General features: G+C 38.9%; 5 protein-coding genes across 6 annotated transcripts; 3 read left to right on the top strand and 2 right to left on the bottom strand.

Moving 5' to 3' along the window:
* The first annotated feature begins 645 nt into the window (after positions 1–645).
* On the top strand, positions 646–4,109 carry LOC140369158 (transcription factor Sox-8-like). Its single transcript, XM_072456420.1, has 3 exons — positions 646–1,108; positions 2,091–2,323; positions 3,536–4,109. The coding sequence occupies exons 1-3, from the start codon at positions 729–731 to the stop codon at positions 4,081–4,083; spliced, it is 1,161 nt and encodes a 386-aa protein (XP_072312521.1). The 5' UTR covers positions 646–728; the 3' UTR covers positions 4,084–4,109.
* An 8,457-nt stretch (positions 4,110–12,566) lies between these two features.
* On the bottom strand, positions 12,567–64,352 carry LOC140369239 (arf-GAP with dual PH domain-containing protein 1). The gene is made up of 11 exons (XM_072456514.1): positions 63,918–64,352; positions 37,761–37,888; positions 32,670–32,761; positions 26,657–26,739; positions 22,438–22,550; positions 21,491–21,637; positions 18,172–18,255; positions 17,970–18,032; positions 16,211–16,282; positions 14,918–15,146; positions 12,567–12,755 (listed from the first exon to the last, which is right to left on the bottom strand). Exons 1-11 carry the CDS (start codon positions 64,012–64,014, stop codon positions 12,727–12,729), a joined length of 1,137 nt encoding a protein of 378 aa, XP_072312615.1. The 5' UTR covers positions 64,015–64,352; the 3' UTR covers positions 12,567–12,726.
* Positions 64,353–68,592: 4,240 nt separating this feature from the next.
* Positions 68,593–71,220, top strand: cox19 (cytochrome c oxidase assembly factor COX19). The gene is made up of 3 exons (XM_072456428.1): positions 68,593–68,741; positions 69,834–69,945; positions 70,790–71,220. Exons 1-3 carry the CDS (start codon positions 68,660–68,662, stop codon positions 70,878–70,880), a joined length of 285 nt encoding a protein of 94 aa, XP_072312529.1. The 5' UTR covers positions 68,593–68,659; the 3' UTR covers positions 70,881–71,220.
* A 200-nt stretch (positions 71,221–71,420) lies between these two features.
* Positions 71,421–82,699, bottom strand: LOC140369163 (uncharacterized). Of its 2 annotated transcripts, XM_072456426.1 has the most exons (7): positions 82,632–82,699; positions 78,494–78,643; positions 76,597–76,770; positions 75,266–75,368; positions 75,044–75,197; positions 73,063–73,207; positions 71,421–71,590 (listed from the first exon to the last, which is right to left on the bottom strand). In XM_072456426.1, coding segments are annotated over exons 1-7 (828 nt in total). In that variant the 5' UTR covers positions 82,634–82,699; the 3' UTR covers positions 71,421–71,490. The 2 variants fall into 2 exon arrangements, with proteins under 2 accessions (XP_072312527.1, XP_072312528.1); XM_072456427.1 differs by lacking the exon at positions 73,063–73,207 and having other exon boundaries at positions 71,433–71,590.
* A 320-nt stretch (positions 82,700–83,019) lies between these two features.
* LOC140369323 (solute carrier family 2, facilitated glucose transporter member 11) lies at positions 83,020–84,821 on the top strand. Its single transcript, XM_072456619.1, has one exon. The coding sequence runs from the start codon at positions 83,116–83,118 to the stop codon at positions 84,724–84,726; it is 1,611 nt and encodes a 536-aa protein (XP_072312720.1). The 5' UTR covers positions 83,020–83,115; the 3' UTR covers positions 84,727–84,821.
* Positions 84,822–128,196: the final 43,375 nt, after the last annotated feature.

The raw sequence follows: 128,196 nt of genomic DNA, 5'->3' as shown, positions 1-128,196 counted from the left end.
TGTGTGTCTGTACCACTCTGAGGTGAACCCATCACTCCCCAAAAAGATTGATTGTTCTTTAATCTTTTCATGGCCCTCTGCTTCCTCAAAACTGTTATTTCCTTTTTATTTTGCTCTTCTGGCATAACAGGCAAATTGAGGGTGTCCAAAAAGAATTGATATCCTTCTCTTTATCTCCAGAAAAGTTTTTTATCGAAGGATTCAAACGCTGATTGAATTTGGTCTTGTTTGGTTAAGACTTTGACACTTTGCCTGTCCCGTATGTTAAAACTTGTTCCTTCAACTTGTTGTTTTCTAAATTTCCAGGATAATAATCTGGGAAACAAATGTATCCACTCTCTCCCATTTTTAGAAAGACGTTTGATAAGATTTAGGCCACTATGAGCAAGTGCTTGTACAGTATTTAGACAAAAAATCAAATTAGAATAAGACCTTTTACATTGTGGTTTGGTTTGGGCTGCCAAAATGGTATAATCCTTGGTACAGCATTAGCAAACTTGTTGTTGCTTCTGCCCTTCTTGGAGAAACCTCTCTTTCCAAAACCAACAGTCCTCCTGGTCCTGGCCCCGTGGTCCTGGCTGACAGAAGAGGAGGGGACAAACCCGAGCGGCTAAAACAGTTATTCTGTCTGGGATCGAGGTGCGGACCAGGATGCCAAAGCCAGGACTTTTTCACAATCATTAATTCACAAACTATTTTACAGAACTTCACGAAGTGATAGAAAAGTAATGACTGAGGAAAAACTCTCAAATTCGGTCGAGCCTCCACCGTGCAGTCCAGCGGGCAGTGACACGGCTCCTTCGCCTGTCCCGCCAGCAGCGTCAGACCTGGACACCTCTCCCGTTACGCACGATACGCACGGGGAGGACGAGGGCCGTTTCCCTGCCTGTATCCAAGACGCGGTGTCCCAGGTTCTGAGCGGGTACGACTGGTCTCTGGTTCCGGTGACGGGACACGGGGACAAAGGGCTGCTGAGGGACAAGCCGCACGTGAAGAGGCCGATGAACGCCTTCATGGTGTGGGCCCAGGCGGCGCGGAGGAAACTAGCGGACCAGTATCCACACCTGCACAACGCCGAGCTCAGCAAGACTCTGGGCAAACTCTGGAGGTAAGTGAGGCAGGTCTGATCCCCAGTGACAACAGAAAAGACAATAACATGTTTTTACTGATACTCAGAATGATAGCATAGACCAGTGGTTCCCAAAGTGGGGTCTGGGGTCCTCTGAGTGGCATCAGGGCAGGGGCACTGCAGGGAAGCCCCCCAATGAAGAATTGCTAAAGCGCTACTGATTTGAAAAAGTAACTAGTACTTGGTTTCATGGGTGCACAAAACTAATGTCTTATTTCCCTACTTACTCTAAAACAGTAAGTACTTTTAACGCTTTACCTGCTAACGTGTTACCCGCAAAATGATTATAATTGTGGGGCCATAGGTTCTTCTAATCAATAAAGGAGGGCCGCAGAATTTGGGAAATCTACTTAAGTAGGCTACTGTAGTTATGTTTTTGAGGATCTGTACTTTGATTTGTATTTCACTTTGTATTTTAGTTCTTATTACTTTGACTCTACTAAAAAAAAAAATATTAAAAAAGGGAGGAATTTTACAGGTCTTTTGTCCCCAAAGCCTTATATGTGGCTCACAGTGGCTTGATTTGTGCAGATTTGCTGTTACAGAAGGTTTTCCCCTGCTGCACATGTATCTTGGCTTTCTGTCTGACAGGCTGTTGTTAAAATATCAAGAAACCAATAAAGTTTATCTTAACCTAAACCTTACTTCATGCTGCCTTGGGGTTGAGTGGTTAAAGCAGCAGCACATATGCCAGGATCTATGTACCTGGCCTCAGCTCAGCGTCGCCAGACTGATTCTGACAATTTGGTGAACGTCTTCCACTCTCTCATTTCATGAGACACTGTGTAACATAAAATAAATGTTTTTAATAAAACATAAAATAAAGAACTTGGGACTTTTCTTGAATGTGTGGGCCCCAATATTTGCCAACGAAGACTACTAAATGGACTGCAAGTTTGCTTTCCCAGCTCCAATCTGTCCGTCTAGCGTGACACACAGTCCGTCTCCTTTCTTTCTTTAGACTTTTATCTGAGCCTGAGAAGCGTCCGTTCATCGAGGAGGCAGAGAGACTGAGGACACAGCACAAGAAGGACCACCCGGACTACAAGTACCAGCCCCGCAGACGGAAGCAGGGATCCAAACCTGCTGCGGACTTCACACAGGCAGGCGGTCAGCAGCAGAGTGCCTTCACCGCTGAACCCTTCCCCAGACTGGACCAGAGCGGGGAGGTGCAGCTGTTCTCTAATGGGACAGGTGAGGGCGCCTTGTATTTTTGGGTGTTTTTTTTATGCGGTGAAAAGAAAGATAAATCCTATAATAAACCTTGTGTTCTGGTTATGTTGTGGAATTGTATTGCTTTGCTTAACCTTAGAATGTTCACAATATGGCATTAAACATATCTATCTCCCTGGAGACAAGCAGCTGACACCACCAGGCTGAGTTCCAGGTCAGATCTGTGGAGAAGAGAACCTGCACACAATAATAATGTTTTTTGAGGTATTTTTGAACAATGAAAACACCTATACAATAAATACTAGACAGAAACGTTTAATGCCATTCTGTGGAACACACCAGACAAATGAATAATCTTTAATTCATAATGCATAATAATTCTTCACAGATTTTTATCAGTTTTGTTTGAGGTCTAGGTATTTGTGCTGAAAGAGCTGGAATGTTATATCTATATTTGTATTTATTGTCACATTACATAGTGGACAATCAAGAAAATGTTTAACCTTTTATGAGGAACAACAACACATTTCACATTAAAAATCAAAAATAATTTCAATAAACCTTCCGAATATTGTTTTGTATTATATTTTAATAAACCCATGGGCACTTTAAAACAGATTCAAGTTCCATTTCAAGGCTTACAATTTTCTCTTTTTCAACAGTGTTTTAAGATAAGATAAGATAAGATATTCCTTTATTGTCCCACATGGGGAAATTTCATTGGTGCAACGCAGGTAGATACAGAGATAGATCCAGAAGAACAAGTTCAAAAGTGCAATACAAATATTCCATCTCTTCATGAGCAAATTCAATCATCTATACTGTTCACTATGATATAAATATTTTGTTCATTCCAAATATTGATGTAAAGTTGCTTTGTAATAGAAACAGGTCCATTGACTTCCTGTTCAAAACTGCCGAACCGATAAGTTCTTCATAGTGACATTCACCGTAACAAGTAACAGATTCATTTACATGTTTTTATTTTTAGCTATGTGACATTTTAGAACCCAATATGTAACAGTCTTATATATGTCAAAAATCACAACTAAGTACAGGGATGTGGGCGGGGATAGGGCGTAGGTGAAGACAGGAATTTTCTGGGCACTCAAGCCTCAGTCACAGGACAATACAGGTTGTAACAAGGTGGAAAGTTCATTAAAGTTGCATTTTATGTCACATGTCCCCTTAAAGGAAAGGAAGCCTGCACTAAACATATATTTTCTACTCCAGAACAGCCAAATGGACCACCAACCCCGCCCACCACTCCTAACACGGACCTCCACATGGGTGCCAAACATGACACCCAGTCCCACCCTGCTCCTCCCTCCGCCAACATCATCTTCAGTCACGTTGACATTGCAGAGCTCGGCGCCATGGAGACTTTCGATGTGCACGAATTCGACCAGTACTTGCCTCCGTCCGACCCGGGGCACGCCAACGTCAACTCGCCGCTGACGCCCGTTCAGAAACCTGCCCCCAACGACGACAGCCCGAAACTGATCAAAACAGAGCAGTTGAGTCCAGGCCACGCCCCCCACTGCTCGTCCCCGCCCCAACCTCTGCCCGAGTACACCTGTCTGACCTCTAGCCAATCGGAGTACGCCGATCTGCAGAGCCCCGCCCTCTACGGTAGTTTCTCCGCCTACTCCGCCGGTTTGTATCAGTATCCATACTTCCACTCTCCGCATCGAGCTTTTGGCCTGGCCTTAGCCCCGCCCCCTCACAGTCCCACCTCGGCTTGGGACACGCCCCTTTTCACTACGCTCACCAGGCCATAGAGACGGAAGCTAACGACAACTTTTGTATGATTGAAGACGGTTTGATGGACTGTAATTTTTTTTTTTTTTTTTTTAAACCTGGTGTCCACTGCTCCTTTTTTCCTGTCTTTATGGATGTCATACTAAAAATCATGTGAAATTTAAAATAGTAAGTTTGTCAGAGCAAATATTCTGCTCTAGGCTCTGTGTGGTGAAGGCACTGTAGTACAGGTGTATTTAGAGTGGTGGAAAGTAACAAATGACATAAGTAAAAGAACTGAACTTAAGTAACATTTTGATGCTTGTGTACTTTTCTTAAAGGCGTAATGGTAATGGAAATTTTTTTGGCCCAAATCTGAGTCTCATTTCCTCGTGGCGTGGACTGCCGAATAGTCCTGCCACGTATCAATCATAGAACGCAACTACTGATCACCTGCAGCCTCGTCGGCTCGTTCCCAGTAGAGCAGCACGTTTCCCTGTGTCTAAGTGCATTGATCTATTATAATATAGTTCCCTCAGTGTACAGGACAAAATTAAGACAGAGAAAGACAGTTCGAGCTAGCTCAGAAGACACGGAAATCTATGGAGACGAGAGATGCGATGCGATCTGTTGCGCTAATAAACAAACACACGTGTAGCAGCGAGGCTTTTCTCTGCTTCTGCACGGGGTGAGTGCGCATGCGCACTTTCGCTTGAGTTCTCAAATTGGCAAAAAATCCTTCATTATTCCTTTACGTACATTTTACAGTGGATACTCTACTTTTTTCTTTTAAGCTGTTAGAGTTACTAAATCCCCCCCCCCCCCCCCCCCCAAAAGAAAAAGGAAGGTCATTTTTTGGGAGCTAATCAATCGAAACTGATGGACTGTAACCTCGGCAGAAAGCTGACTCTCTCACAAGCTGATGATGCTACTGCTAATACGACACCCCTGGAGATGAACGCTGCACAGACAAGTGCACGATCCAGACTCGGCGGGTCTCTGCAGGGTGGACCGAGGAGAGGACATAACTTTACAACAGCTGGCCCTCATGTTACATGACATGGCACCATGGAGAGCTGAGAGCAAAGAGTGGTAAAAGCCACTTTGGCGAGCCTGAAGGCGGGAGGAGATGCCAGGCGCGCTGCTGAGGCGGAACAACATATTTCAGATTATACGAACTGAGAGCCGAGGTGTGAAACTACAGGCGGAGAACTTTCTACTCACACATTTTTAACTTTGGACTGAAGGGTAAAAACTATTTGACGTATGGTTTGAGGGGTTACTTTTTAACACCGTCATGGGGAAATCCTGCCAAAAATGTTTTTTGTGAATTTAGGTAGAATTGTGAATGTAAAACTTTTCATTTTTTTCTCCTGCTGTATCTGTACTTTACAAAATTGAATAGGCTACTTCTTTGTCCCTGTTTCACTGTGAGACCTTTACGACCCACAATTTCGAGCTATAACAAAAGATTTCCCTATGACCAGTAATCACTTATCACACGGTGGATTGAAATGGTTCCCAAACTATGACTAAAGTATAGAATTGGTGGCTACATACTAAATTATAAATTGAAAAAAAAATGAGAAAAATAATTTTGTATTGTATTTTGTAAACATTTTCAACATTGAAAAGGTACAATATTATGTTGTCCCATAGATTGTACAACCACGATTTTCAATTCAGTTTAATTTTGTCTCATTACAAACAAATACAATATATTTAAATTTCTTTGCTTGTAACAATACCAACGTTTAATCTTTACTTTCTCCAAAGTCTGGACTCTGCTCCAAATCACATGCATTTGCCAACAAATAATTAGCTGTAGTTGATCTTTCTATAAAAAAAAAAGAAATCTAGCTGATCATTGAAATTCAATTAACTTCACAGTCGTATTTTGAATTCACATTTATTGCTTACACTTACCGTAGAAATTAGTTGGCAGAGAGCGTTAATCTTGTAAACGACACTGTGGAAAAAGTCTGTTTAAGAATATTAATCCCATATGGAAACATGGCACACTAATAAAAGTGGTATGCAGTAGCCCATATTAATTGCGGGCGGTTCAGGCTGAGTAAAGCGTCAAAAAACCTTTATTCCTTTATTAAAGAAGGTGGGTACCTTCGGTTTTGAGCGTTATGAACAATATACTTAATACTTATTATTTATTTATTTAAGGTTGTATTGTATATGGAGGAATTATTGTCACTCCAATATCCTCTTCCCAGCACAACTTCCATAGAGTATATATACATACATAAAATAATGTTTGTATTGAAAAGTAGATGCTTTTCTTCAGGCGTTGGTGTTAGCGTTCCATCTACTGGCAAAAAATCAGGGAATGACCATGTGGAACAGAACAAAAGCTAGTTTCCCCCCCGACATGCTTTTGTAAACACACTGTTGTGATTCACACAATTTGAGGGAGAAACTTTAAAACAGTGCAGAAGACATATGGCTTCATGAGTGTTTTTTGAGGCTCTGAAGGAGATTTGATTCCTTGTGTATGAATAAAGCTAAATACAACTCCAGGTTTGTTTTTGATGAGGGAACAATGTTATAACATTGTTAAAAGCTCCAAAAAGTAAATTTTGTAAATAATAATATAGTAAATATGTGTCCTTTAAAATATTTACAAAGACAATTTTATTCATATACTTCTGGTTAAGTGTTTGAGTAAGATATTATATTTTTTCATTTTTCATCATAGTTATTGAATTTAATATAATAATTATTGCTATTTATAGACCTAATTGTGGTGTGGTATAGAAAACAATTTAATTTAGCTAAATGTAGGTTTCAGGTCTTTGCAATGTAATATTTCTTACATGTGTCTCCTTTATTTTATATATATTTGTAAATGTGTAATTTTCTTTCAGTAAAACTTTAAGTAAAAGCAGTATTGCCTAAACGTAGGCTGTCCAACCTGGTTCTGTCCTAGCTTAGTCTTGTTTCGAGTCACCCTGGTTATGTCATGGTTAAATTGTAATTTGTCTTACCTGGTTTAGTCCAGGCTAAATAAGTTTTATTCTCATATTAGTAAATGTTTAGTCTTGAGTCTGTATTAATATATGGTTTAGTCCTAGTTCAGTCTATATTTAGTCCTAGTTATTACCTAGTTTAGTCCTGGCTTAGTCCTAGTTATTCCTAGTTTAGTTATAGTTTAGCTGTGGAATATACACCTGGTGCAGTCATGGTTTAGTTCTAGCTTAGTCTATGTTCAGTCCTGGTTTGGTGATGGTTAAGTCTTGATTCAGTCAGTTGTAGTTTAGTCCATGTTCAGTATTTTTTTACTTCAAGCTATTCCTGTACTAATACAGGTTTAGTTGGTTTAGTTCTTATTTACTTCGGGCTTTGTTTTAGTTTAGTCCTAGTTCAGTTCTGGTCTATTTCTAGTTTAGTCCTGGTCCTAGTTCAACCATGGTTTACTCTTAATCTTGCTACAGACTAGTCCTGGTTTAGTCCTAGTTTAGTCTTGGTTCAATCCATGTTCTTCCCTGGTCTAGTTCTAGTTTAGTCCTGGTTCACTCCTCGTTTTAACCTTGGTTTAGTCTTAATCTCAGTATAAACGAGTAAAAGGTCCTGGTTTAGACCTGGTTTAGTCCTTGCTCACAGTAAGTGCATTCTTTCCAGGGGACAGTCCAGCACCTCACTGACCACTGAACAAACAGCCCTCTCCGCCCAGTTTAATACTTCCTTTGCATCTCAGTGGCCCTCTGTCCTCTGCTGCCGGTAACCACGACGACCAGCCACTAGCCACAACATCATGCCAGAGACAGAAGCAGCATTGATTTACCCATAATTCAACAAGCTCCCACATGGAACTAGTAAGTAAACCAGACACAGACACGGCACAGACTTAATCTCACAGTTAAGCAGCCGAAACATGATAACGTAGTAATAAACATCTCCTAGTTGATGTTTTTTTCTTCGAATTTTTATGAATATAAAACGACCAGAGAGCAAAAATAAAAAGAACACAAGCCATACTAAACCCCAAACCAAACATAATCACGTCACATTTGAATTTGAATAAGAGTCCAATTTGGTCCACTGTCTCATCGCTGGTGAGGTTTTTGTAATCCATTTCTTTGTGACGGCCTGTTGAGCCTGCAGCTAAAAGTATCTTTAAAAGGTTTGAAAGCCCAAGTACATTTTTAAACTGAGTGGGATGGCAATGTCAAAAACAGTCTGCAGGACAGTCCAAAACATAACATGATGGAGGTTTGCCTCCTGGTTGCAACACCTCCAACAGTCTGCATTTCCTTGTGAGTAATGGGCACTTTGACATTGTGCTATGAAAAAACGTGACACATTTTCCCACTCTTCGTCTGTCAAAACAAGGTCACCCTCTTTTTTCCATTTCTTAATATATTTAGTAGAGTTGCTGTCCAGATTAATGCATTGATATGATGCAATTCATTATATTATTCCCATTGAACGTTCTGAGTTACAGTATAAATCAGAGGGTTATAATATCACTGCTTTGTTTAATTTCTTGGTTATAATAACTCCTTATTTGTAAATACCTATAAAAGTATTTTTTTCTCCAAGCCAAAGGATCCTTCAACATGTCATGTGATTTTCATTTATGCGCTGATAAAAAACCTTTAGATCTTAGACATAAGCAGCACATTCTGCTTTTAGACAAGGACATTAAATAACAGCGCATAAACCATGGTGTTGCTTCAGTCTAGCTGTGAGTAAAGTAATAGCATTCCTCACAAGCTTTTGAACAGATAATATAATGACATGTCTTTTTAGTAATGAGCCTATTAAAGTCCTTTACACAGGTTGATCAATTTACAGTAGCCTCCCTGGTGATACTACACCGCCCATCGGACACCTGCTCAGCAAAGTCTAGATATAGCTCAAGTCTTCAAAGAACTGCCATAGTAGCCTTTAGAAACAAAACATATTATACAATTATGGTAAATTGTATTTTAAAGGAAAATACTGCAGACAGTCGGTGAGCGAGTCTTCTAGATAACAGCTCATATTTGGTCATGGAGTTTGAAAATTCAAACAAAATGTCAAGTCACGGTTGTGCTGAGCTCATGAATAGTCTGCAGTCTTATAATTTACAGTCTGCAGTGAAATCTATTCCAGGGTTATCCCGAATTGATTAAAAGGATTAATAATGTATTTTATTATTATTTACATTCGTTTCCCCCACGTACCCCACATGCTCACCCGTGGGTTAGCTTACCCCCGAGTTACAAGGGGTTTGGTGAAGCACTAAAGACCCATTATCAAGTGTTATCCACAAACATAGATTCTTTTTAATGAAATAGGTGCTGTTCATTACCTTGTTGACATGTTTTGGTTGCTTAACTGTGAGCCATCTTTAAAACTGTCACCAGCATTTGTGACTTGGCGTTGGTCCCTCTGTCAGCTGTGGTTACTGTGGTTACAGTGGTTACTTCCTCCTGTCGCCTGATGGTCTCTGGAGAAGGGTGTTCCAGGTGTGAGAAAGGAGCAAGGCTTTGTCGAAGAGTTAATGTTTGCACCTTTAAATGTTAGTTTTTTTTGTTAGATAAACACATTTTTATTTTTTTTTACTTTTTACACATAAATTAATGATTGTAGCCAATGTATATATAAAAAAAGGATCAAAAATGTTAAGTGATTGCAAATGTAGAGGATAGATTTTGTGGTAGAATAGCGACCTCTTCTGGCCAACAAGGAAAACGACAGTACAACAATACATACCGTACTTATATATAACAGTAGCACTTTATACTAGTTAAAGTTTTAACTAGTGTAAACAAATAAAGTTTTAACTAGTATAGTGTTAACTAGTTTACTCTTAAATTAGACCAAATAAAGCATGAACAAAGGCTTAATGATTCGGACTTCGTAATGACCTTATTAAGGGGTCATTAAGAGTTAGTGTAATCATTAAGTAGTTCCAAATTCTGAATAATTCTGAATAAACTATGTATTCATGATGGATTAAGTATTTGTTCATGCTTTATTAAGTTTAATTTAAGTGCAGTTATCATGAAATTATATTTAACTTGTAAGTAAGGGTAAACAGAAACAAAAATAGAATGTTTTCCTCTATCAAAAGTTTGTTCTAAGCAAAAAAAAAAAAACAACAACTGACATTATATCAAAATATTATCCTGAAGGTGCTTACTAGATTATTCCACAGCACAGCCTTTTTCTATCTCACAGCTAAACATTTTAGCAAACAAATGCAAGAAACAAATAAAGAAACAAACAAACAAACAAACAAACAAACAAATACCTGCAATTGAATAAAGGCTTGAATACAACCTTTAGCCTTTTGCTAGTCATAAATGTTTTTTTCATATCACTATATATCATCTGAAAAATAAGTTACAATCATGTTTCTTGGTCTCCACTTTATTTATCTGGTCCAATAAAAAACAAAACAAACAATGGTTTTATTTGATTTTCTAAACATGGCTGTGTTTTAATTCTAGTCTATATTGATCAGATTACCCTTAAATATGATTGTCAGATTTATTTTATGATGCTTTTTTAGCATTATTACTAATTCCCCAAATCTCTATTTCACAATATCTCTGGCAATAAATGGTGTAAAGGAAATGGCTCATTGTTGTTCACACTGTATTTTGTCACATGATTGGAATGGATGTTTGAAATACATGTTGAAAGTAACCAAGAAATTGAAAAAGTGTTCTAAAATGGACAGTCCCGTCACATGACATCATTCCGAAGCAGCAATAACAGTTCACAATAAGAAATAAATAGAAAAACCCTGTTTGGCTACATTAACAGCAGTGGTGATCTCTGAGTTTTAAAGGAGATATATTATGCTTACATCAGGCTTAGAATTGATTATTATTTAACTATTTTTTTAATGATTTATTCACTTGAATGTAAACTAAAAATACAAAAGTGACACAAAACACATTGCTTTCATTTCACAGAGAATTCGAGATTAGTGTTACATACTTTACTGGTCAGTAGGCTCTGAATTATTTCAGTTTGTTACATTTACAGCACAGAGAACTCAAACTCTGCCTTTTGAGATCTGTTGCCACAGTTTACTTGCAGGTGAAAAAGCCATATAGCTGCGGACGGAGACTACGATACATTAAAGTAATTCAGCATTAGCACTTGAATATGTTAGCTGTAAATGCTAATAAATGTAATAAATATACTAACCCTATAATCAATCAAATCTACCTAAACGCATTACCCTTGACACCTGATTTATTTTCCTTATTTATAAAATATTTGGTGGTTTTCATGTCATTTGGACCCCAAAACAAGGCTGTGTTGATTTTTTTCCCAATAGCACTTAATATAATGGTACTTTTGGGTATGTCTTTAACACAAATTTGTACTGAAACACATTTTTTTAACTGATTAATCTTAATTGATGACTGAAACAAATCCAATACCAAGTCTAAACTATTGTATATTGTACATGTAAATACATGTGTATTTGGAGCTTTTGTAATACACTACAGCTTGGTGTTGGGTTATTTGCAACTAACCCAAAAATTAATATAATCATAAAGAAAAACTATGTTTCCAATTTTCTTTAATTTAGATAAGTTGTCTGATATGACAAACTGCTGTACAGTATATACTTATTTTATCCCAACTTGGAAATACACAGATTTGAAGTTTAGCTTGTTGCAATGGGTTGCAGCACCCACTCAAACCTGCCTCATAAACACTATAAAATGATTTACATGAACCTTATTAACAACCTAGAAACAATTCAATAATTTTACCATTTTGATTGTACTGATATCTATCTAGTTTTTACTTTCACTTTTAACCTATTGGACCAAAACAATGAAACTGCACAGGCTAGTAGACAGCAGAGGAACCATCATTTGTGCTATTGTGGATCTAAAATGAGTGTGTAATACCTCTATATATACAGTGTATTTTGCCCAGTGCAGTAAAATGCCTTACCTAGAAAATGTGTATCTTACGCTATATTTTATTTATCGCTTATACTATTTGATTAGATAAATTGCACCCCAATTGGAGGCTAATTCTTTACATGCAAATCCAGTTATAATCAGAAGCAGTCAGCTATTTGGATTCCCCAGCGTGTACGTAAACATAGTAACATAATACACTTAATACATAATACGTTTTTGTCCTATCATTAACGGCATAATTCAAAGATACGTAAACCAAACAAAACTCAACTCCAGATTTGACGATTTAAAGTTCAATAAAGCCCGCCGAGCATGATATATCTCCTTTAAATTCATGTGTATGCATATCAGACACTTTAACAGCACTTTGTAGATACATCTCTTGAGTTGTGCCAATGGTTCTGCTCCAAAGCGCTCGGGAAGTAAACACCCCACACACATTTAGCTGTCCCAAAAACTGTACATTCAATAAATAAACAATGCCTTTACATTGTTCGGCGACCAGTGACGTGACTCTAGATTACATAATTACATAGATTACTGGAAGAACAAGACAAAACCCAGGGGAAAAGGTTGGACAGGGAGTATTTTGGTACGGCGAACACAATATTGGAATTTATGACATCATGTCGTCTGATGTCCAGCTGCTTTCTTCTGGCATTTCCATACATTTGTCCATTTCCAATCTCCTCGCAAATGTGTACCGTTGTCCTCGTGTCCGTTCACAGTCTGATTTTATTTTGCAGGTGACAAGTCCAGATTAATTTAACACATCTTGGCCCAATGTCAGGGCTTGTGCTTGAAATGGGCTTCAACTGCAGAGACAAAATGCAATAAAAACGCTCAATTTTGTAACTGAATTCATGTTTTTTTTCTGTAGTTAGGTTGGATGGTAAGTTGACATTTAAGGTCCTGTACAGGCTAATGAATTATTCAGTTTTATTCAAAAAATTGCCTTGTTTTTTAATGTTTTTCTGATTACCATGTGTAAATATTCAGACAAAACCTTTAAGCCCTAATTTCTGTGCATATGAAATAGTATTGCTGCCTGCAGAGGATGAGCATTAGCTACGATTCAAACATGTTTGTAGTAATGGCAATTATGCTACTGGAATGATAAAACGAGTTTGAGAAGGAGAGCGCCACCTTACAAGCTGGTAAAACAGAGCATTTTTAAGTATATGGTTCAGGGACACAATGGCAATACTATTAGGTCAGGTCCAGTTACCTCCAGTTGATCTGTACAAAACATGTTCTTTATATTTTTTGTGAAATTACTTTCTTTCTAAATCTTTGTTCGTCTTCCTCCAAAATCCAACTCAACAGTGATGAATAAAGTGCAATTACATTCAGATTTTTTTGTATTGTTAACAAAAACACTAAAATGTTCTTCAAACATTTCTGAATGAGTAACTCGTGTCAGACACTGTTCATAAAGGCGCTGTCATAAATATTCGTTACTAAAATTATACGTTTATCTCTACTTTAAATCTAAACATACATTTTAAACTGTAATCCAACACTGGTGGAAAGTAGCACAATTAAAAGAACTGTACATAAAAAAACATTTTAGGTATCTGTACTTTATTTGCGCGCATTTTACAGTGGATACTCTTTACTTTTACTTCACTACACATCTGAGAGCAGGTATCAGTACTTTCTACTTACTACATTTTTTAACTAAACTGAAAGTGAAGTATTTTTTCTTATGGTTTTAGATCATTGAAGTGGCCGAGGGGTTTACTTTTTCAGCACGTTTATGGGAACATCTTTCCTACATTTTTAAGAATTCCTGTCAAAATGAGGCTACATACAGAACCAGGGTCATGTATTTGAATAACCAATAATCAGGATAATAAATCATTATTTATTGAAATTACAATTTAACGCTTGAATAGTTCTCAAAATCTCAAACAATGACTTCCTACTCTTATAAGTGGATTTTGAATGTGATACTTTTACTTTTACTTTAGGATCTTTTGCTCATTTATCTGTACTTTTATGTAGGTAACAGAATGGAGTACTTCTTCCACCACAGTAATCCAAAGCGTGTGACATGAGAAATAACATATTTAAAAAGACGTTCCACAAAAACAAGAAGGAGCTCCAGGACAAGCTCTGAAGGTTCAAGCTTTAATTATTATTACATTCTTATTTTTGTCAGATCAAACTTTTCAACACTAGTTTTATGTTTTGCAGTGTGACAGCTAATTTATCATATTTTTTATATTTTTTAACGTGGCAAACCTTGAGTGAAGTGCAGTGCAGTGTGACAGGCGACGTCATAATGCAGCACGTGTTAAATTATCGCAAATTAAAAGAGTTGGACCCAAACTGATGTAATGCTTGTTAGAAGCTTTCGTTACACTTGTTATAGAAAGGCTTTTGCTGCAAAGGCGTGTCACAAATATTTCCATGCCAATGACAAGTTGAACTACTAATTTTCACAGTTAAAATTCTTATTCATATATATTTAAGATTATTGCATAAAAATGTAATCCCAGTTTGGCAATTTTTTTGGTTTAAAATTGTACTTCCTGGTTGTAAATCATGACGTCATGATGGGTGTAAATTGCCCCAAACTTTAGGACGGAGTCTCCCTAGTGTGATATCATTATGTTTTGGAACTCTGCTCTCTCAAACACTTAATCGATGTAAAACAGTTTTATTCTGCCAAATAAAGTAAAAAGTAGAACATCATCAGCTAATAGTAATATTCTAACAACCCTCATTTGCAATATCATCTTGGCAGACTCAATCAGTCAATTAATATACAACATAAAAAAATGTAGAACTAATTGCAGTGTACAAATGTATATGTAATAATACCTATAGGAGTTTTTATTTATAAGAGTTATTCTATTAAGAGTGTTTTTTAAACTTCCTATATGTTATCTGTCCTTTTCCTCTGTATCTACCTGCGTTGCAACAATGAAATTTCCCCATGTGTGGACAATAAAGGATTATCTTATCTAACCTGCATATTCCTGTGGCCTCATTGGTCGGTTGATGACCCTCTGAAACGCGGCTATCCAATCGCGTTGTTCGGCCTCTGTCTCACAGGCGAAGAGGAACTTGCGCTCGGGCGTTACTATGGTGATGCCGTGGTTCCAGTGGTGGCCCTGAGTGGCGGGGGGCAGACCAGGGAGCACCGTGTAGCTGTTCTCCTTGCTCCCAATGAACACCTCTCCTCGGGCATAAGCGTCCTGCGGCACAAGGGCACCTTCAGCCAAAGTATGCAAGAGCCAAATCTGGAGCGCGCACTCAAGAGGATGTGTACAACATTTATTTTAAATAACAGTACTCTAGAAAGAATGCAAATACAAAATTGTTATGCATAACGTGGACATACTGTATCAAGTGTACTATTATCCTCAACCAGGGCCCCCAACCTACTGGAACGTGGTGAGCAGGACCACTGGGTCGGCCTGATAAAAACAAACCCCAAAGTGCCACATACAAGATCTTATCAACCCTCAGCCGTCCCTCCCTCTCCCCAGAAGTGTTTGCCCTCTCCCTCTGAAAACGTAAATGTAACACAGTAAACTGAGTACAGCCCACCTCAGCATTATAGATTTAGTTTTTTAGACAGAGACGTTTCAACTGAATGATTTTCTATGAGCACGCACAAACCGGCTCCGCACGAGCCTGACGCAGCGGCTGAAAACACATGGAGTACGTGCAAAAGTAAAAGTACTGTACTTTATTATTATATTATGATATTAATAATATCATTTTCACAGTGGATATTTCTTACTTTTACTTCACTGCATCTGAGACTGCCACCGCAGGTATCTGTATTTTCTACTTCCTTACATTTTTTAACTGGACTGAAAAGTACAATTTAAGTATTAAGTATTAACTTTTCATGGTTTTAGGAGTTATTTTTAACATTTTGAGCCCCAGCTTTGAAAAAACAAGAATAAATACATCAAATTCACTACAAAAATCAGGAAACTGAATCTACACTACACTACATTTAACGCTTTAAATTTTTACTTTTTACTCTTTAAGTACATTTTCTGCTACTTTAATGCTAATTTAATGCTTTTTTAAAGTCGTTTTTTTATTTGAGTATCAGTAATCTGCAGATAAAAGATCCAAAGAGTTGCGTAAAAGCCTTTATAAGAGGCATTCCGTGGGTGTTTGTCAGATATTCCGCTATATCGGCCTTTTACAGTTACTACAGTTTTTGGCGACTCTACTTCCACCTCTGCAGAAAAAAAGGTCCAGTTGTGAGTCTAAAACAGGAGAAGGAAGTAGAGATTACCAGAGGGTCTTTGAAATACATGAGCCTCCTGTCGTCCATGGTGAACCACCTCTTCTTGAAGCCTTCTGTGTGCTGCAAAACATGGATACGTCAATGTCGCACTTGTCACATTACAACATGTTACAAAGATTCCTGCTGATTGATTTAGAATTATTCTGCGTCATAGATAAATGGGTGCTAAATACTGTCATATCAAATGCATAATCACAAGACACTTTAAATACTTGTAGCTATGAATAAATTATATTATGATGTTTTCTCTGTAGGTTTAGAACAATTCACAAAATTAACTGAATTATTTTCTATATTATTAGAGGTTGGCAGTGGTGCAGTGGGTTGAACGTTCACCCACTAACCAGGGACTAGCTAGTTGCCAAAGAGCACGAACAGGTAATTAGACATGAAAACCTGCACATTTCTCCGGAGACAGCATTATGCAGTTTTAGAAATGAAATGATGAGTCCTTGAAAGAAGACGGTACAAAGTTTTGTGGCTGTTCTTATGTCTAGACAGGTTATTTTCACTTAGCTTTACAAGGAGCTGTTTCCTTGAATTCGCAAACACTTATTTCATCGTTTAAAGTGCTGACAAGATAATGAAGATCAACGAGAAGTGGCTACTGACCTCCTAGGAAAATATGGGGTTTCATTTTGTAGACATGTAACAGATGAAATGATCTTATCTTGTCTAGTATTCTGTGCCATCATTATTAAAAATATTCATGATCTTTTTCATTTGATTGCGCTTTCTCCCCCACTGAGATTTTGAATTTATACTGTACAAAAGACACATTACATTGACTGTAGTTGTTCATATGATAAGGACGAAGTGTCTTGCCCAAGTACTCCAATTTTTGCTGGTCAACAGGCGTCCTGCTAAGTTGACCCAAACAACAACAAGTAGTACTTTTTACTGTAAAATTGGAAAAATTCAAACATTTTGATGTTATACCAACCCAATAATAATGTTCCAAGTTTTATTAAAGGTGTGGAGGCATCGAAACTATGTCAAATGCCATCTGCTCTGTATAATTCAAAATGCGGCCCACGGTGAAAAAGGTTTGGAGACCCCTGCTCTGAGTTCTTGATCTCCCAAATATTACAGACATCATGAAATGGACTTTCATGTGTTTTTATTTATTACATGTTTTGTTACATATGTGTTTGTTTGCTGACTAAGCATCAGCATTGTTAATATTAATCTTTGAAGCTGACTAATTAAAAAAGCTTGTATTTTAACTCCAGCTATGTCACATTTCATGCAGTATTGCAGTTCTTTATAATATTGAATCATAATACCAAAGTGTATTATGTGTAATGTGTATTTCTAATACTTGTTCATATCAAATTGCAATATATCGTGTATTGTAATACATATTCTATCGTGCCCTCTGTAACATGATAGTGATTGTCCCAGCCCATTATGTTTATTTTAGTCTTGTTTGGTTCGAAAAATTTTTCATTTGAAGAAAACATTCAACCAATGCAAATCAAGTGTTAGAAGTGTAAGACTTCACAGCATTATTTGCTATTGTACTTTAAACATGCTTGAGCCTTTACTTTGACATTAATCTCATGAATAATTATGTATCTACTGAAAGCACAGTTAACTTTAGTCAGACGTTCCCTCAGGAATTGTGTTAGCGCTCAATCTACTCCAATCTAACTCCAGCCATCAGCTCAAACAATTCAATAAAGTAATAAACTATATCTTCACGCTTTGTTAACAGCAAATGCTTTTAGGAATCGCACTGACAAACCTTAGGTCCTGTCTTCTCCATGAATCCCTCCCTCATGAAGTTTCTGGTCAGCTTGGGCACCAGCTGTAGAAGACAGACACACCACAGAGAAGACAAGATGGAATTACCTTCTGGTGTCGTGGAAACAACTGGGACAAAAGATCTGGTGCTGATCTGGTGTTCTCCTTGAATGAATCCAACATGAGAGAAGATAAGTCTGTACCTCCTCATCACTGGCTCCAGGAAACGCCACCTGGAGGTAGTGAAAGCGCGCTGCTCGGATAGCGTTGAACCAGTCAACCATTTCCTGGAAGATAAGTCATGAATGTCGTGTTATTTCTTTAGGTTATTTACAGAGGTACACACAAAATAACTCAAATATTATAATATTTTAGATTCATATAAAATTGTACTGTGTCACTGCTCTAGTTGATCTGTTTGGAATGTTCTACAATATGGCATTATCTATCACCATGGAGACAAGCCAGTGACGCGACCAAAATACTTCTTTCAAGGTATTGTTGAGTAATAAAACTGTGGAACATTCCAGGCAAAGGAATGAGACAATGAAAATAAAATAAATAAAAAATAAATACATAAATAAATTAAAATAAAATAAATAATAATAATAATGATAATAATAATAAGCAAGCAAAATGCAAGTTTCTAGGTTAGAGTAAACATATGTTGCCATTATTATAATTATGATTATGATGATGATTATTAGTAAACAAATAAAAAAAAACATAATGTAAAATACTTGCTTCTATAGATTTAAAAAAAAAAAGTTTTTTTTAAAGTTTATAAGATATCCAGATCTCGTCTGTATTTTTCTTCCCAACAAAATGAAGTAAGAACATTTATTCTGGCTGTATCAATTTCTATGATTTGTCCCAAATATGTGCAATTTATAGAGATTATATTTTTATGCAAAAAAGGCCTTTTTTAAATTTTGAAAACAGTACAAGATTAAACAAAAAAAAAAACATTTATGTGAGAAAAGACAGGAGAAGTCTCTAAATTTAAGATAAAATGACCTGCAGTGTCTGACCATAATAACTTAAAATCTATTAGCCAAGACACACCGTCAAATTAAGTCCCTGAAATGTATTTCTATAATTAAAATGAAGCAGGAAATGTACGTTTACTTTTACTTTTCTGTCTTTTGTTTGAGGTGTGAAGCGTGCTGCGTTCAGGTGCTGTCCAGACACTTCCGTCTCGGCCTACTGCAGAGCTGTCAATAAAGCCACTCCAGAGGCAGAGTGACAGGCAGGTGCACAAGCTGAACTCACTGACCTGCTCCTGCTGCAGCACCTCCACAGCCCCAGCAGAGGGCGCATTGTGCTTTAGCTGACACCGACCAACTGACTGTTAATGCTTCTGTTTTGTCCTGTTTCCAAATTGAGCAGTTTTGACAAAAATGGTATCATCAAATGCTAATATTTATAATATATATATATGTGTGTATGACCGTTTTTTTCACCCCTCGTTTAGATTATAAATAATCGTGTATCAAGTGTGAGTCGAAAAGAGTTGAAAAATCTGTTATTTTACAAACAATATAGTTTTTTTCATCAAAAACACTAAATGTGTAATATATGTGTCAATTCCTGCTCATCTATTACATTTTAGTGTTACGATTATTGTGAGAAAAAACATCACGATTTAACGATTATTCACAATTATTGAGACTGTGATCAAACAACAGTGAAATCTTTAGTTTTCTTTCATTTCCACATGTTATTGTTCCTTAAGTTTGTGACCAGGTTTGCCAAATGTTACTTTCTGAAAGACAAAATAAATGAAATTAAAAACAACCAGATAGTTATCTTATCTTATCTTAAAAAAGTACCGGTAATTTACATTTAAGTCTATTTTTTTGGACTAAAAATTGAATTGCTTCTAAAATTATCTCGATTATTATTTTTTGGTTCACATAACATGGAACCTATGTATTGTCCAATAAACAATTATTTGATTATTAAATTATTTAAATCAGTATTTCAATAATCTATTATTGTGATTAATCAGGCACAATTTGTTTTACGCTTAAGAAACACTGACAATTTTAACATGAATTAAACAAATTAAAAGTGTTCTCATAAATTTCTACTTGTCAAATAATAATTTCAGTGGCATTAGAGGATCATTATGAAACCTAAAAAAAACATGAATTTAAAGATATGTAAAAGAAACAAACCAACAAAAAAGAAGTAAAGTAAAGAATTAGTGTGGGTCATTTTAGCTTGCAGCAGTATGGAGTTCACACACACACACCCAGACAAAAGAACTGGTTTTACTGTACACACTTTTCTCACACTCCAGCTCCAAAAGTGTGGTGCGTTTGTAGGTGAGAGGTTTCCTGATTACACCTGGAAACGGCTCCGAGGACTTGAGGCTCCGAGTTTTGTAAAGAATTGGTAACTTTCTTTAAACATGTATGCATTTATTAAAGAGTAAAATGTTGTAATGTTTTTTTGATTTCTTCATGTTTGCTGTTTGTAGTTCCCTCTGCGTACCATGAGACGACGACCATTATTATGTTACTCCTGCTGTTGGGAAGTAAATGAGCTCTTTTACTCTTATGACCCTATTTTATTGAATCAGTTGTTACATTTTTCATTGTTTGTTGGTTTGTTGCCCTCTCTGTCTCCAGCAGAAATCGTCTGGCTGGTTGGTGAAAGGCAAAATGACTTAAAACAGGCTTAAAACAGTCTCAGCTGCAATGATATATACAGCCGGAGGAACAAATAACGGCACTCTTTTGGAGGAGTTTAATCTTCTCCCTTCTGAGAATGCCCCAAACAGAACTCAGTGGGCCAGAGCGTCCTTTATTGCTGAAGCCTTAACAAGGATGAATGCTCTCTGACAACTCAGGGAGAGAGTATTGTTGCTGATCCTGAAAGGAATGCATTTCTGCATCTTCAGGCATGAGTTTAAGGTGTGATCTTGTTTGTTATTGTATTGTATTGTATTGTATTGTATGTGTATTGAAGTTAATATGCTCTGCACAGCAGCACGCTCGCTAGCTCACTGTGTCCTACAGCTAATGATAACTTTATGAAAACGTAAAATAAAACAAACAACCAATACAAATTAAAAGTGAAGACTACTCAATTGTTTGTATTTGTGTATTACTTCAGTTTTTATTTAAATGTATCATTATGCCAGAAAATTAGCATTAGCATTTGGTCACAAATCTCTTTTGAAGTTTCCACCTTATTTGTAAATCCTTGATTATGTCATCAGTGACATCCACAACTCGCTGTCCACTGGCTGATCTGTCCAGATTTATTGATTTTAGCACGTCAAAAACCTCATAGAGACAGGTTCCTGGTTTATGGAGAATAAAACGCACTATAATTATATGCAGACAACACACAACTGTCTGTATGTATGCATTTTTATTAATCGATTCATTAATAGTTGTTTTTTTTATATCAATTTGTATTTTCATGTTATATTATTGTAAGTACACACAAAAGTGAGCAATGTGTCTTTATTGCAGGTACTCAGGCTATAACACGATAGTTGTTGCTCACCTTGGCGTCGCTGTGGTACACAAAGATGTTGCGTGTGCTGTTGTCCTTCAGGTATGTGATCTGCAGACCACAAGGGTTGCCGATCTTCGCCGGCTGGAACGTGGCGTTGAGGGTCTCAACCTTCATGACGGCTTTGGGCTCTCTGGCCTGACACACATAAAGACACATAAAAACAAGTTTGAAATTCAAACATGGGATTCTTGTATTAGTTTAGCCCTTTATATTTCAGTCTTAATGTTAATCCTCCTGGATATTAAAAACATATGTACATTTTAAATCTAATCACAATTGCAAAACATTCAATTTAGGCAAGATTGAGCAGGTGAATAGGAAAAAAATCTTAAATTTAAAGGTATCAATTTGAAACATATTAGAGGGTACATAAAAATAAAAATAAAAATATGTATAAATTAAATGAAACATGATGCTAATGTTTTTGATCATATTATGTTTTCACGTATAAATAAGGCATTATGTGTGTGAAAATTAACAAATTACGCATATTTGGGACAAACAAACATTGTAGAGTTTGGTGTGTGTACGTGCCACTTTAAGAACTTATCTTTATTTATCTATGTGGGGGAAATGCTTTAGGAGAGAACAACCTTTGAAAGTGCAAAGTCCTATATAAAGCTATGGATCTACTGTAAATATTTGTGTTTTCCCCAGACTCTACTCCCTATTAATTAAATCGGATTTGTGCAGATTAATTGGTGGGCCTTGTCTGCCATCCTATCAAATGCAAATTACTTATCGAGGCAAAGTAACGTGGAAACAAAGTAATTGTTTCTACATGAAAGCTTGTATGTTGAGAGAGCCAACAGACCAAAAAAAGCAAATATGCATAATTTTGCAGCATGATTTTTACCAAAAATCATTCACCGTATCAACATCTGCTTTTTAAAATGCATGACTTTCTGTTTTGCATTGTCACGAGCGATACTCACATCCTGCTTGTTGAAGTACTTGAGCGCCCCCTCCCTCTCGGAAAGGATGAACTTTCGGCTGAGGAACTGCCCGTTGTCTCTACCCCGTTTCCATAGGAACCCCTCTCTGTAACCTGGCAGGGGAAAGAGAGAGAGAGAGAGAGAGAGAGAGAGAGACTCAAATATCATCACAGTGAGAACAATCTGATTTCCCTGTGTGGCTTCTCATTCTTACCAGAAGAATTCTATATTTAAGTTGGTCATAGTTGACAGCGTTAAAAATACAGCAATTTTTTTTACATGCGAAACAAATTCATCCCAATATTTTCCATACGGCAATGTCTCACGAGTCTCCGATTGTCTTATGGGGAAAGATTGTGTTTTTTTTTTGTTTTTTTTTTAAAGATAAATCAACTACAATTTTGAAATTCCAGGGTAGAAAAGCCAGTTAGTTTTCTTCTCTCAAAAAAACAAACAAACAAACCCAGAAACATAATATATTCTAGCCTTCAAATTGTATTGTTTATTAAATATTTGTTGTATTGAGTCTACGGTAAAGTATGTAATACATTTGTATATGAAACACAAATCTATAGAAAAATATACATATAATCCACAGAACATTTTGGAAATTGATTAGAATTGCTCCTGTTGATCCAAAATCTGCACAATTCTTTACCAAAATCACTACATTTACTTAAACATACTTTTTACTTTATGTTTAAACTGGTACTTCAAAACTTTATGTAAGTAGATTTTATATATGCTACTTTTACTTTTACTTCAGTTGTTTTTTGCACATGTATCTGTACTTTTAGTTAAATAACACAATTTCGCACTTCTTCCACCAATGCTAAAAATAAAAAGTTCCTGTTTTTACAGTAAAATTCTGTACATTGCGCTCTTTAAAAAAAAAAAAAAAAAAAACAGAAAACGTTGTATTCTTGCACATTGTTTAAACGCAGCCTCTTTTCGAAATTGGAGCTGTAATGACAAAGACATTTAGCTTCTTGCTGTAATCCGAGCGCTCATTTCAAATCATTTGTAAATCACTAAACAGCGGAAAAACCAAGAGGATGTGAGACTCAATGTAGCATGAAACCACCACCGCCGCCGCATATGGACATTTGACTGCGAGTATTTTATGCCGTTCTATTTTTAGAGCCTAATTTATTTTCTCTTTTGTCTATTTTGGTGGAATCCTCAGCCCACGCCGCATGTTTCTCTGATCCAGATTCTATTTCGGAGGCAGGTTCAATGTACGTGACTCACCACAATTTTATACATTTGACTCCGTGGAGATTTGAGAAAATTGTTTGATAGTAAGATATAAAAGGAGAATTAACCATTAACTTATACAGATAAGGTTTGCCCGATAAAGCAGTGCTCATATCTTTATATCAGTGTTTGAATAAGTACGTAACTCTAATTAAATTCAAATATAGTCATTATACATCCACATTTACATAATACACTTACCGTAATAGCTTTTCTCTTTGCTAAACGTGACTTCACATTTATGATCTTTACACCAAACAGCTAGTAGTTAAAGGTGTACTTTGTAACTTTTCCAGAGGAGGGTCTGTTTCCTGCTTATTGCTTTACCCGGAATGTTCCAGTCTAGCATTGAACTAGCTTGCATTTATCAAATTAGGTAATTCAGTTTTATTGCTTTATTGCTTCTTTCTGTGTGCAGGTCGTGAGATTTTTCCTTTCCGGTACGCACAGTTTGACGCACTCTTTTATAAATGAGGACCTGGAACTTGGCCTGGTGACATCACTTTCTTATCTCCAGGTTGATCGATTTAATGCAATAGTGTGAAACATTCTCGACATGTCAATAACCATGGACCATAGTGCATCAAGTGTTTAGAGGAGAACCAACTTTAATGATGATTAACTTTTAATCTTCTTACAACATTCATCATTAGTTTCAAGTTGATTCCTGCATGTTTGAGTAATCCTGTATTGTCCTGCAACTGAGGCTCGAGTGCCCAGAAAAGTTGTTTTCACGTACCGCCTAGCCCCGCCCACATCCCTGTACTTATTATTTGGAAAATAATAGACTCTGAGTGACACGTGAAGGGTTCTAAAATTTCATAATGCCAAAAATAGAAATGTATGTATGTATGTAAATGACAATCCACATCCTGTTACAGTAAAATGTCGCTTATCAGTTCTGCAGTTTTGAACAGGAAGCCAATGGACTTAACTAAGCTGTTTTACATCAGTTTTGTGGTTTAGAATGAACAAAATGTAAAATGATTATCTACTTATGCAAAAGTTAATATTTCGCCTTAAAATAATCCGGTAAATGCAACCAGGAGTCCTAATTTCAGCATTTCTATAAAGCATCAATCGCACTGTTTTAGAACTTAATAATGTATGTAATGTAATGTAGAAATAATGTATGTATTGAAATGCACACATTACTTTGTAACAATCGGAAGTTCTTACGTGAGGACTTGAGTTAGCAAGGACTCCATCTACTGGTAGCAGAGGGAATTACCATGGGGATATAAACAAAAACTAGCTTGCACTAACTTTTTATAATGAACACAATTTTGACAACAGAAAAACACATAAATCTCGCAAAGATTTACTGACTTAAAAATAGCACAGCAGACTTTCCAAGAGATTTCCAACTATGATGCCACAAATTGATGCAATTTGAGGGGAATGGAGCTAAATACAACTCCAGGTAGGTTTTTGGTGAAGTTCTTGATGTTGAAACATGGAAAAAAGCTCAAAAAACATAATATTTGCAAAATATGTGTCCTTTTATACTCTTACATGGGTTTAAAAAGTGAACTTTGAACATAAATTCTAAACCGAATCACAACTTCTCTTAAATGACCCTTTAGTCCTTTCATTTTCTCAATCATTTGTTGTAGTTCTTGCCACAAAATCCTTACCACACTTGCATTACCTCATGGATCAATAGCCTTTCCTCTTTCTTTCTCTCTCTCCTCCTCTCCTCTTTTACTTTTGCATTCACCAGATCAATGCTCGCACTGACCGCTGTACGGTCATTTTAAACTCAATTTTTAGCCTCCGTAGACAATACCACAATGCACTGCGCACAATAAACAAAACTTATACGTAACTTAACTTAAAAGGCACAATGACTCATAAGATACTGTGTGCGGATGATACTGTAACAATAAGAGGATGAGGTCACCAGCAGCCAATCATAGAGCTCCACTTACAGCATGGACTGAAATGTACACCATCCCAGCTCGTATGGCCTTATTTGGATAAAGTTCATAAAATTACACCAGACAAAATGCAGTATAGGATAAGAGAATGTTAATAATTTTTTTAACTTTTAATTTTTCAATCAAATATCTATAGTATTGTACATTTAAGTACATACTGTACACTTTTTTATGTATGGTCTTGTCATTCATGTATTTTCCCCCCAAATTTTTGTCTATTTTTGTCTGGTTTTCAACTTAATTTAGCCCCAGTCTAGTCTTGGTTTAGTCCGAATGTAGTCTTGATATAATCCTGGTTATACTTGGTGAAAAGTTAGAAAATCACAGTTTAAAATGCAAGAGAGACACCTGGCATTGCAATAACGATCAATCAATTAATTTCTATATGTTTATTTATCAGGGACAATGCACATAAAAGATTGACCCACCCGGACAGAAAGACTCCTGCTTGGAACTGAACCAGACACCTCCGTGCTGTATTTATTAGAATATATGTACAGTTTCAATAATTTTACAACCATTTAGACCGCACAACGCCATCTGCATTATAAAGTCATAATTATAAAGAATTATAAAGTCAACTTTCTTAAAACAGAAGTAAGAGTAAAAAGCAGCAGTCCTCTGATTGAATGTGCTTTGATGCTTGGTCCACCCTAGTTTCACTTCGCTATATAAAAAAAGCAGTTTGAAAGCTGTGGACGTGCCCCCAAAATGAATGAATGTGAATGTTAACAAGTTTGTGACAGCAAAGGACATTTAGGATTTAATTAGGCTACATACTTGGAGGTGTAAAATAAAAAATCAGGTAATGGAGCTTTAATATGTCAACAAAATGAACCAAAGAATTTAAAACAGTCCTGTTTTGTTTCGGTAGTTTCCTTTCCGGAATAACATAACATTATCGGCCATGTAATCCAACTCTAACTGCATATAACTGCCATGATGTGATTACAATAGCCCCATGCTCCATCTGGGTGGAGTCGCGGATCAGAACCAGTTCAACAGACCAGGCCTGTGCTCACCTGCAGAGTAGGGCTCCTGCTTCTCGATGAACTCAAACTCATTTCTCTCGTACTTGGCCCGGATCCACTGCTCCCTCAGCAGCCTGAAGAGGTGACATGGGGAGAAGGGCGGGAGGGATGGGGGGAAGAGAGAGAGAGAGAGAGAGAGAGAGAGAGAGAGAGAGAGAGAGCGAGAGCGAGAGAGAGAGAGAGAGAGAGAGTTTAACTGTCAGCACACACCAACGCAATGAAAAATGAGGCAACACTCAGCGGTTACTACTACTGCAATGATGACGACAACTACTACGGCTGGTACGTGGACACAAAATCAACAATATTTTCAGCACGGCTAAGAGATTTTGGAAAATACACTCTGATAATGATAATCTTTTGCTCTTTTAACGGTAAAGCGTTTAAAGAGCATTTGCATTTCAGAGAAGATGTAGATAAAGAAGCAGAACTGACGGAAATGGAAACATGTAGTAGAGGTTGTCAAAAGGTATCAAAACTCAGATATTAAACGATACTAAAACTAGTATCCAAACTAGATACTCATTTGAGCAAGCATCGGTACTTTAAACAAAGCACATGAACAGGACAAATTTGGACATTTCCTTAACAGTTTTCAAATTATTTTGTGTTTTATCCGAACTAATATTAGACCACATGGTAACATAAAGACAATACTATTATATTGTGTTAAAAATGACTGTTGTTTTTAAAAAAATAGAATTTTTGAATTGGGGAATCAAAGTTGGTATTGAGCCTATTCCTTTCTATCGAAACAGAGTTTAAAATGTTAGTATTATGACACCAGAAGATGACTATACTACAACAATTTGATGTTACTTAAATAATTGCTAATTGTGATAATTCAAATAGCAATTTTGAATCAATAGCGATTTATCTTGCTGCACTCTTACCTCAATGAAAAATTGATTGTGTTGAACTTTTTGGAGTTTGTCTTCTCCCCTCCCTCAACCCAAATGACAGACTCTATACACCTGATTCCAGAAGCCCACCTTGTCTATTATTTGGGAGGGGTTTTTGAATGTCAATCAATCAAAATCAAAGGCAATGCAAAACAAAGTAAAAACAAACAGCACAAAATAAAATGTTACTACACTACAGTCGATCCTCTGTTAGTAAAAACATGTGATTTTGTGCAGAGGTCAGACTTTAGAGGAAGAAATATGAATATTATTTGGGTTGAATGGTACATATTAAAAGTCTGTTTAGTTTATGTTCATGAAATCATTACAACATTTTTAGAAAGACCAAATAAAATTGAATTGAAATCGAGAAGGATTAATATGGCAAAAGAAAATCGTGATATGATATTTTTTAACATCCAGCTTGAATTAGCTCCAGTGCATTTTCAGTGGAAGAGTTAGCGTTATCCACCAAACATCTCAAACATGACCACACATACTGTAGTAACATCAGAACCTCGCTAGTAAACATGACCACAAATACCGTAGTAACATCAGAACCTCGCTAGTAAACATGACCACACGTAACAAAGTTTTACGTAATTTATCGATGTAGATATCACATAATGAACATTTCTTAATACCTTAACTTTTGGGCTATAGGCAATAAAATTTACAAGAAAAAATACATTGTAAATATATGTCAATAAGCCGCAGGTGCCCACGATGTAACATGAAATATTTACAAATAAATATAGTACATGGGAGTGATGCGCCAGTTGTCTTTTGAAATGGGGGTCTTACGGCGCGGCCGGCTGACAAATCTGACACATTTTTCTGTGAATATGAGTTGGATTATAATAAAAACACACAGCATTTTGAAATTTAACATACAAAGAACATGTCTGAGTTGTCCCTACTGACCCCTCTGTGCTTGGTTACTCTGTGTGAGCTGTTTAACCTGTGTCTGTGTCTTCACATCTAGTTCATCCCCTCCTGAGCTTGTGCTTAGTGAGAGTTACATTGTAACATGAGATATTTACACAGAAAGATTGCTCCATGGTAGTGATCCACGGGTTTTCCACGGGTCAGGTCGGGCCAAGAACGTCTCATATCAATGAGGCAGGTTCTAAACTGCAGACTTCACGTCTAGATTAACTTCCTCATTCGACTCATTTGTCTATGAATATGAGTCTGATTGTAATAAAACACACAGCGTTTTGAAGCTCAAAATACAGAGAAGCACAGTCCACTGACGTCTTCTTCCACAGTGTGTCAAACGCTTGCGCTTCCTGCTAGAGTGCCCCCCGGTGGCCGCTAGCCAGTTAAAAATCCATAAATTAGACGCACCGTTGTATGGGCAGCAGGGTTAAAAGCTTGGTAAAAAAGTACCGGCTTCAAGTCGGAAAAGTACTGGACATAATTGTAATGTTTAACAATCTCATTTTAATTTTATATCATCTAGCAACGCAAATCCTTAAATTGGTGAGCTTTAGAAATGAGTGAACTTTAGAAATGAGTGGACTATAGAAATTGGAGCTGGAAGTTAGATATCGAAGCTTATTACTCATTGAACAACCTGTGTCTGTGTAGCATTGAATTATTGAATTGTATTATTCTGTCTCGTTTATATCAGTGTGCAGTGTGTGTAGAGAGTTCTGCTATACAAGTCTGTTGTCTTACACATGCATATATTACCTGATTTGGAACCATGAGTTAAAAACATGTTTCAGTATTTATAACCATTCGCCAAACCCACTTGGACACAATTGTGTCCCTGATAGTTCCTTATAGTTCTCATCCAGCAAAATACTTTAGAAAGGTAAAATATTGAATCTGTAAACTCTGTGCCCTGACAATAGAGCTTTCAACCTGACAATTCGATGAGCACAACCCTCATTCCAATCATCTCAAGCAGTTGGTTATAGTTGTAACACTAACACTATCAAGAAATTGCAAATTTTCATTATTATAACAAAATCCTTAAAAATCACCTTGCCGCATGTTTATTAAAATTGATTCTGCTCCACAGTCTACCGTGGTCATACCTCATCGCTATGCCAACGGACTGTCAGTCAGTCTTATCTATGCTTTCTGCGACACTTCTCCCAACCTTTGTCTTCTCTGCAGGCTCGTAAGCGTTTTCATCCGCCTTGCTCTACACTTTGTACGTTTTATCCTCCTGTCTAGTGTCTGAGGCGTAAATAACTCTGCATCAGAAATAAGAAAACCAAGCAGGGGATGTTTAGGAGGATGCTGTTTAAGGGCATGAAGTGTGGTGAGGGTGAAACGCGAAGAACGTAAAAATACAAAATTGCAATGTGGAAAAGAAAGTTGAATCGTTGTACAAAACATCAATTTTAATGATTTTTTATGTTTTAATTCCTAATAATAATACTAAATGTTTATATGTATATAGTGCTTTTAAGTAAATCTTAATCAAATAAATCTATTGTGCCCTCTACATAAGAAATATTTAGCGGTATTGGGCTATTGCATGCATGTCCTCACATTTTGGCTTAAAGGTGTGCACTGTGTTATGTTACTTTGCCTAAAATGTTCCACAATATGGCACGAAATGCATTTATCTTTCATGTATTACATAGCCGATGTTTTTTTTTCTCTTTTTTCTGTCTGTTAGCATCATGCTTACAATAGCTGTGCTGCTAATCTATCATTTCAAAATGCTTCAATCCTCTCTGTTGCCAGCAGAGGGCATCGAACACCTAATGTGTAAGTGTTGTAAGTGAAACTGTAATATGGAAGAATAGACTAACGCCTCTGAGAGAAGAGGATGTTTAGTGTGTTTAGACAGTTATGGTGTGAAAAGTAGCATTTCTCAGTTCACAGGAAACTTCTGTGTAGTGTGTAGTGGTTTTTACACATTAGCAGTAGGTCAAAAAACGTTTCACCTTGTCACCTTTAGAGACAACAACAATGGTGGAAAACAAGTGTGACTGTTTTCCCACAGCTCATACTGATAATACAAATTAATCCCAAAGGAGAGAATAATCTATTAATAAAAATAATCTATTTTTACAGTAAACACAGCAAATATAAATGTAAATGTAAAATGTTCTCTAGCTTCCAGCATACCTTGCTTTATGGATTGAATAAGGTATATGCATACTACACATGCATGAAATGGAACTAAATATACAAGATCTGGGTTTAAATAATAGGACACTTTGAAATAGAGGTAGAGATTGGTATCGTAGCCAAATGTCCTATACAGAGGAGCATAATAATAAAGGTTTCAGATCATCAAAAAATATGGAAATATTTGTCAAAGACAACACAAGGAAATACAAAATGAAAGTTTTTCTTATTAAGGAAAAACAAAATCCAAACCCATCCATGGAAAAGAAAGTAATTTAGAGCAATCAGTTTGGAAGAGATTATAAAGCAATTTCTAAAGCTTTAGGACTCCAGCAAAACACAGCAAGAGCCATTGTCCACAATAGGTGAAAACATGGACGTCCACTCCTTCCCAGGAGTGGACGGCCAACAAAAATGACCCCAAGTGCATAGCGACAATCCACTTATCCAAGAGGTCACAAAAACCCCACAACAATTTCCAAAGAACTGCAGGCCTCACTTGCCTCAGTCAAGGTCAGTGTTCATGTCTCCACCATAAAGCTTGTATTATACTTCAAGCACGGTAATGAGACGCGCAGAGGGCAGCGGAGAAGACGTTGGCAGTGGTTATAGTCTGCACGTGGGTCATGCGTTGTCGACAGTATACATCTGAGCTAGCTGCTAGGAAATCCTGCTCATTTCCACACAGAACCATCTGCATAGTTACTAATTTGTCCCTGACACCAATGCAGAAAATCCGGTCCGCGCATGACGCTGCGCGAGGGAGGCAAAAATGACTTTCGCAGAGCAACCCCTTGTGGACCTCGCAGATGCATCAAGCATAAACCTGCATTCAGAAAGACGCTGGGCAAAAATTTGTTCCAAGATGAAAACCACTGCTGAGCAAAAATAACTTTAAAGCTCATCTAAATTCTGCCAGAAAACATCTTGATGAGCCCCAAGACTTTTGGGAAAATACTCTGTGGATTTGAACTTTTTGGAAGGTGTTTATCCCATTACATCTGGCATAAAAGTAACATCATACCAACAGTAAAGTTGGTGGTACTGTGATGGTCTGGTTCTGTTCTGCCAAAAAAATCTACAGTATCTACCAAAAAATCTGGTGGAGAAGGTTCGGCCATCTGTTTGTGACCTCAAACTGATTCTGCAACAGGACAATGATCCAAAACACTAGCAAGTCCACCTCTGAATGAATGAAGAAAGACTCTAGAGTGGCCAACTGAAGCCTATTGAGATGCTGTAGCATGACCTCAAAAAGGCACTTCATGCTCAAAAATTCTCCAATGTGGCTGAATTACAAGTTCTGTAAAGATGAGTGGGCAAAAATTCCTCCATCGCACTGTAATAGACTCGATGCAAGCTATTGTAAACGCTTGATTCCAGCTAAGGGTGGCCCAATCAGTTATTAGGTTTATTGGGGAATTACTTTTTCCACATTGGGCCATGTAAGTTTGGATTTGGTTTTCCCTTAATAATAAAAACATTCATTTAAAACTGCATTTTCTGTTTCCTTGTGTTGTCTTTCACTATTATTGAATTCGTTTGATGATTTGAAACATTAGTGTAACAAACATTTTCACACCACTTTTTCACACTTCTGTAAACATCGCAGGCAAAGCAATAAGATCTCACTGGAGAAAGTCAGATGGTGAGCCCTCCAACAAAAAGTCACCTAGTGCACCTTTAAATAGCAACACAACATTGAATAGTCCTATTGAGCTTTCCTAGCAACTCAAATTGGCAAATTCAAGCCTTATTCATTCAGTGATGATAGTTACTTCAATCGCCCTGGGTCAAACTTGGCTGCCAATCTGCGGACTTGGTTCCTGCCCAACAAAACACAACCCACACAAACACCTTTATACAGAGATATGATTGGTGAAGTGTCTTACCCAAGGCCACAATGGCAGTATGCAGATTGGCGGAACATTGAAATTCTGTATTCAATTATAAAAGCATTGTAATTGCATCATAATGCATACAGTAGATTCTATAGTACTTACTTGCAGTCGGAGTGCGTGGGTCTGTAGTAGAATGGGGGAACCTTCTGCTCGTACTTGGCTTTTGCAGCATTGTTTCCCATAGCCGTCATGAGCTGAAAGAAAACACAACCTTGTCAGTAAAAAACTCCATAATGAGACAGAAAGCTCTAGTGCCATGAAAGAAAAAGCTTCAGTTGTAGTCATCTGGACTCAGTTTGAAAAAATAGACGTTTCGACTCTCATCCAAGAGTCATTGTCAATAACAGAATTTAGGTCGAGAACTCCGATATTAATACTGTTCTGTGGTAAGACCCGCCCATTGGGAGGAGCCTTCCTGAAGTAGAAAGAAAGTTCTGTTTGTTTCAGGAACTGGAAGATGAAACCTAAGCCCTCCATTTCTGTTTAAAGAAGGTCTTTCTTTTTTAACAAAAATAGCTTCCTTGACTCCTCTTTCAAACCATCTTTTCTCCCTGCTTAAAATCTTCACCTCACCGTCTTCAAACGAGTGATTAGAGGCTTCAAGATGGAGATGCACGGCGCTCTGAGGTCCTGAACTAGTATTTCTTCTGTGCTGATAAAGCCTCTTGTGTAGAGGCTGTTTCGTCTCACCTATGTAACGTTCTTTACAACTTTCTTCACTGCATTGGATCGAATAAACTACATTGCTCTGTTTTTGAGTCGGCAACTTGTCCTTTGGGTGAACCAGTTTTTGTCTTAAAGTGTTACCTGGTTTAAAATAAACAGGGACTTCGTGTTGTCTAAAAATTCTCTGCAGTTTTTCCGACAGGCCAGACACATAAGGGATAGAAACACCCTTCCTTCTCTGTTCTGTTGAAACAAACAACTCTTTCTACTTCAGGAAGGCTCCTCCCAATGGGCGGGTCTTACCACAGAACAGTATTAATATCGGAGTTCTCGACCTAAATTCTGTTATTGACAATGACTCTTGGATGAGAGTCGAAACGTCTATTTTTTCAAACTGAGTCCAGATGACTACAACTGAAGCTTTTTCTACTATGGAACACGCCTGGACGAATGAGGGATTACACCGACCTAGTGCCATGAAGTTTAGAACATGCTAGGTGTGACTCAAGCTAACAGTGATGCATGTGGTTTCATATGGGATTATACAAGGAACAGTTGCAACCCATCCACTTGGCCTCATTCAATCCACCACCAAGCGTTTTTTATCCATGGATTATCCTAAACTCCCAAACGCCTCTCCATTTCTGTGATTTTGCAGAAAGACTTGACTTATTTGCCAGAAATAAAAATTATGTGATGGTTAATGCCAACATGAAACAAGACCTCGCTCTGTGGGGGGTTGATACGCTCCAATTTCCACTGCAGCGAAAAGAATTTCCACACTATCTTAAGGATGCTGCGTTGTATATATCATAATTCAGAAGTTCAGATGTTGAATTTGATCATTTTAAGAACAGTCAACAAAAATGACAAATTCATTTACACGCCCGATATAGATTGTAAGGCTGTTGCAATACACAATGTAAAACCTGTGATGCAATATTATTTGTTCTGCTTTGTGTAATAATACTGTTACTTGTGGTTTTTTTTTTGCATATCTGTCCCATCTGCACCAATATCAGGCAAATATGTCCATCTTCAGGTTTACAGCAAAAGTATTGTTTTCCATACTATAAATATCAATTGTTATGCTGTGTTTTTGTGATAGCAATTTTCACTGCTGCCAACACTATTGTTTTCATGGCATGAGTTTTATGTCCCAGATACATGGTTTTAAAGATAAGTGAGAAGCTATTGTTGAAAAGGTCCACAGTGCTTTACTAATCTTAATCCAATAAGTATGAACAATCAAACAATCCCAAAACACATGCTAATGATGGGGAACCCGAAAAACTAAATTTCTCCAGCATTTTCCTGTGAATAGTGTGTACTTTCCCGACATAATTATTTCCATTGAGTAGTATATGTTCCTGCTCTTCATCTATCATAACAACATTTCCTTCTTTTGTATAATTGCTTTTCCATTTCCATTTGAAGTCACAAGTCTGTTAACAAATACACGTGATATCTAAAACATATCCTATGCTATTCCTGATTCAGGTATTATTACCAATATATAGTCTATTTAAAAATGTATCTTATTTTATTTATTTATAATTGTGGGGTGGAAGCAAATATAACTTTATCCAGACATTTTTTTGTTTCATTTAAAGTATTCAAGGCAAAGTTTTCTGTCTTTTATTACTTCAAAAATATATTCAGATTTCCATGATAACACGCAAAGGCCCAAATTACAAAAACTGTTACAGATACACAAAGGTACAAACTAAATATTAATGTCATGAGATGTTTGGTCCTACAGTATACTCAGGACCAAACGCTGTTGTCTTTACGAACGGACTACTTGCCCCATTTTTTGGTATTTCCAGGTCAACTAGACAGGGATGCTTGTCACCTCTTTTGTTCTCTATATTCTGGGACCGCTGGCCATTCAATTTAGGTATGATCCAGGAATCAAAGGTGTGCATGGAGGAGGTAGAGATCACAAAATGTTCTCAAGCATTTATGCATAAAACAAAAAGGGTAACACTAGCTCAAAAATACATGTCAGTTTATCATAATGTGAATCCAACCAAAGTTGAAATAGTCTAGCATATGTCTATTTAACAGTAAAAACTAGATCGACATAAAACACTACATCTCTAAACTGCCTCTAAACTACAGTTACAACCCATTTCCTCCAGCGCACACTCAGCCAACTGATCCTATAATCCTCGCTTTGCTGCTGTTTCTTTGTTATTCCCAGTGCTGTCTGTTCATTTACCCGGGCACCACCTCAACCCTGTGCTCCTCTCAAGTCAAATCCAATTTACCTCCCAATTATCTCCCACCTACGTCCCCAACCTCCCGTTTCATCATGACTAACAGCAGCCTGCCTTCCCAAAAGACCACGGCTCAGACAAGTCCAAAGAAACAGATGCAGCAACAAGAAACAACTCAGGCAAACCTTTAAAATTTTGGCTTTTACAGTTTTCCGCAGACATATTTATCAGGGGGACTATAAGTCTATGCTGTACGCTATGGAGATAAGTTTGTTTACTGCTCGTTGGGAGGAAATGCAACATCAACAAAGAAAGATCAAAGGCCAGGGTCATCGAGGTCAACAATGACAAGGGTTCACTGTCCATAGAGCACGGACAGAAATGCCCAAAGGAGGGTACTATAAAAAAACATCTTCTAATATGAAATATACAATGCAAAATATGTTTTCTAAATTGGTCAAAATGTATTGGATATACAATATGAATCTTTTTTTAATTTGAAAGGTCAGACTAGTTTAATTGGACTTATGTCAGTTGATCCAATACAATTCTTGTTTTGAGATTAAACCTATTTGTGATTATTTCTATTTATACAATTTTTAGTTGTTGGCCATTTTTAGATGATCTCAAAACTAGAAATATCATCTATCAAGTAGAGTAATCAAGCTTCACTAAGTATATATAATCTATCTTAGTAAAATAATATAATATTAATATCCTGAATTTAGGATGTTCCTATTGCTCAGAAGACTGAGATCAATAGAGTAATGCAAACCGAATCTTTATTTGGGCCTTAAAACTACTGCCATGGACACTGTGAATGGATTCCTTTGGAGCAGGGATGGGCAATTATTTTCCTCCGAGGGCCATATTCGAATCCAGGCAAGTTGCGGAGGGCCGGCCCGCGATCAATTTGTGTGAAGAAAAAAAAAATCCCAAAAATTCAATATCAAATAAAATATCACTTTTCTGTCAAATATAGGCTATTTAATTCATTTCACGTCATATTTATTAAGGATACAAGTGCAGACAGATGCCTGAGGGCAAATATTATTTTTTTAATATTACTTGGACAAGCTTGGCGGGCCAGATTGAAAGTAGTTTGCCCACCCCTGCTTTGGAACTTTCTTCTGGCAGCAAGGAAAAAGGCAATCACAAAAAAGTGGATGACACAAACCCACACAGACACAAAGATAGGACTAACATAATAACAAAGAAAAAATGATATTCGGATTGAATTTGAAGATGTCCCTTTTTGACAGACTTCGACCAAATGGGACATGTATGTAGGACATTAAATGTTCTACATACATGTACAACACTAAGATTGACAGCTAACCACATAATTTGTCAGACATGTACTTTTAATTCTGCCTTCATATAGTAGCTGGATTGCTCAATAACCACACCTAAGATAAAAGTATTTTGAAATGTGCTGATTCTTTGGAAATTCTCGCTCACTGTAGGCGACACTTATCATTGGCAAGAAATATTTTACGACAACATGCCAAGAAATAACTCCTCATTAGGTCGTTACCATAACGACAGTTTGTTAGAAAGAACAACATTATCATTGTCATTGTGGATGCTCAGTGTCCTATTTCCACAACTGAAAAATCAATCCCTTTAGAAAATGTTAATGCAAATTTATGATAATGGAAATAAGACTTGTTGTCACTAAGCGAGGGCTAATGCAGTCTTGGATGACATGGCAATGGATGTAGATAATCACACCCTTTAAAACAACAAAAAAGTAAATTTTTTATGTATCCTTAGACACATTTACATGGACAACAAAAGGAACATGATCTGATTATTGAAGTGGCATGTAAACAGCAGAATCTAATGTGAGTAATTTCATTTCTGACACACGTCACTAGGAAAATATAGCAGAGAGGCAAAATGTAGTAGCAAAGACTAGATTTAAGCCAAAAGGTGAAAGATTGAAGATTGTGTAAAATAAATAAAAAATAAATGAATGTGATGTGCCTAATTTTGATTGCCTAAAAAAGCTAACTGAAATAGTTTGCTGCAGTCCGACGGCGTTCCACATTTTCTGCAGCGGTGTTCTTCACTTTCTTACTTGTTTTAAGCATCCTGATAATTCACTGTGATGAGTTTATGAGCGCTTTTCACAACTTTGGGAAGCCAGAAGGATTAGCTTGCTAACAGTGTACCACGCGAACGAGCAGTAGAGTAGAACGAGCTTAGATTTGTGTAATGTTGTTAAATGTACTCCAGTGTTGTAAATGCTGTTCCTGTCTCACTGTTGGTGGCCATGTTTCAGCAGTGCGTGACTTTTTACCTCCACTTCGTCAGGCTCCCACGTGTCCCGGACGGTTTTGACCCTGGTGATGTGCGGGATGCTCCGGTGCAGCAGGGAACAGGCCTGGCAAACGAACACACCCAGAGGCAACGACGCCCACTCCGGCTCTATGAGGAGAGAGAGAGAAAAGAAGGATGTCAGCAGGGTTAGGAGATGAGGAATAGTGTCATTGATAAAGCTGGTTGGTTGATGTTGAATATAATAGTGGCAATTCTCGGTTTATTTTTGTGTTAATAGACAGGACTGAATGAAAATACAAACTGTCTGAGGAATAATGTATAGATTCACTGCTAATTAGCAAATGTCAACCCTGCTAAGTCACCAAATCGATTCTAATGCCGTAGGTAGTGCCAATCAACAATAGGAACATAGTATAGTGACTTAGCTTATAATGCGGTTTACTGTTAGCATAGTTAGGCCGACTTAACTATGTTTATTAGCAAGGATTGTAAAAATCATAACACTAAAAAACAATAAAATATTCAGATCATAATCCATACTAAAATTTTATCGAAACTAGATTGAATAAGTCTCAATATTGGGGGGGAAATCACGCAAAAAACATATATTTACTGAAAAGATTTATAACAATCTTGATGTATTTCATAAAAATATTAAAAAACATAATCTGTATTAAAGGCGTAATGGACGATTTTTTTGGCCCAAATCTGAGTCTTATTTCCTCGTGGCGTGGACTGCCGATTAGTCTTGCCACGTATCAATCATAGAACTCACCTACCGCTCACCTGCAGCCGCGTCCAGCTCGTCCCCATGAGAGCAGCACGTTTCCGTGTGTCTAAGCGCATTAATATAGTTCCCTCAGTGTACGGGACAAAATTAGGACGGAGAAAGACTGTTCGAGCTGTCTCTGAAGAGACGGAAATCTACGGGAGACGAGAGATGCGATCCGTCGCGCTAATAAACAAACGCACGTGTGTGTTGTATCAGTCCGCACGGGGGAGTACGCATGCGCACTTCCGTCTGAGTTCTCAAATCGCCGAAAAATCGTCCGTAGCACCTTTAAATAAACAACTGTTGATTTGAGTTCAAAATTACATTCTTTTTTATTATCTGTGTGGTATCCAAATTAAAATAGCCTATTAAAGAACCTGTACTACAGTGTACATTTTCCCTCCTTTTTTTCCAATTATGTGGGGACCCCCTGAAATCATTTTGCAGCCCTTAGGTTGAGAACCATTGGCCTATAGCACCTTTAATGTTTTAAATGTTTGTATTGTGTAACAGTAATAGCATACTTTTTTCAATAAAAATATGAAGGATAACTGCATTAATGTGAAAGTGTGTGGCTAACCAACGACTTTAAAAGTGTTCAAATAATGTGTTATCAACATATTTTGATGCTATTAGCACTTTCTAAACAGCACTTGAGTCTCACACATTTGACAAATATCACAGAGTCACACACCACACATTTCGTACACAAAAAAGCTGGTGTTTGGGGTAACTTATGAACATTTGGAATGTGGCTGTGTATTAAATCAAATTTTAATTTGAATCTAAATTTCAAAGTGTTCTATTCAATCATGTGGAAAGCATTCCAAAATTTCCCCATTGTGTGGACAAATACGCACGATACTCATTCGAATACACAGAGTCAAATTACAATGTTCTTGCTTTTTCATTTTGTGTGTTTTTAATTAGACAATTGAAGTGAAAATTGTGATTATATCGTTGTTTGTTTTAAGCCAAAATGCATCACCATCTCCATTTTAGGGTGGAATTTCCAAAACCACTTCTGTGTAACTTTAAACCAAACCATTTTTGCATGTACCATTTTACATCCTCCTAACAATGGTATAACAAAACCAGCACTGCACCATCGAGACCACCAGGCCCGTTTAATGCTGTTATGAGCTAATGCAGGCAAAGTAAATGAAGCAAATCTTACAAGGACCTCGCTCCGGCACAGTGCTGCTCATAAAGGAGTACAGCCAAATGTGATTGTACGGGGAAATCCTATTTACTCCAGCTCCAAGACAGGAACCATGGTCTATCTGATCATATCACAGAGGTAACAGCAGATTTCTGATAACATATCGCACAAAAGCACAAAGGAGGCGCAGGTAATCCACCGCTGCATGCGTCAAAACTCACATTATGCGACTTCCCGGAACTACACATATAAGACGAGAAATATACAGCTCTCAAATGTGAAGAAGCAAAAAAAGTAAGTAAAAAGAGGCATTAGGAGCAATGGTGGGTTGAAGTAAATTTACTGGGGGACTTTAAAAAATAAATAAGACCATCAAAGCTTGTATGGAAATCAGTGTATGGTATGGCAGTGGCATAATATGTAAGCATCCAAACCTTTGACCAGTGGGTAGCCAATTTGAAACCCACATACTCACCAAACCTCTACAGAAATAGTTGAACAGGAAGGGCATCCTGTGTACATATTTTTTTTTTCTAAATAAAGAGAAGATAAAGCAAAATTACTATGCAGCTGGTTAGCTCTGGTAAATTATGACAAACACAAAAAACTACTTTATAATAATTGCACTGTTAGGGATCATCTCAAAATGGATTGAGTAAACAAACATGTGCGACAGGTGACATTATTTGAGAGTTCATAACTTCTACTGATAAACATACCAAAGGATGTTCAGGGATGTTCACTAGAGGTGAGCAGGGTCTATCAAACTACTATCGTTTTATCAACGCGTGAAATTTTATGTGAAGCCAGACAAAGTCTTTTGAGGGGGGGAGGGGGTCCAAAGAGAGACGAAAGGTTTAAAGGTGGTATGGACGATTTTTTTCAGCAAATTTTGTATCATATTTCCTCGTGGCGTGGATAAATCATTTGTCCTGCCACGTATCAATCATAAAATATTTTACCTCTCAGAGTAGTTTTCAGACACCAAAATAATTATATTTGGGTAATATATTTAAGATGCAGATTTGTGTATCTTGCATTGCTCCTTTAGATATTTAGTTTGTCTAATTTTGGTGCTAAAATTCAACATTTTGTTCATTATTTCTTGTTTTGTAATTTTGATTATATTAACTTCAAATTATGAACATTATAACTTTTTGAAGGTTAAACCATTTCTAAATATTTTTTACTTTACTTCTATGAGTGTCACAATACTTTGAAGCAACATTACCTTTGCTTGATTAATTCATTTTGACCATTATATCGTGTATGAATTGAGATCAGTTCAAAATATGAACTGATGTGATAGAGACTTCCTGCATGTAGTATTTTGACAAGACAGTGCATTTTGATCACTAAAGTAAGTAGAGATGCCAAAATGTCAAATGGTTGAGTTCCCATTATTGGCCCTTTGAAGCAACTGTTGTGATTTTGGGTAAAAGATATGCAGCCTAAAAACAATTTAACAACTGCTGAGCATTGAGCAGTACCACCTTGTAATACCTACAATATAATTACACTGTTAATAACCTTAATAAAGCATGCATTATTAAGGCTATTAAGGGATCATCTCAACATGGGTTGAAGCTGAAAAGACGTAATATTTTTCGTCTGTTGAACCTACATTTCGTCTTTTTGTTGCTTTGAAGCTTCAATACATCGTTGTGGCAGTAATTGTTTTGAAATGCTAAAAAACTCTCGTGCAAGGCAGATGCGTGCGGGGGATCACGGCGCGGAGCACGGCGCGCCGTGGCCAGCGCAGGGAGCGGGGCTGGTGCAGAAAAGTTTACAGCAAGACGCGGCGCAGCAAATGATCAAGAAAATTTGGCTCTAGTAACGTGCCAACGCACTGACCGGAAGAAGGAAACAAAACAAACCCCGCATGAGGTTTCGGCCAATCACAGAAGACATGAGATTCTCACTGAGACGAAACGACGTGTACCGCTTCTGTCATTCTGACATGACTAAGGTCTAAACACAGGCAATTGACAATTACAGGTTTTGACAAGAAACATTAGTTTCTCACTTTCTCATCCTCAATGAGGTCATCTCACAATTTGGGTTGAATGGGACGGTCGTAGGGCCCCTAGGGCCCGTGGACCATGTGGATTGAGTAAACAAACATGTGCGACAGGTGACATTATTTGAGAGTTCATAACTTCTACTGATAAACATACCAAAGGATGTTCAGGGATGTTCACTAGAGGTGAGCAGGGTCTATCAAACTACTATCGTTTTATCAATGCGTGAAATTTTATGTGAAGCGAGACAAAGTCTTTTGAGGGGGGGAGGGGGTCCAAAGAGAGACGAAAAAAATTAAGTCTTTTCAGCTTCAACCCATTTTGAGATGATCCCTAACAGTGCAATTATTATAAAGTAGTTTTTTGTGTTTGTCATAATTTACCAGAGCTAACCAGCTGCATAGTAATTTTGCTTTATTTTCTCTTTATTTAGAAAAAAAAATATGTACACAGGATGCCCTTCCTGTTCAACTATTTCTGTAGAGGTTTGGTGAGTATGTGGGTTTCAAATTGGCTACCCACTGGTCAAAGGTTTGGATGCTTACATATTATGCCACTGCCATACCATACACTGATTTCCATACAAGCTTTGATGGTCTTATTTATTTGAATTTGCCACTATCATTTACACCTAAATACTGCATATAAAGTCACCTCACTTTACATTAACGCCCATATACAATCACACCATGATCAGTATCTAGCACCCAAGGGAGCCATGCAAAAGCTAGAGAAAAGAATACAATGGTATTTTTGCATTTTCTGAAAAACGCAGAAGTCATACTATTGGACAGTGCGACAGAGCTGGTTAGGAGGTATGACGAAGGGGAGAGGGTTAGGAAGTGTAGGAGGTATTGACAGAGGGAAAGTGTGTGGGAACCGTCTGAATCCCAAAGGGCGCAGGGAGGTTTAACAATAATCCCAGGTCGATTCATCACATCTGTAGTGTGACGGGCCTGTCATGTCTGAAATGTCAACTTATCCTTTAATGGTTTTGGCTGACGGTCAAGAGCAAAGCTTTAGACGCGGGGCTTTGAAGAGATCCAATATCTGATAGTTCTTTTTTGTGGGCAGATAGCAAAGGGAACATACTGTAGCTAGATAGAAATACCATTCCATATACAATACATATTTTTCCTTAGTGATCTTACTATATTGTTTTTTTCATGAGCTGCTGTCTGCAATTTTTTGACACTACAACCAACCATTGACAGCCAGCCAACAAACATAAACGTTATAACCAATTGCAAACTTTTACAACACGTAGATATATTTTAGTCACATATTAAATTCACAATTCATATCTAACCAAAAGTCTCTATCTGAAACTAAAGCATGATTGTTTTGAAAACTAAAATGGAAAGGCTAACATACAATTTGTTTGTAGTATTCAGAACACAATTCCCAAACTTTGAGCGGTGTGATGTGTAATGTAAAACAATGAATAATAATAGTAAAATACAAACTATGAAAAAAGAGTTTAAAAGTAAAATAAAAATGTGCTGCCCTACATTGACCAATAGCGGACAAAGATAGAGACAAAGAAATATTGATAGTATTGTAGTAGCATAGGTTGGACGAGGTCGACTATATAAGAACATGCAGAACAGGAAAACCTCAAATCTGCCATATCCGATAATAGTAAGAGAGAACACCCAATCATGAACAAGAACAACATCAGAGGCATTTGAGTTGAGAGAAACAAGTCCACCAGCTGGATCAGAGAGGGCATCGAGACACAGAAACATGCACCGACAACAATGAACCGGGACAACGGACCATACACCTTTCTGCACACCTGCGATATGGTTCTGGAGAAGGTGTAAGACTACAAGCTATCAAATATATGTAGCCAAGAAAAGACAACAACAAACATCAACCAAAAAATATGTTTTGTTACAACTGCAGCTGACACACAGACATGGTTTGGCATGCGCAGTGGTGAGGTCATCAGACTGAGTCACTCATGGAGATGAATGTCATCAGATGAATGTCATTAGACTTAAGCACGCACAGGGCTTCCTCCTTCCACCGAAATGGTGACACTGCTGCTGAAAACAGAAAGGCCAACTGTTTACAGCTGAGAACACACAGAGCAATATTTATGTTCTGGATTTTACATTAGTGTTCTGCAGAATAAAACATCATGATCAATATCTGTCATTTCTAGTTACCTGTAATGAAATGAGATAATGATTGTTCAGTATTAGTTTTTGGCCCAATTCTACAAAAAATAATATCTCATTGAATTCAACAGATCTAACAATATAACATGTTTGTGTTAAGATTATTCCAAATCATTGGCTGCCTGGTGGTAGAGTGGTTAAGGCAGCAGCACATGTGCCTGGCTCCATGTGCAGTCGGCCACAGTGTTGTGAGTTTGAATCCCAGCTCTGGCAATTTGCTGGATGTCCTTCCTTCTCTCATCCCCAGTTCAAGCTAGAGCTGTCCAAAAAAGCCTTTCTGCCAAATTTTTTTAGATTATTCATGAATATTGACAGCATAACCAAACATTAAAGAAATACAAACTTTACTTAAAAACTTTACATTTAGGTTTACTTTTTTTGGACTAGATATAATTTAATCTAAGTTTCAGTTCTTACAATTATATTGTTAGCTGAATAATCATAAATAAGCCTGACATCCCTTTGTAGGACTATTAGCGTTTTGATAAGGAATCACCGAAAAATTCATATTTAATTCATATGAATCCAATATTTTTTCCTTTGTTTGAGCAGTCGGTCATGATCACCCCATGAGATCCTTGTTTTACAGCTTGGTTCTCCTCAGAAGAGAGTGCTGTCTGTAGCATGAACACAGGCACAACAGAGTAAAGAAACAACATGGGGCTTTTACAAAAGGGTTTCTGTGCGCTCACATCTGTTCATTTGTATGTCGGCAGGACCCGTCTGTCCGTGGAGAGGTTTCATAAAACACAAAGAGGCTACTTATAATTAAACAAACTAAGTGACATAGTTCATGTTTTAAAATCTGAGCAACTCTGAGAAATGAGACTAAGGAGCTTGTTAAGTAAGCAGTTTCTGAAGCAATCATCTCTATGACATTTTCTCTGACCACTAACCAAAGCACTATTACTTTTTAAAGGAGTAATTGGCCCATAGGCTCTATCAGACAGGACAGTCTTAGCGTGACATGGGGAAGAGAGGGAAGGCAGGACATGCTGAAAAACAGAGACAAGATTCAAACTCAAAACGCTGCGGCTGGCGGCACATCGCTTGGTATGTGTGCTGTCGCTGGTTATTTTTTCTGTCTTAAAGGACAAATATTTCCGTTGCCCTCCGAGACAACCACTTTTGTGATTTGGGGGCGTTACAAATGTGAATTGAAATATGCATAATTTGTATTGTTTATTAAACATGTTATTGAGTACCTTTAGTTTGGTATCTCATGTTTTAGAAGTAAGAATATTTTTTTAATAACAAACAAAACATTACATTTGGATCTTTGCTGTTTCCCCCCAGGACTAACTGAGTTTTGCCAAGGGAAGTACACAAGAGTTTAAAGGTGGTATGGACGATTTTTTTCAGCAAATTTTGTATCATATTTCCTCGTGGCGTGGATAAATCATTTGTCCTGCCACGTATCAATCATAAAACGCACCTACCGCTCACCTGCAGCCGCGTGCGGTTCCTCCTCACGTTTCCGCGTGCCTAAGCGTATGGATCTATCATAATATAGTTCCCTCAGTGTACGGGGCAAAATGAAGACGGAGAAAGACAGTTCGAGCTGACGGCGAAGTGGACAGAAATCTACGGGAGACGAGCGATGCGCTCCGTTGCGCTAATAAACAAACGCACGTGTGTGTTGTATCAGTCCGCACGGGGGAGTGCGCATGCGCACTTCCGCCTGCGTTCTCAAATTGCCGAAAAATCGTCCATACCGCCTTTAAGATTAACATTTAAACACATTTCAAGCTGGCCTGATAACTTCCTGGTCCTAGCACACAGTTGTATTGATCATGATGATTTATTTATTATTTCTATTTGGTCGGGACAGTGCATGTTAATGAACATACATGAAATACATGCTGTAAACACAGCGGATTGTGTATATGGGAGAAATTAACTGAACAAATAGAGGTGATGATTTATGGACTTAAAAACAGACAAGATACTTGGAACTACGTCACAAATTGAGGAAACCTCAACTGAATTAACCCAGTGGTTCTAAAACTTTTCTCACCAACTATCACCTTATTAGGTGATAGATCGGGTGGTACTCGGAAGGCTTAATTTTAAGCCTTCCGAGTACCACCCGATCTATACCAGGACTATACCAGTCTAAACTAGGGCCAGGTGTAAAATGGAACTACACCATAGCCGCAAAAGTTATAAACAATGACTAACCTGAAGGAGGAGGAAAATGTGGATAACATTTTGTCCAAATGAAGTAAAAACTATGACCGAAAAGGAGGCCACGTACCACTGTATACCAACGTTCAATAAAATTGCAGCGTAACCTGCTTAAATCATTAGTTTATGTTACAGCAAACCTGAGAGATGAAGTTAAGATTAGACTGACTCTGGATTTGATTTATGCCTGTAAATGGATCCTCACAAAAGCCAACTGGTTTTCCCATTGACAATACAATGACCTTTCAATGAAAATGTCATCAAATGTCATCTAATACTTTTCCAGTTATTATGCAACAAAACAACCACCGAACTGAGCAAAAAACCCAAGAGCCAATATTAACTGGTGGCTGGGTTTGAAAAGAAGGTTTTGGTTCGCATCCAATTGAACCTTGAAGATATTTGAACTCCACCCGTAACAAACGTCTGGAAAACAAAGAGGAAGAAGAAGAGGAAAAACTGACAAACAATTTTCTCAAAAGCAGAATATAAAAATAAAACAACAATAAAATAGAACAGTGAGAGCTTGTTGGCTGGTGTAATACCAGTTATTTGTGTATAAGTGCATGTTGCTACTAAATGCATCAAAAGTTAAAAAAAAAATTAAAAGTGAAAGGTATTTTAATTTAGAAGTTTATAGTAAATCAATCAAAATGCCTTTTGGAATTATTGCAGAATATGACCAAAGATAAAAGCAAGTTTGAAAAGAAAATCTCACGTTTCTTAGGCATACAGTAGCTTCACTAACTGAGATACCTGCATTGCAAACTGACTTCAGACAATGAGAAAATACTCATTTATAACCAGATACTATTCAATACAAAAAAATAGTTATACTCTCGTACAGATATGTTATAAAATAAGCTCTAAGTGGCAAAATTAGACCACTGCCTGTTGCTAATTGTTGATAGCTAAATTGTGATTTAGCTAATTGTGTAAAAACTCACTCCGGCCCCTTTTTTTCATTGATCTCAAACGTGTTGATAAGAGAAAAGCGAGGACAAAACTGATACTCAGCAGCTGGCCACGCCCTCTCATTGTTTCGTTTCACTGTAGCAAGCAGCAGAGTGCTTTAATTGTTGAAATATGACAATTTTGAAGCACATATGTCCCTGATTCAGATTTTTTTTTAATAATCACAAAGATCACACGAGATATGGGGAAAAGAAAACAGCTTTCTAAGTCTGGGATGCAAAACAATCAGAACCAGAATCAGAAAAAAAGTTCATTGCTATTGTCAGTGAACAAAATTCACAAACTAGGAACTTGCTTCGGCCATATGGCGCAACATAAAACAATACATGATTATTCAAACATAAGATAAGATATTCCTTTATTGTCCCACATGGGGAAATTTCATAGGTGCAACGCAGGTAGATCCAGAGGTAGATACACTTATAGGAAGTCTGAAAAACACTTTCAGTAGAAGATCTCCTATAAATAAATAAAAACTCCCATAGACAAATAAATAAATAAATAAATACCATTGCATGTGATCCCGACAGTAATTGCACATGAATATGTGTCACGACAGCACATAGATTGCACATGAATTTCACAGTAATTGCACATGAATTGCACATGAATTCCAACAGCAATTGCACATATGACAGAATTGCACATCAGTGCAATTCTGTCATTGACATGCATCAAATAATAAAGAATAAGACCACATGATAATCTTAAAGAAACTACTATTACATGGAAAATAATGTTCTACTGTATATTTCATTACAGAATACGAAAGAAACCTCATGGACGGTAAAGAACAGTGCGTTTCTGCAGTGGGAACCCTTTGTTCCACCTCACTGCTGAGGCTAGTCTCTCCAGAGGGGCAAACTGACTGCTCTGTCCTCTGCTGAGCCTGAGAACACTGCGCCTGCTGATCTACAGAGAAAGTCACACAGTTTTATCCCTCATAACCGCCTGGACTTGCGCACCAGCAGCAGAGGGTGAAAAAATAACAGCAAGGTATATGCAACTCCGCAAACACACAGGACCAGTGACTAAGCATGGACAAGGCACCATTAAAGGAGACATACCATCCAAAAGCTATTTTTTAAAGATAATGTTATAATGTTGTCTTGACCTCCAAAACATACTTAGGATAGTTTTTTTGTTCTACATTTCTTCAGAGTGGACATAGTGTGCATTCTTGTGGTGTTTAATTTGCTTTTAAACATGCTTTTAGTTGGAGTAAGTATCTAACTTAGAATATTGTCTACATTTGGAACACACACAAACAAAAACACACATTACCAACTAGTCATCACAACACTTTTGTAATTGCTCTCATTTTCCCCACTACGACTAATTTATTTCCATTATTGTTCACAAAGTCTTAATGAGCAATTCATATTCATATTCATAATCCACCCCACCTCACAGATGCGGCACACCAATATTGCACAGCATGAATATTGCACAGACGTCTTAGACTGGTCACAAAGCCATTCTGAACTGTTCTGTTTCTTTATAGGGAGAGTTTGGGGGGTCACTATATGCAATTATTTAGTTCCTTTGCAAACATATATCAACAATATCTTCTCATTTTTATACATATAAAACCTGCTAACCTTGTGGTTTAGTCCCCAACAAACCTGTTCTGAAATACCTTGGACTCTTGGATTAGTTTAGCAGTTCAGATTTCAGTCTTCTCTCAAATGTTAAGGATGCATAAATTGTGCACTTTGAACAGAATCTCCATCCATCCATCTTCTGCCGCTTTATCCGGGGCCGGGTCGCGGGCTTGAACAGAATCTAACTATTCATAATATGATGGTGCATTTCCTCATGAATCAATTGATAATTTGTAAATATTATTTACAAATCGTCAGTTGATTCATGAGGAAATGCTCAACTTATCTACAGTATAATATTAAAACACTACAGATGCAAACAAAAATATAGAGAGTATCTGAGTACATAATGATGATGGATATAGTCACCAGGTAGTATAAATACGCTGATTGCACTATATACACATCCATATATCACCCCAGCCTATCACAATTGAAAGGTTTGTAAACAATAAGGACAATATTTTTTACAATAGAAACATATATCAAATTCATCATTAAGGCCTTTTGGAGTTAAAGTTTGTCGAGTATGAATCCATAATGCCTTCCTTTGTTTGAGCAGTCGGTCATGATCACCTTGTGTGAATGGAGAGGGGACATGGTCAATGCCAGAATTTGCAAGTAAGTGGATGTGCGGGAATATGTTTGATAGAAAAATCTCAATTAAAGCTCTCTAAAATCAATTCAATACTAAAGACCTGTTATTGTCAGAAATTTAATCCAAGCTTTCTCTATGAAACTAAATGCCCAATGCTGAAAAAGACCACGGATTGGTTAACATCTAATACAACATCTAATATAGGTATGGCATGATATTTAATGGAAGTTAAAATCAAGCATATTGTCTCCTTTAGCTTCCGCTGGAAGGAGTCTCTAATGGATTCAGTGTGTGATGAGGAGATAAGCTCAAACGGAGGACAGGACAAACCCGATTGTGAGATAATCCGAGCGAAACTGCAAGTCAACTCATGCAACTGCCTCATCAATACCAAATGACAACATTATTATAGCGAGTGAATTGTTTCGGTTTGAAGGCTAAGAACAAACATTTGTTTATGGTGGATTTTAAAACAAATAAATGTGATTAGTGATTGTCTTTTTTTGTGTACACAAAATTATCAGGATTTTTGGGGAATATTTAAAATTTTAGCAGGATAAATACAGGCTAGTCGAAAAGTCACAAAATAGCAGTTGTCAATACAAAGTACAGTGTTGTCTCATTTTCAAAACTGATTTTAGTTTGAATCAAAAACTTTAGTTGACATTAAAAGTGAGTTTGATTCATTATTACAAACCAGTTTGTGTCCAGTCCATCTAGAGGTTTTTTGTTGCCATGAGTTTCAGAGTGATGAAAATCTAGAACCATTGCCATCACAATTAACATTGTTTGAATGTGTAAACGTGATCAAGGTATCACCGATTTCTGGAAGATGAAACCCTTGAATACTGAGGTCAGCAGTACGAGGTGAACTTGAGAGGTGTAAGTAGTCAGAGTAGTCTGAGTGTGAGTCCTTGGTCCACGAGTCTGAGACCTCTAGCCTGAGTCACAATGACTCAACAGCCTAAAAACGGCCATCCTTTTTCGAGTCACAAGTTCAAGTTCAAGGGACTCGAGTTGTGCATTTATAGAAATAGACAAACCACATTGTGATTTAGTTTGGTAAGGTAACATCTGTGACATGTGTGGTAACAGTTGTGGAATTACCTCTACCTATGACATATTTGCTGCCCATGTAAAACCAGGAAGTCAAACTATAAATATTACAAAAAATTGTATAACTGTGGTCAAATAGGCCAAATGTTTAGTAAAATCTGAAATATAAGTGTTGATAGCATTTTCGTGAAATGTGTATTCTAACTTGTCATATAGACATATAGAAAGTGGGTTTTGTGTCTTGCCAATTGAGATAATACAATTTTAATTAATAATTCAAGTTTTTCAAGATTATTCGAGTTGTGAGAAAAATAATAATAAATATAGCCGCAAGCGGCAATGATCGGCCCTCGCCACGCCGCCGCCACACCGCCGCCACGCTGCAAGAGGAGGGGGCGCTAACGCGCCCCAATTGTCCTTTTATTACGCCTACTGCTGAATCTGTGACGCTGTCACATCTTCTCCCCTTTGTTTTACCATCAAAAAGCTATTTTATTTTGAATTCTTGGCAAAATGTGCGGCTTTGCCGCACAGACACCGTGACTTTTTGAATAAAAATGTGAATAACTTTTGACGGTTCACCCCTGAAGATGAGTCTCACCAAATTTCAGGTTAATAGGGCTAACGCCCTGAGGGGGAGGAGTTTGTGAAAGTCTAAAGTGTAAACATGTTCTGGCGATTTCCCCATTGGAATAACATGGGAGGTTTTGGTCATCGCTACGGCAAAACCATAACAATTATGACATGGGTCTCATTGACTTTTTTGATGGGGATGCCAAAATTGAGTTGTGTGTCAAATTTCATAAAATTTCGCTAAACTAAACATTTAACCTCCATATAAAATCTGTAGAGGGCGCTGTGGTGCCAAATTAATTAATTTCACTTCAAGTACGTTTAGCGCAAAGACTTTAACAACTGATTCTAATTTGACGCAATTCGGACTTTATCTGCGCAAACAGCAGAAATGTTAAATTTGTGAGATTTCTGAAATTATTGCTACAGTTTGCGGCTTTGCCGCACAGAGACCGTGACAGGTATCAATGTAATTTGAATAAATTTTGATGTCCCACTCCTCAGTAGCATTTTCACCAAATTTCAGCTTTTTAGAGCCAACGCCCTGGGAGGAGTTCGTAAAAGTACGACGTTTGGAAAAACTCCCGAGTCCTGCTTAGCCATTTTTGAACCAATATGGCCGACATTTGGTTGGGTGGACGGCGTTGCCGTGATAATATTTTTTACTTCTCTTGTCACCATCTACCTCTGCGCCAAATTTCATGATTCTACGATCAGATTTTTTTTGGGTCATTTCCTATCTCTCAATGCATTTTTGGTACATTTGGGGGCGCTGACGCGCCAATTTTTTTTTATTTTAGAAAAGGGAAATAGCCAGAATGTAGAGAGGCACGATTTTTAGAGGTGTGCAAATTTTTGTGACTTTTCGTCAATGTTCACTGGGTGAAAAATAGGGGGGTTGGTCCCGAGAAGAAAGAAAGAAGAAGAAGAAGAAGAAGAAGAAGAAGAAGAAGAAGAAGAAGAAGAAGAAGAAGAAGAAGAAGAAGAAGAAGAAGAAGAAGAAGAAGAAGAAGAAGAAGAAGAAGAAGAAGAAGAAGAAGAAGAAGAAGAAAGAATAATATTCCGATGCGAAAACAATGTTTCCCATTTTTCAAATATCATAAACTATACATTTTCGGAAAGCGCTCGCGCTTTCCTACCTCATGGTGTGGGTCCCTGGCCACTGACGGGTACTTTCTTTGGGTACTTGCTTTATATTATACCCTTTATTTGGGTACTTGCGCGGTCGTCATCCCAATGTAAAGTGCTCGTTTAGTGCGCACTTTTGCACGGGCTTCGCCCGTTTACAACGGTAATGTTCCATTTTCCTACTACTAATTAGTATGCACGGGGCGTGCGTGAGTGAAGGAGTGCGTTAGTGAGTGTTTGGAAGTGGGTATTCGATTTCGTGCGCACTACGTGCGCACTTTCGCAGCCGTGCTATGCACGGCCTTACGAGATTAATAGGCCTCTCGCCAGCTTGTGGCGCTCGGGCCTACGTCATAAGGCGCTGGTACAGCTGGCAGCCCGGTGTAAACGCTCTCTCTTCTTTCTCACACTTATTGTGCTTTATCTCCTATATTTTGTAAATATAGTTAGTATATTGTTTCTATTTTACTGTACGATAGGGACACGCGCTGGAATAGTTTTTTAATTCAACTGTTTTTGACTTTTTTCGGCTGGATTTGAGCGTTTTTCGTTGCGTTCGTCGTGTTGTTGTGACGTGAGCTAGCTCCGAGCGAGCCCACCAGGCCCCCCCCCCCCGCACCCTCCGGCCGCGCTAAAGTACGGCGTGTCGTCGGTACACGTTTATATACACGTTTATATGAAAGAGGAACTTCACGAACGATCGGGACACGCACTGGAATCGCTTTAAATTAACTTGTTTTGACTTTATTCGGCTGGATTGAGTGTTTTCGTCGTGTCGTGGCGATGTGTCTTGGCTCTGAGTCCCCCGGCTCCGGCTCCGGCCCCGCCTCGCGGCCCCGCCCCCCGGCTCCGGCCCTGCCCCCCGGCCGGCGCCGTACCGCGTTTACACAAAGGAAGAACTGATGAAACTGCGGAGAACAGTCGTCTTACCCGGAGATCGTCACGTTATCCCGTCGCAATACTGACCTAACCTAATACTGATGTGCAATTCTGTCGTATGTGCAATTGCTGTTGGAATTCATGTGCAATTACTGTGCAATTACTGTGAAATTCATGTGCAATCTATGTGCTGTCGTGACACATATTCATGTGCAATTACTGTCGGGATCACATGCAATGGTATTTATTTATTTATTTGTCTATGGGAGTTTTTATTTATTTATAGGAGATCTTCTACTGAAAGTGTTTTTCAGACTTCCTATAAGTGATCTGTTCTTCTGTATCTACCTCTGTATCTACCTGCGTTGCACCAATGAAATTTACCCATGTGGGACAATAAAGGAATATCTTAATATTCAGTTCAAAATAGACTGCAAATGATAAAACAATGTGTAAAGTATTAATAAATCAATCAAAAACACTATTTATCTATTAAAAACTTCACGAGCAGACAGAATGCAAAACACAAATGGGGACACAACACACCCATCCATAAAAAGCACATTCATCAAATACATAATAAATATAACCAAGTGTCTCTGTGTTGACCCTGCGATGAGTTGGCCACTGTCCAGGGTGTACCCCGCCTAAGGCCCGAAGTCACTGGGATAGGCTCCAGTCACCCGCGACCCCGAAAGGGATCAAGCGGTAGAAAATGGATGGATGGATATAACATATATATCAAAATCCACCTACCTCAGCTCAAAGCAGACTTTACCAGGCTGTTCATTTGGCAAAGTCTATCATTTTTCATCCATAAAGTTTCATTTCATAAAGCTAGTGAGGAATGACAATCTATTAAACATATGAATAAAAGTGAATTTAGGATTTCATTGCCAAAAATCCTCAATCATTTTTGTGTTTCTTTCACAATAATCGGAACATTCACTCGGCCGGGTCCAGTCACCAGTTTGTCTCTATAAAGATAAGGCCATACTGTGAAATATTCTAAGGAAAGCAACAAAATCTCCCCAGAGACAAACAGGTGGCACAGAGCGCACCTTTTAATATGTACTGTTGTGTGTTTTTTCACAATGTCCATCATTTAGTATGGTCTTTTATTCCTCCTCACGCTCTGTCTTTATTGCAAAGTCATCTGAGGTCAGACATGTTTACTTTAGAGCGGGACATTTGCAGTGTTTTGATGGGTAATGAATCTGTGATGGGTTTCTGTAATCCACTGTGGGGCAGCCAATGAGAAAGCATCAATAATTCATATCATCACCATTGTGTGATGTGAGTTATGGGCTAGGGGAAGACCTCATCTATGGCTCAAAAAGAGACAAAAGATGAAGAATGGTTTGGATGATAAATGGCTATTGTAACTATTTTGGGCTGAGGAGGCTGCCTCTGCTCAAAGAGATGGAAGGAGCTCAGAGTAGCCCAGTATCTCACTATTGGACTGAGCATTCGTAGTACTGCATTGTAAAAAAAATCCTATTTTTAAAAGGTGCACTATATATATATATATATATATATATATATATATATATATATATATATATATATATATATATATATATATATATATATATATATTAGTTAAGACGTTATTAACACGTTAACGCAACATGCTTTTAACGGCACTATTTTTTTTTTTTTACCTCGGACCACTACGTAGCTCGGGAAATCCGGGAGCAATACACCGAGGTCGATGCCGCGAGAAAAATACAACCCCATTACAACTAGCTACAACTATGGATAAGAAAGGTGTTTTGAATGGCAAGTTCAGATACAAAGTCTTGCCAGACGGCTCTCATGACAGGACAAAGGTAATTTGTATTTATTGTCGCGCTGAATTAAGTTACCACCGGAGTACGTCCAGTCTGAAGTACCACTTGTCGTCCAAGCACACGGCGGATGCAGAGAGCCGCCCCCTCCTCGCATAACGCAAACTACGCTGGATAATTTAAAAGGGAAACAGCTGGACTACTCTACCAGCCGGAAACTCACAAAAGCAGTCGCCAAATGGGTGGCTACAGCGTGCAGGCCGATCAGTATTGTGGAGGACGACGGTCTACGTGAAATAATACGTATTGCATCCAACGACTGGACATATGAATTACCTTGTCGAGCCACTACTACCAAGAACATCCGCGACCTGTATGAAGACGAGAGAGCCAAGGTGGCGGCGACGTTAGAGCAAACAAGCACAGTTGCGCTGACCGGAGACTACTGGACGTCACTAAGTAATCACAGTTACCTTGGGGTCACAGCGCATTATTTTGACCACCAGTGGGGACTTCAGTCACGTGCGCTGACTGTTATGAAAACACATAAGAGGCACTTCACCAGTACGTGCGCAGAGCACTTCATGCACGTAGCTCGAGAATGGAAAATTGAAGATAAAGTCAGCACGCTGACCACCGACAGTGCACGGAACATGATCGCAGCGTCCAAGGAACTCCCGTTTGAGCACATGCCCTGCACAGCACATCTCCTCCAACGAGCCATCACAGTGTCCCTGCAACACAGCCCATTTGATAATGCATTGGCAAAATGCAGAAAGGTAGTGGGCCATTTCAAGCACAGTGCACTAAATTCAGCAGAGCTCGAACAGCAGCAAGTTGCAAAGGGAAAAACTAAAGAGGTGCTTACACCAGACGTTTCAACTAGATGGAACAGCACCCTGGAGATGATCAGGAGTATTCTGAGAAATCAAGAACCACTGAGAGATACCCTGACCCTTCATACAACCAAGGTCACAATGCCAACAGCAGCTGAGCTGAATAAACTGCAGAAGTTGGAGGCAGTGCTGGAACCCTGCAGGTGAGTTACTGATACTCTCATTGATACTATCATTGTTTCTGACTGTGTGAGTGAGAGAAAGAGATGAGTAAGAGAAAGAGCTGTGGGGGAGAGAGAGAGAGTGTGTGTGCGCGTGTGTGTGCCTTTAGTCCTTGTGTAGGTGAATGCAACAAGTTCTTAACTTTTTCTTTCCGCTATTATTGCAGGTACATAACAGAACTTCTTGGAGGAGAGAAGTTTGTATCCTGTTCAGTGGTGCTGCCAGCCTTATGCCATCTGTCACGAGTCATGGGGGTCTGTGAGGATGACCCAGCTTACATGGTTAAATTCAAGGAGACCTTCACAGCAGATTTGGAGCAACGCAAGGACAAAACAAACATGACATGGCTGAGGATTGTAACAGCTCTAGACCCTAGGTTTAAGGACCTAAAGTGTCTGAGCAAACCTGACAGGGCTGAGGTGTGGCGTTTGATCACTGTCTTACTCAGGAAGGAGAGGCCTGCACAGCAAGAACAACCAGCAGCATCTGGGCCACCTAAGAAAAGATTAGCTCTTCTGCTTGTTCCAGAGTCTTCATCTGATGAAGAGGAGGACTGCCTTGAGAGCTGTGTGGAGCGCTACAAGGCAGAGCCCACTATTGACACAGAGGATTGTCCGCAGCAGTGGTGGTCCAACCATGAAAGGGCACACTTCTACTGATGTAATCAAGGACAAGGATACAATTAAAATAGTTGAAGTTGAGGAGCCTTTCTTCACACCAATCAACCATTCAACACTAAGCTCTGCTGCTGACAATGAAGTTGTAGCTGGTGTTTCCTCATTGTAATCATACCCAGAAACTCCAGAAGATGGTGCTTCTGCTAGTTCATCTGATACCATCATCCTTCCCAAATCTCCATCATACCGTTCTCAAAAATGGCCTGCTAATTTTGACATACCTACCTTTCCATTCAATGTAGAGCTGATCCTGCAAGCCGGGAATGAGGCCTATGAAAAGAATGGCACCCTGCTTAACAACCCAACTGTTAATTCAGAAATACTTGAGACGCTTGCAGATGCAATGTTCAGCTTCACTGCGTATCCCAGTGGTCTACAAATATTGGGAGTTGTTCAGGCCCTAATGAAAAAATATCCCTGCCTTTTGGAGCCTACCACATCTTACTCAGGATTGTATGGATGGCAGCAGCGTCTAAAGTATAACATGAACAACTTTCAAACCAAACTGCGAAAGCAAGAAGTACCTTGTCCTGAGTTGGAGATACACTCATTGAAAAGAAAAACCCCGGGACACAAGGCTCCTGCTAAAAACTGTAAAAGACCAAAACGTGCAGAGGTCAATTGCCTACCTCCTCTACCAAATGGAGAGACAAATGAAACCTTGGAAGTGCTCAGAAAGGAGCTTTCAGGAAGACGTTAAAAAGAAAAATAACAACAGGATTATCCACGAAAAAATGGCCCAGACCTTCTCCTCCAGAAGGACTTGCGACTGGCAATTCAACTGCAGAATAGTTTAAGGAAAGATGGCCGGCTCTCTTCACTGAAGCTGGGGTGAGTTGATAAACAAGAGTAACCCTTCAGTTTAACATGACATAATTTAATACATTCTGCTTACTTTAGATAAAAGAAGAATTCAAAAGAATCACTACCATGTAACTTGTGCAGACATTCATGTCTAATTTGGACCGCTATGCACCAAAATTAGTTGCTCTAATGAGAACCAAAGGTGGTGTCATTGGGACCAAACTAAGACCACTTTTGGTCCAAATCGATCAGGTATGATTAAGTAAATGGTCACATTTATATAGCGCTTTTCTACCGTCAAGGTACTCAAAGCGCTTTACATCAAGGAACCAGTCACCCATTCACACACACATTCACACCCCAGATGTACGCAGGGCCAGTGGATCTGACCGCTCTGGGAGCGGGGAGTCGAACCGCCGACCTTTGGATCAGAAGACGAGCACTCTACCACTGAGCTACTGCCGCCCGATTAAGTAATTTCTTAATTTTATAATTAGTTTTTAATGGCATGGTTAAAATTACTTACTATGTCAATTTTACAGCACCAGAGCATTAAAGTGAAACGTGACCTTGTTATCCGTGGATTAATCCTCTACTTGAGAGAAAAGGAAGAGGAGCTCTTTAGCCAGGTAAAATGATAACGCTAGTAGACTGAGCAGAATATATTCAAACCCATTATGAAATCTATCAAACTTGCTAGAATGTTTTATTTAAAACAAATTAAACAAAAGGGTTAAATGAGCATCCTAAAATTACATAATTAAAGGAATACCACCTACTACCCTTTCCCTATAACGAATTAAAACATTGAACAAAAAAATTTCTTTTCTTTTCTTTTTTAGTTTTACTCAAATTCCTTACGATCTAATTAGAAATTATACTTATTACCAGTGACAGGAGCAGAGGCAGGAGCAGAGCAGAGACGGGGGCAGAGGCAGGAGCAGAGCAGAGACGGGGGCAGAGGCAGGAGCAGAGCATAGATGAGGGCAGAGGCAGGAGCAGAGCAGAGACGGGGGCAGAGGCAGGAGCAGAGCATAGATGAGGGCAGAGGCAGGAGCAGAGCAGAGGCGGGAGCAGAGCAGAGACAGGAGCAGAGCAGAGGCGGGGGCAGAGCAGAGGCGGGGGCAGAGCCGAGACGGGGGCAGAGGCAGGAGCTGAGCAACGGCGGGAGCAGAGCAGAGACGGGAGCAGAGCCGAGACGGGGGCAGAGGCAGGAGCAGAGCAAAGGCGGGAGCAGAGACCGGGGCAGAGACGGGAACATGTTGTCTACACTTAGAGCTGCAAAATGATGTGTGTTATTAGAATCTGACTTAAATTAACGGAGAAACAAGCAGAAGAAGAAAACTAATTTAGACACACCTAAATGTTAGTTAGGTGTGTAAATGTAAGTTATTAAACCAAAGTCAGATTTTCGTGATCCGCCCCATTGTGCAAGGTGGAGACCTTAACGTGGTCGACCGTTCAAGGATAACGTTACTATAGACCTGGTTTTGACCTGGTTGTACTCATACATCCAAATATTACTGTACATTAGATGGCACTTGGTCTCCTATAATTGCAAGAAGCTATAAGTAAGCGAAGGATTTGGTGTCTAACTTTTATTTTATTTTTTTATAGACCAACGCTGACAGTTTTCAAGATGTCTGGGAACATGTGCTGAAGATCATGGTGTGCAACCCTCAAGTGGAAGATGCTGGGGATGTGTCAATCATTCTCGATGGCAAAGAGATCCTTTGCGGCTGCGGTAATAAAGCAAATGCATGTGCGCTTCTAATGGGTCTGATTTATGCCCCAAACCTTGCATACCCACCCGCACTCAAGTACACTTTTGAGGTTTTTCAAAAGATACTTTTGGAATTAGATGCAACAAAGCCAACACCCAAGGTAAATAATTTCAAAGCTAAACTGTTACGCTAAGTTAAAATAAAAACAACCAGGTGCTAGGGGAGGGCAAAGGGCACATATTATGCAAAATGTATTTTCTTTTAACCATTTTATAACATTGTACTCCTATCAAAAATGTACCAGCAGCTTTAGTCACATTTGTGTGATGAATCCTGTTTAAGTCTCCCTCCGAGTATTAAATACATCCATTCTGAGTTTTGTTTAGTTATGTAGAGCTCAGAGATCTTTTAAGTGTAGATAATCAAGTGCAGTTTTCTATTTGTCTAACAAGTACGACCTTTTTTAAATGTGATTTGGTACAGCTTTTAATGTCTTTTTTTTTTTTTTTTTTTTTTTTTTTTATTATCAATGATAAGTGCAGAACAAAGATGTTGAGTAGAATAAAATCTGTTTCAGTATAGACCCACCTCTATCCCTGGTACAGTTATGCATATGTGACCTGTTCATGTAAAGAAAAAATGTTGGTTCAGCCTATTTTAAGGCTAATATGTTGTTAAAAAGTCAGTCAAAATGTTTACTAAGATCTTCTGTGGCCATACTTGGCTGTTTGTTGTTGCTTCAGCCTTTTCTATGCTAAGAATTATGTAAGCTAAGGCAATAAACCAGAAGACTTGTTATTGGACTTTGACTTATTGTATTTCTTATTGATTTCTTACTGTAAATTATGTTTTTGCTAAGAGTAGCTAAGAGTAGCAGTAATGACAATGTAATAGTAACAGTAATGACTGTTTAAAATGTAATTTGAATAATAATAGTTTATTAAATTACAGTTTACAACCTTTTGTTGTAAATATGATTACATTTCACTTAATTAATTCACCTTTTAAAAATTAAGATTTTTATTTAAAATGTAAATGAGGTGTTGATAAAATAGTTTAAATCTTACTTAGAATTTAAAAAAAATTAAGTGTAGATTATTATTTAAAAAGTAAAGGATGTACTATAAAATAGTTTAAATCTAACTTAAATAATTAACCATGGACAATAGTATGGATAAAATGGATAAAAGTTTTTATTTGAAAATAAAATAAAACATTGTTTTCATTTTTACTTAACAAAAAAATCTTTTATTTTATTTTTTACGATAAATGTTAAATGAAAAATAATAGTGCAAATTGTCGCAAGAATTTCTAAAAGTAAATCTTAATAGTGATTTTTTTCAGTGTAACAATAAATAAACATGCTTTTTTGCATAAAGCAAGCATTTGTCTATTCTCATGTTGAAACGAGTATTACAATTTGAAACAAATCTGTTTAAGGTACATTTAGAACAGATTAAAAATATGCAATTAATTTGCAAATAATCGTGATTAACTATGATCAATCATGCGATTAATCGTGATTAAATATTTTAATCGCTTGACAGCCCTAATATATATATATGCTATGGAGTTAATTTTGTCAATATCACCCAACCACCACTTGGACTCGCTCTATCTATGAGAGACAGCCTTTCTGTATCAGTTTGTCAGTCACATATTCTGCCAACCCTCTTTCTCTCTTTCTCTCCCCTCTCTCGCTCTCTCTATCTCCCCTCTCCCCCTTTCTCTCTCTTTCATCTCTCTCTCTCTCTCTTTCATCTCTCTCTTTCTCCCCTCTCTCTTTTTCTCCCCCTCTCTCTCTTTCATCTCTCTCTCTTTCTCTCTCTCTCTCCCCCCTCTCTCCCCCCCTGCTGTCTAGTCTCACACAAATGCCCATAAACCGTGTCTGATCTCGGCATAGTTCAACACTGGGATGGACGCCCGGCTCTTGGATCCTGAGCCTTCAGCGATGCCTGGAACTTGGCCTGGCTTGTAGCTCCTGTGAGGACCAGCATTGGTGGAGCAAGTTCACAATCAAACTGTACTGGCAAAAGAGTAGCTGCATACATTTTAAGACATGATTTTTTAGCTCTAGAAGAAAGACCCTTATGTTTGAATGATGCAACTGTATTCCAGTATTTAAATACTTGTGTTTTACTTGTGTTTTCTTTTCTATTTAGATGTAATAACATTTAAATTCACTTAATATGCAGCATACATATACCGGTACATAGCCTACAGTAATTCTCAACATTTGTTCTAGACAATAAAGAGACTCTAAAAGTTTATAAAAATAGTGGGGTTACAATAAAACTTCCCTTGAAAAAGATGCCTTTTAACTATGAGCGAAATGGCCTCTCCACAGATCTGACTTTCCCTGGTGGTGTAACCTTGCCATATACTGTGGAAAATGCCGGGCAAAGCAATGAAATCTCCATGGAGACAAGCAAGTAATATACCCTCCACCTGGAAATTACATAGTGCACCTTTTTATGAATTGCTCAAATAAGAATAAATTATATGTTTTGGAAAATATAACTTCTCTATTTGTAAGTATTGTAACAAACTATTCTTGAATACTATTATAAATTACAAGCTATTACCAGACCAGTCAGCTTTGAACTACATACTAATTAAATGCAACCCAACATTCCATTGATTCAAGTTACACAGGTTTGGTGTACTTCTAATTACTCTACCTCCACCCAAGACATAATTCTGACTGGCCCGGTTAGTCCTTTATCAAACAAGTTATAAATAAATACTGTACACAGTGAAGTCAAGGTGATTTTCTCTTTTTCATAAAGCTGAAAAATGTATGTCAAGGTGAAAGGAGGCTGAAAATAAAGTCTAGAAGATTGTAAATTTGTCACATTTAGGTAAATAGTACATTCACAATATTATTAAAACACATGCATCGTGTTATAACAGAGGTAGATCATCGTTTTACATTTTGTTCATTGTAAATCGCAATATTGATCTAAAATGGCATAGTAATCGAAACAGACCCACTGACTTCCTATTCAAAACTGTAGAACTGATAAGCCCCGCCTCTTTAGTGGCATTACACTGTACCAAGCAGCAAGTGTATGTGATATTTTAGAAAGATATCATATCTTCATTTTCAATTTCAAACAATTGCCACTTAGTACAGGGATGTGGGTGGGGATAGGGGGTAGGTGAGAGCAGGAATTTTCTTAGCCTCAGTTGCACGACAATACAGGATTACTCAAACATACAGGAAGCAATCAAAATACAATGTTGTTGCCTCATCGTTAGATCATTCAAATTGTTTTGTGTAATATGTCCGCTTTTCAGTTACATTTCAGTTGCCCCTATAGAGTCGTCAACATACACAAGGACAGGCTAGTGCTTGCGTTGTGGATGCTGACGCTGTAACAAAGCCTAATGACAACTGACCACAAGACGAGTATGCAGTGTCTCCTCAACAGAACAACTATGCGTAATTATGGCACGTTCAATACAAAGTGCAAATATCTTAAGACCATTTTATAAGCACTTAGTCCATAAACATCTAGGCTGCGTCTCTCGTTGTGGCGTATTGCGCATCTGACATGTTTTTATATGAGCTTAGACTTCTCCTTGTTTGAAGCAGAACTAAGTAACTTTTTCACATTATTGAACGTCTTGCATAATTAACCACATTTTAGGTGTGTTTGAAATGTCCGTTGTGGCCCCCTGCTGTCACTGGGTGGAAAAAAGCCTGATCGACCTGGAGACAACTCTCTTGAGAAACCCTGGCACTTTTTTGTAATATTTGGCATGTGATAAATGCCAAACATATACAAAATGTTTTTGTATGTGACTCGACTGACATTTTATGATTAAAAAATGAAAGGGAGCTGCAGGGGGAGCTCTTTTGCCAAAGTTACTTAGTTCTGCTGACTGAATATGTAGCCTCTGAACGTTTAAAGTGTATATGAATGTTCTCATGTTTTTCTAATTGTGACTTTGTTTGGTGTGATAGAACCTGTGGTAGATATTTATCATAGTTAGTATATTTATCAAGTTGCAGTTTGTGAAGAAAAATCTAAACAGGAAAGTTTAACATTACAGGAAGTAGAGCTGAGTTCTGAAAGGAATCCCTCTGTGATGTCATCAATAAGCGACATTCCATGAAATTGAAAAAGAATTAGGGACAATTTAGTCTTAACTGGCACCGTTTCCTGACAGATTAAATAATTAATACAATAAAGGTGTATTAGTCAAATCATAACTAATGTGTAATTTATATGAGTTTTGGCCCATGTTTACAATATGGTTGCTAGGTAACAGATGTGGAATGCATCACATGCGGTTGTAGACAGAACTTGTCATCCCGATTTAGCCAGTATTTTTAGTCTTGCAGCAAATATTTTACTTTTATTTTACCAGCGGTTAGAGACGCGGACTCGCATGCGGGAAGTTTTGACTCCCGCTTTTGGCACAGTTAATTTTTTTTCGGGTTTAAACATTATGGTTAGGGTTAAGGTTAAGGTTAGGATTAGGGTTAGGGTTAAGGTTAGGGTTAAGGTTAGGGTTAAGGTTAGGGTTAAGGTTAGGTTTAGGGTTAGTTCTGGGCTCCAGAATCGGGATGACAGGTTCTGTTTACAACTCCATGTGAATGCATCTGTGCTCATGTCCAAGCAGGAAGTAAGCAGGTAAGTAAGTCACTAAAATTGTAAAATTTGAGTAAAATCTTACTATGTTTTATTGAAATGTGTGGCCTAACCTGTCATATTCACTTTAATAATATAGTACAAGAAAACAGTATAGTTCTTAGTTTCTAGTGCCTTTTACAAGATAATCAATGCTGTCACATCGTCCTATACAATGAATGATATTTTGAAATGATCCCATTGGCACATTTTGACAAGCTGAGCAACTTTAGTGCTTTTATTTTACAGATATTGTTTGGTTTTTGTTGAAGCTTATTATATATTTTAGAACATTTTGCTCATTGCATTCATTTTGACATGGTCCACATCCTTTTCCCTCACCTGGATTACCGCAGTCCGCACACGTCTCGTTCCCGGGTCTGGTGAACACGTCCTGGAGCAGCTTCATGTTGTTATTCGCCTCCGCTTCTCCCGCCATGGTGATCCGATTGTGCTCCTCACCAAACCTCACCAAAGAGAAAAGGAGGAGAAGACGGGAGACGAGGACGCGCAAGTCAAAAAAGCATCCGATCGTTCGTGACCGTCCAAAAAGCAAACGCGCACCTGCCGGCCCTGTCACCTGCTGCAGAAGACGCCGGGAAATCCGACTCCGAGTGCGGACAACAAGGCGAGGACGTGTCTCAGCCCGGCGGTAGTGCGATTACGGACTCGCGCCGGCTGCATAATAATGAACCAGCGCAATGTGCTTCGTTCGTTCCACCAGCCGGACTGACTGTCTGTCTGTATAATGATATGCCACAATGCAAGGGGAAATAAGAGAGCAAAGTGCGACATCTAGAGGTAGAAAGGGAAAGTGCATGTTGAATTTAATATTTCAAGTTCCCACGTGTTTTATCTAGTGTGTACAATTGGTATAAACATGCTGTGTTAAATTCTGTAAATTTTACTTTCAAGCGCTTTTAACTGCGTTCCTTCATCATACTCAAAGTTGCCTAACATTTTATTTATATGGATGGCAGTCTTCCTCGGTCCATTGGAATAAAAAATGATTTTTCAATCATACAGATACAAGATAGATAGATCATTACTAATTACTTTTAGTTTTATTTATTTTGTGTGCATTTTATGACATTAAATTATTTTTCCTCACAAAAAGTTAAATAAATGAATCAAATAATGCAAAGCTGCCTGCATGCGCTTTGTAAAATATAATCCTTTCCACGTGTATCCTTTCCAAGTGGTAATTATGTATGTGTTTTGTTCAAGTGTATTTTTGGTCGTAGCAAAATTAAACATGTTAAAAACACACAATATTTTGACAAATATATGTGCATAGTCAACTTGCCACATAATTATACAGGCTGCCACATAAATCACGTTTGCTAGTAAAAGGTGAGTGGACAAACAAGGTTATTTAATCTCGGCAACTCAGGTATCAAAATTATTTCCCTGTTCTTGACATGAGGAGGCGTTCATGTGCGTCAATTCTCATAGCACACAATAGCAGCACAGTCTACAATGCACATTTACAAGCCATAGTACATTTTAGATCTCATTTAACCCATGTCACTTTTGTGGCCACTTTAGATTGTTTTTAAATAATTGCTTGTTTTTGCGCCGACAGATGTCACATGGTTTCAAGTGGATTTTGCTCTATACAGAAACATTTACTTCATGAACGAATTAGAGTTAGGGTTAGAATGATCATGAATTATTTTTTACTATTGAGCTTTATTTAATAGGACAATTATTTGCAGTCCTTGTTTGTGTACAGAATCACAATGAACACATTTGTTTGGGGAGTAACCCTATATTGTCCTGCATTTGAGGCTTAATGGGTGCACTGAAATATGTTGTTTTCACCTACCCCTGTCCCCTCCCACTTCACGGTACTTACTTATTTACTGATCATAGGGGGGAATCTGCTTGGGTCATACATGTAGGGTTAGAAATGGTTATTTTTCACAACAATAAAGACAGGGAAGCTTATGCCCGGTGAGCCCAATGTGTATAGTTTGGTGTGTTTATAGTGGTTTAATAGAAATGCATACGCTTCACTCGTAGGAATGGTGTTAAATTGATTAGATAGGTAAGGAAGGTAACAGTCATTTTATAATATATTATCAAATGTTATGTACCTCATTTATAAGCTAAAGACAGCTGCTGGGGTGTCTCATGTACAAAATGTATTTTCTTAGCAGTGTAATGAAATGTCTTCACTCTTAAAACTTTTGTGCAGTTGACAGAATTAGATTTTCGTTTGGCTATAGAATCTACCTGAACTACTGAAGGATTACAGATAAATATTTCTTAACTTTGTTGAAAGCTGAGTGTTTTTACTGTACATTTTGTGTAAACGCATTGCCACTATGAAGAGGCAAGGCTTCTCAGTTCTGCAGTTTTGAACAGGACCAATATTAAATAAATGTTGCAGTTTAAAAGGAACAAAATGCAATATAATATTCTACATATGTGGAGGTGAGGCCGACTAGATATAGTCGGCCTCACCTCCACGCACAGTTTGGGCTCTGGAACCCATCTCCTCGAGAGGGGCTGGACGCTCCACTTCTCTGGTGTTGCCCGCGGGGAGAGGCGGCGGGCTGGTGTGGGCTTGCTCATAGCCCCTCAGCTGAGCCGCCACATGTTGGAGTTCACCCCAGTGAACGAGAGGGTCGCGTCCCTCCGCCTCCGGGTGGGGGACAGGTCTCTCACTGTTGTGGCGGCCTACGGGCCGAACAGCAGTGCAAAGTACCCGGCCTTCTTGGAGTCCTTGGGAGGAGTACTGGACTGTGCACCGACCGGGGACTCCGTTGTTCTACTGGGGGACTTCAACGCCCACGTGGGCAATGACAGTGACACCTGGGGAGGGGTGATCGAGAAGAACGGCTTCCCCGATCTGAACCCGAGCGGTGTTCAGTCATTGGACTTCTGTGCTAGTCACGGATTGTCCATAACGAACACCATGTTCAAGCACAAGGGTGTCCATCAGTGCACATGGCACCAGGACACCCTAGGCCGGAGGTCAATGATCGACTTTGTTGTCGTGTCATCTGAGGGGAAGCAGTGCCTCACCAACACCGTTTACGGTGCGGGTGGAGGCCTGCTGACCTCGACTGGGGATGTCGTCGGACGGTGGAAGGATCTCCTTAATCCCTCAGTCACGTCTTCCGAAGAGGAAGTAGAGACCGGGGACTCAGAAGCTGGCTCATCCATCACCCAAGCTGAAGTCACTGAGGTTGTTCGCAAACTCCTCGGTGGCAGGGCTCCGGGGGTGGATGAGATCCGCCCTGAGTACCTAAAGTATCTGGATGTTGTAGGACTGTCTTGGTTGACACGTCTCTGCAACATCGCGTGGCGGTCGGGGACCGTGCCTCTGGACTGGCAGACCGGAGTGGTGGTCCCTCTGTTTAAGAAGGGGGACCGGAGGGTGTGTTCCAACTACAGAGGGATCACACTCCTCAGCCTCCCGGGTAAGGTCTATTCCAAGGTACTAGAGAGGAGAATCCGACCGATAGTCGAACCTCGGATTCAGGAGGAGCAGAGTGGTTTTCATCCCGGTCGTGGAACACTGGACCAGCTCCATACCCTCCATCGGGTGCTCGAGGGTTCATGGGAATTTGCCCAACCAGTCCACATGTGCTTTGTGGATCTGGAGAAGGCTTTCGACCGTGTCCCTCGGGGTGTCCTTCGGGGGGTGCTCCGGGAGTACGGGGTCCGGGGCCCTTTGCTCAGGGCTGTCCGGTCTCTGTATGACTGGAGCAGGAGCTGTGTTCGCATTGCCGGTAGTAAGTCAGACCTGTTCCCAGTGCATGTTGGACTCCGCCAGGGCTGCCCTTTGTCACCGGTTCTGTTCATAATTTTTATGGACAGAATTTCTAGGCGCAGTCAGGGGTCGGAGGGTGTCCGGTTTGGGGACCACAGGATTCCATCTCTGCTGTTTGCAGACGATGTTGTCCTGATGGTTCCATCAAACCCGGACCTGCAACATGCACTGGGACGGTTTGCAGCCGAGTGTGAAGCGGCTGGGATGAGAATCAGCACCTCCAAATCCGAGGCCATGGTTCTCGACCGGAAAAGGTGGCTTGCCCTCTTCAGGTGGGTGGGGAGTCCTTGCCCCAAGTGGAGGAGTTCAAGTATCTCGGGGTCTTGTTCACGAGTGAGGGAAGGATGGAGCGTGAGATCGACAGGCGGACTGTTGTGGTAAAGAGGGAGCTGAGCCGAAAGGCAAAGCTCTCTATTTAAGATAAGATAAGATATTCCTTTATTGTCCCACATGGGGAAATTTCATTTACCGGTCAGTCTACGTTCCTACCCTCACCTATGGTCATGAGCTTTGGGTAGTGACCGAAAGAACAAGATCGCGGATACAAGCGGTCAAAATGAGTTTCCTCCGCCGTGTGGCTGGGCGCTCCCTTAGAGATAGGGTGAGGAGATCGGCCACACTGGGGGAGCTCGGAGTAGAGCCGCTGCTCCTCCACGTCGAGAGGAGCCAGCTGAGGTGGCTCGGGCATCTGTTTTGGATGCCTCCTGGGCGCCTCCCTCGGGAGGTGTTTCAGGCATGTCCCACCGGGAAGAGGCCCCGGGGAAGACCCAGGACACGCTGGAGAGACTATGTCTCTCGGCTGGCATGGGAACGCCTCGGGATCCCCCGGAGGAGTTAGAGGAAGTGTCTGGGGAGAAGGAAGTCTGGGAGTCCCTGCTCAGACTGCTGCCCCCGCGAGCCAGTCCCGGATAAAGCGGGAGAAAATGGATGGATGGATGGATATGTTTAACTCTCGGGGTGAGCATTATATGTCCTTCAAATAACTAAATTAACCACAATGAAATTGCCGCGAAAAAATCCTAATAAAAACAAATAGAATAAAATGTATCATTGAATTTCGTCTTGTATAAATCAGTGTTTGTTTTATAGCCCAAAAATAGTAAAAAATAGTCCCCTCCACTCTTATTTGTGATCGATTATTTAGTCTAGCTCCATCTTTCATCAACTGCTCAGGTCTGATTTACCAAAACAATACGTCATATTTATGCGACCACTTTACGCTGCTGGTCGAAAATAGGCAGAATAGGTCACATAATACAGCAAGACAATACTAAATAAGGCATTTAGAACTCCAACAATCATGTCTACTGCTATGAACTTCGGAACAAAAAGCTTCAGACCTCGAGCTCCTGATAAAGGATCGTTTCCTTTGGATCATTTTGGTAAGAAAACACCCAAAAAACGGCTTCTAAGTCGATCCGTGCTTGATCAACATGTACCACATCTCCAACCAATCCTACCACATCCACCGGGATTTAAATAAAGTTGGACAATACATCCAAATTTAGATTATATCGTGACTGTTGTTTGGCTCAACATATAAACTGGCATCACTGGAAAGAAAATACAAAATGATTTTAAAAATAAATAAAGTAGGTATTTCTGCACATTAATATAATTTTACAGACATTTTCTGTAAAAATAATTTTAACTCATAAGTTTAAACCCCTGTTTCTGTTGGATTGACATAATATTGTCTGAATATTGTTATCGGGATACTTTTCCCCCCCAATATTGCCCATGTTTATATTTACCTGGTATCTGTGGACACCGAGGTCATGTTTCTGCATACATAATAATAATTTACACAGCTAAAGTCTACATGACACGTTAGAATACAATATTCAGTAAAACAAAGGGGAAATTATTATATTTCACATTCTACCTAACATTTTGCCTGTTTTTTTCCAATTTGGCAATTTTGGTGACATTTATAATGTCACTGGTTTGACATGACCAGCAAATATGACATAGGTAGAGGTAATTCCACAACGTTTACTGCGCAACCAGATTGTAAGCAACATCCATTCAAATCATCAATATCAACAATAGTTATGAATTGACACGTGACAACACGTTTATTTTGTATAAACGTGCATTTTTTATGTCATGGAGCTTTTTGAAGACATCACAGCGGTGGAGGTATTTTGTTATAAAACTCAGCACTACTTCCATTTTTATTTCTCAGATTGTCTTCACAAACTGTAACTTGACTGATGGAAAACTATGATAATCATTTACAACAGGGACTATCTCACCAAACAACATCATAATTAGAAAATCATGTGAATCTGTCATATGGACTTTAAATTACTGCACACTGTATACAAAAGACATGTAGATGTGTTTTGTGTTCCTTTACCAATTATTCAAGAGGTAATTCATCCTGTTGTGTACAGCTGTGTATATTGTATATTTATGATTATTTCAGTGACATTAAAGTGTTATTAAAGCACATTTGTTGTTTATTTCAGGTGAATGCAAAGCGTTCAAGGACAAGTTTATGAAGTGTCTGAATGAAAACAACTTTGACAACTCCATGTGCAGGCTACAGTCCAAAGACTATCTGGAGTGCAGGATGGAAAAGTAAGAACTGCTAAAGTGAAGGGTTGCATTCAAGTTCTAGCATTTTATAATATATATATTTTTTCACATATATGCATATAATTTTGAAAGAAATGTTTAAACTAAAGATCCATAAACACTGAACCTTCCACAAACTTGGAATATTGATTGTATGACTTAAAATCATCACATATTTGGAGTTGAATAATATCATCACTTTGTAGCATCAGGAATATACCAAAATGTATCTGTAAATGTATTGATTGAGGTTCAAATATTGCATTATAACCATTGCATTTATCACAAAATGCAGAAATATTGCTTCATGTTCTTGTTTCAGAGAATACGTTAGATGTTTCTCTTTTCTGCTGTCATTTGTAAGTGTTTTATTATAGACGATATACCCAATGGTTTAATTAACATATTTTCAAAACCACAATTATAATTTCCATTTTTTGATTTACCTCCAACCTCTAATTGACTGAGAAGACGTTGAACTTTGTACCAGTTTTTGTTTCATGCAAATAGGCTCAGTAATGAATGGAGATACGAACCATAAACCGGGTAAAAAAATCTGCAAATCTGACAGTGAAACAGCAAATCCCCCTATAGAATTCTGCTGTCTCTAATAATTTATACTATAGGTATTTTAAAATGTTGTGATGTCATATGAATGCAATATTTGGCTTGTCAAGTAAAATTACTGTCCAATGGAACAAGAAAATAGGAAAATAAAATCAATAAAACATATCTAATGTCTAATCTACTGAAATCAAGACTGTGTTACTCAACAATACTATACCTTTTCACACTGTTCAAATGTTAATGTTTTTTTTTTTTTAAACAATAAATATGTTTTCTTCAGTCAGCTGATGACCAAGGAGCCTCTGGAGAGACTTGGATTTAAAGACCTCATGGATCCTCCTCCTACAACAGAACAGAATACCAAGTCCTAAGTGTTTTTGTTTTTTTTAGATTCAACTTTATTGTCATTGCACAGGTACAGGTACTAAGACAACGAAATGCAATCTTTAAAAATGGTAATGGAAAAGCGTGTGAGTGTAAATATTATTTAATGTAAGAAGAGCCTGACTTGGCGTATAAATAAATGTTTTATAAGATAATACACATTCTATATGAAAATGTATGAGATTCACTGTGTTTTATACAATAGAAATTAAGTCTCACTGAATTTTATTGTACAATGAATAGCAATTTCACAGAGAAGTTGAATATTACAATATTTCACAGGTACAGGAGTCGGAAAGTTATTATCAAAACACAAATATTGAAACCTCACACTTTCAGTAACTCAATGTACTATTTACAGTAGAAGAAGTAAAGTAATGGAACACATAGGGGGCACTACTCACACTGTTTCAGCGATATCTCTTTAGAACATTTTTGACGTTGAAGTTTGATAGTTTTATTTTTTAGTAATAATTGGTGGTATGATTATGAACGACACAACACTAATAAGAAATAATAATAATAATAATACAACAAATCACTCTAAACTCTGTTCACATAAGTGGATAAAACATAAAGAAAAGGTGCGGGTGAATATTAACGAGAGGAGTTGGAACTGGAGCGTGACCGGTGACGTCTGCGGCCGGGAGAACGAGACCTGCGGCGAATCGGAGATCGTCGTCGTGGTGACCGAGACCTGCAGAGGAGAAAGGTACATTAAATGAGCAGGACATTTAAGGTATTTCATGTAATAAAACAGTGTCAGCCTTGACTTTGCAGGGGGAAAACGCTTAAGTCACAGTTAAAGGCGCAATGGACGATTTGAGCAGGCGGAAGTGCGCATGCGCACTCCGTGTGGACTGATACAACACACACGTGCGTTTGTTTATTAGCGCAACGGAGCGCATCGCATCTCTCGTCTCCCGTAGATTTCTGTCCACTTCTGCGTCAGCTCGAACTGTCTTTCTCCGTCTTCATTTTGCCCCGTACACTGAGGGAACTATATTATGATAGATCCATGCGCTTAGACACGCGGAAACTGGGGACGAGCCTGACGCGGCTGCAGGTGAGCAATAGGTGCGTTTTATGATTGATACGTGGCAGGACAAATGATTTATCCACGCCACGAGGAAATATAAAAAATGTGCTGAAAAAATCGTCCATTCCACCTTTAAGAAATTATTTGACTGAAAATCTAGTGTTTGCGGGTGAAAGTAAGGCTGTCACAAACAACTATTTCAGTTTTTACGGTACATCGAGTCTTTTAAAATACATTATCAACCAAATAAAAGATGAATATGGTAACTGAAGGTGTGAAAGTGTATCACTGATGAAAATAAGAAATGGTTTATTTTGTAGACACTTTTGACTATCAAAATACAACTAGCAGTATTTTTTATAGTTGTCACAGATGGTCGATTTTTGTTGCAGCCAAAATTTCCCATATGGTCACATTTTATTGCTGGTTTGAGCTTTATGTTGAAATAATGTTTTTAGTATAAGATGTTCTATAACAGGGGTCAACAAACTTTTTTCATCGAGGGCTACATATCGAAACATGTACCAGGCAGAGGGAAATAATGGTGGTCAATCGATCAAATAATGGCATTTAGAAGACATTTTACTGAACCATCACACCTTTATTCAGACAAGGAATTAGAGATTGACAAATATTGGCAATATTTTAGTGCATTGGCCCGAAATCTACAGCAGAGGCAAATATTTGTTTGGCGTGACCAGATGCTAAAACTGCCTTAACTGGCTGCTTTTTGATACAATTTCTAGTATAACAGGTTTTTGAAATTGTTTAATTTGGGGAAAATAATCAATATCTGCTAATTCACCAGGAATATACAGTATGTTTATTATATGAGTATTATTGCACTAGTTTAGCTGTTGGTTCTGTCTTCACTCTTATTATAATGTTCCAAAATGTGTTTATAATATGTACTGTGAGTTGAATATAGATTTTTAAAAGTATATTTTCAAATGTAACCAATTTCAATAGTCTGAGAAAATATTGACAGAATTATGAGCCTTTACAACAGCATACAATGTCAACAAAATATTTGAATATCTTGAGGTACTAATAGTATAACAAATATGCTGGGGTATACAGAATATTAAAGACCTTAAAGAAGATATTAAAGAGCTTTCCTGATGATGTACCTGCGTCTCATGCGGGGCGGGGTGCGTCTCCACATGGGCGGGGGAGGAGGGAGTCTGCGAGGAGGCGGGGACAGTCTGCGAGGGGGAGGGCGCACGATGGGGGTCAGAACAGCCGTGACTGTGATCTCCTGACCATCGATCTGACCTGCAAACACAGACATTACACTGCAAGTCATGTACGGGACTGGTCTGACAAAAAGAGTGATAATCTTGTATAATCTAGAGTTTTTCAGGTAATAAACAGCAAATTTACAGCACTCACACATTATGTAACAATCTCAATCTCCAGTGTAATTTAGGCTGTACGGAACTGTTTGTGACGCCATTAATAAAGATTCTGAAAAAGAAATAACGTATGAACTAGAGCTGGGTTTCGATTCAAATTTCAAGAATCGATTCGATTCCGATTTTTACGTTTCAAAATCGTTTTTTTCCGATTTTCTCAGATTCCATTCGATTCAATCTGATTTCCGATTCGATCCGATTTCGATTCGATCTGGGGGTTAATGTTATTAAAAATGAAAAATGTATTTGAACCGTTTCCTTCACTTCATGACTGTGTAGAGAAACAACATATTAAAACTAGTATTATATCAATATTAAACAGCAAATCTTACAAGTATTGGTAGTTATGGCTGGAAGACTGATGAAAAGGTTAAGGGTCAATCTACCGTCAAGAAAGATAATTCAGGACAATAAATGGAGGACATCATTGAGGTGACTACATCTGCAACAGTGGATTCCTACTGGGACACTAACCAGTGCATTATTATTATGCTTGAAAATAATTAAGAATTCACCCAAAAGCGGTTGCTACCAAAAGCATTTTTATTTTAAAACTGCTCACACACTGCCTGTACTGAAACTGGAAGTATAAAATGTAAACGTTGAGCATTTTTCCAAACATTATTTTTTTATTTAATTTTTTTTTTTTTTTTTAAATCAATCTTTGGACGTACAAATCGATAATCGGTCATTAATATGCGAATCGATTAAAAATCGGAAAATCGATTTTTTCAACCCAGCTCTAGTATGAACTATATTTTGAACAAAAATAACGTTTTGTGATTTGTACTGTGAACAGCTTGTGAATAACATGCATTCCTGTGAGTGGATGTCAAATTATATAAAATTATTATCCTTATTAATAGCAGCGTATAAATTACCGGTATATTATTGGATGGTCTTTTATTCCAAAGTAAGTTCACTTTCCCTGCTCACTGCTCTTTGGAAGTTTTGAGACTGACCGGGACCAGAGCACATGGAGCGCACTGATGAACTGTGTGGCTGAAATCTGTGCACACACATTAAACTGGAGCCAGCGCCACTATTCTGACCTGTTTTGCTGCGTCAGGTCTGTAAAACCTGCTCCTTGTGCAGGGAAAAACCTTAAAGCCTCTGGTGTGAAACTCGCACAGGCAAGCGCTACAGCGGCCTTGTGCTCTTTCTCTCTGTAGGTGATAAGCGGCTAAAACACCTGTTTAATCCGCCGTCAGGGAGTGTTAAAGCCATTTAAGCAGAGACACGACAGTCAGTCTGTAGCAGGGAGATGAAGCAGAGGCGCTGGAGCTGTGAATGTACCGCACATCCATCAGTGAACATCAGACTCGTTCTGAGTATTTCTGCCTCAAATTACATTCATTACAACTGTGCGCTATCATTAGCATGTCGGGCAAGCTAGGTTTGTTTATCTCTCCTTTGTAATTCCCTCAGCTGACAGTGGATCGAGCTCTACAACTCAACTTTTTGTCGACCAATTATTTTAAGTTCTAAAACATGAGATGCCAAAGAACAGAACCACGTTTAAAGGCTAATAACAATACAAACAATGCAGAATATGTGTCCTTTAATCCCATAATGCTGAACATTCAAGGCAAAGCAATAACGTCTCTATGAAGACAAGCTGGACCATCCCCCCGGAAAGTTACTACAGATTTTACGTCCTCATCTGGTAAGTACAGAAGAATGAAAGCATCATTACCTCCGTCCATGTGTTTGAGGGCCTTTTCTGCCTCGTCTGGGCTCTCAAACTCCACATAGGCGTAGCCCTTGGACAGGTGAGGGTGCATCCGGTTCATGGGCATCTCAATGTGCTTGATTTTACCGTAGGTGGAGAAGATCTCTTGGATGTGCTCCTGGAAAGGCAAATGCTTAACACAAACATCTCCGTCATCATCTGTTCCTCATAAGTAAGTGCACAGACCTTGACCACGTTCCTGGTCAGCCGGCCCAGGGACAGCTTGGTGGGTTTCAGGGTGGGGCTCCTTCGCCGCCGCTCCCTCTCATCTTTCTTTGTAGATTTAGACCTGGGGTTACAATCACTTTTTATTTTATCGTTCTATCTACACATTTTCTTATTTCTTGAAAGCCAATTCTTATTTCACTGTAACCATAGTCACAAAATTAATATTTGACATTTGCTGATTATTATTCTAAAAGATATGGCAAGGCACACATATGGATGTGTAGTTGTAGAAAAAATTACGTTAACAAAAGAAAATAACAGAATGTATTTTCCTAGTTGTATTACGTTTTATTTAGACGTACTTTATATGAATATTTTATGACTTTATTTTATTTTATTGCTTCCCCTTAATACCTTTATATGAAAAGAGTCTGATATTCTTATGGTGCGCAATAGCCCCAGTCACTTCGAATATCGCTGTGGTTCCAGAAATACATTTCAGATTTGCCCCTTCGACTTTTAGACAAATTCACATATTCAGAGTTTAATGGCCAGCTAAGCATCTTTGTGATATGTAATGTCCATGACGCATTCTTTGTAAATATGTAAAACCTTACATTAAAATGTGTTAAAATACAACTATTATGCATTATCTATCTTGTTATTGGCCTTTAAACAAAATTCAACAAATCAATGTTTATAAGAAACAAAATTACAGTTTTGGGGTCATCTACTGGCTGTAGAGGGAATTACACACAGTACAAGATAAACATAGATCCATGATTTCAATACATTGCAAGCTGGCCTCTCACTTCTGGGGTCAGCACTGAAGTGAGAGATCGAGAAAACGTCAGATATCGAGGCGATTCAGAATGTTTTTGACGGAGAACAGAGGACTTTCTAACCAGGATTCATCAAACTAGTGTGAGGGAAGCTAAATGCTACTCCAGGTATGTTTTTCATGAGGGAATAAACATGGTTAAAAGCTCAAGAAAGTCAATTTTGTATCATATGTGTCCTTTGTTCCTTCTGGAAACAAACAGATCAGACCTTTTTTGTGTGATTTTGTACAGTACAGAGCTGTTTTCAAGCCTCCAGAGAAACGGGGCAGTGTCGACTTGTTGATGCACATGAACATTTTACATAAATCAACCTACTTTACTGTATATAATATTTTAGCAGTAAGTTTTCTCTAGTTCTTGATTGAAATGAATAGAATTACTGCTTACGTGGAAGTGCAGGTCAGTAACAGTCACAGTAAAATAAGGTGAATAAAGTAAATATTGTCCTTCCTCATTCAAAAGTAAAAGACATGACAACAGCAGAACATTTAACATCTTAGAACGTACTTGGAGCGCGAGCGTCGCCTGTTGTTGTGGCGCTGTCGGGTGGTGCTGGGGGAGGATGACGAAGAGGAGGAGGAAGAGGAGCGCGAGGAGGACGAGCCGGAGTGACTGGAGCCTGAGGAGCTGGAGCCACTGGAGGAGCCTGAGCTGGAGCCTGAGCTGCTGCTGGAGCTGGAGCTGGAGCGGAACAACGAGAGGCTCAGTTCAGCATTAAACATATTTTATACATTCTATATAGTATATAGTTTAATCCTTTTCCCTCTCCTGCTGTGTATTTCAACATTTTACCAGCAATATTATACTTGTATTTATCAAAATCAGAATGACCAGAAACAGAAATAGAGTTTTCAATACAAACATTTTGAATAATTCATTTTGAACAATTTAGAATGTAGTAATCATCTAGGGCTATGTAATTCATTAGATTTCAAACTTAATAGAAAAACTAGCCATCATTACTAAGGCTACAACAATTAATCAACTTATTGGGACCAGTGGACTATAACAATAACTGTAATTGTATTTTGATGGTAATGTCTAAAATACATGCAAAAACACTTTTTTTTTAAAAATAATAAACGCAGAGTTATTAAATCAAAATGTCAAAAAGGAATAAATTATTTCTGATTTTCATCAACAATACACTTTATACATGCATATTCTAGAAGCCTTCAGTCACACTATTTCTACCTTTATTTGGTTAAACATGTATTAATAAAGTTTCAATGTACTGGTACAAGAGAAATAAATGTTTGTCTGTTTAATTTGTGTTCTGGAAATTAATATTGAAAGCTATTCAGACCAAATAAAATCTGGTCCAAAGTTTAGATCAATCAATATGTCAAAAAATAAATACATAAACATAGATAAAAAAGAGTTTGCTCAAGAAATAAATTAATATATGAAGGAAAGTTGAAGTCAGCGATAGTGTAAATTTGTATTGTGATTTAATTGAAATACTTTGTGTACAAACTGTGCAGTACAAATAAACCTGCCATGCTGTACCACTATCAAATACCAATACACATTAGAAGACCATTGTAGACCTAAACACTTCAATACTAACGTGCAATGTAATTCAATTTAGCACAGAAATGTGAATATTAGTGGAAGAAAATTGTCTTGATGAATGTGATAAGAGGTGGGATCTTTATTAAAACGGTTAATATTGCCATTGTTGTTTTGGGGATAACCAAAATTGCCCAAAAATTTAAATGCTGGTTGTTATTTAACAAATGTTACAAAGCTTATAAAAGTAAAATAAATTTGCAGTAAGGGATGTTACAATATCAAATTTTAGACGACTTAATGATTATTCACAATTATTGAGACTATGACCAAACACCAGTGGAATCTTTCATTTTCCTTCATTCTCATGGTCTAACATGTTACTGTTCCTCACGTTTGTGACCGGCTTTACGAAACTGATCTCTCTGAAAAACTAAATAAAGTTAATAGTGTGACAAAAACAGCCGGAATTTAAAAAAAATCTTAACATTTATATAAATTTTTGGACAAAATATTGAACAAAAAATACCTACATTTGCTTCTAAAGTTGTTACGATTATATTGTGACCTGAATATTATCGATTGATAATCGTGACCCTAATAATCTTGACATCCCTACTTGTAGCGTATACTTTCAAATATGGTAAATGATATATAGCGTGAAATTTCTGTATTTAGTTGTGTAGGTTATTCACAATCGGTGCGATACTTGAAGCTTAACCACAACATTAGAGCAGATTTTGATGAATAAACGTAATAGCATTCTGAATAGTCATCAGAAGAACACCCAAAACATTTATATCAAGCTAGTGCTGTGTGTGACTATGGCCCATGCTTAATAACGCTATTGAGTCGCAGCATGGATGGGTGAAACACAGTAGTGGCCCCTCACCTGCTGCTGCCACTGGACGCTCCTCGCCGGGTGCGGTTCTTGTCCCTGCCTCTGTCTTTCTTGTCGGCACCTTCTTTGCCAGTGCCCGACTTTTCCTTTGGTCGTGCTTTACTCTTGTCGTCCTCTTTTCTTTTTGTTGGAGAGGGCGCCCTGGAAACGCAAACAACAAATAATGCGATTGGAATTAATATTGTTAGTGACAAAAACAGTCAGTTCAGAACAGTTAAAGTTGTCTTTCACCATGAGGACAAGCAGAGGACGCAGTGTTTAAATAATATTTACTATATTGACATCAAAAACAAAAACAAAATTCCAAAATTATCATTGTGGGATTCATGGGTTTCATAGTAGATTTGAGGTCATTGTCTTACATTTTCTTATTGTGGTTTAGGCCAAAGACATCGAGGTCTTGGGTAAAGGTTTTAGAAAGTTTGGGGGAAGATTTAATACTCAAATTCACTTCAGTGTCAGTGGAATAAGAGAAGTCACATTAACTCTCTATCAAACTGTACAGCCAACAAGCCCCTAAAACTGAACTATTAAAACAAACTAAGCACTTACAAACATAACAGTGGAAATCAGACGTAATAAAAGTTTGAAACACTGAAGCTGCTGTCTCTGTCTGATGGCCCGTTCACACCGCGGCGCCAAAGAGTCCAGTTTACATTCAAAGCCTGGACGCACATCTTGGGGCGTCCAGCTAATGTGGAACTGTGTTTAACATTGGAGTCATAAGTGGCCCATTTATCTGCTCACATTTTTTTGCACATTTCCAGAGATAAGAAGTGTGATATGCTCTATTATATAAAGCAAAATCAACAGAAATTTTGGCCATAAAATGGCAGATAACATCCAAAACAGACCTCGCCTATTGCACTCACTTTCCTTAAATGTTCTTGACTGAGCTTTATCGTTTATGTTGAAAGATTACCACAATACCGGCTCAGCCCTATGTTCCCCAGTACCTATATCCCCCGAGACCTGGGTTAGGGTTTGGGTTTAGAGCTGGGTTTCGATTCAAATTTCAAGAATCTATTCGATTCCGATTTTTATGTTTCAAAATCGATTTTTTCTGATTTTCTCAGATTCCATCCGATTCGATCCGATTTCGATCTGATTTCCGATTCGATCCGATTTCGATTCGATCCGGGGGTTAATGTTATTAAAAATGAAAAATGTATTTGAACCGTTTCCTTCACTTCATGACTGTGTAGAGAAGCAACATATTAGTAGTACTAATAGTACTAACTAGTATTATATAAATATTAAACAGCAAATCTTACAAATATTGGTAGTTACTGATGGCTGGAAGACTGATGAAAAGGTTAAGGGTCATTCTACCTTCAAGATAATTCAGGACAATAAATGGAGGACATCATTGAGGTGACTACATCTGCAACAGTGGATTCTTACTGGGACACTAACCAGTGCATTATTATTATGCTTGAAAATAATTAAGAATTCACCCAAAAGCGGTTGCTACCAAAAGCATTTTTATTTTAAAACTGCTCACACACTGCCAGTACTGAAACTGGAAGTATAAAATGTAAACGTTGAGCATTTTTCAAAAAATAAATTACAACAAATTTTAAATTTAGAAAGAAAAAAAAAACATTAAAAAAAAAAACGATCTTTGGACGTACGAATTGATAATCGGTAATTAATATGTGAATCGATTAAAAATCGGAAAATCGATTTTTTTCAACCCAGCTCTATTTGGGTTATATGCTGCTATATTTTATGCTGATAACAATACATTTAGTTCCATAGGTCCTGGGGAACATAGGAACCGGGGAATATAGGTACGCACCCCGACAATACAATGCCATACAATAAGAACGTGTAGGTCTTCAAGCAATGAAAAACATCTCTAAATCTAAATGAGGGGATTGACAATAGCAGCAACGCACAACATTAGAACACGCTTGTTTTATCACAAAATAGCGGATCCTAAAGTTAGTTTCTCTTTGACATGAGGACAAGACTCCAGTCAGTAGTTGCACAGTGCGCATGCTCAAACACATCGAGCTATGGGATCGCAATGACAACTGAGATAATGACGTAACCAAAACAACGCAGCAAAAAGCTCTCAAAAAGCAGTCTGGAAGAACGGGAGTGAATTGATGGTCGGTAGCGATTTAGAGAGCAGGGAGGAGCTACCTTTTGTTGCTGTTGAGGCTTCAAGTGATAGCCGGAAGCGTAGAAAGATCTCAAGCCCAACTGCGTCGGAAGAAAGTGGGCCCTTTAAGGATTGGAGTCCAGTGGCATTGACGTCGAGTGTAAGTGAGGCACGAGCTCTTAGAAAGGGCTCCCTGCTGGCTGTGTGCAAATACACGGCTCGGCAAAGGAAAGCAATCAATGAATGGGATGAAGGTTGTCGTTTCAGACACTGAAAGAAACACGATCAGAGGAGTTATCACAGGCGTTGGTGACTGTGGATGAAATAAAATAGAATTTAACTGGAGCTAAGGTTGAGGATGCCAGGCGATTGAAAACAACCCAGTTTGGAGAAAGATGTGACAGCCTGTCAGTAATGTTAAAGCTTGAAGGTAAATGCCTGCCTAGTAAAGAGCTCATTGGATTCATGAGCTATGAAGTAAGGCCATAATATGTTCCACCGCCCCTACGTGGCTTCAAGTGCAACCGCTTTGGTCATGTAGCAGCGGTCTGCAAAGGGAAGCAAAGATGTGGTAAATGTGCAGGAGATCACGAGTATGGGAAATGTGACGAAGGAGCAAAACTGAAATGTTGTAACTGTGGGGGAGAACATAGCTCTGCCTACAGGGGATGTGAAGTTAGCAAAAGGGCTGCTGAAGTGCATAAAATGAAAGTCTCTCAAGGTATATCCAATGCGGATGCAGTCAAGAAAGTGTCAAGTAAAGAGGTGAAAGTAGATACAGTGAGAGATGCCAGCAGAGCGAAGTCAGAGAAGCCAGAAATGCTCCCAAGTGTGAAGGTTCTAAGTGTGAAGGTTCCAGAATTACTGAGAATACCTTGGTTGTGGACAAAAAGGATGCTGTACTCTTTATGGTGGATGTTATTAACTGTGCTGCTCAAACTCAAAAGAGAACTGAAAAGATCAGGATCATTGCTAAAGCTGCAGGAAGATTCCTTGGAACAAAAGAGCGTGAATGAGCAGGAATAGAAAACACGCTAAAGGCGCTAAATGGGAGTCAGAGTGAAGTCTCAAGTTTTTGATGAATCAGAGTAATCAGAGTAATGGAGGTAGGTTGCTGGCCTCCTGTCCACGCTCAATCCAGTAGATACACAGCTGCCGGCCGCCATTGAAAGCAACGACAACAACGTAAGTAACTCCAGGAATCACGATTACAGTGGGTGGAGGTGGTGTGACACTGTGGATGCCGGTTGCCATGGAGCACCGGGGAGGAAGAAGAAGAAGAAAGAAGAAGAAGAGAGACGAGAGGAAAGGGAGAGTCTAAAGAATAAAGGATAAAGCCTAAGGGGTGCACGGCGGCAAAGGCGGTTAGCGCTCTTGACTCCCAAGAAGGAATAGACTGTAATGTCTCTCTCTATGTTGGCCCTGCGACGAGTTGGCCACTGTCCAGGGTGTCTAAGATCTACAACTACAGTAGGTGGCGGTAAAGTAACACCAACCGCCATAAAACTACAATACGTTCCTTGTCTAAAAAGTAATTTGATTACTCTAGATTATGATCTAACTGACACACAGTGTTTTTGCAGCAAATTAGCTTCTTTTTTGATAAATGTATTTGCTATTTTTTTCTAGTAAGTATGCATGTTTAAAATATAAGATAAGATAATCCTTTATTGTCCCACATGGGGAAATGTCATTATTATCATTATTATTTTGCATGTATATATCTAGCAACATTACTACTTTTTTTTTTTTTCAAATCTGCCGTCCTTTCCCCCCTTTCTATAAGTGGGCCTAATACGCCTTCATAATAATTACATTACTATAATAGAGAAAACCAGGCCGATGTCCAGAAAATGTGCATTCAGACCTGGCATGTGTACGATGGACGCTAATGGTGATATTACAAACGCCACAACCTTTTAGCGCAATAATAACATATGAATATATAAGTCACTACGTTTATTTATATTTTACCCCTGCATTTTAATCGCATTGAAACGCTTATTACGTCGTACTTACATTTTATTCTACCAACAGCCGCTGTCTCGCGGAGATGCAGTGCCCACGCGCATGCTCAGTTACACGAGTCGCGACAATATTTTACCCTGACATTTAGCTGTAAGGCACATATTTCTTACTTAGTTACTATACAAGTGGTTTCATGTCTTTATGGAAGCTTTTGATCATCACTGCATTATGAAAAAATAGCTATATTGAAGCAATGCAATGAGGGTTTGTTTTACAATAGAAATTCACTTGTTCTGGCCTTGGAAACTAAACTGAGGGAATAGAATGACAGCTGCGCAAAACGCATGTTGATGTACCGGTTACAGAAGCCTTCACCTGCTAAATCTCATTCCATTGAATCTTTAACGACCTTGCCAGCATCCCTAAAGGCACTTTAAATATATTTTAGACGATTCAATATTTCCAACTTTTAACAGGACTTTTAAGGAGCATTTGAGGGACGTATTTTCCCTGGTATCGTCCCAGAAATTTTCAGATGTTATCCAACGAAGATAAACCTACTGATCATGAAGAACCAAGTAGGACCTCATGGACAGCCACTCTTGTTTTGACAGTGTTCTCTGCTGCTATTGGAGGAACCTTCCAGTATGGCTACAATATCTCAATCATCAATGCCCCCACCAGCTACATCCAGACCTTTATCAATGACACCTACGTGGAACGATGGGGTATTGGCTTGGATACCAGCCAGGTGACGTTATTGTGGACGATCATTGTATCCGCTTTCCCTCTAGGTGGGCTGTTTGGTGCCCTACTCGCTGGACCCATGGCTGTCCAGTTTGGAAGGAAGAGCGCATTACTTCTCAATAACACGTTTATGATTTTTGCTACCGTCCTTGTGCTAACGTGTAAAATGGCTGGATCGTTCGAGATGATCATGCTTGCCCGATTTCTCGTAGGGATGAACTCAGGTGTAAGCATGAACGTCCAACCCATGTATTTTGGTGAAAGCGCCCCCATGCATCTTAGAGGAGCTGTTGCATTTTCTTCCGCCGTTTTCACCGCCTTCGGAATATTCCTGGGCCAGGTCGTTGGACTTACGGAGATTCTTGGCACGAAAGATCTTTGGCCTTACTTGCTGGCTAGTAACGCTGTACCTGCGCTTATTCAAGTTCTGACCCTACCATGGTTCCCTGAAAGCCCTAGGTACCTCCTCATCGACAGGGGTGATCGGGAATCATGTGAATACGCACTTGCCAGACTCCGTGGCGGAAAAGTTCCTGTTTTGGAGATGGAGGAGATGATTCGAGAAAAGGAGCAGCTAAAATCATCAGCTATCGAATCCAATTCCACTGCGAAAACACCATGGGCACTGATCAAGGACAAGGATCTCCGAACTCAACTACGAACCGTCATGGCCGCCAGTAGCGCCATGATGCTATGTGGAAACGACTCCATCTACTTTTATGCTTACTACATTTTCCTGGCGGCTGGCATCCCTCCACAGAAAATCCAATACGCCACAATCGGTACAGGAGCATCTGAATTTATCGCTTCAATCCTCAGTAACTTTTTTATCGAGCAAGCCGGACGTCGCTACCTTCTGATCGGAGGGTATAGCCTTATGTCTTGCTGGAGTATTGTTTTCACCTTAACGCTAGTTCTTCAAAGCCAAGGTGTTGCAGGAATGGCGTATTTGAGCATGGTGTGCGTCTTCGCTTACATTTTGAGTTTCGGTTTGGGGCCGGCTGGCGTGACGGGCATTTTACCAGCAGAGATTTTTGACCAGGCAGCTCGACCGGCAGCGTACATGATCGCCGGTTCGTTCATGTGGATTAGCTTATTTTTAGTCGGTATGTTGTTCCCGTTTATTGCCAACACCTTGGGGAACTTTTGCTTCTTGCCTTTCTTGGTTGTATGTGTTGTGGCCGCCATATTTTTAGGTTTGACTCTGCCAGAAACGAAAGGGAAGACGCTGACAGAGATAACTTTGGAGTTTGATAAGAGGAATGCAGGTGGAGAGAACCGGCAAAACAACATGCAAGTGGACAGTCCAAGCGGAACAACGCAGTATCAACCGGGTAAAGCTAGCTCTTTCGTAAAGTTACCATATGAGGATGACCCTGTGGCGAAGAGCAGAGAATGAGTGAGTCAAAACAATTCAAACTGTGGAATCAGGTTTATATTACGACACCAAGAGCTAGGTTGGTCTTTTCCCACAATTTGATCTGTTTATGAAAAAAAAAATGCTTGTGAGGATAGAAAAATAATACCAACTTGTGCGGTGTAGCTTTGCATAGAGATATATTTTTTGCATTATATTTTTTCTAAAGTGATTATACCTTTGATTATTTATTATATATTTCAATGAGGACATGCTGACTGATTGCAATATTTTTTTAGATCAAGGCTTTTTTTTTCATTATTGTTCATGTTGTTTATATGTATTTTGTAGCACTTAAAATACCAATTTAAAATTGTGGTTAGTTTCGGGTTTCAATTGAGCAATTAAATTTTTTCCTTCCTTGTACTAACAAATTTATATCCGGTAGCTAATTTTAACCATTTACTTCCCGTTGTCTGCCTTACCTGTATTTTACTGTTTCGAAACCAGTTAACCTGCCCTCAATCAGAATCAGAAAAGTTTATTGCGATTGCGTATGAACAAAATTCACAAACTTAGGAACTTGTTTCGGTGATTCGGTGCAACATAAATCAATGAACAATAATAAAACAACAAATATAAAAGGGCGTGCATTCAAGAAAAATAATTTAAATCTACTATTGGATAAAAATAAAAATATATTTACTATGTACACAAAATGTACGGTGCAATGAGTGATTAACTTATAGTGTTCATGAGTCAAGAAGCTTCTTGTTCTTGGTGGGAGGTTCTGGTCCGATGGACCGTAGCCTTTATGTGCACTAACTATTGCACTGTTTGACTTCCCATACCAAAAAGAATTAGTGAAGTGTTCAAAGACACAAGTGACCTTCTTTTGACTTTTTTGTTGTTGTAAGAGTATATTTAAATTAAACAATGCAATATGTGGCTGGAGCTAGACCAGTTTTCCAAAGATAAACATGAAGAAAAGTGTAGCTACATTGTTCTATCTCAATGCAAAATATTTCACTATGAATGACTATAACACATTTTATTTATTATTATTATTATTATTATTATTATTATTATTATTATTTGTAGTAGTAGTAGTAGTAGTAGTAGTAGTAGTAGTAGTAGTATTCATTAATATGATTGTAATTTCATACATTATTTAAATTCCCATTGAAGTTTGACTGAAGGTATAAATTGCACTAAGATTTGCCTCTTTAAATTTATTTGAATTTAAGACTATTTTTTTGTTTTCATATCAATTTATTTTACAAACAAGTTTTTGAAAATTCTTCCTAATATTTTTTTATTTTTATTTAGACTGTTATTCAGTGGCATTGTGTTATTTTTTGTCTTTTCTTTTTTCTAACATGTTTGTATCAGAACTGAAGAAATTACTTGGATGAGCGACGAAATATACCGTATTCAGTCCAAAACTTTGTGTATTGCATGTTAATTTATTGTAATATCTCTGTTATGTTCTCATGTCTCGACAGGGATGTGCAAGAGATTATTTGATGACATATTGGACCTAAGGATCCTTTTTGCAGCCATTGTGTAAATGTGTACCTTGCTATATTGAATTGCATATGTTATGGATTATAATGAAACTTAAACAGGCTTTTATAATCATCCAAACCACCTCTGTTCATCCTCCTTAAGGAAAAAAGGCTAAATTGCAATACACAATCACTAAATTATACTAAAGAAAGGTTTTATAACATAAGACACAGCTTTTTTTTAAACAATCATATTTTTCAACCCAAAATAGCACGTATTTGACCGGCACTAATTTGTGGTCTTGCCTATATGAGTTTAAGTTTCATTAGTAATTTGCGTATGGACTTGGAATTCAATTATTTGGACTTGCATGTTAGTGATTTTATCCAATGAACCAGCCAACCTGAAATATGTCTGTCTCCATCATGACCACTAGAGGTCACCATTCACTTGTTTTGTTTGCTCTGGTTCTGGCTGTCTTGTCACGTGTCAGATACATCTAAATAAGGCGGTGATGACTTAAGGCACCAATCTGTTAACCATCTGTGAGTGGATCTGCTTATAGATGTACTTTTGAATGTTCACAATCCTGCAAACTTGATTATCCAACGCTGTCAGAATCCTTTATTTGTATCACTATTTTTATCTTCCAAAGCATGTTATGACAATCCTTAAAAAAAAAAAACCCGGTATGGACGTTTTCACTGCTCAGGCTGACAAAATAAGTTATTTTTTTCTCTATAATTTCTTATGAAATAAAATTATAAAATAATTTCTCTATCTATAAATAAAACTGTTTATTCACTGTCATGACGTATTTAACTAAAAAAAACACACACATATATATATATATATATATATATATATATAAAAAATAAATCTTTGCACTTAAAATATGTGTCTGTGATTTTTGTTAGTGAGAGTGATGGAAAGCAGCATCAATGTTTTAATTACATTTAATCACATTATCAGGGTTTGTTTCACTTCAGCTATTTAATCTGATTGCTTCTACTTTAGTGCATCACAAGCAAAGCTGTTGTGTGTTATTTATGGGCACAAGCAGGGTGGAGGCATTGGGTTTCTACATAAATAAAATATGTTGCCCAAAGTGTTGCAGGAAAAACGTTTTAAGAAATGAATAGGGAAAAAGACTGGAAAATGACACTTCAATTTTGAATCTACTAGTTGTGGAAGAAGTACTCCATTTTAAGTCAAATAAAAATACAGGCGCCAAATAAATACTCGAGTAAAAGTATTGCATTAAAAATTGACTATGAGTATAAATATTGAAGTACCAAAAAACTTGAAAATTTACTAATTTGACAAACTTTGGACCAAATGGGACTTTAATTTTAATTTCAATTGTTTAATTGGATGTTTAGTTGATGTCAATTTGTAATTTTACTCTCATGTTGTTTTCTGTTCTGTGTTTTATGTTTATTCTTTTTAAAGATTGAAAAAATAATAAGACAAAATAAAAATGTATTTCACACATATATTTTCAGAACTGTTAAAGCATGCATGCATTAACATTTATGTTGTGACATTTTCTTTATTGCTTTTTATATACTTAATCAGTATGAGGAAAAGAGAGAGAGGTTACTTAATTTAAACATAAAAAGTATATACAATTTCCATTCTTAGAAACATATTTAAAAGGGGGAAAACGGTGGTCACTAGACAGTCAATATAGACCACAATGCATTGTGAGAGTCGGAAAAACAGGTATTTTTTAATTGGACATAACATGAGTGCATGAATCAGATGAGCTGTTAAAACACCCGAGAATGTGAACAAAACACTCATTAGCCGTTAGCCGATTACCTTAGCTTGAGATCGCATCACAGGCAAATTAATTAACGTGAGAACCATGTCTTGTATGGTGATTTTTAGTCCATAAATATGTGCAAGTCTGACAGATTTTTACAATAATCATTACAGATTTTAACAATAATCATTACAGAAATCAATTTTTATCTGAGTTTTGATGATTGTTTTGTCACTCGGACGCCAGAGTCACGTGACCCGCGGCGAGAAAGTAGTGCGCTGAGAGTCCGAATCGCTCTCTGATTGAGTGCACTGTAGAGTCTGCTAAATAGTACAGCGCTATGTAGTAAATTAGGGGTTAAGGGACGAGTGTGGACATTCGGACGCAGCCCTTGTATTCCTTAAGCCAAATCCTCTTGATAAGTATTATAGAAGTACCATCCTTGTGACATCCAGACCAGGTGCCATCTTATATGTAAGGTTTGACCCAATAGCATTAGTTATTCTCTTACCATGACTTAAATGTTTTCTTCCATCTGCATACTCAAGTTCCTTTGTCACAGTTAGTGAGTAGTACACGTTGTGAGTATTATCCAGGACAGAAGCATGTATATGATGTCACACATTATTCTTGCTATAGTTCTCTTGTATCCTTATCATCACCAATAAAAGTAAATATGAACAAATCAACAATATTAGCTAGTACTATCACAATGAAGGACTAGGTGGTGCCAAACAAAATTAATTAATAAACTAACCTAAAACCATGGGTGGAAAGTAACCGATTACATCACATAACCGTAATTAGTCATTTGTGCAATTGTGACTTTATGTGTAGATTTTTGTGTGTAGATAATTTGTACTTGTAAGTGAGTCAAATTTAGCATGTAATTGAGTAAATCAAGCGAGCATAGAGTACAGCACAAGTCCCAATCACGGTTGTCTCACTTATCTGATTCTTTTCTCATCTACAAACATTCAAAATGATGCATCGCCAGCTAAGCTCAGAAAATATGCATTTCCAAACTCAGTTCAAACTACTTAATTTTTCAAATGTTGTGTACAATATGAATCCAAAATGCTACTAAAATTAGATACTAATGAGTAAGCAGCATTTCTTATGTGTACTCTTTCCTTGGACAGTTTTGGCAGCTGTACTTGCAAAACAATATCATTTATTCAGAAATATCTTATATTCTGTAAATGTGTAAAATAATAATAATATATATACATATATCTATCTATAAATATGTATATATATATATATATATATATATATATATATATATATATATATATATATATATATATATATATATATATATATATATATATATATATATATGATATTATTTGTCTGCACGCCGTGTGGTCTGCTGCGTGGCGCAGCTTGCGTCACTTTTCCCACGTAGCCGTGGGGCGGTTTGAAATGTGCCCCAGAGTCCCATAGAAAAGCAATGGGGATTTTTAGCCACTCAAATCACAATCAAAAGTGACTACGTCACTATGGCATTTGCCATAGTAAAATAGCGACTGCTGGGCGCAATCTTGAGCGCCCATTTTAACGCTGTTAAGTGCCACACGCTGTGTTTTCCGTGTTTATGTCTTAAAACTGCATCTACAGACGTCTGTGTACAAAAGGTGCGTCCAAAATGACTTAGAATGAGCTCCTTGACTGTTTGCTGGCTTTATTCATGTTGAAGTGAAAGCAGCTGATTTCGTATCAATCCGTGTCCAGATATGTGATCTGTCAAACTTCGTGCTCCGTTACCTTGACTACACACTAAAGAGAAGTGTTTTTTTAGTTTATTACTTGCATAAGGCTAATGCTAAGTATTGTTTGACTTCTATTCATAAAAATATGCTTTTGTTATTAGAAAACCCATGAAAGAAAGCTATAAATGACATGTTTTCAAGAACAACTTTCCATATAGCAATAATGTCTGTGATGATTAAATACAAAAATGTAAAATGTTACACATGTAGTTCAGGGTAACTAATTCCACTTAGAAGCTGTTTTATGAAACAAGTTTTTATTTCCTCTTAATGTAGTAATTGCTACTATGCACACTATAAGTTACAGTATCACTGACATTTTTGATTTGCTCTTTTCAATCTGATATTTTAAGTGTGAAATGTAATTTTATGTCAAATGTATTTTCTCACAAATGGAATCTGCCTCTAAGTCATTGTATTATCATTAACAAAAGTGGAAATAAAGTGTGTTTACTTAATTAATTCAGTTGTAAATGTTTATTTAAAAATATGTATCCACACAGTCAAAGTTAAAAATGTCAATTTTGGACATTTAAAAAAAACATAGCCTCCCCTACATTTTGCACCACCAGCCGCCACTGCTCTTTTCCACAATACAATCAAACAATTAAAACATTTCAAAACGTTTACTGTTCATTTGCAAATTCTTTCTTTGAAGCAACAAAACGGTCAACATTGTAAAGAAACAACAGATGAAAATGAGCTCTGGTATGTGCAATATATTCATAGTACGTAGTCTCGCTCAAATGAATAAATAAATATAATCACGGTAAGTCCCTAGTCCCTTTGTGTTTGTTGATCAAAAGCCAGAGTGTTTTACAATTTAAAAGACATTGTTTCCGTCTTTGAGCTCAGACCCTTTATGTCAGTGGTCCATCTGCTTTAGTGGTGCTTCAAAGTCTTTGGTCTTCCACAGGTGCAGGAGGGTCCACAAGAGGGGCCCGCATTAGATGGGGTCGAGGATGGTTAGAGGGTTGGGTTTATCATTTATATATGAGGGAAAGAGACTGTTCCTTTGGCAACTGTAAGAGTGGGAACACTGTGGAAGGAAGAGACCGACCCCTTTGAAGGTACACTGTCACTTGCAGGAGAACATCATGTGCCCAAATACTCAACAGATGAAGCCAAGTTAAAGAAGTGTGTTGAGGGGGGAAAAGGCCCCCATCAAGGGATCTTAAAGGTGCACTGCTTAACATATTACTATATTATATTAGGGTATTATATGCTTGTCACCATACAGATGTTACTGCTTTGTATACAATATTCCACAGCATTAAACTCTATATAGAGGCTATAGAGACAATAGCCATGTATGTATGTATGTATTTATGTATTTATGTATTTATTCCAAATGACAACCAAAGCAGGACAAACATAGACATTTGACAAAACATGTAAACAGTGAGCAAAATGACATCATTTCGGTGCATTTAGTGTACAGTGAGGGTGCGTGGTGCAGGTATAATGTGTGTGTGAGAGGGGGAGCGAGAGAGAGAAAGGGAGAGAGAGGGTGAGTGCGAGAGAGAGAGAGAAAGAGAGAGAGAGAGAAGCTACAGAAAGGAAATGTAGAATGATATGGTTAGAGTGAGCGGAGCAAAGGGGTAGTGTATATCATCATTGTAGTTAATAAAGCCAGGGCGTAGAGTCCTTGTCTCTGAATAATTGTCCATTAATGTATAGCTTATCTACTGTAAAGACTGCTTTATTACTTGATTAATCATTGTTTTGCAGATGGGAAAGAGTATCTTAGGTTTAATAGCCATGTTTCTACTGGCCCTGGTCCCCCAGGAGCCAGGCGCTTTGGAACAGCTATTTTAATGGCTCCATGAGTCTGGGTCCAGGGGCCTACCTGTTACAAAATAAATGGTTGAATGGTAGAACACTCAAGCAATAATAGCTAATAGAGAAATAACATCTCCATTGAGACAAATAGGTGGCACATTTGCTATTTGCTAAGTTACAAAGTGCAAAGATGCAAAGAGCTCAGGGTTGTTCGGTGCACCGAGCTCAGGGCCGTCCAGTGAAAAGAGCTCAGAGAGTCCGGTGCACCAAGTTCAGGCCTGTCCGGTGCAAAGATCTCAGAGAGTCCGGTGCAAAGAGCTCAGGCCTGTCCGGTGCAAAGAGCTCAGGCCTGTCCGGTGCAAAGAGCTCAGGCCTGTCCGGTGCAAAGAGCTCAGGCCTGTCCGCTGCACAAAGCTCAGGGCCGTCCGGTGCATCGATCTCAGGCCTGTCCGCTGCATCGAGCTCAGGCCTGTCCGCTGCATCGAGCTCAGGCCTGTCCGCTGCATCGAGCTCAGGGCCGTCCGGTGCATCGATCTCAGGCCTGTCCGCTGCATCGAGCTCAGGCCTGTCCGCTGCATCGAGCTCAGGCCTGTCCAATTGACGGGGTCCAAATGCAGCCCTCGGGTGAATTGCCCAGACTATCCTGAGTAAAGTAAAAAGTATTTTTCTTCATTCAAGTTTAACATAGTCTACCTTTATAACCATCTTGACTAACATCTTGGTGGGAGACAAACCTGATAAAAATGTTCTTAGACTGAATTATGGTGTGGTCCTGGCACTTTAAACCTCTGATAATCAGAATTTGTGAGTGATTTGCTACATTGACCACCAGTCTCTGACCACTGAAACAGCACTGTAGAAATAAGGAGAATATTTACCAGGACAAACTAATAATGCTTTAAATTATTGTTCACTCAATATTTTTTGTCATGACATTTTCACAAAGCCTGAGTTGAAGCGACAAAAGAGACTGATAATGATTTTAAAGTTGCAGTAGTGTGGGGTCAGGGTGGTCTGGACGCACACTGTGATTGGGTGAAACGGACCATACTGTTCCTCTGATATCAGCAGATTGAGCCTTCAGGACTGTTTGACCTTTTGCCTGGACAACCAAAGGCTCAGAGGCAGTCACATAATACTGAGCAAATGGAGCGACAAAAATACATCACACATTTGATGAGATTTTTTAATTCTTTATTTTTTTATTATTCTATAAATATTCTTACACTGTTGTGACATTATAATGATAACTATTCAGATTTTGTATACTGTTAGATACGTATACTGTTTCAACACCTATCATTGTGTGAAAAACAGAATCCATCCATAAGGGGCTTGTCAAAAAGACTAGGCTTCTACATCATCTTCATGGACTCTGAACTGCACATTCAGCTTTATGAGCCCCACAGCAAGGTCTTAATTTGACCCCCTATTATGAGAGTAAAGAATCCATGAAGAATTCAGGTTGATCCAGAAAGTATCTGAGGAATTATAATCGAGTCTAATGAGAGGGATCCGGCATATATTTCGTCCTGTTCGCCCAACAATCTAAAAATCGTTTTTGTAACTACAAGTCTAAAAATGATAATGTCATAATCTCAGATGGTGGCCTATGTGACTCTATGGGAGATTTACTGTTTTTGAAGTAAATATGTAATGGAACAACCCAACCAGATATTGGGTACAAAGCCCCAAAAAGAGCAATCACGCTGAACGAGGCAGCGACTGACCTGAAAGATAAGATCATGGAGAATGAATATAAGGCTACCCCAACACCCCTTACAGCAACTTGGTGAAATGTCACCAGAAAGACCACACAACCATCACTGAGACCAATGAGATGATATAAACCTCTGCAGAAGTGATCCTAGAGATGTTTGGCTGTAGGAGTAACTATGGGAGCCATGAGAAACAATAGCCACCATAGAAATCAAGCAAGCTTCTTATTGGTCAAAAGTAAAACAAGCTAAGTAGTAAAAGATAAAGTCTCAACAATTGTCACCTGTTCAGTTGCATGTTTCCTCCATAGTGTACAGAATACAGTTCCTTGTGGTTGTGTTCAAGGTGACTATGATTTGTTGTGTTTCCTTAAACATTGCTACAATTTTCAGCATGATTTGCTCTCTTCTGAAGGCAAAATAGTCCCAAATATCTGAGATAGAGTGCCTTTTAGGAACATGTTGCTTGCTGCTTTCAGCCTCACTCGTCTCTTTGTCTTCCGCCATGTTGTGTTGTGCTTTACACTGTACAGTTAAAAGCCTATGGACTTGCTCTAACTCAGGGTTGCCCACACATTTTCGGCTCTGAAGCTACTTTTATATTCAACAAAGCCCGAAGATCTACCTACAGCTTTTGTATAATTTAGTATTATTTTTATTGTCAGTATTAAACAGGTTTTTATTTTTGTTTAACTATAATTAAGCTATAGAAACACAATGTAGGCTTTCATTAATAGCCTAATATTGTTTATCATATATCAAATGCAAAATAAAAAGGAGAGAGAAAATCTGCTATTTAACTAGACCATTAATACAGCTGATTATTTGGAAAATAAAATATACTGACCACAACTACGCTAAATGATAGAAGGTTGAACTTAACCAGAACTTCCTCGCGCTTCCTTAATCTACTTTGTTACCATAACAGCCCTGTAATGGCCATAGAAATCCTATTGTTGGCTGGTATCTGATTAGCATCAGAATGGCCAGGTCCAATGAAACACAACAAATGAGGGATTACACCGACTAATTTACCTTTTGGTTATTCTATAGCAAAATACAATGTAATCAACAGGGAAATCTAGCTCTTGCCGCCCGATCTGGCTGTATGACATCATCACATTCAAGAATCGGAAAACATCGATTCGGCTTCATGTTGGAAAGTCTCTCATTGTAAACTATAGTGAATTGAGCTGTAATACAACGGATGCTGTTGACATGTCTCATGTCTATATGTCTGATAGCGACAGTGTTATTAGGTCTAATTTCCACACACAGGAAAAACAACATCAAACGTAGATGCTGCCCTTTGGACTGCTTAGAATTTATGGGAATGTTTCAGACATTAAAGCAGAATAATTTAGTAAAAACCTTTGATACAGTGCTACCCGGTGGTCGAGTGACAATTTACTGCATGTCCTCCCTTCACTCTCATTCCCCCATTTCACACTCTCCTCTCCTGTTTGTGGATGTGTGCGTGTGCGTGCGTGTGTGCGTGTGTGTGTGTCTGTGTGTGTGTGCGTGCGCGTGTGCGTGCGTTTGTGTGTGTGTGTGTCTGTGTGTGTGTGTGTGTCTGTGTGTGTGTGCGCACGTGTGTGTTGTGTGCATATTTGTAAGATATCATTGGGAGAATTGAAAGGCGCCAGCAAATAAAATGAATCATCAGGATTCTGGTAAGTGTATAATGCTTATCTTATCTTATTAATAGTGCCCATGCAGGAAACATGGTCTTGTGTAAGTATTTTATACAAACTTTGACTTCAGCAACCAAACTGATCACTCTATAAAAGGTTTTTCTGGTCGGCCATTTGCCAAAAATCTCTTAATTAGCTGTGCATACGACTGAAAGGATTTTCTTTGCACTCTTCTCTTTTATACCTTAAACTGTTTTGTGATTTCTGTAATTTCTTTGTTATTTGAATTATTTTCTTTCCTGTTGTGTGAAAGCACTTTGAATTGCCTTGTGTATGAAATGTGCTCCACAAATAAACGTGCGCCTTGCCCAATAAGTCAAAGTGATGACAGGATAAAAAAAAGGTAAAGATCAAGAAAGCCATTTACTCACATATGCTTTATAGTTCAGGACAAAAAACACAAGAGTCAGTATATATATATATATATATATATATTTTTTTTATTGCAGTTGAGCAGGAGAAAATTGGACCATAGCCAAGCTATTATTTCAGAGATGCAGGGGGTAAGAACTGAACATTGAGGGACTCCTTGAGTGAATGGAGCACAGGCGGCTTTGAAGTAGTTGATGTGGATTAACTGGTGTCTGTTGGTGAAGTTGCAGGTGTACCATAAGATGGTGATGCCGGGGATGTTGAAAATGGTCGGCAGATGAGAGTGGTGGGTGGATTGGTTGATGGTATCAAAGGCTATAAGGTCTAGGATGATGAGGATGTTGGGGTTGCTGATGTCCGAGAAGGTTACAGTGGTTATTGTTGGGGTTGGGTGGTGACAGCCAGTTCAATGACTTTAGACAAGAAAGGGGAGGTTGGAAATGGGTCTGTAATTGGCAGGGATATCAGATGTAGGGTTAATAATATGAGGATAAGGGGTCATCACCCCATATCCTACCAGATAGGGCATTGAGTAGTTCTACTTTAGTTCTAAATTGTTGGAGCCTTTCAAACACAGGACTCTGACTGGGATGATTCAGACATAAAATGGCATCGGAAAGTTGAGACTTCAAATCAATTAAGTCCCAATTCTGTGTGTCTGTGAGTCTATCCAAGCATTTTACTACATCCTTCAGTTTCATTTTCAAAACCTCAGAGATTGTTTCTAATTCCTCCAACAAGGACTCTTCTTTCTTCTGTATTGTCTTTGTTTTTCTTTTTTCAATCACCTTAATCCCACGTTGAGTAACAAACCCTGCAATTCCGCCCACTACTCCAGGCATCAGTGCAAGGCTGGCTCCTGCCGTCAATACAGCCGTTACAGTATCAACAACAAATCCAGCTCCAGTGGCCACGACCGCCCACTTTTTTCCAGTTTTTACATTTCTTCTAATTTGCTGCTTTTGAGCTTGACATGTCTCCAGCTTCTCAGCAATTTCCATTAGTCGTTCTATCTTTTCTTCATAGTACTCCAGGAACTCTGAGATGGACTGATTTACTTGAATCTTGAATGTTCTACAGCAGAAAAGAAGAACTTAATCACAGGGCGGAGAATAAAGACATTTAGAGATTAACATAGAATGCAATAAATAATGTGAGCGAGAAAACACACCGAAGCCTGATTGCTCCATTCCTGCTGCTTTTCCACTGTGAACCCATGTTTGTCACAGCGCCACCTAAAGGACACATGCACATATGACTGATAGTTCTCACCTGAAACAAAACTTAATACAAATCTCAGAAGTAGACAAGTCCAGAGTGAACTCAAACATACCTGGTGTTTCAGCAGTGAATCTGAGTCCTAGTGTGAGCTTGACCGGAGAGCAGCCTGGGCTCGGACACAGATCTGTGCAAAGGTACAATCTGATAACGTTCAATTACAGCTACATTATGTTTATTGGGGCTGTTTAACTGATTGGAGACTCAATTTCTAACCCGTGTATGAATGCAATAATTCTCTTCAGATAGTTATTCCCGAAAATTGATTCATCCTTTTCATATTCTCAAATGTTGAAATGATTTCCCGTCAAAATGGTCTTATCATTGATATGATTATGAATTTATGTTGAACTTTGTTTTGTCAGAAAGGAAAATAAAAATAAAAAAATGTCTGTCTCTAATGGGATTACACTGACCCCTAACAAGCTCAAAAGGTTTATATATATATAACCCAGAATGCTGGTCGTACTTTAACCAACATGTGTGATGCTAGGCTGGCCTGTACAGCTAACCACACATGTATCTCAAGCACCACCATTAGTCTCACTTCAGTGGATCCCATGGCATAATGATTTGAAAAATGAAAAAATGAAAACTCCCTTCCTCTCCTCTTACAGCAGACCTCCTCCACGTCTAATGTGGCTAGCTGTGGAGTCATAGCACGTATAACTGCCGATTTTCTTCTATTTGATTATAGCTCTCATTATCTCAACAATGAGAAAGTCTGAGGGGTGCGCAAAGGACCAAAATATGTCCTCCCTGTGGTGTTTTCAATGCCTCACGGTGACATTTTCAATTTGCAAATACGTGAGGTGTACATTTGGAAGACAGAGGTAATATTCAATCTGCAAAACAAGCAAGAATTGCAGCCATTATCATTTTCGTTAATATTCAGATTCTTAATAGGAATCCTCTTTCCCTCTCTCTTTCTCTCTCTACTTCTCTCTTTCTCTCTCTCTCCCTCTACTTTTTTTTAATACGGTACAGCGTAAAACATATGCTTTGAAGACGTACAACTACAATAGGTGGCAGTAAATGCACTTTTTCAGTTTGCTGCCAACAACTACTGAAGATCCGTAAAAATGTGTCAAGCCGTAGTCTAGAATTTAAACAATGAAAATGTACATCAAAAAGAGTGTTATCTCCCACACAAGAGTATAGAGTTATAGTTTTGTCATTTTGAGGTTAATTTTATTGTAAATTCATCTTTGGTGCAATACCTCTAACTAAAACAGTTGCAGGCACATTTTAGCACATTCCTGATACATTATATAAAATATAGTCTGAATGTTGTTAATGAGATAATGCCAAAACAGTGAGATATTATTTTATGTCAACATTGCTTAACCCTACTTATAATCCTAACACCAATAATATTATTACGTCTAGGTATACTGCCAGAACTATAATCACTATTATGACTAAATACAATTACAGGATCCTGTTTGTGGACTTCAGCTCTGCATTCAACATCATCATCCCCGCTCTGATCCAGGACAAGCTCTCCCAGCTCAACGTGCCTGACTCCATCTGCAGATGGATCACTGACTTCCTGATGGATCGGAGGCAGTGTGTGCGGCTGAAGAAGAATGTCTCAGACACTCAACACTAATTCACACTACAGCTGTGTATTATGTCCTCTGCTCTTCTCCCTGTACACAAACTGCTGCACCTCCAGCCACAACTCCGTAAATATGATGAAGTTTGCGGACGACACCACTCTCATCGGGCTCATCTCGGACGGAACCTGTCATCAGGAGGGAGATGGACCGGCTGGTGTCCTGGTGCAGCGGTAACAACCTGGAGCTCAATGCCCAGAAGACGATGAAGATGATCTTGGACTTCAGGAAAGTTACTGCCCCCCCTCACTATCACAGACTCCCCCATCACCACCGTGGACTCCTTCCACTTCTTCGGCACCACCATCACCCAGGACCTCAAGTGGGAGCCCACCATCAGCTCCCTCATCAAGAAGGCCCAGCAGAGGATGTACTTCCTGCAGCAGCTGAGGAAAGCCAAGCTGCCAACGCAGATGATGGTGCAGTTCTACACGGCCATCATTGAGTCCATCCTCACCTCCTCCATCACCGTGTGGTACGCTGGAGCCACAGCCAGGGACAAACAGAGACTACAGCGTATTGTTCGTTCTGCTGAGAAGGTGATCGGCAGCAAGACTTCCATCTCTGCAGGACCTTCCCATCTCCCGGGCTCTGGGACGACCAGGTCGAATCACAGCTGACCCTTCTCGCCCTGGACACAAATCATTTGAGCCACTCCCCTCAGGCAAGAGGCTACGGTACATCCAGACTAGAACCTCCCGCTACAAGAACAGTTTCTTGATGAACACTTCTTAAACACAGTCACTTTAACCATAATTGACTGCACTGTTCACTTTCTGCACTACATCTGTAAATTCAACTGAAAATGGTGTGTACATTGTAAGCCTATTTTTACTTTTTATCTTATAGCCTATTTTTATATTTAAATTGTTTTTATTTTTGACTCTATATAGGTTGTTTATCATTGTTGGACCGTATCACCAATGTAAGTTCCTATGTTTGTGAATTCTGTTCAGTGACATGCACTGTGCGTTTTGTGCGCAACAAGAGTGGTACTAGACTGAATGGTCAAAGGAGGGCGACGTGAGCATGCACAAAAGACACAAATACATTACTGGAAATAATGCGAAGAGCAAGGCTGAGGGAAAACACTTCAGTTGCAACAAAGCCAAGTGCAGGTAGAACACACAAGCATGTAACCTCATAAAGCTCTATTGGGCGCTGATACTGTAAATGAAAATCCAGTTTCTTATTTGATACTTGGGTCCGGCAAAGGCCTATTTGACTATTTAATTTTTTTAGACTGAGAGGGCCCTTAAGGGCAAGCTCTCAGTAACAAAATATGACAAAAACAAAATATTCTTAGTTGGGCAGGTTTAGATAGTATTGCGCAAATTCTTGGTTCAGGTTGGATCATGTGGGCCAATCTAAACTCCAACTTCTGGTGCATAGACGTGTTTTGTCAGTGCTTCATAAAAATAAACCTCGCTTATGTGTGCGCTGTCTGACTGAGGGACTTTTCACACTGGTCCGATCATTGTTTCATAAATCCATTCGTGTATTCAGCGGCTTCTCTCTGCATTGCTCAAACTCTCTTCACTTTTGTACTTTCCCTCCAGTGTCGTCTTTTCCCCGTGTCTTGGCAGTGTGCAAGTAAGCTTTATAAATGAGGCACCAGATCGACTTGGAACACACGTTTTATAATCCACCTTAATGTGAACTAAAGTCACCTTATTTTTTTGAAAGTTCTCTGCTGATGTCAATCCTGTGTAATTGTAATAACTATAGCAAATTTACACAATTGAAAACATTTAACAGCACAGCATTACCTGTGACAGCACTTATGGGCACTTTCAGGACACTGGTAAACTGACCTGTCATCACCATTCCTCTCAAAGATGTTTACTTTTCTGTTCTCAAGAGCTCCAACAACAATACCTTCCCCTAAACTACAATGTAATATAGGTGGTGTGATTATTGCAGCTATACGTATACATTAATACCTATCTTTCCATGGATGAAGTGTACTTCAAGGCTACAATAGAATAATAATAAAAGCTGAGCTACCATTGCCCCTTATGTTGTGATCGTGTGAATTTATATGTATTTTTTTTTTATCCCTATAAATTAAAACTGATCAAGAGTGAGGGAAAGTCATTCTCTGCATTTGACCCATCATTCAATGCTGCTGGTGCAATCTGTCCGGAGCAGTGAGCAGCTGCTGTACAGCGCCCAGGACCCATTTCTTATATATATATATATATATATATAAGAAATGGGTCCTGGGCGCTGTACAGCACTGAGCAGCTGCTGTACAGCGCCCAGGACCCATTTCTTATATATATATATATATATATATAAGAAATGGGTCCTGGGCGCTGTACAGCAGCTGCTCACTGCTCCGGACAGATTGCACCAGCAGCATTGAATGATGGGTCAAATGCAGAGAATATATATATATATATATATGTATATATATACATACATACACACACACACACACACTTAGTTATTTCACTTTTTTTTATTTTTTTTATTCTGAGGTTTCTGTTTTCTTTAATCTGAAATGAAGGCCTTGAATTTATTTGCCTGGGACCAGTGTTGTGCCTGAACGCGTTCATTGAACGAAAGTTCATGAACGCGTTCAGAATTTTGGTGAACGTGAACTGAACGTTCTGTATTACTGCTGACGAACGATAATATGAACGCGTTCATTTTGGTGAGGCACGTTCGTTCTTTTTATTTTTGTTCAATAAAGTGTCAGATTTCTAGAGACTTCCAGGCGAAAAACACACCGTTAAGTTGGCCAAAAAAAGCTTATGTCTGGCAAGTGTGAGAGCTCCAAAGTTGTAGATGCCGATAGCGCAGACAGAGATTTGGCGTGTCGCACCGCGCTGCGCATGCGCATCAAAACAAAAAGCAGCACGGACACGACAGCAACAGAGCAGCAGGAGTCGCCCTATGACCAGTTACATGAGTTTTATGATAAGGTCGGTGAGGATCGGAACAATCTAACATTTCTGTGCAAACTTTGCCCAGTGAGTTTTCCCTCATGTTTTTGAGAATATACTGTGGGGTTGAAAGCTGCAAATGCTACTAGTGTGGACTGAATGGACAGCAACACATGGGGGAAGTCTGTCCCTTCAATGTGAATGTAAATCCTGGGTAAGGATTCAAAATTGGATATGAAGATGAAATCTGACACATATTTTCAGCAATAAACTAATAAAATAATTGCTGCCTGTGGTTGTATATGGGCTGTGGAAATAATTTAGAAAGATTATTGCATAATATTGAAAAAAAAAACTGAACTAGTTCATTTTTTGGAGCTGTGAACTTGTGAACAAAAATTTAATTATTAACTATGAACTGAACCAGTTCATTTTAAAATGTATGAACTATGAACTGAACTAGTTCATGTAGAAAGTGAACTTTCCCAACACTGCCTGGGACTACTTTTATTTATAGTAAAAGAGATAGTTATGCACCCAGTTCATTTCCTGCATTGGAAATTAACAATAAGTATTGTTGAAACCATATGAAAATGTTGACACAAGCTGGACTTCGATTCGGACCTTCTACTTGAACAAAATTTTATAACTGGACCTCAGGACTGGACTTTTAATTGAATACCCATGATATAGAGTCTCATATTTGTGCTGCCTTTACAAGATATTCTTTGAGGGAAAACAAAACAAAAATACTCCAGCTTGTGGGGCCAATCAAAGCATTAATATTTGTGCATAAAAGTTTGGACATTTCTTTCAAAAATAGTAAATTTCCTATATAATTCTATAACCCCCTGCCCTCAGGTTAGATAAATTACATATTATAATAATATATTCTATAATGTGAACACAACCTATTGTTTCTAGAAACAAATTGTGGTTATTCCTTTGTTTTTGAGGACTAATTTCACTGTGATCAAGTCGGTGTAATCCCACATTCGTGCTGAAGTGATCCATGGTAGAAAAGGTTTCCCCACAGTTTTAAAAAATAATCAAGACTATTCGACTTATGAGCAGCAGCATTTATAATCTTTTGAGCTCTGATTGAAATTTTTGCTTGCATTTTGGCTGAAATAAGAGCGTTGCACACATGATTGTGAGTGAAATGCAAGTTGTTATTGTAGCGGTAGACTACTGTTCCCAGAATGCATCGCTTCTAGGGTTGGGACTTCCTGGGTGATTGGAATAAACGTGCTTCAAGACGTAAGACGCTCGTGTCCCGAGTCTTCTTCATACATGGTGTCAGAAGTGGTGAACTTTCAGTCTCCGCGGCGTTTTCGGAGCAGCACTGTGCGGATAACTTGCAGAAGAAGTTTTCGGCAGTTTTTAGAGCGAAAAATGACCGTTGTGCGGGCGAAAGCAGTCACCAGCGCGAACTAACAGGTGTGTGCGCGCGCAGCCCCATCCACATGTCGGCGGAGGAAGAAGTGCAGAGCGACGGTGGATCAGAAAACTCAGATCCTGAACGCGACGACGCCAGGGATTCACAAAGAGAGATGGCGACCACTGTACAAATAACTCCCCCAGAGACATTTGATTTTCACGGCCTACAGAGTGGCCAAAGTGGATCAGACGTTTTGAAAGGTTTCGCATTGCAACAGCCCTCGACAGCAAACCAGAGGAATATCAGGTGAATTCACTCCTGTATGCAATGGGAGATGCAGCTGATGACGTTTTGGCTGTTTTACCACTGAGTGATGATAACAAAAAGAACTATGGTGCGGTCAAAGCGGCTTTTGATCAACATTATGTGGGAAAACACAACGTCATTTTTGAACGAGCGCAATTCAACTCCAGACGTCAACAAGATGGTGAGAGTGCAGAATCTTTCATCACAGCTGTACACAAACTTTCAGAAAATTGTGGATTTGGAATGCTTAAAGAGGAACTTATAATAGACAGAGTTGTAGTTGGCATAAGAGATAAAAGATTGTCAGAGCAACTACAAATGGACTCAGAATTAACACTTGCCAAAGCGATTCAGAAGGTCAGGCAGAGTGAAACTGTAAAGAAACAACAGACAATTTTATACAGCAGCGTTGCAGAAGAAAAAGCACTGAACATGGACATTATACGAACAAATATTAAAAGAGGCAAGTCTCAGACATGGCAGAAGAAGGAACAAAATATAACCAAGCCAAATGAAAAAGAGTGTAGTCGCTGTGGACAAAAGAATAAGCCCTCATGGAAAGATTGCCCAGCTATAGATGCACAGTGTCGTAAATGTCAGAAAAAAGGACATTTTGCGGTAGCTTGTCGTAGTAGTGAAGCAGCAGGTTTACGTGAAGTAACTGAAAATCTAAGTAATACAGACAGTGAAGAGCTTGTGTTCTTAGGGGAAATAGGAACAAACAGGTCAGAACCCTGGGTTCAAAAGGTCAAGTTAAATGGGGAAAATGTTGAGTTTAAACTTGACACAGGGGCAGATGTTACATCTATTCCAGAGAGACTGTACAGGCCAGACAGGGACGGAAAGCTGCAGAAGCCTACAAAGAAACTACTAGGGCCAGGTAGTTACCCTCTTAAAGTTAGAGGCTGCTTTGGGGCGCAGTTGGTAGTAAAAGGGCGCACTACGTTACAAGATGTCTATATGGTGTCAGGTCTAGTACAGCCATTGTTAAGTAGACCAGCATGTGAGGCTTTAGGACTGGTGTACAGAGTAGACACAGTCAGCGAAACTGAAACAGATTTCAGATCAGCTTACCCTGATGTGTTTAAGGGTTTAGGCAAGCTGAAAGAACCGTATCACATAGAGCTAGAGCAGGGTGCCATACCTGTGGCCCTGTCTGCCCCGCGACGTGTCCCCCTTCCCCTCAGAGATGCAGTTAGAACAGAGCTGCTCAGAATGGAAGAAATGGGAGTTATTTCAAAAGTAACTGAGCCAACTGAGTGGTGTTCAGGCATTGTGGTGATTCCTAGGCCGGCAAAGAAGCCCCCCAGAATATGTGTGGACCTCACACCCCTGAACACAGTAGTAAAAAGGGAACGTCACATTCTCCCAGCAGTGGATCAAACATTAGCTATGATGGAAGACGCTAAAGTGTTTACAAAGCTCGATGCTCGTTCCGGATTTTGGCAAATCCCTCTCACGCCAGAGTCAAGGCCTCTCACAACTTTCATCACACCTTTTGGGAGGTTTCATTTCAATAGACTGCCCTTCGGCATAGCATCAGCACCTGAACATTTCCAAAGGAGAATGTCACAGATGCTGGAGGACTTTGATGGTGTGATCTGTCATGCCGATGATGTGATGGTGTACGGCAGGGACAGACGGGAGCACGACCAGAGACTGCATTGTGTGCTTAAAAAGTTTCAAAAAGAAGGTCTCACACTTAACGAGAAGTGTGAGTTTGCAAAAAATGAAATCCTTTTTGTGGGACACAAAGTTTCTGCAAAAGGCATCGAGGCGGATCCAGACAAGGTAAAAGCGATCCAGCAGCTGCCACAGCCCCAAAGTGTGGAGGACGTGCGCCGTCTCTTGGGCATGACTAACTATCTTGCCAAGTTCATGCCGCAGTTAGCCACAGTCACCACACCGCTTAAGGAGCTGCAGAAAGAGAGAAACGAGTGGATTTGGGCACAGCCGCAGGAAACGGCGTTTCAGAGAATAAAAGAAATCTTAAGTTCTCCGGAAGTGCTCGCTCAGTACTCCAATAATGCAGACACAAGAGTAGCTGTGGATGCATCGCCATACGGTATTGGAGCCGTACTCTCTCAGAAACAGTCGGACGGTTCGTGGCGGCCGGTGACCTACATTTCAAGAGGACTAACCGACACAGAGAGACGCTATGCCCAAATAGAAAAGGAGGCACTCGCTGCAACATGGGCATCTGAAAGACTTTCTTCTTACCTCATGGGACTACAGTTCACACTGATTACGGACCACAAGCCTTTGGTCCCTCTTCTGAGCACAAGAGGCCTGGATGACCTACCTCCACGCATCCTGAGATTCCGCCTCAGGCTGCTACGATTCTCATTCAACATTGTCCATGTGCCTGGAAAAAACCTCGTCACCGCTGATGCCCTGTCACGAGCTCCTCTGGCGGGTCCGCCTTCATTAAGTGACCTCCAGTTGGAGAAAGAGGTAGAGGTTTTTGTGGACTGTGTAGTGTCTCAAATCCCAGCCACAGAAAAAAGGCTAGTGGAGCTAAAGGCAGCACAGGAAGTAGACAAACTGTGTAAAAAAGTAACTGACTATTGTTTGACAGAGTGGCCAGAAAAATGTAAACTAGATCCAGAAGTAAAAGGGGTCAGGCAACACAGAATGGACTTTCACGTAGCTCAGGGTCTTCTCATGAAAGGGGAGAGACTTGTGATACCACCTTCAATGAGAGCGGACATTATTCAACGTCTGCATGAAGGACACCAGGGCATTTCAAAGTGCAGGGCCAGAGCAAAACAGTCCGTTTGGTGGCCTGGCATCTCAGCACAAATAGGTCAAATGGTGGAAAATTGTGAAACATGTCAGAAACACAGGTTACAGAATCGTGAACCTCTGTTGCCAACACCTGTTCCTAACCGCCCATGGCAGAAGGTCGGCATGGTCGGCATGGATCTGTTTGAATGGTCAAAGAAGCAGTATCTTCTTCTTGTTGACTTTTTCTCCAGATACATTGAAATAGTTGAACTCAAACACACAACAGCAGAAGTTACTATTAAAGCTGTAAAAGAGACTTTTGCAAGACACGGAGTTTCAGAGACTGTGTTTTCAGATAATGGGCCGCAGTTTTCGTCAGAGCAGTTCAGACAGTTTGCAAAAGAGTATCAATTCACACATGTTACGAGCAGCCCCAGATACCCCCACGCAAATGGAGGAGAGGCAGAGCGTGCTGTTCGCACTATCAAAGACTTGTGGAAAAAGGACAGTGACTACAGCAGAGCGCTGCTGGCTTACAGGGCCACTCCACTGGAACATGGGTTTTCACCAGCGCAGCTGCTCATGGGAAGAAACCTGCGCACCACTCTACCTCAACACACAACCAAGCCGGATTTACAGACTTTTCGAAAAAAGGATGAGGAAAGGAGACGTGAGCAGGCTAAACATTACAACCGTAGACACCGTGCCAGACCACTCCCAAAACTATCATCTGGACAGAAAGTGTGGATTACCACTGAGGAAACCACTGGATCTGTAGTTAGACCAGCCAATGCTCCCAGATCGTATGTGGTAGAGACTGATAGGGGTTTCCTGAGGAGAAACAGAAGGCACCTCAGACCGACAGGGACTATTACTAGTTCAGGTCGCCTGGTGAGACCTCCTGATAGACTGAATTTGTAAAGATTCTAATGTTCACATAAAATGTTGTTCTAAAGACATGTTAAGGTAAAATACAGCTATGTTCAATACTAATGTGAAAAGAAATGATTATACTAAAATATGCTGCATATTTATGTTTATTTGAAATGTTGGTGTTTACTTTAAAGAGTATGCCTTTAGCTAAAAGGAGGAGGTGTAGCGGTAGACTACTGTTCCCATAATGCATCGCTTCTAGGGTTGGGACTTCCCGGGTGATTGGAATAAACGTGCTTCAAGACGTAAGACGCTCATGTCCCGAGTCTTCTTCATACAGTTATTTTATTTATGTTTACTTTTTAATTTGCTCAATCAACATGTATTTTTGTTGAATTATTTTAAAAGACAAATGTTATGCGCTATTTGTATTGTTATTAGTCTTTAAACATGCAGCTTCCTGTGTTAGAAATGAGCAGATTTTAAGAAATTGTTAAAAATGAACTGAGAGTTTGTGTGCTTCCTTCACGTTCCCGCTCTCTCCCTCTCGCTCCAAACGCAGGAGCCCAGCTCAGGAAAATCAGAGCAGACGTGGAGGAAGGCAGACACAGAGAGGCAGACAGTGGAGTTAGCACAGACATGTTCTGAATGTTGAATGTGTTTTATTCCAATTGGACTCACTTTGATGGACGGTGCAGATAACCCATGGTGACACAAGACCTCGGTCATTGTCAGCCTTTTAAGAGCTGGCCCAACTCCCCCTATGAAATGATCATTTTTTAGCCAACCCAAACCCAGGAACCCGTGGCCTGCACATCATCTTGCGTCAGATCGCAGCACAGCAGGAGAATTTTTGTTCAAATCTGACTAAAAAAGAAAGGAGCGCAGCGTTGACTGATGGGACATTTTACTTTTCTGTTCTTTAGAGCAATGAGAGAAAGGTTTTTGCATGTAACTCCAATCAGCCAATCACATTGCTGCATTGTTTTGTGCAGAGGAAAGTCGGAGTCCAGTGTGTGATGTTCTGATCAGAACAAAAGCAGAATTCAGCTTCATCTCATGTCATGTCAGGTTTAGGCCTATATTCTACCTCAAATCAACTTCATAAAACATTTAAATTTATATTAAAACCATCATTAGATTATTTTATATAAAATACAATTAATTGGTAAATTGTGAAAAATCACTATGCTTATTACAATAGTAATGATACATAATAATACATCCAGCCATCTTCTCCCGCTTATCCGGGGCCGGGTCGCGGAGGCAGCAGTCTTATCAGGGACTCCCAGACTTCCTACTTCCCAGACACTTCTCTAACTCCTCCGGGGGATCCCGAGGCGTTCCCAGGCCAGCCGAGAGACATAGTCACTCCAGCGTGTCCTGGGTCTTCCACGGGGCCTCGGTGAGACATGCCCGAAACACCTCCCCAGGGAGGCGCCCAGGAGGCATCTGGAACACATCAGCTGGCTCCTCTCGATGCGGAGGAGCAGAGGAGGCTCTACTCCAAGCTCCTCCCGTGTGACTAAGCTCCTCACCCTATCTCTAAGGGAGCGCCCTGCCACCCGGCGGAGGAAACTCATTTCGACCACTTGTATCCGTGATCTTGTCCTTTCGGTCATTACCCAAAGCTCATGACCATAGGTGAGGGTAGAAACGTATATATTGACTTGTAAATTAAGAGCTTTGCCTTTCGACTCAGCTCCTTCTTTACCACAACGGTCCGATGCAGCGACTGCATCAATGCAGCCGCTGCACCGATCCGCCTGTCAATCTCACGCTCCATCCTTCCCTCACTCGTGAACAAGACCCCGAGATACTTGAACTCCTCCATTTGGGGAAGGACTCCCCACCCACCCGGAGAGGGCAAGCCACCTTTTTCCGGTTGAGAACCATGGCCTCGTATTTGGAGGTGCTGATTCTCATGCCAGCTGCTTCACACTCGACAAAGAGACTGTTAATGCTGCTGTTTGAAACAACACGATTCTGTCACGTTAGTTCGCTCAGGCTGGAGGCGAGACGAGAGCTCTGCTCCGCGCATAATATGTCTGAATGAAAGATAATAAGCTTAACATTTACACCAGCCCGGGAGTGTTAGCTGCAAGTGAGGCCGGGGAGGTGGCGTCTGTGCCCCAGGTCACTAAGAGGCGGAGATACGGTCCGGACGAGCGCCGTCTCGTCCAGAACCTCTGATGTGAGACTTTGGAGTGAACAGTGTGCGGCCCTGTCCCGGGCCCCTGTGCAGCCTCAGTTAGAGATGAGCGGGTTTGAGTTTGCGTCCCCTCTCTTTCACATCACCATGTGTGAGATCAATCGTGACTCGTGATGTCTGTTTTACTTTGACTTCTTAAAGTGCAATAAGAGGAACATAAAGGTTTAAGCGTGTAAGGTCCATCAGCCAATCACATCGCAGCATTGTTTCATGCAGGAGTCCAGTGTGTGATGTTCAGATCAGAACAAACATTTCTATTCTAATTAACTTTTAATAGAGCAATAAAACATTTCAATTTATTTAAAAAGCATCATTAGAATATTTGTTATAAATTATAATAAATTGATAGTGAAAAATAACCAGACATATTAACATTACATCTGTTATAGAATAATACTATATATTTTCATATAAAAGTGGCAAAGTTGCAGAAACGCAGTCGCTTCACTATAGCAAGGTTTGGACCTTCACTTCTCGTTCTGTTCATTCTCTGGGAATAACATGTTTGCACTGTTTTATCAGTGTTAATTGTTAATCAAGCAATGCTTATGCCATTTGTTTAATTTAATATAACTTGTTTTGTCACTTTGGCAAGAAGGAACAGTTGGGAGCAGTAAAAGATAAATTAGTAAGGATAACTATTACTTTTACATTTTCAGTTAAAATGAATCAATTTGACCATAATTATTTTTCATAGCCAATATTGTATTAAGTAATTAAGTACACTAATGTATTAATAACTGGCTTTAGTCATTTTCTCCTGGCACAGTTTCATCTCATCATCATTTTATAGCATTACAACCTCAACATTTTACTCTTACTTTAGCCGGCTGGACCACATTAAAATGCACCAGAAGACCCAAAAAAGGTCTGAAAATTTCGGGGGGAGAGCCCCCAGACCCCCCTGTTCATTAATTTAAACTAATGTGCTAATGTGGCTGTCGACCCTTAACGCCCACAAATACACCCAAAAACATATCTGGGAGATGTGTTATTTGTACAGGGAGTAGAGGTGATGTCAGCGGAATACCAAGTTGCATTGTGGGATTTAAGTTATCAATATTTGAGCTTGTGAGGTGCTGAGAATAAACTAACTGGCAAACAGATGCCCTGGAGTTTTGGTGCTTTGTTTGCGTTGAAGAAAGTTCCCATATGTGAATTGTTCACTGACAATGGCAATAAAACTGATTCTGATGACGTGGTGAGGGGCCCCCAAAAATATTTTCGCTTAGGGCCCCCTGAAGGCTTGGGCCGGCCCTGCCTCCACCCGCGCTGTAAACGGTGTTGGTGAATCACTGCTTCCCCCTCCTGAGGCGCCGGACGGTTTGCCAGAATTTCCATGGGGCCGACCGATATTCCTCCTCCATGGCCTCCCCAAACTCCTCCCAGCCCCGGTTTTTGCCTCTGTGACCGCACAAGCGGCCCGCCGATACCTGTTAATACCTGTTATAATACAATAATATATATTTGACTTGTGGAAATGTTCTCAAACTGGACCTTATTAGTGACCCCAGAGTTAGGGGCTTTAAAACAGCAGAGTAGATTCACAAAGCCACGTCACAGATTGAGAAAACATCACAGATCGGGAAATTCAGAATGGAGTGTTTCAGACAGTGTTTCGGACCACGCCACAGCAATGGAATATGGGAGGTTTATTGATAATAGTGATGTTTAGCGATGATAGATTGATGATAGTTCGATGATAGTTTGATGATGGATTGATGATAGATCGATGATAGATTGATAATAGATCGATGATAGATCGAGTAGAGTCGGCTGGGTACAGACTCAGAATTGGGGCTCCTTCCCCCCCTCCTTAAATGGTGATCTGTTAAGGTGAAGATGATAGAGACATGGGGTGGGAGGATGGGGTCGAGAGAGCAGCCAGAGATGCTGGGATAGGCCTGTATAAATAGGGCTTCTGGGTAATCAGAGGTGTGGTTCAAGAGTGGAGGAGAGGTTGCAGGAGGAGGAGGCTGAGGTGTGGTCCAGCTCCCGAACCTCAGTCAATGATTAACAATCATTAACAAAATTTTCAGTTCAATGCACATTTTTAACCTGAGGTGCAAAATATGTGCAAAAAGAACAGTCCTCAGACAATAAAAATCTCAGCTAACACATAAAATTGCGTATTACAACCATAAAACATTTCAACATCAAAACATTTAAAATGCTCGATTTTCTTAACAACTACTTCTCTTGGATTTTTCTCACTGATTTGAAAAGCATGAAAATGTTTCAACAAAACAATAACAACACTGTTATTGTGCAGAATGATCGAACCTATTTTGCTGAAAATACTGTTTTCATCTGTATCTGTTCGGCATGATATTCAGTCCCATAACACTTGGACCACGTATCAGAACTGGATAAATCACCCACCAGCTACGTCCGGCCAAAATTCTAGGGCAGCGGTCCCCAAACTTTTTTCTAAAGGACCGGTTCAAGGGGGCAGAGCCAATAACAACAGTGTAAAATGTGTACAACCCCCTCTTTAACTTTTAAAATACCTTATTACTTATGTTTGCTGTATATTAGATTAATTGCCTTTATATTTTCATGATTAAAACATCACACAGATTAAACATTGTTCATAGCAATGTCCCAAGGTCCCCTGTCCTTAGACTCCTTCTCGGCCAGGAGACTGGCGTTTCACAGTGTTTAAGATGCCACTAAAGGAACCCAGAGTTTCTAAAAGATGACAGATTAAAGATACAAGTGCAGACAGATGCCTGAGGGCAAAAAAAAAAAGAAAAAAAAAAAAAAGAATGATTTATTTTATTTTTATTTTTTGATATTACTTGGACAAGCTTGGCGGGCTGGATTGAAAGGCGCTGCGGGCCGGATGTGGCCCGCGGGCCGTAGTTTGCCCACCCCTGGTGTAGGTAGACAAATTAACTGGTTCCAGCAGGTGTTTTTTTAAACCACCTGCCTGTGTTTGAATGAGCCCTAATACCAAAAAGTTACTTTAGCAGCTAGATCTGCAAAAACATCCTCATCCACTTCCACTCCAAGCACATCTTTGACCTTCAGTACAAATTATGTATGATAGCTGAAAAGAATTGCTACCAAAACAATATGATTTATTACTAAATAATTAGTAATTAGTTTTACATACCTTACGAGTTACAACGAAGACTGTGTTCTGTGGGAAAGACAAATTGGCGCTAAACGCCCAACTCCTCAAAGGGGTTAAAGGGCTTTTTGAACACCCCTTCTAATAACTTTACTTAATTATACACATTTTTCTGCTTAACCCCCATTTTTTCTACCCCTCAAATTTGCTGTGCAGCAAACAGGATTCATCAAATTAGCTCAAATTAAGCTAAATATTACTCCAGGTATTTTTTTGATGAGGAAAGCATAATTAAAAGCTCAAAAAGTAAATTTAGCATGATATATCCTTCAAAAGTCTCCTACTGTATGGAGAGGAATTGAAAATTAGCGTTTTTGATCATGAGAAACAATGCATCTGGATCTCTATATCCATATCAACTAAATAAATAAATAAATACTATTTGCTCATAAACTGTATGAACCTTTTGTACAAAGCTACCACACAATGTGTTTCTCTTGTAATTTCTTAATTTCGCCTGAGCTCAATTTAGTATTGATTTCATTATTTATACCTTATTGGATTGTACCTTCAAATTATTCATGTATACTATTTGTTTGTTTTTTGTCATTAGGCTGAGCAAAATGATATGTCTGTTTGCCGTAACCCACTAGCCGACCGCACTCTCCAAAAGCACCATGTCGAATAATTTTATCGCGCTGGTGATTGTTTGGAGATCACAGTCACATCGGAACACCAGGCGTTGTTGATGCATAAACAAACATGTTTTCCCCCGGAGAGATCCTTTCATCTATCGGCGCGGGCAGCTGGAAACCCTCCAGTCCGGGACTGACTCACTGAGCCACGTCTCTGTGAAGCACAAAACAGGAGATTAAGAAAAGTGTCTGTTTCATCTCATCAGCAATGCCAGTTGAACAATTTTGTTGGTGAGTGAGCGAATGTTGGAAAGGAATATCCCAGTTAAGGGCGTACTCATGCAGCATCTCCGAAGACGCAGAAGAGCAGCAGCTTGTTTTGGCGTCTCACTCTTTAGGCCAAAAGAGAGCTTAGTCTGCCGCAAATGCTAAAAAACAGGGACTAGATCTGTAGGAGTGGTAGTTCTAATGTTTAAGAACTTTTCATGGATACAAGAGCACACTGACATACGATTCATGCAGGCAAAACAAAACGCACCAAAACACCAGGGCATCCGCCTGTGGCACCATCTTGGAATTGAAATCCACTGCCACTTTTCCACATTCATAGCATAATATATATTATTATATATAATAATATTATAACATAAAATGTATTATAATAGGCATAGTTATTTTTCCACAATTTGCCAAATAATTGTTTTTTTTTTATATCAAATTAACCCTAGATAGGTATTATGGCAGCTTGAGCACTAGCCTCCTACTTTTCCTATCAATAATATGTAAGATTTTAGTTCACCTGTAGTCTGTTCATTGCTGTCCACTTCTCTCGGGGAGTGGTTCTGTTTCAGACACTGCCAATGCAGACTTGTAGATCTGGTAGAGCCAACCAATTTCATCCAAAAGTTGACCTTTGAATACCTGGGATATTTCCCCTTCCAGGATAAATTGTACAAGCATATGAAGGGGGTAGCCATGGGAGCTTCATACACCCCTAATTATGCAGGGCTGTTTTTGGGATTGGTATACAATACAGATAATTCAGACTATCTATTATATATCTATCTATCTATCTATTAAGTTCTCTTGGAGCTTTATCCTGTCTTTTTTTACATTCATAGGATCAAAACAGGAATTGCTCGAATTCCTCTACTTTTTGTACAGTACAAATCCCAACATAAAACTAAGTTTAGTTTTTAATGACAGCAGTTGCCGTTGTGTCCTTGGGCAAGACACTTAACCCAACTCGCCCCCAGTGTCTGCGTACATCTGGTGTGTGAATGTGTGTGTGAATGGGTGACTGGTTCCTTGATGTAAAGCGCTTTGAGTGCCTTGAAGGTAGAAAAGCGCTATATAAAAATGCGACCATTTACCATTACATACTGTGGAAATAAAATAAATAAAAAAAAACACAAATTTTCAGCCTAACTAGCCCAGTGTCTTTTTATTGTATATATTAAATATGTTTATCTTTTTTTTTTATCTTCTCACCCTTCCCGGGTGATCTTATTTTTAAGCTTAGGTCCTCTACCACAGGGAGCTTGAGGGTTCTGCACAGACCCTTTACTGTTCCTAGCACTGCCCTTTTTTGGAACGAGCTGTCTGATGTTTTTCCTGGGATCTGCTGTAGCTACTCCTCTAGTTTGGGGGTCACTGCCCCGAGTGCTCCAATGACCACTTTCCACTTCTTCTCCCGCTCTCCTCCGAGTGATCTTCACACCGGGGTATTGATTCGGAAGAACAGTAAGGGGCGTGAACTGACTTGATGAAGATGTCAACTGTCCTCTTTCCTGTATAAAGAATGTGATCTTTTCTTTGATGTAACTGTGGCCATTTGCCTTCCTGTCTGTAAGAATGTACATTTTCTATTTCAGAATCAGAATTATAATTGTTTATTGCCAATTGTCAATGAAAAATATTCAAAAACATAGGAACTTGTCCTGGTGATTGATGCAACACAAAACAATGAACAAGTCATAGCAAAAAGCTATCAGATGAAAAAAAAAGAAGAAGAAAAAAAAATAGGCTTAATATGTAACCACATGTACAGTTGTATAGATATACATATGTAGTGCAGAAAGTGAACAGTGGATGAGTTATTAAATTATGGTTAAAGTGACAGTGTTTCAGAAGTGTTCATGAGAAAACAAACTGTTCTTGTGGCCGTCTGCACAACCTGTAATCTATAAAATGACTCTGGATCCCTTTGGAATGACCAGACCAGTGTAGGGCCAGGAACGATTCTGCATCGGGGAAGTTATTTCGATGTGCACAGAATAATTAAAGACCCACTTTTGAGAAAGACAGCTCTGTTCCATTTCTTAATAATCGTTATGAGAGAAATTCCACAACTATGCATGGTGAGGAGCGTCTTAACATTTGTGGTCTGTATTATCTTTGGCCACTTTATTATTCCTGTAGGGTATCTGATCACTGGCAGATAGCTGTTTATTGCCCGGGACTTGTTCTTGCCATTGAGCTGGCTTCTGAGGACGTCGGTTGTAGGTATTTGGTGGTTGCCGATTTCCTTGTTACCTTTTTGAGGTTGCCATTTGCCTGTGGGATTACAAGGTACCTGTAACCATCCTCAATGTCTGCTATTGTTCCTTCTGTGTAGACTACCTTCCCTCTCTTTGTCACAATCCGAATACACTTCCCAAGCCCGAATGACATCCCGATGCCAGCGCCGTAAACTCTGGTCATGTGGATCAGTGAGTCAATGTCTCGCTCACTCTTAGCATACAGCTTGATGTCATCCATGTAGGGGAGGTGACTGATCGTGGCCCCATTCCTGACTCGGTATCCACAGCCAGTCTTTTTGATTATTTGGTATCAGGGGGGTCAGGTCTGTGTAGAACAGCAGTGGGCCACATTTGAAGTGGTTTACCATTGGTCTCAAGGGTGGTTTTCAACAGCTGAATCAAGTTTACTATGAAAGCTCAGAGAATCCTGTTGATATTGTACATTTCCAAGCATTCAGTGATCAGTGTGTGGCATTGAGTCATATGCTTTCTTGTAGTCAATCCAGGCAGTACACAGATTGGTGTGTCGAGTTCTTCAGTCTTGAGTGACTGTTCTATCAACCAGGATTCAAATCAATTCAATTTATTTTTGTAACACCCAAAATCACAACAGCAGTTGCCTCGGAGGTCAACCAGGAGTTGGTGTTTGGCTTCTCTGGTGTCTCTGCCGATGCCTTTCTGTGCTTTACCCATGTATTGATTCATGCGCCCACTTATCTTAGACACAATGATGCCTGACATGAGCGTCCATGATGTGAACACAGGTTATTGGCCAATAGTTGGATTGGACTGTAGCCTTAGAGGGATCCGTACGTCCTTCTTTCTGTTAGCCATTCAGGGAGTCCCATCCCTGCCAGATGCCCATATCTATATATATATATTGTAAATAATGGTTGAAATGGCTCTAGCAGACCCTCCAAAATCACTACAGTTATTTCCCTACTGGTCAATAACAGTGAGAAAGTATGTTGAAATGGTGCGTATTATAATATATTGTTCACAAATGTACCAAAAAGTGCCAACTGCAATAAAGACAAACACACTCAATTGTTTTTATTTTTTTAAATAGGACTTGGTGACGTGCCACCTTATTCCTCCTTTACTTCCCCATGCGCTAAAATCTAAATGAGGTTAATTCAAATATGAAGTAGCTGACCCATTGTGCACAGCTTCCTCTATGCTTACTTATTTTTTTACCATTAACATTTACATTTCAGGAGTTTTTTGGAAACAGGTTAAATGTGATTATGTTTGTAATTCTGGACTTTTTTTAGACAAAACTTGACCAATCTACTCATAACAGGACAGCCATAATCTGAATAAAAGCAGATGTATTAATGCTCTTTTGAGTTACAATATGCCATTTCGTGACAAAGATAACAATATATCCATGTCTATATACGGTTTCTCCATTATATTGAAAGGGAATAGAAACTTGGTCTTTAACAGGTCAACTTGCCATTTTACATTCTTCTTCTTCTTCTTCTTCTTCTTCTTCTTCTTCTTCTTCTTCTTCTTCTTCTTCTTCTTCTTCTTCTTCTTCTTCTTCTTCTTCTTCTTCTTCTTCTTCTTCTTCTTCTTCTTCTTCTTCTTCTTCTTCTTCTTCTTCTTCTTCTTCTTCTTCTTCTTCTTCTTCCAGGACACACCAAAACCATCTTAAGATAATGATTTCAATTTTAGTTCTGCTCTCATGAAGTCATCTATCCTTATTACTTTTGCAGGAGAAGCACAATCTCCCTGAAATTGAACCAGGAGACACAATATGGCCCAGGCCCGCTGTCACACATGATGGATAATGAATGAAACGAACATTAGTCTGACACCCAATAGAATCCTGCAGAATCCGTCCTCTAATATGACAATCCGGGTAATGAGATATGTGCTTTCTAATGTATGGAAATCTATTCATCTGTAATCAGAAAATATATTCTAATACCAGAATATTTTGTGCATATAAAGATAGCAGTGGAAAACAGATTTCCTTTATATCAGATTAGAAATGTATTATAATTTAGATGGTGATGTAGGATATGCAGGTGTCCTCCCCCTGTTGCCATGGTGACAGGAATGCGGGCTAGGTGTTATCTACTGCCCATGTGGAGTTTTACGGCCCTCAGAAGAAAGAGGACGTGATAGCAGAGACTCTGAACTTTGAAAATAACTTTTCATCAAATGACTCCTTTTGGATTACAGAGAGTAACGTTCTCTCCAAGACAAACGCTAAAACGCTGAAAGACTATGCGGTTTTAGTGGTTTTTAACAGACAATCATCAGATTGCAAAAATGTGTCCACCAGATGACTTTACATGTACATATTGTGATATCGTGTTTAACATGTCATTTTAACTGTTTCATAACTTGTTTTGTGGACAATTTTACCTTTTTGTGTAACTCTTGTGGCCTAAAGCCAGATCTCGTTCCCTTATCAGCTCTGACCCCAGCGTGCATGTTAATTGGCTGAAGTCACGGCGCCAAAACCCAGCGGGGAAAAACAAAAGGAAAGAGCAGGGAGTTACAGACGAGTACCATCCGAGCTCCAGAGCGAGTTCCATCCGAGTTCCTTTCGAAGCTCGACCCTCCATCCAGGGTCCCACCAGCAAGGTCCATGAGGCCTTGGGAGCAGGCCTCGGGCCTAGTTAGCGTGAGCGATGCTACGCTACGGGACAAAGACTTTTCCAAGAGAAGCTAATGTTCCCTCCCGGAACTAAGAAACCTGTGCCCGCTTTTTTAAAACGTGATTGATGCTGCATCACGCAAAATCAAGCAAGGACCTTTTGCAACTTTTCAAGTCCACAGCCTTTTAGACCAGCCACATCGGTGGAGCAACACGACGGCCTTTTCATTCGGGAACGCCTCAGAGCCAAGGAGAACGCAGATCGCAGAACCGATCCAGTCCTTCTTTGGCCAGACGTCAGAGCCGAGCTCCAGAGCAGGCCCTTGGACTCCACGCAGGCCCTTGGACCCCTCACGCAGGCCCTTGGACTCCACACAGGCCCTTGGACCCCAAGCAGGCCCTTGGACTCCACGCAGGCCCTTGGACCCCAAGCAGGCCCTTGGACTCCACGCAGGCCCTTGGACCCCAAGCAGGCCCTTGGACCCCAAGCAGGCCCGTCTCCTCAGGATCACAGCTTCTGGTTCCGTTCGTATGAATGCACTTCACAGGCTGGCTGAATTTCATCTTAGACTTAACTCTAACACACACCTAGATAGATCTAGAACCATCATGTCTAGTGTTTTCCATCTGTTATCGACTCATTTGCATATTCCTAATTCATATTTATCTGTTTAATTATTTGGTCATTAAATCTTCATAACCTGCATTTGGTAAAGTGTTCTTTCATTTCCAGAAAAGAGGTAAATGTCACGGTTACGTTCTCAAACCTTTAGATCAACGAGCAAATTAATTTCTAATTAATTAATTAATCTAGATATCTGATTATAGAGTTGTTAAATTGCCGATTATCCGGCTGGTGCCCCATTCTACTCTTAAAAATACGATTCAAACTTACCCACACTTAGGCAGTGTGTCATGTTTGAATTCTTGAACAATTCTTTAATCAATATCAAACCTGAATGCCCCGCCCCCTTCACAAGTGGGTGGACATTCATAACCTTACAGTACTTGTACTAGTATGTTACCCTGCAGTGATGAGTTGTCAATAATCTGTCAATGAATGATTTTGTTGTTGTTTTATAGATAGTGTATGAAGCTTAATGCATGCATGATAGTTTCTTCAATCCCCCCTACTTTTGACTTTATTTGGTGGGAAAACTTTAAATATAAGTTATAGTTTACATCAATCAAGTTTGCAGTTTGTGAAAAAAAAACAACCCACAAAAGTCAACAATTTCGCAAATAAAGTGTTAAAGTAACTTTTCTGATGAAGGGTCCACCACCTGCTTCTCTTCATTCTACAATTCTACAATATATTAAAGCTATGTATCTCCATGGAGACAAGAAGTACAGCTACCATCCGTGGAGTAGTAGAGGTAAGAATGCATGTTTTTTCTACATGGAGGTTACATATAGCACCTTTGTGTGTTTTATTACCGGTACTTACTGTTTTTATTACATTGACAAACATGCATTCTTAACATGAGGGGACTCGCTTCACCACAAATCTGACCTGTCTTCATGGAAAGTGAATGCATTTGACTTTTTACTTGAAGTCATAAGATTGAGTTAAAAAGGATTCTTAAATATCGTTCTCTAATCTAAACTAAAAATGTTAAAATAGTACAATCAAACTCTACAAATAATATCTTGGTGCAACAGCGTGTAATAATTTGACAAACTGAAATCGATGTAAAATGACTTATGACCAAAATGGATTCATAGTTGAATAGAGCCATGTGCCATTCTTTTCTAAAATAACTGACAATGCGCATGAGCACTGACAGGCGAAGTGAAAAGCACAGATTAACCGTGCATGCAGGCAGGTTTTTGAGGCAGAAAGTGCACATTTTGTCCTCAGCATCAATCATTAAACACAGAGAATGGGTTAGTCTAAAAAAGGAAGGAGTTTGACTCGGACCAAATCATGACGGCTGAACGAACAGGTCAGAGCATCTCTCAAACTGCTGCTTTTTTGTATGACAGTGGTATATATATCAAAATATCAATATATCAATTGATTCACATGCAAAAATATCAATACTTAACAATTCTGGGGAAAAAAGACATTACATTTTAGTTTCTCTGTGCATTTGTTTATTTTTAAATCAGTTCAATGATTGCCCAAAATAGCCAATGTTAAAAAGCGTCAGATGACGAAGGCAAACCTGCGTACAGAATATAATATAATATAATACAATAAAAAAACAAAAAAGATGGCATAATATGATATAACATATGATATAATAATGTGCTGGTTCTGACACATGACACCACCCATAGATCTAATCATAAAGGGATTAGTAATACATTTTTGAATTTTTTTGCCTTTTCAGGTCTGTTTAATGATAATAGACCCAGTTAATGAATGTGTTAAAGCAGTTATCAATGTAAAATAATGCTTAAAAGGTTTTGTCCAGTTGAGAGAATTCAATTTTCTTTTGCTATGGAGGATCTACACTGGCACAATATTATTTATATAATAAATTACAGTTTACATTTTTTTCTAACCACTTCATTGTAATAGTAGAATCAATTTGAAGAGTCTCAGTACTAGCCTAGGGTGGTTTCAAATAGCTTAATTTGAATCCAACAGCCCGATCATTAACTGCACTGGGAAATACACTCTCCTAATCCCTATGCTCTATGCACACAGCCTAATAGAACCAAATGGATAGCATAGCTGTGCGTAATGTGCTAATATTCGCTCATGAAAAGAGATTACACTTTACTTTATGGAGCACTTACTGGTAAAGTGATAGACCATAGTGTGTATAATGATTGTGATTAATTCGTCTTCTTCTCCACAGGTCGGTGATCTCATTTTAAGTCTCATTAATTGTAAATTGTGTTTCAGAGAGCTTACAGCAGTTGCTTACGTAGCTGGAGGTGATGATAGAGCATATGCAGTCTACAGATGGCATGGAGTCTGCCGTTCACTTTCTCAGGGCTGTCTGTCTTTGCTGTGGTGTGAGCCGCCTAAGCATGCATGATGGGAAGAGCATGTACGAGCAAGAGGCATTTTCCCCGAGGTACACGAGATCTTCACTTCTCAAATGAATAGTTCTTAGGGGACACATATTACGCAAGGTCTGTGTTGTTATTGGCCTTTAAAACATGCTCTTATTATGTTATGTTTATGAACTTACAATAGTGCATGAATTAAAAGCATTCCCTCTTCAGGATTTGGTGTTTTGTGGAAAAAAGCTAGTCATTAAGCAATGTGACCTGACATGCTAATGTAAGCACACAGTTGTAATGAGTCTGGCACTGATTTATGTACCTTAAAAGCACCTCTGGATTTTGACCTTTGATGTCACAGTCCGGTATTAAATTTAAATGGGTTTTCTGAGTGCCCAGACGGAACATGTATAATAGCTTGAAAGAAATATATTTAAGGTTATGTAATTTAACAGCAATCATTTAATTATTTTTTTCAAAAGAGCACATGCGCCACTCTTTCACTGTATCAAGCGCACCTCTTAGTCTCTTAAGTGCACTACCACACAAGACACACAGCCAGAATGAGTGATATTTGACAAGCGTGACATGATCCACGCAGAAGTGATTGATCCTCAGAAACCTGGAGATGCAAAAGTTTTCCCAGGGGTTAGTGAAAGATGGGTCAAATGCAGAGGACAGCTTAAACACCAAGAAGATCACGCCAAGTGGAATAAACTTGACTGAACTAATTTTAGTCTTGAGTAAATCCAAAGTAAAGTGTGTCCTTCTTTGGCCAAAAGCTGAGATAATCCACTCCATTTGTTGTGATTCCAATAGTGTTCAGGAATATTTGAGTGATTATTGTGTTGTTCAAACACTATTTGACTAGTTTGTTTACAAAGTCTGCACAGTTTCGCCATAGCGCTGCCTGCTGATGATTATTGATCCACGAGGGAAATTACTTTAATTTAATGTGGGGCCGAGTTTTTTTCAGATGGTTGCCATAGTAATTAACAATTCTAATCAAACCCTTGGCTAGTATGAAGTGAATAGATACTGCACACAACTGTAAAGCAACTTTGAGTACGTGGAAAGGGGCTACATGAGAATAATGCATTATTATTCATATATATATTGTATATACTTGCAAAATTCTAGCCAAAAGAACAACATTTTACATTATAACAAGTAACATCAAGAACTTCAGAATGTTAACCACGGCTGAGGTTAGATTTTGGCGAGAATTGTGTTAATACATTTTTAAAAAGAGCACATGCACCAGCTCGTCTTGACTCAAGCGTACCTCCATGTCCCTAACGTGATTGATATTTGACAAAGGATGACATGATCCCTGCGGAAGGTTTTCCGCATGATGTGGAAAACCAAAAATAACACTGTGCGGCCAACGGTCCACAGTGGTACCATAAAGTATTCTAGCGTTAATGTATTTAGTTTTCAATTCAAAGTACTGGCCCAAAAATCTCCTCCTGATAATAGCAGAATAAACCCAGGTATGAGTTGCCCTTGTTTGTCCACCCTCTCCCCAGACACCTCCATCTGGACAGCCCACCTGTCGTTTTCCGTACCACTGACCTCCAGCACCAGCAGTGAATTCTCCCAAAGAAAGCTCTTATTCAGATCATTGGAGGTTTTTAACGTGGTTTGAGTGGGTAATTCTTTGGTAGCGAGAATAGCAAAAGAGAAATTAGCCTGTTCTGTGTGATAACATAACTGAAAAAGAAAGATGCAGCAATGAGTCACCACAAAGTTGATTTAGTTTTATGCTATTGTGCCTTTTTCTCCAATAGATCTCGTAAATTTGAAGATTTAATATGCATATGCATCAGATAAATTGTAGATAGGCATGAAAACACTGACCGTAAGCACCAATTATGAAGGTTAAAAGCTGTATGCTACGTAGTTTCAATAAGGGACCTATTTCAGTCTGTAGAAACACCTTAGCCTAATATGCAAAACAGTTGAGATAAATGTGACAATACTTGTAGAATTGCTTTATCCTGTATCCTCATCAAAACTAGAGTAGTGTTTCTATGACTGCTTTATGTCACATTTATTTGGATTATTTCAGTGTTCAAATTGCCTCCGTGATTCAACGTAGCATTAGTACATTTCCTTTTAAAGGAAGCAGGTTTTAATCTCCTTTTGACTTCAATATGTCAGCAGACAGGTCTTTAATCACAACATGCCATGATTGCAGGCTGAAGTAATTACTGTATCCAGGGTAAATGGACACCTTGTACCTTCAAGACACTCAAGCGTTTTACAGCAAGGAACCACTCATTCTGTCACACACACTTCCACACACCAGTGTACGCAGACACTGGGGCAAGGCACAAGGACACAATGGCAGAATTCATCTCTGGGAGCTGGAATTGCACCATCATGTGGGACAGTGGATCTGATAACTTTACACTAGCTACACTTTTAAATGCCTTAATTAAACATGAACAAAGATTTAATTAATAATGAAAAAATTGTTCATTAAGAAGGATTCAGGCTTAGTAACTACTTAATTAATACCCTTACCCCTTAATTAAGTAGTTAATGCTGAATTATTCCTAATAAATGATTTGTTCAAGTCTTTGTGCTTTTTAAGGTTAATTAAGGTGTAGTTATTATAAAGTAGTACCGGACAAGCACCACTTATCAACAAGGAAACACAAAGGAGTATAACAAGCATAATCCAAACCCTTTTGGAGGATTGACCGTTAGTGTTTGTCTAAGGACACAGGATGCTGGGACATTGCCAAGTCCCTATAAGCATCTGTTCTCACTGTCGCCGTTAGAGGCAACTGCTGTGGTGATTTCAGGCGTTACAGAAATAATTTGACTTGAAAATGTAATTGTGTTGAAGGAAAATATTCAAAATGTGTCTGTGCATGGGTTTTAAAAACTTGAAGGAGCTGGATTCATGGATTACCACAAAAGCACATGTAGCCTACAAGTAGGAGGTGATTGTTTTGTGCAGATAAGACACATTTGTTTGTTTTTCCACTTTTATTTAATTTCGCAGTAGCAACGTATATTCAAACCAAGGAGATTAATTCAACATCGCTGGTCAACATTTCTATGATCCCACCCTCTTTCTATATTACCTTTTTCCCTTAGAAACTAGCAGTAAAAATTGGAATCTAATCTCAATTAAAATCTTATCTAAATCATTTGACTATATTGTAGATGAAAGTGATTTCAATTTGACAGGCAACTTTACAACTGTGACAGTTTCTTCCATAACAGCAGTTACATGCTACGTGCAAGTCAGTTATATGAGGCGATCTAAATCTCTCTGTTATAGCTGTAAAAATTTACCGCACAATAAATTGTATTTTATTATAGTCTAGAGCGTAAACTAATAACAATTTTGCAAAAATCTAAATGTAACATAACAGTATTTTAGGTTGCAAAATGTTTTTTGAGTGATCAATAGGTTAGATGACACCTTAGTATTTAATTAAACAGCTTGATAGCTAATTTCTAAGTTTAAGTACCGTATTTTGCACATGAAAAGGCGCACATTAAGCGAAATGAAACAGATAAGTCAGTTGAGCTTCAACTCATTCAGATCAACATTGTTCAACATCAAAACACAATCTGCTACCGCTAAAAGAAACGTTAGCATATTCACAACAACTCTCAGACCTGCACACTTAAAACAACACAATACACTCACTTTTTCAGTTCATTCCTCGTCCACAAATCCCTCAAATTCTTCATCTTCTGTGTCCGAGTTTAACACTTGTGCTCGATGCCGTACATCCTGCATCCCTAGATCCATCTCTGAGTCACACGGAAGTTCAGTGATGATTCCGGCCTTCGTGAAAGCTCGGACCACAGTTGGGACTGAAACTTTAGCCCAGGGTTTAAAGTCTTCGTCGTAAGCGTGCGATAATATAATAGATATATGGTCTCTTGGCAGGAGCCAACTCCTCGGCAGCTACTGTTCCCAGAATGCTTTGCATACATGTTGTTGGGACTTCCGGTTAATGAGTACTATAAATGTGCTTCTAGACGTGTGTCTCTCAGGTCCTGAGTCTTCTTTATGCACCGTGTACCAGACAAAATCGCTTCGAGGTCAGTAAGCACAACCAGAAATAATCCATATATTAAGCGCACCAGATTATAAAGTGCACTGACGGTTTTTGAGGAAATTAAAGGCTTTTGAGTGCCCCTTATAGTGCGGAAAGTACACTACAAAGTTAACCCATTGTATATTAACTAAACAGAGGATGCTTTTGTCGCATTTGTTTGTGCACTATACCTACTTTCAGCTATCTTCAATTAATTTACTGACATTAATCAATTACATAATCTCTACCCAAGAAAATACAATTTGTCCCCTTAATTATGGGATTGTTAAGTGTGACATCATCACATGCTTTTATAGACACAAACTTCAAAAACAGAGATTTGATGAATTGGAGACATCAAGGGACACAAACTGTTTCACATTAAATATTTTAGTTGGTGTGCCTATTGCTCAGGTACGACGGCATATAAGGGCCAACTAAGGGGGAAAAAATGCGCTGCACTACGAGAATAAAGTCATTAATTAATGAGAAAAAAGACGTTAATTAATGAGAAAAAAGTCGAAGTCAGAAAAAAGTTGTAAATTAACGACATCAAACTCATTAAATAACGAGAAAAAAGTCATTAAATAACGAGAAAAAGTAATTAATTAATGAGAAAAAAGTCATAGTTTAGGCACCGATTCAAAGTGACGTGATCAGTTTACTTTCAGCCCCAGGTCAGGACGCACAAGAACGGGCTTGGATGAGTTGACAGTTTAGAACTACATAAAAACCTGAAATAGATGTTAAAGTGTTTCTTGACCTTTAAAACGATGTCTTACGTGTGTTTATTACAAGACAAGACACTGCGTTTAGCAGCACCTTTCCTGTTACGCATCATTCACAAACTGTTGGATAAAGGCTTTACTTTCTCCATGATGAACCCGTAATGCACCAGGGCTCAAACAGCAGCCTCGCTGTTATATTCACACGTTCTCTGGGTTCTCTGCTCCTCTAAGTTGATTGTCTACGTGGGCACTTTGCTTAGTCACTATTCTCACGTGCTCATTGTGTGCACTTAAGTTTTATGCCCGGATTCTAACCTTTTGTGATCCCTTGGACAAACTCAGTAAAACACACAGAACACAAACATCCGTCTGCGCTTCCTCTCAGCTCCTCCTGACGCCCGGATCGTGTTTGGCACAGCCTAAAAGCGATATGTTTTACACACACGCATCATCCATACATCATCCAGATGCATCATCCATACATCGTCCATACATCATGGCATGAGCTCCAACACACGCGAGCACCAACACCGGAGTACGTCATGTTACAGGTCCAGGACCTGACATGTGACACTGCACCGGGGAAATGATTGTTTGTAATGTCTAAAAGACCCGCATTATAAAGATCGACATCTATTGTGGGCTTTTGTATTCACTTTTAACCAAGCGCCATTTGCGTCCTGGTGGTGGTGTGTTTGTGTAATTAAGACTCCACAGATGCATTGGACTCAGAGCAGATCAGCTTCAGAGCTTTAAACATACAAAACACAGCGCTGTTACTGGACTGTACCATTATGTAACACTGAGCACGTAACATGGTGCTGAAAGTGAACCGCGTATCTGCCTTTATAGTCTTTAAATTATGAGATTTTTCTCGTTATTAATGAGAAAAAAGGCATTAATTAATGACTTTTTTCTTGTTAATTAACAAGAAAAATCTCGTTAATTAACGAGAAAAAAGTCATTAATTAATGACTTTATTCTCGTAGTGCCCCCCATTTTTATTTTTTGGGTTGGCCCTTACACTCCGTCGTACTCAGGGACGTGCATCCAGGGGAGGCAGGGGAGGCAGGGCCTCACCTTTCAAACTTGGGAAAATAAATAAATAATATATTTTTTTTTTTTAAATAATAATATTTTTTTTTTAAATAAAATATAAAAAATATGAAAATTTTGTCATCTGGTATGTATTATAAACCCACTTTCCGTTTGAATCCAATATCGAACAATATTTTGTCAAATAAGAATGCCAAAATGTTCAGATGTTTGCCATTCAGATACAGGGAGGAAGCAGCAGCTGCCAGCCAACGATGTGCTCTGTGCTTCCATAATCTCGATAATGTATGAAATGTATTTCTGAAGCGTGTTTTAGGCTTACAGATTCATTTTAAACCCCAGTAAAAGTTCACTCAGAGAGGCTTCATTACATGCGCCTCATGGAAGAGGGCACTTCTGAGCCCGACCGTGTGTGGACAGGTTTCACTATCTTCTTCCTTATTATTGTGTATGTAGAATCTGGACATTTACATTTCCAAGTTAAAACGTTTCGCAAATCTGGATTTTCAATCAAAGCAAGAGGTTATAACTAAAGAAAGACCTACACCGGAGTTGAACGGGTTGCTTACGACGCAAGTATATATCTAAAAACACTGGTTTCACATATTGAACACATGGCCTAATGGTTAGCGACACAGCCTTGAAAAAAAAAGAAATAAATCACTCGCCCTGAACCTCACTGCACGTCACTGCTGTTGCTTTATGTCTGAAAATCCTTTTAGAGGTATGCCGAGTACACTTTTCCCTTTTGTGCAACATTGAATTTTGAAACAAAATTAATCAGGTTAAAATCTGCCAAACTGCTGTTACAGTCAATGAGGCTGGAATTCCAATGGATATTATAGCTTGGAAGTTACCCCTATTTTGAGTACGTCACAGAGAGATATAGTCATTTTCTAAATGCATTACAAGCATTAGCCCTATCAAATACATTGTTGGCCCGCCCACTTCCTGTACAAAACATTGTCAATTAGCTGCCAATCAAATTATTGTGCGGCTGTCTAAGCCAAGCACGGTTACGGCGCTGTGACCTGCAGCAATCCATGCGTGCAGCATGAGTGGTGAAAAGAAGCCAAAAACAATGACGAGTGGGAATGTGACATTTTATTCACAAATGTCAACGACAAGTGCACATATCTCATTTGCGGATTTGCTGTGGGGAAGCGATTCGAAACAGTGCTGTAGTCTATGATTTTCACATTGATTGTATTGATTAACTGTTATTACCCTTGCTGCACTTTAGTTCTCACAAAAGCAAGTTCCTTTGTTTGTGAATTTCGTTCATTAACAATGGCAATAAACCTTTTCTGATTCTGATTTCTCTCCGTGTCGACCTGCACAAACTTTACCCTCCTCTTTCCCCACAGTCACTTCTCCGAGCGCTTCATTCTGAGGTGTCATCTCTCCTTTTTCTGTTTTCTCTTTACTGTGAGGTGCAGGCAGTGAGCAGTGGGCTTGGTGAGGTTTAGAACTGTGGGTAATGGGGTGGAAGGGGGACTACAGAAAATAAAACCACATCATGCAGCCAAGTGAATGGGCATAAATGTTCAGACAATAGAAATTACAGTTTGTTCCAGCCAAAATGAGCTATAAATTGTTTTGGAACATGAGCAGCTCACGGTCATTCTCACTTAATACCACAGGTTTCTGAGTGAGTTCTGCGATACTAAAGTTCTGACCACTCACAGACAATAATTGAATAGGGACATTTTTTTCCAACAAACATGAACTATTACCAAACACAACAAAATGTGTTAACTAGAACCTAGAATCCTTCAATTGTAAGGAGACAAATTGTGTTTAAACAGAATTAATTTCATTTATCATTATGATTTGAAAGGGTAAAGTAAACTAAAAGGTATTTGTATCAGTGGCTCCCAAACTTTTCATACAAAGTACCACCAAAAAAACGCTGTGGGTTTGAATCCGGCTCTCGACAATTTAC

Source organism: Eucyclogobius newberryi, unplaced genomic scaffold (genome assembly GCF_026437365.1).
Source record: "Eucyclogobius newberryi isolate DKJ021-1_F unplaced genomic scaffold, fEucNew1.0.hap1 SCAF_20, whole genome shotgun sequence".
Classification (NCBI taxonomy): domain Eukaryota; kingdom Metazoa; phylum Chordata; class Actinopteri; order Gobiiformes; family Gobiidae; genus Eucyclogobius; species Eucyclogobius newberryi.
Note: the sequence above shows the minus strand (reverse complement) of the source record. Positions and strands in the feature narration are given on the sequence as shown.

Excerpts from the sequence above, each read along its gene's own strand:
- LOC140369239 (XM_072456514.1), bottom strand. The coding sequence starts at position 64,014 with ATGGCGGGAGAAGCGGAGGCGAATAACAACATGAAGCTGCTCCAGGAC. Across the intron at positions 37,889-63,917 it reads TGCGGACTGCGGTAATCCAG|AGCCGGAGTGGGCGTCGTTG; the intron begins GTGAGGGAAAAG and ends CTCTCCTCATAG. Across the intron at positions 18,033-18,171 it reads CTGGAGCCAGTGATGAGGAG|CTGGTGCCCAAGCTGACCAG; the intron begins GTACAGACTTAT and ends TGTCTTCTACAG.
- cox19 (XM_072456428.1), top strand. The coding sequence starts at position 68,660 with ATGTCTACTGCTATGAACTTCGGAACAAAAAGCTTCAGACCTCGAGCT. Across the intron at positions 68,742-69,833 it reads GTTTCCTTTGGATCATTTTG|GTGAATGCAAAGCGTTCAAG; the intron begins GTAAGAAAACAC and ends TGTTTATTTCAG. Across the intron at positions 69,946-70,789 it reads CTGGAGTGCAGGATGGAAAA|TCAGCTGATGACCAAGGAGC; the intron begins GTAAGAACTGCT and ends TGTTTTCTTCAG.
- LOC140369323 (XM_072456619.1), top strand. The coding sequence starts at position 83,116 with ATGTTATCCAACGAAGATAAACCTACTGATCATGAAGAACCAAGTAGG.
- LOC140369158 (XM_072456420.1), top strand. The coding sequence starts at position 729 with ATGACTGAGGAAAAACTCTCAAATTCGGTCGAGCCTCCACCGTGCAGT. Across the intron at positions 1,109-2,090 it reads ACTCTGGGCAAACTCTGGAG|ACTTTTATCTGAGCCTGAGA; the intron begins GTAAGTGAGGCA and ends TTCTTTCTTTAG. Across the intron at positions 2,324-3,535 it reads GCTGTTCTCTAATGGGACAG|AACAGCCAAATGGACCACCA; the intron begins GTGAGGGCGCCT and ends TTTCTACTCCAG.
- LOC140369163 (XM_072456426.1), bottom strand. Across the intron at positions 75,198-75,265 it reads TGACCAGGAACGTGGTCAAG|GAGCACATCCAAGAGATCTT; the intron begins GTCTGTGCACTT and ends TTGCCTTTCCAG. Across the intron at positions 71,591-73,062 it reads CCGCCCCGCATGAGACGCAG|GTCTCGGTCACCACGACGAC; the intron begins GTACATCATCAG and ends TCTCCTCTGCAG.